Source organism: Gasterosteus aculeatus, chromosome 10 (assembly GCF_964276395.1).
Source record: "Gasterosteus aculeatus chromosome 10, fGasAcu3.hap1.1, whole genome shotgun sequence".
Lineage (NCBI taxonomy): Eukaryota > Metazoa > Chordata > Actinopteri > Perciformes > Gasterosteidae > Gasterosteus > Gasterosteus aculeatus.
The window spans coordinates 12,207,430-12,317,862 of record NC_135697.1 but is presented as its reverse complement, the minus strand read 5'-3'; the positions used below and the strand labels follow the sequence as shown (position 1 = coordinate 12,317,862).

The window sequence follows — 110,433 nt, the reverse complement described above, 5'->3', positions numbered from 1 at the left end:
ACAAGCTATGTCATCTTGTTAGCAGCCCTTTGTTAGTTTTGGTCTTTACGTGGAATTCAAGTAAAGCACCAGGCTTTGCACGTGGGAGCCCCTAAGAAGCCCAATTAAGGTTTACACCACTTCCTTTGCATGATACTTTCTGATCTTGAACTTTTCCAAGCCAGTTCAGGACTTCTTGTGACATTGAAACAAGAAACAAACATCTCACGACTCGCTCTTAGTAAACCAGCCATTCGCTTGTACTGAGCGTAGAAACTCTGTGATGGCCTCATCTTGCTCTTCATGGCCAATTGACCCGAAAGCTCACTCCTGTCTCTCTTGCTAATTGAACGGAGAAGGAGTACGAGAGAGGAAGGGAAAGGGAAAGAGGAAGAACGGGAGAGAGAAAACGAGGGAGTCTGAGGAGAATGGAACGACGTGATAGAGGAGAGAAGCGAGGGGTGGTGCAGCATGCAAGGCCTCATTGATTGGGCGGTGAGCGGTGCAATGTTTCTCTCCTGACACTTGCACGCATTAAAGCTACATAAACACCCATAATTGGTTCGTTTAGAGCGGAGTGGAGGGAAAACAGCACACACACAGTCGTTCCTAAAATGAAATGCTCATGAAAAGGCATCACAAGCCTGCAGGCGGGTTGGTGTGTGCAGAAAGATGCGTGTGTGAGAGTCACATGTCCCAGTGCTGTACTAAGCAGGAATGATAAAAACCATCCTAAGAGACTTGGTGTGACAATAAGACTCACTTAAGGGAGAGGAAGAAATGGGAGGGAGGTTGCTGACTGTGACAAATTAGTTCTCAAATATCGAGGTTGCCGATTGGCTGCGGGCGTCGGGAGGGAGGGATGCGGTTGGTTGGCTGAGCTGATGGATGGTTATTAATGCAGATCTAATGAAAGAGATATTGAAGTTATATTTGGTGTTTTATGCATTTGTGCAATCCTGGAGCACACAAGTAAAAAGAAGTTATTTGAGAAAATTAAAACAGCCGTAAGAGCCGTGCGTCGTACAGCACGAAGGCCAGTAATTCTATTTCTGTTCCTGGATGGACAATGTGTGCGAGGGGCATTATTCAGGGTGTTCCCTACGTCCCGTAAGGCCTTATCCATCAGGTCCCCCCTGACAGAGTGTAACTGGCCCCGCCTCCTCGCGCCCAAATCCGGAGGGCCGTGTCGCTGGCTAAGTGGAGCGCTCCCTGGACGTGGAATGATGGGATCCCTCGATCTCGGCTGTCATCTCTAATCCAACACTCTCACCCACACAGCTGAATCTTCATCTGTCTTTCTCATGCGGTGCACGGCATGCCGGCTCTCACACACACACACACACGCACAACTTTCTCCATTTATCTCCACACACACTCTTGGCCCCAAATACATTTGCATTCACTAGCAGTTCAGATGCTGTATCAACATTGCTGAATCTACATAATGTTGACGTGTCCAGGTGCTAAGTCACCATTATGTCTCTCTTTAACAGTCACACACACACACACACACACACACAGGGGAAGGGCCAGGCAGGTCACAGCGGCACCAGAGCACTGGACTGTGGTAAGCAGGTAAATATAGCGAGGACAGGCTTTATTAGAATAGAAAAAGCTCTGTTACTGTCACGGGTAAGCATGAGCGATTGGGATGGATCTCTACCTTCATGGCCGGATTCCAACAGTCGGCCTCAGCTATTCTGAAAAGCCTCGGCGCCTCTGGGTTGTGTCTTTTATGAACCCTGGGATGCGGGTTGTGTATAGTGTTTGAGTGTGCACCCTGTTTAATTCATTGCTAATCTCCTTGGACTATAAAAAGGGAGAAGGTGTGAGTATGTCAAAGATTCCTAATGTAACTGCCCAGCAGATTACCGCCGTCTCCTCCAAATCAATACCGTCGAGGGGGTGAAAAAAAAGCTGGTCTCATCTCAACTCACATCACCATTTGCTCTGCACACACACACACACACACACTCGCAGAGCCGATGTTAATCCACGTTCATAATAGTGTTCAAATGTAAGATGGCCATGGGCAAACGGAGAGAAACAAGCTACAAAAAAAAAGATGAGGCACGCGCAGGTCACGTAATCGCCACTAAACCTATAGACAAAGAACCACCCATCGCCAATCCTCCAAAGCTCATTGATCCCATCAACATCCAGACGGACTAAAGGTCCCCCTCTTCCCCTGATGTTGCCGAACAATCACTCTATAAGTGGGATCAATATTGATTATCATCTTTAAACTGTCTGCCTCTGGCCGTGCACCTCAGGAGCTGCTGTATATCCTCAAGGTCTGCAGTTTGGGGGATCAAAAACGGGCTCTGTTGCCCGTCGCATCGGGCCCATTTGGGGATTTTGTGTTAAGTGGAAACGGAGCACGAGAACAGTAAGAGAAGGAAGATCATCAGGGAGTTAGTAGCGTATGAATAACTGAGGAAAATTCAACTTCAGATTAGCTGCCCGCTGCAAACTTTTAAAACCAAAGGCAGGGATGTGTCAGTACCAGAGTCCGGCTCCCTTCTTTCCTCCTTCCCCCCACTGTTCCACCCCACACATTTGACTCCATCCCGTCAATCATGCCTCTCAGATAGCCCCATGATCGCAATCGACACTCAAATGATGGAAGTGAATAAAACTCATTACTGACAGTCAGCGTGAGTCATGGCCGAACAGTAAAAGTTACGTCTGGCCCACAAGCCGTTCATCCCTCAGCCGTGCTTTATGATGGGGAGACCTGGTCTGGTTCACATTGCCTTTCAGCAGCAATCTCCATCAATCAACCACACCTACAGATACCCCCACCTCCCCTGTGCTTAATGCATCTTGAGTCGTCAGACATCCGACCACTTTCATCCAAGTGGTTGGAGAGTTTTTAGTGGTGGGTTCTGGGCCGGGAGTGTCACAAACCCTTGTGCCTGGGGTTGACTATGTGGCCATTGCAATAAACCAAACGAGCTGCTGATTTTTTATTTTTTTTTAATGAAACACCCCATTGTCACTCGGTGGAACCAACTATTTCTCACGCTCGCGAGGCCCCCCGGGGGGGCCTTTTTACTGCCGCTGTCCATACTCCCCACCTATCTATACTAACCACTGCCTAAACAAGTCTTTACCTAATGTAAACTAAGCCAGGCCAGTGAGTCACCCACCATCTTAGACCTCCTCCTAACTGGTCCTGTCCCCATAAACCCCATGCAGAGAGAGAGAGGGCACTGTTTACAGAAACACAGGAGCGGCTCACCTCTGATCTGGCCTGCGATAGCGGAAAAAGAAAAGAGAGCGAGGGAATGAGTGAGAAGCACGGAGAGGAAAGGAGACGCCAGGGGTTACATGATTGCAGGACAAACTCATAAAAGTTCCATTAACCCACGAGGAGTTAAAGAGGCCCTGTTTTCATCCAGCAGACAGCCGTTCAGAAACAGAGCATCACCATAAACTGTGTCCTCCTTTCTTTCCTCCATCTTTCTCTTGATCTCCACAGCCCTCGCGTCTCTTTGTCTCTTTGACCCCTTCACCCCTCGGTTCAATTCCGTATTGAACATATTTTACTTATTTTTCGCTCCCATTCTCACAGGACCAGCTCAGACATTGTAAACATAAATCTATAAACAAGGACTCCGTCCTACTTAGACTCTCCCACTCTCGCCTCCTTCTGCTGACCAAAACTGTTGTCCCTCCCTTAATCTGGGTTCCTGGTCTGTGAGTCACAACCTGCAGACGCCAAAGATCTGTCAGCGTCAGTCTGTCTGTCTTATTAAACCGGCTCGGCTATTCATCCACGTCTGCTCGCTAACTCCTTTCAGGTTGATCTGATAAGAGACATTTCTACCAAAACCTGTCTATTGCATGAGGATATTTGTAGTTTTAAGTGGAAATCCAAGATGGCATTATTTTAATGTTCCCATGGTGTTGAGCTCTTTTCTGTCCCTTCTCATACAAATTTTTTTACTCGCACTTTCAGTCCTTTCTACTACTGTTTCAATACTACAACTCTCTGGTTCCCAGCAAAGCGTTGTGGTTGCTACATGAAAACAAAATGCACCGCTTCATGTTTGCAAGGGGAGACCCGAGTCACGCGGGATGAGAGCAGATTGTGTTTTAACGATCAGTAATTCATGCTTCTTTTTTTTTTATATGAACACATTTTAGTTTTACTTTTCGAAGCACTACAGATAAAGCAATCATAAAAAAATACATGAACAAGATAACCTCCCATCCTGCCACTAATTCATGCAACAACAGACTACTGTGTGTCAACAATAATTATTATGAAACCTCATTGAGCATAAATAGTTCTATCTGCTTCTATCTGACATTGATGAGATGCTTTATAACATAGTAGCATAAAACAGAGGCAGTAAGATATGACCATCAAGCTTAATAACCCTCTGGATTAACATTGAAATAACTATTTGTTCTTCTTTATATCTCTAACCTATACCTTTGCCACAGATTTCTTTTTGTGAAATAATTCTGGCGCGCATGTTTGTGACGCCATTATAAACACTAACCTTTGCTGACCCTCTAGCGTGTCTGTAACTTTAGTTTTATAGTTTCGGGGAGGTCGGCCTCCCGCCAAACAGTGCGAGTGTTCTTTGAAATCGTCCATTAGGGCACTAAGCACAGGCTCTTAGCTCATCTTCTGATGCTCTCGCTATCTGGTACCATTATCTCTTCTGCTCCTTTTCCCATGCCGTAACCTTACCTCCCAAAGTTATCTTCCCTCAGCACACACACATACACCTTTTTTTTCCAAATTCACATTTTTGGGGAATTTACCACCAAAGAGGTTTTGTCTTTTGATGTACATTGGTACAGAACATTGGTTAAATACGTGGCTCCTTTTGCTGAATAAAAAAAAAAACCTCTCTCTTGTCATTCTGGTATATTTAGTGTATTATATTATGCGTGTCATGGTGGTGTATTGACAAGCTGTCCCTGAAACGTCCAAGATTGAGACTGGAAGGTCACGTAGAGCGTCACAGTTTGAAGTTTAGGGCCGCTGACTATTGTGTCGTCGGAGTCAGAATGTGTTAGACACACACACACACACACCATTTAATCCATTCCTGTTGTTCTGGGTTTTGGAAACATAAGAGAAATAAAAAAGACACCATCCAAACAAAGCATTGAATCTGCAGCACGGTGCACAGCGTCCACCCTTCAGTTCAGTCAAGAAACACTAGTCAATTTCCGTGCATTACAAGCACACAATCCTTTTCACAGAAAACCACTAAGTGAGGTCTATGCCTCAAATGTAGTTATTAGAAAACATCTTGAAATGCTGCTGATGTTTTTTTTTTTTTGCATCTTCATACTTTGTGGTTCATGATGATGTGGATTAAATACAAATTGTTGCCGAGGACTCGTGGCATGAGGGGACTGTTATTGGTATATTGTGGTTCTGACGTGGGGTTTAGCTAAGAGTCTCTTCAACCTCTTGCTTCATTACAATCGATTCCCTAGGAGAAGAATCAGCCCGGTATTCCGTCCATGCGAATGATCTGTGAATACTTTCCAAATATGAGCTTTTCACGTTCACTTAAATACACCAAACGGCAGCAGTGTGCGGTCAGCAGGACGACGCAGCACTTCACCCTGACAGCAGGTTTGGAGTCAGAAGGCCAGAAGGGGGGGAGGTTTGGGGGGGGGGGGGGTTGTGGGACTGAGGAGCAGAGTGAAGGGTGACCCCCAGACACCCAAGTCCCCCAGGAGAGGACCAGTCGCTTTGACAGTCATGGGACGTGAGCATAATGAGGATACATCACTGCAGCAATGAAGTCCTCCATCGCAGGCGCACGCGCCAACAAAAACAGCATTCACAACCAGACACGCGCACACACACACACACACAACGACAACAGTGCGCCCCAACGGACACGTCAAACTCTAACTTCTGAGCTGATCATATCATGGCAGAAGACGTCGAATAAGCCTAAAAACTAATGCCAAATTGCCCCCCTGCAGAGCGACTGTGGGAACCCGCCGGCCCTTGTGCCCGATCGGCTGTCTGATGATCCCCTGGGAAAGCAGGAGTGCAGCTTTTCCTGTCGCCTTCAGCCGCCGTCGTTGCGGAGCAGTAAAGCAGCCAGCGTGCAATAAAATAAAACGAGGTGCGGAGAGAGTTGGACTGATCTGCAAAGCCATGCAGCGTTAAAAAAATAATAATAACACTCTGTTGTAAAAACAAAGTGCTTATTAAATCATTTTTAAAAATATTCCACAATGTGGTGAGAGCAATTCCCCAAAAAAAAAAGATAAAACCTCGTGGGGAAAACAGATTAACAATCAAATGCAATTTATTAACTTGATCCTCATACGCTAATAGTTTTGGGAGGCCTTGGTGGCTCAGAAATGTAACAGATTAAACCACTTTACACAGAAGTATCCACTAAATTAATGTAATATAGCTACAGTTTCTGAATGACTTACAGTGTACACCTTCCTCATGTCAGGACGTCAAGGAAAACTGCATTTCCTCCTAACTCTGGCCATTACACAACGATTTCCTTACACCTATCCAACCATTACATTTCAAAGGGTTTTGACAAAGTCCACTCATATAAAAGTAACCTGAATGCCAAGCTGTGTTTATGACTTTGTAACGCTGTAAACCGAATATTGAAGAAATTTATACAAGCCGTTAAAATTACTGCCAACAAAGGAATAAGACCTGCCGATCCTTAGATTGCTTCAACTCTCTTCCCCTGGGGGTGGCCATCATAGAATGGATCACAACTACACAAAATAAAGGGAAAACAAAGGCAAAGTGACATTGCATTGGGTTGTTAGGTTGAGGTCCAGATGCTGTTGTCATTACTCTTACTCATAATCTCTTTTAATTTGTTGTTACTGCCTGTCTTCAGCATCCTGTTTTCAACTCCACGACCGAACTAGGTTTCATCCCCAACAACTGCAATGGGTGAGGTTTCCTCACCTCTAGATGTCATTGTCATGTCATCGTGTCATCGGGGTAAGAGACAACATCAGTGCCAAATGTCCACGCCTTTCCCTGCTCCATCAATCAAGGTTGAGGAAATGCTTCCGCTTGGTGAAAGCAAAATTCATTTTTATAACTGACTGAGATTGGGGCCACTTGACAGTCCAAGAAAAAACTGAAATATGAAGATGAACAATTTGTGAAAAGCGTTAAAATGCTACATGACCGTCTTTTCTTAAGGGTGCTAATCCATGAAGCAAGACGCTAAACACCTGCATGGTATTTGGTACTTTACTTCAGGGTTGTTGTTTTTTAAATGGTATACTACATCAGAGTCCACACTACATAACCAGCTGAACTTCAGCTTCCCAGTATTTTGGAAATTATCATTTTATACATTTATAATAATGATAATAATTTCCTTTAAAAAAAAGTAAAAAGTAAGACACATGCAGAAATCACATTTGCCATTGTTGTGTTGGTCATTTGCTCATGGTCGGATTTTAGAAATCTATATCAGAGGATGCTCTGATATAGATTTCTAAAAACCGACCATGAGCCGAGAAACCAAGGGAAAGGTCATGCTCTCCGCTGCAACAGAAGAAGTCCAATCCTTCTATGTTTTCTTAAAAAACAATAATCGGAGCCCTGTATCCCCTGTCCCATGAGTCTCCCATGGCTCTAAATCCAAGAACTAATGATGGCAAAGAGGATAAAATTGAGGAGGGATCAGCACGGCGATCCAAATAAGGTTCCCCCAGGAGATTGTTTTGGTTCACCACCCATCATCCCAACAGCTGTTTTACAAGAGGTGACCCTCTAACAAACCCAGTGCCTTTGATTTCAATGTAATCAATGAAGGATCCAACTGGTTCCTCCATATTCCAAACTGGCGAGTGAGTTTTCTGTGGAAAGCTTTTTCACTGCATCTTCTTGATACGTCTCGGCATTAAGAAATGGACATTTTGCTGCAATCATTCAGCGCCATAGTTGTTACCACAGGTCAACAATTGTGACATGCCGCTCACTGCTCCATTTCTACTCAAGAGCTGAGGGAGAATAAAGGGAGATTGGACTGAATTGGACTTGATCTTCATTAAAAGTGTTTTTTTTTTAAAGCTGACCATTTTACACGTCTGGCTGGTATTTATTTGAAAACTCAACATGAATTGTCTTTATTATCTGAATAACACATTGTGAAGAAAGATGGAACATTCTCCTCTCCAGTGCTTCCTTCAGCTTTAGGGAAAATGCTGTTTGGCTTGTCCACTGTTTAAAAGCCCCGGACCACATTAACTGGCTTATTGTGCAGAGACAGCATCATTTTGTGATATACGATCGGATTCGAAACTCTTTATGCCATTTAATATCTATAATATTAGAATGCCTATCTTTCATGATATTTTTCTCTAAATATTAATTTCTCAAGTGATGGTAAGGGGATGCAAAAAAAGCTGATTCCGTCACATTTACAACACAACACAAAGACCGGCACAGGAATATTTCAGATGTGAAGCAGCGTCAGCAACTGGTCAATCCCACCGCATCTGTGAGTGCAAACATAGATTACTTATGTTCTCTTTCCTTTCCCAATGTGCACAAATAGTAGTTGTGGAAGAATTATGTCTCATCCGCCTATATGAGGTTTTAGTTTAGGCCTAACAAATAACGTCCTGTGTTTTTGGTAATCAATGACGGATGGATGGATGGATGAGTGGATGGATGGATGGATGGATGGATGATAACAAAGATGATTGTTAAGCAAAACTACATTCGTCCCTATAATACATTGCATGATAAAATATCAATGGGGATCCTTGTCATAATTATTTAATCCTGCTGTCCCCTGGGACTTTCTAATACAACTGATTAAGCACCGCATTATAACCCAGCATTTTGAATTTGTTTGGATAAAATGTGTTTTCAGTCCATTTGATCGTGAACGCACGCAGGACCAGCGAGAAACCTCATCGGCTCCACTTTGATCGAAAGAGCATGTTTTGCATGCTGAATCCATCCTACTATTGCGTTGCTCTGGTACATCACATGAGCACGTAACAGCCGGCCCGTTTTCCAGCCGCATCGCTGTCTCCGGTGCACCGTAAATAAGGTTGATAAAGACGCTGCCGAAAACGACTTTCGCGCGTCCCCCGATTGATTTACCGTGACCCCCGTTTCCAAATGATATTGGAAGCCTATTTAAACAGATGAAGGCTTAAATTGTCTCGCTAGTATGCGCGTTAATCTCCCATTCATCATCATTACTGTGTGATTGGTCCGTCCACGCCTCCGCCAGCCCCTTTCCGTTACGACAAGGGCCTGTAAATTAGGATGTAATCCAATTTAAACAGCGGTAGCAGCAGCCACGGATCCATTTGTTTTGTTTAGGGGGGGTTTCTTCTGTTTTTGAATCTGCTGTCGGCGGACAGCTGCACCGCAACGCCCCTTATCAAAGTGCTTTGTGCGGGTTGCAGGAGCCAGGGAGCCCTGAGCCAATTCTCACTAATAGGATCTTATACGGCTGCTGTAATTGGTGTTATGTGCACAATACAGGAACCCATCATATATCGAAGCTCAGTCATACGCAATCTTTCGGCGATTAAATGGCGTGTTGATGGCGGATGAGGCCGCCGAGGATTCAGCCGTGTGGTTTATGCAGCGAGGAGAGATGGAAACGCGCGGCCGGGTAAACGTGGTTGTATGCGGCTCGCTTTAATGTGTCATTCTAGCACAGTGCAGCGCGGGTTTAGAAGATGATATTATAGTTCTGCGGCTCAATTTGTAACCAAATGCAAATTCTGTTCCAAGCTTTTTCCAAATAACCTTCCGAAGCCGGAACTTCGGAGCGACTTTGAATGCTCAGCCACTCGGATCCGTTCATCTTTATTTTAATGGAAGGATTTTATTATGCACAAACCAAAGCTGTTTTGCTGCATGACCCGTGTCCCTATCAGGCTTAAAGACAACGGCTGATAGTTTACATAAATCTGCCTTGTGCTTTCGCCCCAACCCGAGCGCCTTAAACGGTGTATTATTCCAAACATATGCATTTTAATCAGCTTGGTCACACTTACAAGAACTCCAGTTAATAAGGCCATCAATCAGACGTGTGTTCTGGAGGGAGTACGGGTGGGACGAAGGGAGGGGGGGGGGGGCTTTTTGTGTCTGGTTTTCCATTTTGTGCGCAGACACATTTTCCTTGGACAAGATGCAGGAAGATGAACACGTTTTCCTTAAGGCCGCCGTGCATTTGAAGGCTCGTGTTCTTATTTTATTAAACACAACAACGCCACATTGCAAATGTTCTTTTCTCTGCACTGACTCGTGATGTGTCCCTTTTGCGAACCCCCTCCCTTTTTTTTTTTAAATTGTCATTTTGCCAGTCCTGTTAGTCTTTTAATTTGCTCAGCCCCGGTCAAACGTGGCCAATTAAGATCCCGTTGATTGCTCCGAATCATCGATCTCTTTGCATTTCCAATATCTTCCGACAACTAATTCTGTCGCGTCTATTAGGTGCTGGGAGAGAAAATATGAGTGGCTTTAACGGAGCCCGGGGACCACTTAACTGTCACGTTCAATCTAGCGGTCCCATCAGGAGATATGGGGGCAAACTGGTGTTTTGACACCGGCCACTTGAGAAGAAAATTAGTGTTATCATTGGAGTTGAATTGTGGGGGTTGGTAGAACTATTGTGAGTATAGAAAATCCTTAACGGCCACCAAACAAAAATAAAAAGGAGCCGATAGATAGAGAGACTTTTTGGAATTCGATTTTATTCTTTAGGTGGAAGTAACATTTAGGAATACTTTTTTTATTCTCAATTTCTTAACTCTCTATTAAGGCTATTTTCTATTTAAATAAATCGTTAAAAAAACGTTTAGAAACATTCATTTGCTCAATTGATTCCTTGACAGTGTTTATTACAAATGAAACGTTAGGACAACCAAGTAAAAAAAAAACGAAACAATCTAAATAAAGAAGAAAAATAAAACGAAAACATGAAGTCCAAACTGGTGTCACTTCAGCAGTGCAGAGCAAGAAACGTATTTTTTAAAAGAGGCAGATAAGCATATATTAATCATATTTCCATCCGTGTGTAAGACGGGTCTCTTAAGTCGTTAAGGGGAAGAACTGACAGGGGTTGATCGGCTTAACAATGTTGACATATTATTATTTTTTTCTTCTTTCTGATTGTCCGATCTCTGCCTCCTTCCATCTTCCGCTGCCTCCTTCTTCCCACCCTCCTCCTCCTCCTCCTCCCCCTCCTCCCCAACACGTCGAACCGCGCGGGCCGTAGTAATCCGTTCCCCCGGCGCCTTGTTACTTTTTGCCAGTAACGATCCCTTCCTGGTATTACCATTAATTCAACACTCAGAAATTCACCGGCTTCGTACATATACATCACTTACTAATTTCACCAGCATCTGCACATTTCCACCCAGGCAGCCGCGGAGGGGCCTGCTGCACGAGCGCCGCTTCGTAATGAGACGGCCGCAGTCTGTTAACAAATCTCCTTGTTAAAAAGAGAGACGGAAAGCATCATTCTCGCGTAACTAGCGGTACGTGTGTAGGTCGGCGTGGACGCGGAAAGAGACGACGCGTAATGATTAAAAAAAAAAAAAAAAAAAAAGCTTAACTCGATCCATCACGCATGTTTAAAACGTCTCCGGATGCACCTCTCACACACATCAAATGAATCATCTAAAAAAAATGATGTCAGGTTTTCTGTCCATCTCCGCGTTTGTCAGTGACGGTCCTGGTTCTGCAGTGGGGTTCGTGGTTTTTCACGTGGCCGTTGAGTCGGATGAAATTCTGCTTGGCTGATTTTTCTCGCCCCAAGTTCAGGATGTCTTTCACTGCTTACAGGCTAGCTCTTCATGCTGTGTCAGACCTGCTCATTACACTATGTTAAGTTAAAAAGGTTTATGCTAATGACTTATAGGGAACAATAACTGTTTGTTTTTTTGTTTTTATCTGGTCAGAGGCACTTCTTCCCTCTGGTCTAAAGTCACAGGTGAGGATTTGCTGAGCACTGAAGGCGTGAAAGTGACAAAAGCTTCAGTCCTGCTCGTTGGGGAGCAAGCGAAGTCCGAGGCGGGGGGCCTGGTTGAGATGCCGTTGGATGGACTTGAGTGACAGGCCAAGCAGGTACAGGGGCTTCCCCCGGGGCCGAGGCCGTGGGTCGGGCCCGGGTACAGGGAGGGGTGTCTGAAGGCGCACAGGAGCTCCGGCCTCTGGTAAGGGTGAGACAGCATCCGGAAACTGTCGAGGGAGCGCAGGGGGTTGGAGAAAGGGGTGCCCGCCGGAGACGAGCCGGCTCCGACCCCCAGGTGGGAGTAGTAAGGCAGCGGCAGGTGCGATGGGAAGGGGTAGGGCAGGTTCCCCGTGGCCGCCGCGTGGCTCATCATGTAGGTGTAAAAGGCCGGGTCAGCGGGGTGAGGCCAAGTCATGGCCAGACGCTGACGCTTGTCTTTCATCCTGCGGTTCTGAAACCACACCTGAGACAGAGACACGGCGGGTAAAATATTAACCACAACCCCCATTGATCAAAAGACAAACGACAGTAACGGACTCAGTTCCGCTTTTGCGCTCCAAGAAAAATCAGGGTGTTGTTGTTTTGTTTTGGTATTTCGGATTGGATGCAATTTCATCTTTAACAAGCCAATTACTATTTCGATGGTGTCAGTTAATAATATAATATTATATAATATATTACTTATTATTATACAATATTAACAATATTATTCGTATTATTCGTATATTTGGAGACGAAGTAGTGCTACCTTGATGGTGGTTTCAGGCAGATTCAAGGCGGCCGCCAGTTCGCATCTCCGCGGCCTGGACACATAGTTCTCCCGGTAAAACTCCTTCTCCAGCCGTGCGATCTGCTCTCGGGTGAACGCTGTCCGGTACCGGCGAATCTGATCAGCCGCGTAGGACAGAGAGCCCGGACCCTGGGCGATGTTACCCGGGTCGGCACCATTGTCACTCGGGTGACCCGGAGAATCCCCATTTCGACCTGAATTAGTATGCAGAATGGTTAATAAGATGTCATTAGCATACGGGATAAAACACAGTAGAATCCATTAAATTGATATGCACCGCATTGAAACGTTTTATTCATTTCGTGTCAAATGCATCAATTTATTTTCCTAATTCCATTGTTTTAACTGTGTCACTTGTATTATCGAGGGCCTTCCTTTCATAGTGCCGGTCTTCATTTAGTGAAGTCTTAAAAACTTACTAGTATTTATGTAGTTCAGTATTTTCCACAATATAGCCATGATTTTACTAAATTTAAAAATCTAAAATTGATCAAGTTACAATTGGTCAGTTATTCATCCCTTTCGGTTTGAGGCACAATAAGAAACGCATCAAATATGCCCATTTTTAGTATCTGCTAGGACAATTTCTATGACCCATTTTCAAAAAACAGTGTGAGGTCTTTGCATCATAACGGTGCCAGATACAACCCAGACATGCGTTGGTGGCTTTCCCTTCACGTTTGTTGCTTGTGGTTCACATTAAAAATCTGGCATTGTTCCTCCTCCTGCAGACTCATATAACCGATTTTCTTTCCGTGACTCATTGTCAAATTGAGAAAGGTAAATCCCTGGTTGGATTGTGGATTTCACCTCAGCGTGTTTGCAGCCACACTGGTCACTTGACAGAACTGCTCTACAGCAGCGACTGCAGTTCTATCTGTTGTTGTTATTATGGCTGCAGCGAATTTCCCTCAGGGATAATATACATTTTACAGTTCCAGATTGTTCGGGTGCATTCTGAAATATTTGATTGACATGATCTACGTTTGCGTTTCAATAAACTTAATTCGCACAAACATGCAGTCACGTCACAGAAAAACCCGCAGTGGCATGCAGCTCCCAGCCTACCTTTAGCTATCGGGTAGTCCATGCTTTCAGGCGTGCAGCTGACATCAATTTCCTCGTAGAAGTCCGACTCGGTGTCCGAGCTGCTGCCGTCTTTGTGGGGATGATCCCCCCTGTGTCTTTCTCCGGAGGAAGACCTGTCAACTGGCCTCATGTCTGCGCATATATTCCTCGGTGCGTTCTCCTCCATCACCACCTCCACTCTGCGGGAGTAGGGCGCAGCGCCGGGGCTCAGACAGCGCCTCTGCCCGGGCTTACCCTGCGCGGAGCTGCCGATGGCTCCTGACAAATCGGAGTTGCTCTTGCCAAGCTGACCTCCCTCTGCCAGCGTTCCCATCTCCTCTCTGCGTTCCATCGCAACCACGACGTGCAAAAACCTCGACTCCGCGGTGGAGTGCAAGCCGTCAAAACCAAGGCGATTATTTTCAGATTGGAGGGGGGTGTGTGTCTGTGTGTGTGTGTGTGTGCGTGCGTGTGTGTGTGGTGGCTACAAGGGTGAGGGGGCGGTGGGGGGAGGAGGGGGCTGAGTCCCAAGGAAAAGGAGAGGCTTCTGGAAAAGAGGGGATGCAATCCGGTCTGACCCTGACAGAAGAGCACTCCAGAGTGCGCAGAAGGAGCTCTGGGAGGGATCACCATTTACCCTCTCTCTCTTTCTCCAGAGCTGTCATTCTTAATAGGCCCGTCGTCATGACGCCCCCCCACACCCCCCTTCCCCCCCCCAACTCCCTTTCCTCCAGATGACGACACGCGTTGATTGGATATAAACAGACGAAGCAATGGGAGCGTCGAGACTGAGGTGGAAAAGATTTCGAGGGCATCCGTACACGCATCCATCCATCCAACCAAATAAAAATACACATTTTATATTAACTCTAGACATATTCACCACTGGATTTGACGAGTGCAGACTTGTATAATAATAAAACCCTTTTTATTAAACATCAATTAAAATAAGTTGCATTTTACTGCGCCCCCGAAAATTATATGATTCTTAGTCCGTCTTTACTACAACGAAAGTGGAGTCAAGTAAAGTACTCAAAGGTCAAGTCTCACGGTCAGAGTTTAGATAAAATACTATTTAACTTCAAGTCCTAAAAGTCACGAACAGTAACACCACACAGGCCGAAAACTCAATTAAATGTGCCCGTCTTGAAGAAGTTGTAATACTTGCCATGTACATTTTGAATTTATATTGAACTTGAACGAAATCCAAAATGATCACCAACCCTCATACATTTAAACCATAACACGATTATGCTCTGAATTATTCCAGGGTCTTGAGATATTAGCATTTCAGTAAGAAAGTGACTCAACGCCAGAGGTGACGAACCCGTCTGTAACGTATTTACTCCCTAAAAAACTAAAGTTGTACAACATCTAAATTATGCAAAATACTAAATGACGCAGCACGCAGGATGTCCACTGTTATTTTGAGGCTTATGCCTCATTTGGCTGTGATCAAGTCTTCCTTTGCTCCAACTTGCAACCTCAACCTAAAATCGGTCCACCACTATGACACATGTTTAAAACACGCCTATTGGACTGTAATGTAAGTCCTGCACCTGTAACGTATCTTAGCAAATATGCTCCTGAAGACCTCGAATATGTGATGGAAAAGGACTTTACATTTAAACCTATCTGTGCTTGATGCCTCTAAATACAGCCCCCCCCCCCCCTCTTTTAAATATCGGGCATGGTAGGAGATTGGGACGCCAGTTATCATGGGTGGTCATATGGTGCCAAAGAGGGGAGAGAGGGAGACCAGGCAGCCTTCGCTGTCCTTGTGCGCCCTCGCCTGTCCGAACGAGGGAAGAGGCCCCAGCGGCGGCCGCCCCCTCCCCCCAGCCCGCCAGCTGAGACGCTGAGGGAAATTCCTTTGGCTCCGCGACGCTTTCATCTGGCCAGCAAAGGAAAAAAGTACCCCCCCCCCCCCCGGGGGTAAAGAGAGGTATGGCTCTCACTCCCCGGCGATGTGATTCAGCTGCTTTTGTTAGTTTGAAAATAACAATAACTACTACTAATAATACAGGATAAGAGTTATGTATGTTGGTCTCTCTCTGTAATCCACTATTCATTTAATTGTAATGAACTGTGTTTTTCGTTTCGCGTAAACTCCCCTGTTATTGCATGATCATTCTTTTGGTTTTATTTTAGTTTGGGAGACTGGAAGTGCATCGTTAATGATCCCTCGGCACATCGTTAAGGAAAAAACACCAACTACTGCGAATCCGCTTAACTTTCTCAATGGAAGCAAACGTAATTTCTTGAATCTTTTTTCCCTTTGGTATTTACACAACATATGTTGTCATGTTGACCTGCTGATTTGTATTGCCTAGTAAAAATGAAAAGAATAATTCATCTGGTGGTCTTTTATTCATGTCAAGATGTTTTGTGTGGCCATATTTAGGGCTTGTTGTATGTTGAAATATGTGCCTGGGGCGATTTGATTGAGGCAGATACCATCAGAAGCTACATTTTCTGCTGGACTCGAAAATCCCCCCTTTTTAAACACTGCTTCCTTCTGCTTTCAAAATACTAAAGATAGGTCACCACGTCTTTAAGAGAATAATACGGGGATTGCAAAGGTCCCAGTGTTCTGCTACCCGGGCGTTATGCAATGGCTGGTGTCCGGGCAGACGCGATCTTGTGATCATCTGCAGATAGGGGATTTGCGCAACAGATGACAGACCTTGCTTTACAGTAGTGCCACTTATATTGTGTGTGTTTTAGATATAGTGAAGGACAGGGGGGGGGGGGTTGATTATAATGTGGAACCTTTTCCCCTCATGTGCATGCAGAAGTCCACATGCAAAGCATCGGTTGTCTTTCAAACACACCCCAGATCCTGCACAGGGAGAGTTTTGCACGGGGAGATCAAAGACGGGGGGGGGGGGGGGGGGCGCCCCACGCGGCAGACACTGCAGAATGCGCCCCCTCCGTTTTACTAGCCAGCCCAACTTGAACTTGACCATGCAGCCCGCAGTATGCAATCCGACCCATGGCCCTGGCAGTGCAGAGCAGCACGCGTTTTGCTTTAAACTCCAGAAATGTTTCAGCGAGCGAACGGGTTTGGTGGACGTCTAATCGATTGAGTCACTCCGAGTGGAATAACCTTAAAGAATATAACATCCAACCCGTACCTTCATCATCGTGGCCACTCCCTCCATGCGTTGCTTCAACATGGCCTTGAAACCGGATGACGCATCTTAGCAGAGTTAACTAGTTGACCTTGGAGCGAACACATCCTGGTGACTATGCAGCTGGAAATCTCTAAGACTCCGAGACTCGCTTTCGTCCGCTCCACCCCATCCTGCAAAACACACGCACACGCAGGGCTTAGCAAGCCAGTGAGATCAGGCCCGTATTACCCCATTAAAAGGGGAAAAAAATCATGGGGCATGGCTTACTATCAATTCAGCAGTAGCGGGGCAACACACCGGGTGCAAAGCCCCGGCGTTTCACGAGACTGCACGTAAGACTGCCTGGCATCTTCTAAGAAAGGGGATATTTACAAGTCTGTTGCAAAGGGGCTCTTATTTTTTAGAGAGGTTTGCTGTCATTTGTACGCATGTCCCTCTATTTCTTGAGGTGTCCTCGGTTTTTAGTCCACATGTGCATTGTTCTCTGATTTAAAGTCATGTGATGTGTGCAGTTCAGTTGTTGGTTGTTATGTTGTGTTGATGTGCATACCTGAAAGTGTGTTACACTTAGCCCCTAAAGACTTACTGGTTCTGGATAGTATCATGTCGATTTATATATTGACCTTGACGCTATTTCAGCCACTCAAGTAAATAGGTTTTTACGTGAATAAATACGTTTTATTTATAATATGTTTTAGATGTTAAATATTGTGATAATAATTTAAATGACTAACGAATAAATCAGCGTGCGTCCACGCTTTATCAAATGTATGTATTTTATTGTTCCTAAAAAAGATTTACAGCGAATTTGATGGTCTCCGCTGAGATCGTTTAGATCTGTCTTTTACATATTTATATATAATAATTGGTTGATTTGGTTTAAACGCATGATACTCATCGTTTCTTTGAACTGGTTCATAAAGTGTCTCAAATCGTATTTTCTTTCAATAAAGAAAGTAAGATTCTGGAATAAAATAGGAGTACGCGTTTAATGCATTATGTTATTTAAAAGTTATAGGTTTCCATTGGATGTTCCCTGTTTGTAGTTTATTTGGTGTACATGCTGCTAAAGCTTTAGACCTAGAAATGCATGTTTGGTTTTGGCCTTCGAAACGGCGAAACAAAGCGTAACTTGACTATGTCTATCACGTCGTACTCCAATGATGATGACGACGACGATGAAGGTGTAATTACCAATAACAAAAGCCACCGCAGGCTACAAAGGCATCACAAATGATGAGATGAAAAATAATCCAAAAAATAGGTAATAATAAAATGCATGTAGGCGATGGAATAAATAGTTAGAGTTCATATGATTCTTGTAGGTAGAATCAGAAGGGCACATGGCAGAGAGATGAAAACCAAAGGAATCTTGCATTTCCTCACTGCCATCACCTCCACCACAGTGAGAAATGAAACAGACGTGCAGACCTTTCTATCGGACGTTATTCCTGAATGCCATTAAACGATCTGACACGCAGCTCTTGGTGCAGTAGGCAGTTAACACAGCATTTAAGACTTCTCCTGGGGAAATTGAAACGTACAACGAACTTGTCCATCAAATGCACATCGAGGGCACTTTGAGAGCGAAACCTGACAGTTAATAGTAAACCATTAGGTGGGTTTCGTATCTGCGTGTTCGAGAATGGACTGGGACCGTTTCTCTTTTTTTTTAATGGAATCATTCATAATCCCACGACGTGTCCAGAAAATATGGAAAAGTCAAGTGTGGGACGCCCTGCGGTTCACTGCGTTGACCACAAAAACACATTGGTTGTTATGTTCTGACAACTTTTTGACAGCCTTATACTTTAAACACGTGTCCTCAGCAAGGCTGACATTTGACTGCTTGTAGTTCGTTTTAGCAGCCCCCTTTTTATATCATTAACGATGGAAATTTATGGCCGAACATTACTTTGAATGGACCGTTTCCCTACTTTGCACACGCTTCAGGCGCGTTAGCCGATGGCATAAACGCGCTCTCTCTTTGCGCTGCGTAATTTGGACGCCAGTTCAACCGGGGGAGTGGGGGGGGGCTCATTAATAATGATCTCAAACAAAAACGACACGAGGCTTTTGCCAAGTTCTGGAAACCTCTAAGGGTCATTCAGCTTGAGAAGGTTCCATGACGAGATTGTAATTTATTTATCTCACTTGGAATTGGATATGTGATTTTAAATAAGCATCCAGTCGGATCGTTGCTATATTCCACCTATTTCTGACAAAGGAACAATTCTCCAATGCTATTTCAACAAGCCTTCTCAGAGGGGGGGGGGGGGGGGGGGGGCATCTATTGCCTGGGACAATGTGTGCAGCGCTTCAGTAAAGTGCCATCGTCCATTATGCTTTGGGATGTCGCATGTTTGGACTGACCACATGTGCACGTTACCTCGGCGACGGACCGGGGTTGTTGTGACAGTGGGCCTGTTAAGGTCTCACCACGGCATACGTTGTTTGCAATATAAAAACAAAATGGCGTGATCGCTATCACGCGGATAAATGAACGGCTTCACGTCTCACTTGACATATAATATGACAAATGAAGGAAAGATGAATGATTAACGCCACTTGGTTTATTTTGAAGCTCCATGCGCTTCACGGAGCGCGCGACAGGCCCGGCCTTGCAACGTTGTTGACTCATTGTCGTTGCTGCTGAATGATTTAATTAGCCTTCCTTATATGATGACGTCCAGTCATTTGCTGCCTCGACCATAGTTTGGATCAGGTTTTATTTTACCTGCTGTTATTTTTATACGGGAAATTAACGACCTCGCAAAACCACACTAAATTGATTTAAAACAATTGCATACAAAATAATTTTAACTAAACTTGATTTGCTTAATTGTAAGCTACATTGCAAAATGTCTATTAACTAACATAGAGAGAACACTTTGAACGAGTAGTCTTTGCAATGCAAATGTAAAATGAACGTATTTTTGCATTTTGAGCTCAAACAATAGCTTGTTGTGTTTTGTAAAATTGCTGTTTTGAGCGATTAAAACTAATGTTACAATAAATCATTTATTTAAATGTGTGACATAACCCTGCATTTAATGCCTATTCCTCATACAGACTATTAGTTTTCACATGTGTTTAATCAAACACAGAGAACGAGAAAAATACAAACTAATAGTTTTGTTATTTGATTTATGTTGACAGATTATCTTTATCAATTTACTGTTATTAACAAAAAAACCACAATGCTGACCTACACTGTGTATAATATTTTCAATAATGTTATTATTACACATTATTTCGGTTACAACACTTCTATCCTTGGTTCTTGCTGAGTAAAATAAAAATGAGTCCATCATTGTTTCCTCTGTTCGGAACTTTTGTTTACATTTGCAAAGTGCCGGTATGGGCCTAGATCACAGAACCCCAAATGGGTGAGAACATTCCTGTACAACTGTGAACAAAATGCATCTATAATTGTAAGCAGTGGATCATTTCGCCCATGGAATTATGTAGTTTATGATTTATTGTACATTTATACTTCTTCAATATCGGTCTCACTAAAAAATTACTTGATGTTGTTTAAGTTTTCTGTTTAGGTTTACTGGGTCAACGTTTAACGTGGAACAATGGAAAGGAAGCCAATGATACAAAAAGCTTTTTAATCTATATTACACTATATCTATAGGCTGGAAACTAAACATCTGAATCCACGTTTTACCGACAGAAGGGAACACTTCTGTTTAGTTGTTGTTTATCCTTGAATAGCAGAAAAATACCAATAATTAAACTCAAAAGGGCCAAAATCAATGAGGAATACGGAAATTCTGGTGACAAATCCAATGAAGGCTCCACCATGTCCATTTCCTCCAGCACAGAATGGACAGAGAGCGACTGGTCATAAACAACCAACATGCACGCGCCCACTCGCACACGCAAACACACACACACCGTATTCCGTCCCCTCGTTTCAGAGATCAAGATCATTTTCACACGTATCTGTCAAAAAAAAAACCTCCAAAAGGCCTTAATAAAAAAAAAAACGGCACCATTATTTTACATTTCCAATGGCGTAATACGAAGAGTAGACGAGCCCAAGTGGAGCGGGTCGGGACTCGTTCATGAGAATAAAGCAGTGGAGAAAACCAAATGATAGTAAAAGTTAATGTCCTCCAATAGCTTTCATTGAGACAGGAATTCTCACCCCTCTTCCGCTCTTTTCAAGCCCTCAGACGGGTCCTTTAAAGGCTGAATAGCCCGACGGGCTGCATGGCTAGACAGCAACTTTCAACTTGACCTTGGCCTCCAGCCGCGTCTACCTCTTGTGTCAAAACCGGCAGCCACGGCCAACCCGAGTGCTGTTGTCTCTCTTTGCATGCTGTCAACATGTCAGACGTGCAGTGGCTTGAATATTTATCCCAAAACATCATGATCCAACCGTTTTTCTTTGTTTTTTTGTTTTTCAGATCTCGGATTTGTATGGAGTTTCTCCAAGGGGAGCTCCCTGATGCTGCATAGGAACACTTTAGTGGTTGAGTTAAATTCCCTAAAATACGGCGACTTGGGTTCCGCATTTCTTCATCCGATCCCGAAAGCATTCTTTCGTAGGCATTGTAGGCGGACACGTATAATACCACGTAGTGTGTTGATGCATCAGCGAGCGGCACAATATGTTTAATTCTCTGTAGATCGCTTGCAGCATTGGAGCACAATATAATGGAGTATTATTTGTAAACTGCGTTTCTTCCTCAGTAAATGTCTGTGGGGTGGTATCTTATTCCTTCAGCGTGGCAGACAAAGGCTGGCCACTGTGCGTGCAGAAGGCCACGGTTACATCAGTCAAATGTGCCGTAAACTGTGTTTTTTTGTGTTAATCACTTCTCAATATACATATATAATATCTTACTTGAGCTTCAGGCATAAAAACAAGCGTTTTAAGTCATTTATTATCCCTGCAAAAAAAAAGCATTTGCAATTCGGAAATATAAAACAATATGAATAAACTACTAGGCTCTCTTCTTACTTTCTAAGAATAAGAGACACGTCCAACTCCACAGAATCAAACAAAGCGAAGGCAAAATCGCTTTAAAGGTACGGTCACTCTACTTCGCCGCATTTTTCTCCATTTAATTATCTGTACGGGGTGATGTTTACCGTCCTCTTTGCATAAGCCTGTCACGTGATAACATCTGAGCCAATGGCGGCGCGACCTCGGCGCTCTTGTGCGCGTCAGAGCGGCATTACTCTCTGGGAACCAGTATCTCCTTTTCTCAGTCTGTGCTTTTTAAAAAAGAGCCAGAAGCTTCAATGTTGGATGCCGTGCTATGACAACGTCACTGCTCCTCCGTCCTCGCTGGGTCGACCCGTCGGTGATGTTCCTCTACGACAACGGCGGAGGTTCCGATGAAGTCAAGAACATGGAGGGTTTTGCTGGGGGCAACTTCGCTGCGAACCAGTGCAGGAATCTGATGGCGCACCCCGCGTCCCTGGCACCCAGCACGGCTTATTCGGCAAGTGACGTTCCCACCTCCGGCATAGGCGATCCGGTGAAACAGTGCAGTCCGTGCTCTGCAGCTCAGAATTCCTCCAGCGCGTCCCTGCCGTACGGGTACTTCGGCAGCGGCTATTATCCGTGCAGAATGTCGCATCACAGCAGCATTAAGTCGTGCGGGGCGCAGCCCCCCTCCGCGTACGGAGAGAAATACATGGACACGTCCGCCTCGAGCGACGACTTCACTTCCCGGGCGAAGGAATTTGCTTTTTACCCGACATACTCTGCCGGTCCCTACCAACCTGTCCCCAGCTATCTAGACGTTCCCGTCGTGCCGACTCTCGGTCAGTCAGAGGCCAGACACGAGTCCCTGCTACCTATGGAGACCTACCAACCGTGGACGCTCACCCCCAATGGCTGGAACGGCCAGGTTTACTGCGCCAAGGAGCAGCCACAGCCCGGCCACATGTGGAAGTCCTCCATACAAGGTAGGCTATGTCCCCCCCCCCCCCCCCCCCCCCACACCCCCAAGGTCCAGCGGTTTCAGCACAGAGCAGCTTGACACGTTAGTTTGTTACCCAACAGTAGACAGGATGCACATTGTGTAGGACGGGAGTGTTTGGAATTTCAGTTTCTGCGTCAACCTGCAGAACGAACAGCACGACCAATAGCGTGTTACCCAAAATTACTGAAATAATGGAATGGGAGAAATACATCTTAAAAGTGAAGAAATAATCATAGAGATTTGTATTATATGTCCCCACCATGAACATTTATTTGTATTTATTTTAATTAAGCAATCGTCAATATCACAGAATATTCGATCTTGTTTATTAGTGTTATGGCATTTTAAACCATAAACACTGAAATATTCCATTTGATTTCATGGCTGCCGGGGATGTGTGGCTCAGAAATGTACACATTTACATTTAACGACATGAAAATTCAATTTTGAGTTAAATGTGAAACACTGAGAAGTAGCTCACGGCGGCTTATTGTGTCTCTCTCTTCTTTGTGTGTTTAGACGCGGTGTCGCAAAGCGGTGGAGAATCTGGATCTTATCGACGCGGACGAAAGAAGCGCGTGCCATACACCAAGGTGCAACTGAAGGAACTCGAGCGCGAGTACAACGCCAATAAATTTATCACCAAGGACAAACGGAGGCGGATTTCTGCCCAGACCAACCTGTCCGAGCGACAGGTCACGATATGGTTTCAGAACAGACGAGTAAAGGAGAAGAAAGTTGTCCACAAATTGAAACCCATCAGCTAGTTATTTTCATTTTTGTTTCGGACTATAGGCTGCATAATGGGAGACGCACTCCACCCACACACACGCGCGCACGCACGCACACCCAACACGCGCGCACACATGTTTCTGTGCCCGCGTTTGAACTCATGGATTGGAAAACGGCAAAACGTCTTTGTGACTGAACGTGTTTTATTTGTACTGTGCATGATGATTCTTCTGGAACGCACCGTCGGAGGCCTGTGAATCCAGTGGACCCTCCGGACACTTGTTGTTTAAATTACATTTCCTTTTAGAAGTGAAGTGGAGAGAAAAAGAGAAAAAATATAACCGCAGTTTTTTTTTAAAATTCATATTTCTTCTTCTTTTTTCCCGCATCCTCACTCAACGCAGGAAAACTAACCCCAGTTCAGAGGTGCGCGCCACCGAGCTACGCCTTCATCAGTATCTTTATCGACGGTGATAAAAAAATCCAACAAAAAAAAAAAAGAAGATTCACAGGAAGTAATGGTGCTAGGCATTTGGACCTTGAAAATGTTAAATATTAATCTCCCCTGGCTTCATTTTTAAAACCTAACTCACATGCTTAGCTTGTATGAAGTTTAGTCTTATCATGTGAACCCGTGCTTTCATCCATCTGCAGTTCGCTTAGATAATCGTTCGGGTTATGTGATAATGTCAATCATAGCTTTATATAACGTGTGCGTGTTCATGTGGTTGTACATAAAGTAAATTCCGGCTTGTTATGCAGGTTATTTGAGTGTGAGTCCAGTATGTTGGTGTTAAAGTCCGTCCCAATAAAATATGGACTTTGTTAAACTGTATCCAGTTATGTTGAACTTGGGTCCCTTTCATGGTATGTCACGATGATGGATCATATTATAGTTATATTTAATCTTTTTGGCAAATTTACTCCTCCATTATCGCCGCACTTTTAAATAAAGTTTTAAGGCCCACACTTCTGCTGCTTCTGACAACTATGGTATGAATAGTATCTCGTGGCTTCTTTTCAGGGGTTGTAGCAGCTGTCTTTGTACAGGAGAAGGCTACATAAGGGAAATATCTGATTTTGACAGTGCAACATTTGCAATGTCTGGGTCTGTCTCTGGGAAAAGAGGAAATTGGTCAGTTGAGGCTAGTTTGTACTGAAACATAGGCTGACATTGCCATCTAGTGGCGACTTTTCTGTTCATACCCAAAGGGATTATGAGTAGTTAAATAGTGCTATATAGACTTTACAGAATAATGACAATAATCTTAACGATGATTATTGTATTGACAATAAATATTTCATTTAAATACATGACAATTAGCTAAATATTTTGTCTTTGCTTGATACTGAAAAGTAAATAAACCAACGCAGATGTGATATATGTTTATTATTTAAATAATAAACACATCGTTCTATTAAACATAAAACATAATTCACTCATTTGCAGTGACGGTAAAATTACAAATAATAATTAAAAAATTCAAATGTTTGCACGGACATATCATATTGAAGGGTAATGAGGGGGACTTGTTTATTTTCTTTCTCCAAATGTCTTTATGTGTTTTTGTTACAAGTTTAGATAAACATCGATAGAGTTTGAAGGTTCTTTTTGAATGCTAGTCACCCTTTAAATAAATTCCTTTGATGTTAAGGTGTACTTTTCTTTATTTTGGGGGTTTTACCGAGATTCGGCGATTTTGCATTAATGTCCGTTGCTACATTTGTAACTTTATTCTTGATCAACGAAAAATACTTGTTGAAATGTTGGATTAAAACCCTTCATTTTGACAATTTAACGATATTTATGAAACTAGTGTTGATTCGGCGCGAGCCACGGCTTTTCAATTTGTTCGACTTGTCTACGTTATGTGCATTCACCCGCGTTGTTTAGTTATTCTCATAAGCGTATATGCAATATGACTGTGTAAATATCTAAAGCCCTATTAAACATCAGAATCCCATTTAAATAATTTAATTGAAAACTTTACGTAGTTATTGAATTAATTCCGAACAAGAAATCACATGTAATCAGACATTATCGGTTACGGTGCTAAAAAGTTTTTAAAAAGTTTTTTTAGGTTTTAAAATGTAGGGATGTAATGTTCATATAGTGCATAATTCTGACAACGATAACTGAATGATTCGCCTCTTAATCTTTTGAAAGAATACGCACTGTAGGAAAATATCCCTCCTGTATGCATGAGTTGAACAGTTGTTTTAATTTCATAAAATGTAATATGGATCAATTTGAACTTTTCGCAGTTGTGTGATTTGGACACATTGCATCCCAGTCACGCGCGTTGTTAATCGTTCACCAACATTACGTATGTGGATATTTGTGTGCGTTTAAGACATAATTCCTTTGGAATGACGCGGCTCTCCCCGCTACCAAAAACCACAAAGCTTTATTTGGCTTTTTTAATGAATGTGATTCAGTCTTACTGGCACTCAATAATCAAACCAAATCCCTTTAGTCAGAGCTCTGTCACCTGTTTGGCCGCCCACCAATTTTGTTAAACAAATTCAAGCACCTAGTATACTACGGCTGTTATACTTTTTATTTTTGTTTTAATTTCACAATAGTCGATAGCACATAGGCCTGGGCGTCATACACCCTACGAAGGTTCTAACGTCAAGTTAGTTTCATTTTTAGTGGTTGGACCAACGAGAAGACTTGTGGATACTAAATCATTTGGCTTCTAGTAATATGATTTGGCCTAATATGTCACTATTATAGGTTGCTGTTGTAGTCTACATATTATTGTTTTTATTTACCTTTACTTTTTAACGGATATCTCATATTGGTGGGTGTTTTTAACATTAACAGTGAGAACATTCTCATTATCAGAGTTTCATTCCATTGTTTCAGCCTCCTTGTTCAGTTTTGTAAAAAATTTGAATATATTTGAATTTAATAATATACATATATATATCCATCCATCCATCCATTGTCAGACCGCTTATCCTGCACACAGGGTCGCGGGGGGGCTGGAGTCCATCCCAGCCAACTTCGGGCGATAGACAGGGTACACCCTGGATTGGTCGCCAGCCAATCGCAGGGCAACACAGAGACATACAACCATTCACACTCACATTCACACAACTACGGGCAATTTAAAGTCCCCAATTAACCTGATCCCCAGAGCATGTCTTTGGACTGTGGGAGGAAGCTGGAGAACCCGGAGAGAACCCGCGCAGACACGGGGAGAACATGCAGACTCCACACAGAAAGGCCACTGGGCGGAATCGAACCCAAGACCTTCTTGCTGTGAGGCGACAGTGCTAACCACCACGCCACCGTGCCGCCCTACATATATATATATATATATATTTTTTTTTTTAAACATGACTTAGGCAAAATCTTCTACTGGACTGGATTGTCATGTAAAATAGTTAGCAGTCTAATATCTGGAGTCCATGAGATGTACATGGCCAGCTGGCACGCCACAGAAATATGAGACGGAAGCTCGCGAGCACGGAGTGCAGCGTCGGCCAGGTCCCACGTCCCGTGACGTAAGCACGGCGTGGTGCGCACATGTTACCCAATAAACTCAGAGATGGGACAAATGTGTGATGTCTGACTGCGCGGCGTGTCCTGTGGTCCAAAAACACCAACGAGCGGAAGAGCCGAGTATTTAGAGCGGAAGTTTGTTGCAGTCACCTGATAAGCTCGGCGGCTCATTGGCTGCAAGTTATCACAGCAGCATCTTATTGGTTTGGGTGGACCAAAACAACGCTGCAGGTCCCGCCTCCACCCAAACGCAGCGTGACAGTCCAAAGCTCAGCGCACGGCGCTGCGCCTCGCGCTCCACCTTCCCGCATCTTTGATGGGACAACAGATCCGGAGCGAGCAAAAATTGAGTTCTGCCGCCACACTAAGGCAAACATAGTGAATTACAGTTCCTTCCAGTTTTCAAAAAGTAACCTAGCCCTACCTTTAAAAAAAGCAGGCAGAAATACACATTTGTCGTATAAAGTGATCCGCTTTGAGGTGTTCCGATCAGTGAAATGGTCAAATGGAGCACGGAAAGGTCCATCACTACTCCTTGCTTTTTATTTTTGACCTTTGCAGTCTCTGTGCGTAATGTTGGCTGGTCAAGCTTGAAAGAAGGTGTTTGGAAGATAATCTCGTAATATATCAGAGGTGCATTCGGTCGTGGCAGCACTTGACCGAGATAATGTGAAAGCCGAAATCGACACCTTTTTCTACCTCAGACGGGGTTTGCCTCGTGTGGTTTGAAATATGAAGGCCAAATAATTCCCTTTGTTAATTTATGAAGGATGTATGTCTTTGAAAGGAAAGTCCCATATTGTGTACGTGGACAGGAAGAAGGCCTGTTTGTGTTGTGCATGTTCCCTGGCAAATCCCCCAAGATGAAAGAAAACATATTTCCAATTAATAACACTGAACGATTATAAAAGTGCATGAGTCCAGTTTTTGCAGTAGAGGGCATGTTTTCATTGGATGTTTGATTCCATATCGATACATGTTTACAAAAAAACGTTACTCTTTTATTCTGAAGTTAATGGTTTCAGGGCTGTTTGGGGCTTTTCACGAGCAAAATAGGTAATTAGTTCAGCTGGAATCAATTATCTTTTGTAAAAGGGAGAATCAAAAAAGATTTCCCCTTTATGAGAATCGGATTCCGAATCCGTTCAGATATGGGCTTGAAATTGCAACAGTCTTCATGATAGTTATTTGAGCTCCGTTGCAAAAAGATCTGAGATAGAAGTGAAGAAAAAAGACCTTCGGCTGTTGTGTGTGTTGTATGTGCTTTAGTATCAACGTTTTCGTTAAAGTTCGAGGTCCAGCTGCACATTTGATTTAATAAAGGCTTTCGGTGATGGACAGTAAAAACCGCACGTATCCGTTTTTTACACAATGAATGGTTTCACCTAAAATGATGCTACTCCAGCCACTGCAGCTATTAAATATGAAATTGCATTTTTATTATTTTCAAAATATGCTGAAAAACAAAAAAAATTGTGAGAATACACGTTGTATTATATCTATATCAAATAGTGAGGGAGACCAAGACCGTTCGAATAATGTTGTTCAGCTTCAGAATCTTGTTTCATTAGCATTATTCAATGCTCTTATTCTTATTCAAATCATTAAAATGTACTTTTAGAACGTGTGCACGACATCCAAAAAGTTGAACTGGACCTTCACTTTATAAATTGTGCTCTGAATATTTGGTTTGTTCAGCAATCCATTATTGTGCAACCATAACGAGGAATTAACCTACTTTCTTGCGACTTCCTATTTTCAAAATAAGACAAAGCCCAATCAATACACTGACATTTTATTCTGCCCCCCCACCCCCTCTCTTTCCCCTCACCCCTGTGTAAATTACGTTTATCCCCCCACTGAAGTGCAGTTTTGTCCTTTTGTCCGCGCAGGCCTCTACTCCTGCTGGAGCCTGGTTTCCCGGGAGACCCTCTGCAGGCGAATCCAGCAGCGTCTCCGGCGCGCAGTCAGAGGCGCTCCCGTTGACCGTGGAGTTGGTCAGTTTCCCCCGCGTGCCTGTGTGGTCCGCCTGGTCCCCGTGCCGCCGCCGTCGCTGTCGGGCCCCATATTTTTGTCACCTGTGGATACATCAACAGTTGTTCGCCGAATCAGGTTCAAATTTACAAATATGTTTCCTCCTCGTTTATTTGTACGCAACCAAGTTCTGTGATTGTTTCATGTTTCAGTTTGATTGTTTTATAATCCCCCCCTCTACTCCTGAGTCATATCAATGTAGCACGTAACATAACAGCTGAACCAAGACCGTATAACATTCAAGGTCGCGAACAATCTCATGTTGTGGAAAAAGTCAAATATAAGCGCATCGACGTAGCTTGTATTAACATTTAATGCTAGTCTTGTTCCAGTACCACCATTGCTCAGAGTACATATTACAAACGGTGTGTTTAAATAGTCTAATCGCGATTGTTGAATGTTTTAGTCTGCTCATCAAAGCTTTAGTTTGTATTATCCAACTGCTGGTGCGTCCTGTCGGACTCCTGTTCGGCCCGCCACGGAACGGACAGTGTTCACATTTAGGATAAATAGTACAGTCAAAAGATGCTTTGATGCGCAGGTGTAGTGGCCCATTGTTCCCAACATACAATGAAAACAAAAACGGAGCCTATAGTAAAGGTCTGGTCTTTTAACTTCACGTCGAGGCAGGCGGTTTCTGTGCAGGGCACTCAATGCGCGCCTACTTAGCCTGCTTTACAGCCTGCGGGCCTACCTGACCCTAAACTGTACTTTAACATCCTCCCCACACTTGATTGTTTGCTTGTTGTCTAACCAGCTTTTATGGCACACGGCTTGCTCTGCATGTTTCATTCTCTGCCTAACCCAATAAATGCCCTTCTATTTCTTCAGGATAGAAGTTGCACCTCATTTAAAGTTGAATGTGTTGTGTTACAATCGGTGAAATTATACAACAAAAATGGTTCGATGCTAGTGTTTGATTTGAGTCTATTTAGAAGGGCTATGGTACGAAAACAGCAGGGAACGGAGAAGGCGTGAAGCTCTTCTCTTGAATTAAATGCCATAAAAACCGTGTCCGCGAGTAAATACTGATTATCTTTATCTCCATGTCCAATCAGTGTTTTCATATTCATTCATTTCCAAAGGCACTGCATTCACGTTTATTCTATAGGTGGTGTTTCGTTTTATATTAAACATATATAATATTGAAAGATCAACTTGCTACAAACATGAGGAGTTTTGGTGAAGGCAAGTCTCCCAAATAGTAAAAGTTAGAATGAGTGGTTTACTATTTGCAGAGGAATTCAAACAGATACGAAAACGCGCAGGATTCACCTCTCTGGTGAGGGTGAAGTTTGTTAGATGTTTCCTCGGTGCAGAATTAAGTTCACATTATCGAGTACTCTGCACTTAAACCTTGCGTAAACAGAAGCAATTAAAGGAACTCCGTCCAGGGCACAGTGGGCCCTTTGACCCGCTCCCTCCCCCGAACTTGAAGTCGACCGTGCAGACAAAGCTTTGGCTTTGAGAGCTTTTACGCAGCGCCGCAGTGCTGTTTTGATGACCAAAGAAAACGTCACGGGAGATAGCCAGAGGGTCCACGCAAATACAAAATACATTTGACATCCAATTAGCTTTCTTTTAATGCTTGTCATTATTCTTGAACTAATTATTTTCCAAAAAAATTATTAAAATGTTGTGAAATAAGAGTATTTATTGTCAGTGCAGTTCTTACCTTACACGTTCACAGACATGCTTTGTCGTTGAAAGTCTTCAGCTGCTGACTTTGAGCGCGCGTTGGTGGCAACTTCCTATCACACTTGGACTGTTTTGTGGTGTCTGTCTGGCCAGGGAGGAGGGGGGGAGCGGTAGAATACTATAGCAGCTATAAAAATCCAGGTCTGTCCAGAGCTGCCTTTGGTTTTTCGAGGCATCCTGTGCTCAATTACAGCTTAAAAGCTTCAGCACAAGTCATAGAATTTGTCTGGGTGGACGGGGAGGCGGAGCGTGTGGTCGCAAAGACACCCGAGTTGTTTGTGCCCCAGCAATTTATCAAATAGCATTGCTTGTAAATACGACGGTGCCTGCATCCTGGTTTCGGCCTCTTAGAATAGGCCAACGTTGAGCTAGTTTGTGCTCACACCGTCTTAGTTGGTGATATTTTAAGGTTGTGTTTCACATGCCAACATGGAACCCCTTGGATCCGCATGTGCACGTCGGGATGTGGGGCCAGGCCAGCCGTGGCGGCCTTAATCCGAGCTCACGTCTCTCATTCACAGCACATTAGAGTCAAGTTGCAGCCTCCCCAAGAAAAGCTGCAGGGTGGCCCTCGGAGCACACACACACACACACACAGGGAATGTGCACTGTGACCAAAAACTGTTTAACTAAATCAAATAGAATAGAGCTATATTTATTAAACAAAGATCATGGGAAATTGTTATCTTAATTTGCTTTAGCTTCAGAGGAAAGACGACATTTAACATAGAATGATTTCTAGCTGCGTTATGACAAGAATTCAATGACAAGAATGTATCTGGACTGTTGTCTATATGCGCAAATGGTAAATAAAAAACCTTGAACCTTGAACCTTGACAATAACAAACTTTATTCACTATTTCTTCAGGATTCAGGATTTTAATTAAATACATTTTGAGCAACAACTGTGAATTACCGCTGCAGGTATTTATAAAGTGTAACATGATCCATTAAGAAACGTGTAGTCATTCTATTTTGTGCGTGTTTTGGTATTTGCGCTAATGGGTTCGTCATGGAAAAAAATACAAAAAATAGGGATCTGGTCTAAATTAATATTGATCATATGTGATGTTTTGTTAAATCTGTCTGAATCCCGCTGTACAACACACGTTTGATTAAAATATTAGCACAAAAACGTAAATAAATACTTGTGCGTAAAAGTCGAGGGGGCCCGTGTGTTGCGGCTTTCGGATCCGTTAAATATGAGACAAAACAGAGAACAATTAAGAAACAGAATATCCTACATTTAACGGTTAAAGCAGACTGTTTTATTGTTAAATCAGGAACATCTTCCTCGGTGAACCGTGTCTTCACTGAGAGGTGTATACTTCACTGTTGATTTCCACGCGTAAAATTACTAACAATACAATTTATGTATTACTAAATGTTTAAATGAACAAATGCATTATTGGTAGGTTGTTTTTCAGAACCAATTAATTGTCAGTTTGTATTCTCAGGTTCTCTTTATCCCTCCAAATATTATGATTCTGTCCCGTATTTGCTTTATTTATTCAACAAGCCAGTTTTGGTCTTATAGGCTAATGTTACTAACGCAAGGCTGAAGCCTGTTGAAACATTAGCCGCTACTTTGAACATGACCCTGATAACCAAATGCCCAATGGGCCAAATGCTACGTTGTAAAACCACCAAATGATGATGACTAAGACGTTTCTAAAAGCAGATTTTACAGATAAGCTGGTTGTCTCCTTCCTCCAATTCAGGTCAATGTTTTCAATGAACAGTATTGCTGGTCTAGTCCTGTTATTGTAGAGTTATGACTTGTTGTCAGAATAATTGCATTGTTCCCGCATTGTGTAATTCAAAAAACAAGGAAAGGCAGAAAAGAAGAAAAAGAAGTAATTACCCAAAGCATTCTTTCAAAGGCACGTATGGAAAGAAAAGGACATCTGGGAAATTAATAATTACGGCTAATAACTTGGAGCTTTTAAAATCCGCATTCAAGCTGTGTATTCTTTGTTGCATGTTAAGGAATTTATCTTCAGTGTAACATTTTAATTTAAAAGAAATGCCAAGCATTAGGACACATGGTCAAATCTATTGCACACACTTTCCCTTCACACACGCAAACACACGCACACACACACACACACACACACACACACACACACACACACACACACACACACACACACACACACACACGCACACGCACGCACGTACACACAGCCTGAAAATCTGTCAATTTCTGCCGTCTGGTCACGTGACCTCCTCCTCCGTAGAGTGGATGGAGATGGCTCTCCACGTCAGCCTACGTCTCCAAATGTCTGCTTAGCGAACCTGCTTCAAAGAGGCGAGAGGCACGGCGCTTCAGAGCCATGTTCAGGGCGGTTATAGAGGAATCCAACCACAACACAGAGTCATAGAAGAGGGTGAACTACCATGATGGATTTTGACGAAAGGGTCCCCGTCGGATCGAACATGTATTTGCCCAGCTGCACGTATTACGTGTCGGCGGGGGCAGATTTCTCCGGTCTTCCCTCGTTTTTGTCCCAGAGCCCGTCCACCCGCCCCGTGACATACTCTTACTCCTCCAACCTGCCGCAGGTCCAACCCGTCCGGGAGGTGACGTTCAGGGACTATGCGGCTATCGAAGCGTCCGGTAAATGGCCGCACCGGGGGAACCTGCCCCACGGCTACCCCACCGCGGAGGACATGGTGCACCGGGACTGTCTTTCGGCTCAAACTTCCGTCGTGGGGGACGTGTTTGGTAAAAACAGCCCCACGGCTGCCGCCGCCGCGTACCACCACCACCACCATCACCACCACACGAGCGCCGGCTCTTCTGCGAACAATTTTTACGGTAACGTGGGCAGAAACGGCGTGCTGCCGCAAGTCTTCGACCAGTTCTACGAATCGGCGTACGGGAACGCCTCGGAGGGCTCCTCCGGGAACGGCTACCCGGGGGACAAGGCGACGGCCAAGCAGGCCAGCTCCACGCCGGAGGACGAGGCGTCGTGCGGGGACACCGAGGCGAAGGAGCAGCGGGATGAGGCCAGCAGCCCGCAGTTATCTTCCGGCAACAATGAGGAGAAATCCAGCAGCAGCAGCAGCAGCAGTACGTATTAAAGTCAGCGCCTCGGTTATGAGAGAAAGTTTGCAATCTTGCACGCTGCTGTTAACATTTTTATATGCTGTTTTATAAGCGTATAAGGTTTATAGAGGGCCTGTAGCCCCCCCACACCCCCCCGACAAAACTTTGTTATAAACTGCAGGATCACGTGTTTGGAATTGAAATTGGCCGTGAAAGAGACGAGGTCGGGGTTGTTGTTTTTTTGTAACACTGCATGGCATTTTTTTACGTCATCATTATGAATTGTAATACAACCCTGCGTTATTTTCGGGTATTATGAACGTTGTTGTTTCACGGTTTCTTAGTATTAACAAAGCACACGCGTGTAATACGGGTTTAGACAGTAGCTCTTGTGTTAAAAGCCATTTTGCATTCACAAATGTTAGACGTACTCCTTTGTGTTCTATAAAACTGCTATATGAGACAGATACTCAAATGAAAACTGTCTCCTTCACTGTAGCTCATAATGTTTAAAAGTGAGCCGATTGTTTTCTTTTAATTGTAAAGGTGTGTTGTCTAAAGCGAACCAGCGCAAATGCTTTGGTATTATTTCCAGTGCAATTTAAAATATCTTAGACACTTGAAATGTTCAAATAAAAAAATAAAGCAAACTTGATATTGGTAATGTGACATAGTAAAGTCTAATTTGAAATGTTAATATTTTCCTATGACCAATACACTTTCTTTTTTTTTGCATTCCAGATGGACAGAGAACCCGTAAGAAAAGGTGCCCTTATTCCAAATATCAAATAAGAGAACTTGAAAGAGAATTCTTTTTCAGCGTGTACATTAACAAGGAGAAACGCCTGCAACTGTCCCGGATGCTCAACCTCACCGACCGACAGGTGAAGATTTGGTTTCAGAACCGTCGCATGAAGGAGAAGAAACTGAACAGAGATCGATTACATTATTATACGTCCAATCCTCTGCTTTAGGGGTCAACGACGCCCCGCCACGGCTTCCACAGTCCTCCCCCCCCCCTTGTGGGACCGACTGCGTCTACAGGCACACTGGCTCTCCTGCTGGGACTCTCCCACTGTACATTGCGTACACGCGACGGAAGCGACACACCGCTCAGTTCATTTCAAGTTCGAGGACAAGCTCGTCCTGCGATCGGAATCACCCGCAGAGTCCGCACGAATAAAGGCTGTGGAGTGAGATTTTACCTCTCAGACTCTCTTTGGGGGGGGGGATCGCGAGGACGCCCTTGTTCATGTTAATTGTTGCCCACCGACGCCTTCTTTAATTTTATTTGTCACGCGGGCGAAGCCACTAATTGACTGACCCGGTGCATTTTGTAACCAAAAAGATTTGTTTGACTTTCTTTTCTATCAGAAAAGGGGGGTGGATTTAGTATGTCATTAAATAAGTGAAATGATATTGGTGTGACCAAAACAATGACTTCGGATGAGAATGTAACGTGTTTATGTTGTGTGTGCTTATTTATGTTGTAGCACTCGTTTACTCTCCTTTAATAATGAACCAAGTCCATTACTACGAGCAGACTATTGTGATTCCGTGTTGAGTCTGAACTGACCCTTTGTCGCCTTTCCTAAATAACCTGTGGCTACACGTATTTGTACGTCGCGTATCCACAACACCCGAATCCACGTTGTCCTTTGGGATTTTTGGAGACTATCAGTTGAGTATTGATAATGCAGGCCAAAACCAGAGAGATAAGCTTGTCCACTGGATCCGTGTGGAGTTGCACTGAGGTACACGCCCAACACATTCACACATGCAGCAGGCCTGTTGGGTCTTATAATGATACGCATTACAGATTATTTTTTTCATTACTTGTGATCCTTTGATATTTGCTGTCTAAAGAAGATACAAATTCACGTTTTCAAGTGTGCTAACCAGGCAATGCTGGTCAGGGGCACCGCATTGAATCTATGGCTTGGTATACGCGAAATTATGTATTATACTATATTTCCCAATAAAAAAACAAATGAAAAATCATTGACAAAAAAATAAATCTGGGATGTCATTGTTTTATTTTCTACAAACACATTTTGAAACATTTAACGCAATGAAAAATCAACACATTCAACTTATAATAGTTTTGTTTAATTGGGATTAAACAAAACTATTCCATGATAAATGCCTTGATTTTTGTACTAGTATATGTATATGCATGTACTAGTATATGTTGCAAACAAACATGCCAATTATGAACTCTCCAAACTGAACAGTACAAACTGGACGTTCATTCGTAATTGCTTTCAAATATCCTTAAATGTTAAAAGGGTTCGATAGATAGATAATTTATGCAAACTAAAGAAAAGTATATCTTCTGCTGTCAAATATTTCCCTAAGCAATTATTTGAAATTGGATTAGTTTGATATTTTGGGCGATACGTTTGGCAGCTCTTGCATTCCATCTGAAGGAAATATCTGTGATTGAACCTCTGCAGATCCACCTTTATTCGTGCCAACTGCATTTGCACTTGCAATACGCTCTGTATTTCATCATGTACACTTTATTTTCTATTATTTTGTTTAATTTATCCTTCTTGCTCTTTTTAATGGGTGCGTGCGAGCTATCTTTGCGCCAATTGGCTCTAAAAACACTGTTCCAACGGCAGTCTCCTTCGGCGGGGGTCACCATATTTGCTGTTGTTATCACTGTGTTTATGGGGGCTAGCTGCAGCGCATTGGCGTTCATATATGACAGTCAAAAGGGCCATAAACGCGGCGAGAGAGGCTGAAGTTTATGGTTGCCTCTCGCTGCCATAGTCCGGCCTTGCCGTGCGCATCCTTTACTGCGCGCTGGAATTCCTTCCCTAATTACGGGACATCCTCCCCGTTGCCGCAGCAACGGTGCCATAAAAGCTGTCTGAGTCTGGGGCATTTGTACAACTGGAGTGCAGTGCAATAAACCGTCTGAGACCCAAGGTTATTAACTGTTTCCAAGGAGGCCAGAGCAACGAAGGAGAGGGGACGGATAGGAACGAGATGGGCTTGCTTGCTTGTCGCATGGACTTCATTTGAGAGGCTTTTGCTTCTCGTTCGGTTTGTCCACATCGGCGTGGCACGCGGCCGCCCACGGGGACTAGTCTGCCCTTCCGCCACCGGGCGGCGCTATTGGGACCAATGTCACGGCCGTGGATGTTTTCGTCTCCCAGTTCACCTCCAACGCGAGCAGGTAAAAGGTCTCGATACTCGCCGAAGCCTGAATCGTTTGCTCTGTTGCGAAGAATCTTCGGAAACTCCCAAATCAGACTCCTCTTGCATGCAACTCGTGTTAGTTCGAGACAGGGTGCGTTTTGTGTTCTCGGCATCTCTCATGCAGAGAACTCCTGGGGGCCCTAATAAGGCAACACATCTGTGCCAAGCCTTCATGCTGCATGTGCTATTCATTTTGCTGAGCTTGAGCCTTTTAATGGTTAAAGTGTAGCATGGCCGGCGTGTACCTGGAGAGATCCCGTCTCTCAAACCTTCCAGTTCAACCACAAATGTTCGGGGTTTGGGGGAAAATTCTCCCTTGATTATTAAAAAAAATGGGCATAGTTAGCATGTTAACGAGACAGTTAGCAGCGGGCGCTGGATACAAAATGATGGTTTTATTATTATTATATATATTATATTAAAACACATGCTCGACTTAAAACACAGCAGCTGGCTCGTACATGCTCGTCCCTCTTCCTCTTCAAAGGAACAACATTTGACATCCTTCCAAAACACATTATTGTCTGTACGTGTCAAGTGGACACAAGCTGCTATTAGAAGAGTTGATCTGATTGTGATAGGGCAGCAACCGCGTCTCCTTTTCCTTCCTGTCACAGACACAGAGCTGCACTCCGAGGATATTTGGTGTCAGCGCGAGCGGGGAGTTACTATTCTGGACCTCAGAGCGTGTGGACCGAGTCCTTTTTCTCCCTTTGTCTCTCGTGAAAAATAAATGCTTCCGCTGGATGTAATAAAACGCCGCCTTATTGTTCATAACTGCACTCGAGACGAACATGATACGACTCGAACGGCCTCTTTCGGCTGCGATTATACGGGCCTGATCAAAGCCAGTGGTCAGGGGGAACTGTTTTGGGGATGTAATCGCCGAGCAGCTGTGAAAATGAAGATTTAATAGCAACGATTAATAACTGTAACACAATGATATTGATAGGCCCCAATGCCGGTTGTGTGTAAGCCAAAACAATTTAAGACGCACAGATAATTAATTCGTGTATTTGGTTTCTTTACTGGCTCATATGTCCCTTAAGGAACAGGCCGCTGTGGGGAAAAGTACACAAACCGTATTAAGTCGGTCAGCTCTGTAGTGAATTATTTAATGAATGGCGTATATATGTATTACAAATGTTTGGTGCAAGGCCTTTGTCTCTAAACCTCTTGCGCCGTAAAGGTATCTGCTATTTATTTAAACATAATGTCATTTGGAATTTGAAATACATGATGCATTGTTATTGTGTATACTTAAATGTTATCCAAAAAACTTTCAGTCATTCAAGCCATTTGAAATATTTGCATTTTCAGCGGCAGTGATCTAAAATCTAAGCTGTAAATACACGAGCTGTCAATGACGGAGCGTTTGAAATCGTTAATGGGCTCAATTTATGAATTTCTACCAAATTTCCTCAGTTCCGTACAACAGGCTGCAAACAAACCCGGGGGGGCTAACGGCCACCTGGGCCTGGTAATGGGAAAGCTGGCCGAGATTAGCTTCAACCTGGAGAGAGCATTAGAGTGCACATGGCCAAGGACACTGGAAGGAGAGTTTTATTGTGGCCCTTATTGCCCAAAATTGGACCAACAGGATGACAACCTCTATGTCTGCTTTGCTTTGCTACATTGAGCCTGCTCTTTGCACATGCGGCGCCACGATCAATACTCTGATAACGTAATTTCTTTTAATTCTGAGTAGTTTTGATTTTTTTTAAAATATGTTTTCTTCGTATAGTGCAGCATTTATCAGCATTTTCATGAAAACACATTTGTCCATACGTAAAAAAGAAAAGAAAAGGCAGGTTTACCTTTTTTTCAAATGCGTAAAGACAAGTTGGGTACATGTTAACATTTCTAAATCCGTAATTAATCAAACATATCTGGAACACGACAATTGTTAATATAAATCATAATTTTACATCTTTAAAAATAGTAATGTGTAGTGCACGATGTATAACATTTTTATCAGGTCATTCATGACAAAGAAGAAAACCAAGACCAAAAGGCTACAAGGAATTAGTAATACATGCAGTTATACATGGTATTTGGGGAATTGAATGTATAAAAGTTGTTGTAAATAGTTGAACAATATAAAACAAATATTTATATGCAGCCTGTTTTTGGTTAATTCATCTTCAATTGTTTTTAGTCACCGGCGTCGAGGATTTAGTTTGCCATTATTTACGCACGGGGATAGATGTTACACTAAATTTGCCTTAATCAAGATTGAAGTTATCCGATATTTTTCTTAAATTAGAACGGACTAAAGTAATAGTGTAATGAGACGTTCATTCTGCAGCAATACAACAGAATCAACTTCATAGTTCAGGTCGCTACACGTAAACATTTTTCTAGTCTCATTGTACTCGCTCAGGAAATAGACATACAGCAAAAATACTGTGACAACTAAGCTTAACAACAGTGAACATGAACACAGAAATGTTTTATGTGCGTGTATATATGTGTGCATACACAATAATGGTTTTATTTTTTAGATGGTTCACGTGCAAACACATATACAGACAGTACAGGTCATGCAATGTCTGCAGATTATAAATAAAGAACAAAGTTTAAAAAAAAACTATATCAATCTTCAGAAAACACTGATCTTAGCACAGCTCAGTATTTCTTTCAGCTAATGGACGCCCCAAAAGTATTATGTATTTATCGGGCGGATTCATAATTAAGAAAACGTTATTATAGTCCATCTGTTTTGTTATTGTATGTCTTTGTTGGTAGGATACATCATTCTTATTTGAGGTCTAAGGTTTGTTTTTTTTACCAACCTGATTAATCTGATTTGCACCTATTTAGATTCGTGGTAACGTTTGCTTGGGATGTGGGGAAAGAGACAATGAGGTCAGACGTGAGTGTTGAGAATGTATTCCGAAGCTAGTTCGACGATTAAACAAATGAAATGTTGCTTTTCAAATGCATCGTGCTGGACCTCGCCCCTTCTAAGGGGCTAATAGTGGTGCATTAAGGCAAGGTAAGGGAGCCCACTGAGTGCTCTGCTGCCTTTTTCTCCGTCTCAGCTCCATGATGGATATGGCTCCGGCTGCATGCTGCGTAGACACGGAATGGGAGGGACTGCCCATCTTCAAGCATTTCCATTGGTTTTACAGTCTGCGCGGCTGAGAAGGGGGTGCCGCTGATCATATCCAGCATGTTTTGCACAAGAAATGTCAGCCAGAAAGGGCTATCTTCTCCCTTCGCCAAAATACACCACAATAATGTCATGTTCGGACAGTCCGTCAGGAAACGCGTTTTTAGTGGATTCTCTGATCAGTGGGCGCAACGAGAGCGGCGGAGGGCACTACGCTGGGAGTGCGGTGTGCCTGCCTCATAGCGCCGCAACAGAAGTGCCTTACGGACTACACAACTATGGATACTTTCCAGGTATGGGGAAGCGCGCCGAGGTGGGTTCCCAAAACATGGTATCCGCCTCTGGTGCGTACATGTCTAGCATGGAGATGTGGATTGACGCGCAGAGGTCATGTCGAATGGACCAAGAGCACCCGGTGGGACCTCAGGTCGCACCCTGCTCGTTCCCGCAGAATATTAAGGAGGAGAGCACCTACTGCCTGTATGAGCAGCCGAAGTGCCCCAAAGCCTCAAACGCCGAAGATCTTACATATTCGAGGTTAACAGCAGCCGGACTTGGCACGAGTTCTTGTACAGTTACCGATGGCGGCGGCAGGGGCTCAGTGCCTGTGCCGGGCTACTTCCGCTTGTCTCAGACGCACGCACATTCTCATAAACTTTACAACACCAACATCCCCCAGCCGAACCCTTCCCATTCTCAATTTGGCCTACAACCCACCGCTCCTGCTCGCTTCCACGCGACGCCGACTACCCCGGCCACGACGCTGGACGGGAGGATCGCTGAGGAGCCCTTGTCTTCGGGAAACACAGACCCGCAGGCTCACGCTGCGCCGGGGACCGAGGAGGCACGCGAGTCCTCGGACGCAGAAGTCTCTTCAGCTGACGAGACGGAGGAGCGTGTCAAAGAGAGACGGACGAAGACAGCTAAAGGTAATCGCAGTTGTGGACTCGTGCTCTTCTATTGGTTGCATGTAGGTGGAGTGAGACTTTTTAATGGCACCTGTGAAGTTCTATTTGGTTAGACGTACAATGACAAGTCAAGACGCGGGCATGGAAACGTTGCAGTTGCAAAGTGTTGTCTCCCAGTCTTTGTTTGTTTCTAAATTGGTGGTTAGTAAGTTATAATGTGTATGTGCATGAACAAGCCCCGTGGGATTATGCGTAAAAATGAAAAACGTTAGCATAGCTAAATTTGAATAAATTAATCAACTTTGGGATTTAATTTGAGTTAAAATGAATGAACACATTATTAAATTATTATAATATAACACATTATAGCTACATGTACCCGTAGGCAGTGTTTTTCAGAGCGCTGCGTAAAATGCAAATATAGGCCTATACCTGCATAGGCCTTTAATATTTTTCTGTGCCATAATGCATCCGTGTTATTTCACGGCTTATGACACAAAAACGAGGTTTGTTTAAAACTTCCATGTAATATTTTCAAACTATTACTAAAATGTTGACTCAAAGAGTCAAATCTGAGCAGAACAAAGCAGCCGTTTACGCATAACACACACAGACCCAACACACCAACGCACATTCGTGTAAACACGAACCTAATACACGGCACATACACGCAGACACGCTTCCCATGTTCAAATATGTATATGAACCACGTGTCTTCCATTTTCTACAGGAGAAGCAAAAGGTGAAAACACGGCCAACTGGCTGACAGCAAAAAGCGGGCGGAAGAAACGCTGCCCATACAGCAAGCATCAGACACTGGAGTTGGAGAAGGAGTTCCTCTTCAACATGTACCTGACCCGAGAGCGCCGCCTAGAGATCAGTAAGAGCGTCCACCTGACCGACCGGCAAGTGAAAATCTGGTTCCAGAACCGCAGGATGAAACTGAAGAAAATGACGCGGGAAAACAGGATCCGGGAGCTCACTTCCAACTACGGATTTTCATGATGTATGAGGTGATCACATTGAGAGAGAAGATCACTGGTAAAAGCAATGCTCCTACTCGTCTTCACCACTCTGTCCACACATTGATTCATGCCATTGGCGGACTTATTTCCAGACTCGCTTAAAGATCGCAGATACTGACAAATGTATCGTCCTCTGTGAGCCGCTGAAAATAAGAAAAGGGAAACAGTTAATGTTATGAGTTCAATATGTTGGTTTTCTGATTGTGTTTGTTTTCATCTTGTCGAAATGTTTCAGTCACTTCCGTCGTATGGTTGGATGGTGTCGTCAATGGCGTTAAATTAACGCCATTAAATAAAAAAAAATACTTTGGAAGGTGTCTTAAAATGACCACTTCCCTCCCAAATGCTGAAAAATAAATTATGTTGTAATTTGAACAAATATGAATTTATTTTCTATGAATTGGAACTGCATGATATAAAGTTCTCATTAAGAAAATACGTTTCAACCACTGGGATATAATGAATCACCAAGGGAGGAATAATCACCTTTGATTAGATGTACTCTACCACAATATAGGCCTTTTCCATGTATGAACTAAATGTATGAGTTGAATCTGTATTCAAGTGGAGGGACGTTTACACGAAAACGCTGCGCAAGGGGGAAGTTTTTGTTGTATATTTCTGTGTACATGACATTGTGTTTGGTGTAGTGCTTAATAAATTATCAGCTCAGATTGAGGAGTAGCTGCTTGTATATTCGTACTATGGGTTTTATATTCATTAAGTCAATGTGTACAGAATCAAAAGAAATATGTGCATCTCTGAAGAATCAACCCTTTTTTTTGGTAAACTGGCTAACAAATGTCCTGTAGCCTAACGTAATGGAAATAGGAAATTATTAAGATATTAAGCTCCAAGCCGTCTAGCTGCATGCCAAGGCGGCTATTGTAGAGTTTTATGACTGGCTGCTATATGATGTTTCTCCCTCTCCTCTAAAAGCAGCTTCAGTCGTAAGAGAGCCTTCCAGACGGAGAGGAGGCCTGGCTCTCTGCTACAAATCCCAACCGTGTAGATACTGCGGATATAAAATCTTAACTCGTGCTTTAGTTTCGCAATACTTGGATTTATATTTCGAGGATCGGGTAAGTCCATGCATCATTGGGAATTTGTCCCCCTTTTTTTTGTTGCTGCGCCTCGTTGCACTGGCTCCGTGTACAAAAGAGTTGTACTTTCTCAATACAGACGATATTGGACACTTGATGACGGGACCGGTGAACACGGTGCGTTGCGAATTGGCTGATTGTGTTTCACTTGAGGCCCGGATCGACTGCCGGGTGGTTTAGGTAGTTTCATGTTGTTGGGGTCCATTTCTAACTCTGCAACACGAAACTGTCTTAACTGCCCCAGTTCCACACATCAAAACCAAAACGGAAGCAAACCAGTGACATATAGATGATGGAATTTTTTGAGAATTGTGAATATGCGTTTTGGAAGCAAGTTCTAACATATCATTTATAAATACAGGACGCTTTCCTGGCTATTGTTTTAGGCTATATTGTTGAACGGTCTCCTGACATGTTTTCCTTTGTCTTCTCTGCTAGTATTTTGTCGTTAAAATAAACCTATAGGCGGGAACATGCGCTGAATCTATACGTGATCACAGCAGAGCTGCAGTATGCGTCGTGGATTTGGGATTAAGGGTTAAGCCGTGCGTGTTTTCCGTGAGCATGTGACGCAGACACGCCAGACAAGGCCTCGGTTACGACCACTGCAGTGGAGGGGAAGGGGAAGGTGAATTGGGCAACAGCGACCTCCGTGGGCAATGAGACCGGATGCTTCCGCTGCGCAATAGTGGCTCAGACAAAAGGAGGGGAAGGGCTTTATGGCGAAATTTAGATCCGCCAGACAGGCTGTTATCTGCAGAGGCAAAAGAAGTGAATAGCCCCTGCGGTAAACCGGGTGAAAAAAACACCCTGATTTAGGTTTACAGCCTGAGAGCCATTGGCAAAGTGCCGTCTTTTCCTGCTCTGAAGGTGTTTGTCTATTCAAACTTTTAGTGCACAAATAGGCGGGCAGCCGCTCCTTTACCCCCTCGGCTTGTTTGATCTCTGCTGGCCAAATACAGTGCAACTACCATGGAGGTGATAGCTTGCAACTAGAAAGCGCATTAAGAACCTCTTGCGTCCATTTCCTTTCCCTACTCGATGGAGAGAACTGAGTGCCGAGACCTGTGCATTGAATTGCCTGTGGCCTTGTGGGGTGTTGGCCAAGCCCTTCGTTTATATGCTGGTGATAAATAAAAGCCGCAGCGTGATGTGTGAGAACTCAAGGTTTCTGTTTGGTAGACATGATCCGCGATGAGGATTTAGGGTCTTGGTTTATACACTAATACGCATAGTAAAACAATCTGTATTGATATTATCAATTAATTCATGAAATATACACGCATTGTCAGCGTTTGGTGGATCGTGACGCACCATTTTCAGGTAGCTGCCTGTGCAGTTTGATATATGGATTTTTAACAAATGCAAAGTTAATATCCATGCATGTATTTAATTATATTATGTCGATTTTAGTGTCTTTCTAATAATTAATTTCACTTAAAATGCGTGCCAACATTTTTTCATCTCCATCTGTACTGCTTTTTAAACGCGCTGTTGTCTTTCATGGGGTTGGCCACTGCTCGAGCCATTTCAGTTTAACAGGAGTAAACCACAAGTGCAGATTTTTACCTCTATTTGAGTGTAACGTTACACCGAGGCACCGGCTGCAAGCAGGCATTGCAGTTAATTCGTTGAGGGCGGTGATGATGGCATAGTATAGGCCTGCACAAGTGATAACAGCTGTGTGAATAATAAACGCTTTGAACTGTGGCTTAAACAAGAAGCGGTATTTGGAAAATATTCATTAAATATAGGATATCACAAGTTCATTTTATGGGTCAGTGTCACAGTTTTATTTAGTTATTTTGTATCGTAGTATTTTGTATTATTCTTTCCAATTGTGTGACAATTTAGACCACCAACCATTGTTTCAGATTTAATAATATGCCGTCATATCTTATATCAGTACATGTTATTTTATTTCTTACGTCATACAATGTATTTGCACCGTAATTATAGCCAATGCAATAATGTGCTGATTTACAACTTCAACGCACAAGACGAATAGCTTGATTTTCCGTCAATTTGATTGAGATTTTAAAAATAAAATATTCTACATTAGAAAAAAAAGAATTATGCTCATTGATTTTTTCTCCCAACTATGAAATATGCTCATAGCCCTGCTTTATCTTCGTTAAAACGGCATGCTAGTATGCTATAATGTGTATTATTACGTGTTAGAGCGGTTATCTCAACATATACGCGAACAAAGCAATCACCTAAAAGCCAAATCCGGAAATACCGTTATTGAAAAATCAGACCATAAGTGCATACGTGCAATTTCCCTATATGTTTTAAATAGATTAGCCTCGCAAACATATTAACTTTGCTAGATATATTAAACAGAACATTTTGGGCTCCTTTAACGTTAGATATCAGCCCGATGCTTTTCACTGTGTTAGTCAGCAGAATTGTGTGAAGCTAAAAAAAAAGAAAAACAGCACATGAAGAAAAATGTTATTTGTTTGGTGGCCATTTGATATCTAGGCCTTTTTCTCAAAGCCGAGCTGATGCATTTAGGTAACGTAGTGGTTACAGTGCGTTTTGGTGCTCAGCAATGGCATGGGCGCTTACGTGTCCTATAAAGGATCTCGTAACATCGAGGGCCTCCAAAAGACCACTGCATCGTTTGGGATATCCAAAGGTAACTCCACCATCAGCAGTTACCTATACTGAAAAACACATTTTTCATTCGGTTATTTACATTTCCAGTCTCGCAGATAACGTTCCGACGTAATACTCTTAAAATTCTTCGCTTTAAAACTAAAGGTTGTTACAAGAAAACGGGTGAGTATAATGACCAAAGGGATTGATTTATCCTTTATTGTTCAGCCTTGATGATCACGTGTGTCTCCTATCCAATGGTACGGCAGCCTGTCTCCCCATTACTAGCCCACTGTAGTTCTCTGTGGGGCCAAGTTGCTACTTGATTTCTCCACATTGTTATTTTGTGAGGCTGGGTTTACTGCGTGTGTATGTGTGTGTGGTGTGTGTGTGTGCGCGTTTTACTTTTGCATGAATCTGTTGTATGACTGTGTACATGTGAACGTCTAATTTTTTTTTCTGCCATGTCGACATCCGGAACGTTGACTAGTTACTACGTCGACTCGCTTATTTTGCCCGAGAGCGAGGACCTCTCCGTGCCGAGATACACCCCCGGTCCCGGGCTGCAGCACTCCAGGCAGCCCGCCTCCATTAGCGACCACGGCGAGCTCGGAACCTGCACCTTCCCGTCCAAACCTCCGGTTTTCGGGCCGTCGTGGAGTCACGTCCCTGCTCAGTTCCCCGGCAGCGTTTCTTCTGTGTATCACCATTATGGGCATCCCCAAGGTCCGGTCGGTGCAGACACAGATGGCCGCTATCAGTCGTGGCTGCTGGAGCCCATGTCCGGTTCTCTGCCCATGGCCGGTTTACCGACGACCCATCACTACGGAATCAAACCGGAAGGTCTGGGGACGCGAGCTGACGGCGCGTTGCCCGGCTCCCACACGGCGCTGCTGCTTTCTGATTACGCCAACGGGACGGCAGCGACGGCATCCCCGGTGGAACGGGACGCACTGTCCAGTCAAGGAGGGGATACGAGCGGAGAAAGTGAAGAGAAGCCGGCGCTTGATCCAAGTAAGTCGCTGCGGACCCCTCCATGTTTATAGTCCATTTACACCATATAAAGCAGAAAGGACCGAGGTGCCGATGGGGGTGCGCTTATGAACAGATGCCATTCTGAACGTGCCATTACCTTATGGGGACTGTTAATGGCCCAGCTCCTATTGCTATATTATATAACCCTTTGCTCTTTAACGTGAACGTGGTGCGGAGGATAAATAGCGGTAGGTGGTGGTAGGTTTTATTTGGATGTAGCAATTGACTTTTGATTAGAAGGACATTTTTTTGAAGGGGGGGGGGGGGGGGGGGGGGGGGGTGGAGGGTGGGAAGGGGGAAGGGGGGAGGGGGGTATTATGAGTATTTTTTTTGCATTTGGTCACCCGGCACAGGCCGCTCACACCGATGTCGCACCCCACTCTTTCCAGATAACCCGGTGGCCAACTGGCTCCACGCGAGCGCCACGAGAAAAAAGCGCTGTCCGTACACCAAGCACCAGATCCTGGAGCTGGAGAAAGAGTTCCTCTTTAACACCTACCTGACCAGGGACCGTAGGTACGAGGTGGCGAGGCTGTTAAACCTCACCGAGAGACAGGTTAAGATCTGGTTCCAGAACCGCAGGATGAAGATGAAGAAGTTTAATAAAGACGGCGCGCCGAAAGAGAGTGACTGAACCGTATAGATTTGCAGTATTTAGCGAGCTTTGAGTGTGGAAGCTCTTAACCCTGCTGGACCTTGTTTTTTAAACTCATTGTCTTATTGTTCTGTATAACAGAAGCTGTTAGGCTTGTTTGTCTTGTTCAAAAAAAAAGCATGGGCTTCAGTTTGCACAATTTTAACGGTGCACACTCATTTTGTGTTTGTTATTTTCTCATAACTATTTGATTAATACCTCGTTAAAATGTATTAGTTGGCCTGGTCCCTGTGCTTGTTTGTGTAAGGATGTTTCTAGCTGTGTGTGCTCTTGTTTGTAGTTATACTTGTTGTCTATTTCCGAGTCCCCTCAGCGTATAGTTTGTAAAATGTATTCATTTAGCTGTTGTTTCTCCCTTACTGCTTAGAACTATGACTGATGACCATGAGTTTGAATCTAACGTTGGACTGACATGTTGAAGTAGGTTCATAGACCTCGTAAACCTCTTGGAAATGCTACAACACTAAATTAAAATATGTAATAGAAGCTATATAACACGACACGATTGACTACCTATGTCTTTCAACTACCTACAATAATAATAACGGTTTTTTTTCGATTACGGATTTTAGTAGAATTGCTTGCATTATAGATGCTGAACTATGAATTTCAGGGAGTGACATTTTCAAAGTAATATTAGTTGGTGCGAGGGAATTAAATAAAACACTGTAGGCTACATATTAAATACCTCACGGTCTGCTGGCCGCCTGACTCTTGATTGACAAATGTAATTTGTACTTTATTTATTAAATAAAACAAATTATAGGCCTGTCTGTGAATACATGCACATTCTTATTACATTTTGGCTTCTCGTCGAGATGATATTTTTATGCTATACTATAATCTCAATTTGCAAATTTACGCTCCACAGAAAATATATATTTTAAGCTGCTTTGTGCACTGCAAAATCATATGAAGGTAACTGCTGTCAAATAGATGTCAACATAGCCCACCCCCTCTTCCCACACGCTCACACACACGGAAACGCATTCAGAAAACAGACAGTCAAACTATTACGAAGACAAAATTTTGCAGATTTCTGCAGATTTCTGTAAATTTCTGTAAATAACATCAAGCATTTTAACTGGAAGAAAACACCCAAATACACACCCATACAGCCGAATATCTGCATATGTGTGTGTGTGTGTGTGTGTGTGTGTGTGTGTGTGTGTTTCGGTTTGGGGGAACAGCTATGTCTTGGCAGAGGATGTTGTTAGCATGCAGCCATAAAAGACAATTACCGCTATAACCTTTTATGGGGTGCGAAGCGCTGCGAGGCGAGAGGACACACAACAACAAAAAAAAAAGACATCGAGGGCTTCAACAGCTGAAGCCCAAAATAATGCAGCCGAGGTATGACTGCTCAGCTCAGATATGCAGAGACGACTCACCCGAAAGCTTCACCATCAGCGCCAAGTTAATCACAAAGAATGGAGGATTTTGAAGATTTTTTATTTTATATGTGTTTGCAAAATGTGCAAAATGACCGGAGCTATTCTCCCACGAAGGTCATTTTTAAATAATAGGTCTGCATTTGTAAAGCCTCTCCAAGCCTGCATGTGTAGGTGAAAGTATTAGGCACAAGGGTCCAGAAAATAAAGGAATACGTTCAAGGTAAACCGCGCCTCTGTCAGATACACCCGGTTAAGATCTGATTAATACCTTCACATAAACTGATTGCCGTAGTTAGAGAGTAAGTCGGACTTTAGTCCAGTGGAGTGCTGTTGTGACGCGTTAAAGGACGCAGATGGACCCAAACTTCAAAGACTCGGCCAGAGACAGTGCAATAAAACGCCTGGTCTGCTATACTGTCTGGCATTCCAGTTTTAATGGCTTTATTGCCGTCCAGACACAATTAGGCCGTTTCCAGAATGGCACCCATTTGTTTTTTCTTCTCTTTCTGTGGGACTGCGCCCTGGACAAAAGGCGGAGCGGAAATGATCAGCTTTATTGGACTTTCCCCGACGGGGACGCGCAGGACTCACGGTCATTTTGGAGCGATCCTTTGTTTCTACCTGGGAACCTTCCGCCCTCTGCTCCTTTGCCGGGCCCGTCCTAAATGAGAAGGAGCAATAAAGCCAGCAGCTAGCTTCAAACGCAGTGGTTGGCCTAAAGGAGGTCTTTTTTTTATTTTTATAAATGCATCGGGAAATATTTGTTAAAGTTCTAGACGACGACGAATCCATTTTCAGCATGTTTTCCTTTAGTTTTGTCTTGCACTATATACTAGATTGCTGCAGAAGGAGAGAACGCCTGCGCACTGTCGTCCTCCCACCCTGCAGTGCTCATTAGTGACCAGAGGATGGCGACACTGTTCCACAATGTTGCCGTTGCTATTTCTATCGCTCCTCAATGAACCTGCACAAGGGAACACGCTGTCGTAACATTTCTTTTAATAGTCTAGCAAAAATAATTTCACACCTTTTTACAGTCTCAGTGCAGACATCGCTTTTCCAGCCCGCGGCTCTGCCGGGATGAATGAGAGGAGTTAGCACACTGTGCCTGCTGGATTAGCCGACTGAGTCCTCAGAAAGTCGCGTTTAACGTTTTTCATTTTCCTTTTTTTTATAGGGTACAGCTTTATCGACATATGTCATTAATAATTATATGTTATTATATTATATTATATGTTATACATGGTGGTAGAATTATTGACACTAGCATACTAGCAGTTTCGTCATTGCATTCAGAACTTTATATTTCCTAACTAAAAATTAAATTTCCACTGAATAGCTTTAGGTTACGCAAAACATAATGGGAGGCCAAATTATAATAGTAATAGTTTTCAATGTTCATAAAAATTGCACCAAATTTAGGGTGCGTTACTATTTCTTGTTTTTTTCAGTGTTATTCTGACTACGTGTTATTCTTTGAGTGTTTATTGTAGGCATGCTTTAAGTAGCTCGTTATTTAAGTAACAATCTAATAACAGCAAAACCTCTTCGTGGTGGATTGAGCATTATAACGTCATACTTAAAATAACAGTTATTATGATATGTTTGCACCTCAAACATCCAGTGTCAGTGGCCAAATTAAAAGCTATCGTGTTCGAACTTACTAGAAAATGGAAAGTTTGTGTACATCGTGGATTGTTTGCACTTGATATTGGTATATACATTTGAATCAACATGTTATATTTGACCCGCATATTTTTTGATATAACACGCCTAACGATTGTTACAATATCTGCATCGTGTCTGAATAGTTATTTTGCAGTCATACTATTTTAGCCAATGCTGTACTGTATATTAGTGTAGCCTATGAGAGTGTGTAGATCATTTTTGTTACAAATAAGCAGGTTCCTTGTATACGAAGGTATGAAATAAAAAAAATACAAATAAAGATTTTTCTTTAACTAGACGGTTCATTTAGATGATTAGTTATACTCTTAGCAAATATATTATAAAACAAATGCCCTGATACAACCTAATTTCTCCCTATAACACTATTTGCAGAATTGTGTTTACATGTGTGCATGTAATTGTGTGTGAAGCGTTAATCCTGCTCTGCAGTCCTGCACCATAATGACATCCAAGTCTACTTGCTGATTGGCTGAGAGCTGCCAGGCCCAAGTCACGTGTGTGAGTTCTTTGGTCCGGAGTGAAAATGGGGTTTGGTGTAAATCTAGGGTGTATTGCTGTCATATATCACGCAGCCTCGTAAAAACGACACTGAGGATTCTGGGCCAACAAATCAGAGAGAAAAAAAATATGAGTTCTTATTATGTGGATGGTCTTCTTAGCAAATATACGGCGGGTAGTTCCCTCTTCCCAAACGCGCAGCGGGCGTCTTGCAGTATTGGACCCGGTGGAGAGGACTATGCCTCGGCTCGGACTGCTGCGGCCATTGCGCTCTCGCCCTCTCTGTCCGGAGTGTACAGCGTCAATAATGCCGTGTACCAGAACCGCCCAGCCTTCACGGGATACGGCCAAGGGCAGGACGCACATCCACTTCATTGCGCCCTGTTTGACCAGAGCCGCTTGTTCAGCGACAGCTGCTGCCATCCGGAGCCGGGACCCCTCACCTTGCCGCCGGACAAACAATACCGGATGTACCCCTGGATGAGAGCATCAGGTACGATACCGTCTCGTACGTTCTATTTTAAAGCCTACAGGTCAATGCTTTTAAAAACTATTGGGATACTTACATTGGCCGTTAGTGGTTCAATTAATTTCGAGTAGCCATTGGTGTTGCAGGGAAAGAATCGTAAAACTTTTATTGCGCAACTAATGAGTTCTGCAGCCGTAAATTCATTTGGCCAGCGCTTCTGTGTGTTCAGTACGTGGAGACCTTGCCGCTGGGGGTTTTCTCTGCACTCATATTACTCCTACAGCCTCTTCTCTCCTTTGTGGTTGTAAAAAAGACCTGTCTGTTGCGTAAATCAGTTCTCTTGCACTCTGGAGCTCCTTTCTAATTGGGTCTGCACTGCAGAGGCTCTGGTACTTTCTCAAACTCGCTCTTATACAATGTTAGATCAATATTCACCAGCATTGCGCGCTGCATTAAGAAGTCAAGTGGATTTAGAATGCAAGCAATTTGAAACATTGTCATTTGTTGTAATTTTGAAGGGAGATGGTGTTGTTTTGGGGTGTAATGGCTCCTTTGGTGCGGTGAGTAACACATTTAATTGGAAAGGCATGCAGTATCAAAGGAGGCATGGGTCAAACATCCCAGCAGGACTGCTATAAATAGATGCAGAGAACTTTACAAAAGAACTATTTCCCCTGCACTGTGAGGCGGTATGTGTGTTGAAAGGAGTGATGCAAAAAACATGTGCCAGAATGAATTGCGCAATCACAAATAGATCAAACACCGTCAAAACGATTTCATCCTTTTTATTGTCAGAATACATTTCAACACCACATTATTAGCTTATTTATGCAGTATCACCTTCCATGAGTGCTGGGGGGAAAAAAGCAGCTCATATTATCTTTCACAGATCCAAACCGAAAGCGGGGGCGGCAGACCTACTCCCGGTACCAGACCCTGGAGCTGGAGAAGGAGTTCCACTTCAACCGGTACCTGACCCGACGGAGGAGGATCGAGATAGCCCATGCCCTCTGCCTCACGGAGAGGCAGATCAAAATCTGGTTTCAGAACCGCAGGATGAAGTGGAAGAAAGATCAAAAGGAGGAATCGACGTCCGGCCCCGGGGGGGAGCGCGAGGACACCGGGGCGGTATCGGAGCCCAGGGAGCACGAAGAGGAAGACACCCGCAGCTCCGGTTTGGAGTCAGAAACTGCTGCAAAGTAACAAAAGGCACGGACAGAGCAATACATTGGGATTATGAATATATCTTGTTTCTCTTATATCATTCGTGCACTAAACGCTTTTTGGGCTAATTAATACAATACAACTGACGGCAATTATGCAGTAGGCATTTAGCAGTGTTCTTTTGAGTTAGTATTTCGTATTGAAATCCGAAACAGATTCAAAGTCTCTGTAAAAAAAGAGCAATTAAAAAAACAATACTGAGAGAACATTCCTTAACGAAAAACTACCTGTTCTTTGTATGTACATGCTAATATTAAAGGCTGACGCCAATGATTTAACTATAAATTGACTGTGACTGCAACACAATTTTTCTAAAGGGAGCAAATACACCATTCTGCTCAAAGGTGCCTTAGGCCAAATGGAATATTTTGTTAGATGCCTCCAACTGTGATTAAGATGCTTCTTTGATTTCCATTAGTTAAAACAAAATACATCTAACTGCCTAGAATGTTTATATACCCATTTTTGCTTCGTATTTAATCCATTTTCCCAGAATCAACGGACATATTGTTTCGCGTGGTAAACTACCTCGTCAACATGCTTTAGGAATATCCTGACGTGAATGCTCGGATATATTAGCGTCTACTGTGAAATGATCTTGCCCAACCCACCACGCATTTGTTACTTTCAAAAAATAAACGCATGCATATTTATTTTAACAGCATTATGTTTTAGCATAAAGTCATTCTTTTTGGTTGTTGTAAAATTGCTAGTCTATTATAATCTAATTTGGGCAAATGCTGTGACATATTTAGGTCAAGTGGCCACTTTTCCAATGTTACGTATAAGTAACATGTGGCAAATGAATAACCTCTGGGAATGTCTCAAGTCTGTGAATGAAAATATAATTGAATAAAAATAGCTTGTGCTTGTCTATTCGTTTGTATGGAATATTTGTGATCTTGTGTAAAGACCACAATGGTAGAAATATTACGCTTAACATATTGCCACCAAGTACGAATATGGACAATATGATGTTGCACGTAAGGAAACATATTGCAGTTGTGTTACGCGTGTTTGGTAAACACTTAAGTTGGGGAATGTGAGCTATGAGGATGCGAGATGGGGCAAGAAGGAAACTACTGTTGAACTCTGCATTCCCTCTGTCCTCGGTAAGATGGCGCCTGACGGTGACCTGCCCCCTTCCTTCTCTGCCCCCCCCCCCCCCCCCCCCCTCCCCTTTCTCCCAACCTCTCTCTCCAGCGCTGGCTCATAAATCCTTTGTTGTTTATGAAAATTTACAACACAGCAATACAATTTAACGACGCGGCTCGTCTTCCCATTGGCCGCGTCCTGTCACGTGGCAGGGAACCTTGAACACGAACTTTTTTTTATATATATATATATAAAATTTCCAATAGCGGAATGGAGCAGCCTTTCATTTACGGGTCTTGAGCTTCCACGGGGCTGGTTTCTCCAGCGACCTTCTACGTCTTGACACACCTTTCTTGGAGCTTTCTCTCAGTCAGACAGGCGAGAATGGGCTCTGCCTGGGACGTGACGGGACCGTTTGGGTTGCCTGTGGTCGGGTTCGTGGCACGTTTGGGGCGAGATGAGTGGATGGAGCCCCGGTGCGTCACTGGATCCCGGGAGCCCTACGGTGTGTTTCCTGGCTGTCAACTATACTTCAATCCGTCAGTGCCAGTTGCCACCTGCGAACACCATCACAAGGTAAGACAACTGAAACGTGCCACTGTTCTTTGTTCAATTTGCAATGCAGAGCCACTTAAGAAAAATAATAATCTGTGCTTAATGTAAATACTTCATCTCGCTTGTTATCTATCGAAATATCACAAGGAACTGGTTTAAGGTTGCAATTTATTTAATTATGAATTCCAGATGCTAAGATGTAAGAGATATAAAACTAGTGTTGCTGTAGCGTTTCGGTTGGGTCTCAATTGATGTCACGGTAGTGTTTGTTTGTTGTTAGATTTGAATGCGAATGGGTTTTCTGCTGCACGATTCATTGGGTGGAAGCTGGCCAAAGGACGTGCTCTTTAACGCCCTCCTGTGGAGGTCCCGCGGTTGCAGTTTGGCCTGTTTCTGCTTTGAAGGTCATGTGGTGCAGGCTGCGGTGCAGGCTGGACTGAACGAAATCTCCCCGCGTCCTTATAAACTACGTTTCTCTTGTCATGAATACGTCTGCATACAATCCCTGACGCACAACAACAAACAACAGAACATTTTAAAGTTAACAGAACATATTTATTTGTAATTTTTTGAATGACCTTTAACTGACATACACAGAAATGTGCCTGGTAGCATTTAGAAAAGGAAAATATTTCTCAAATTTCAAATAGGTGATTTCTAGTCAGCACATCAACATGTTTAGTGTTCGTCAACGTGCATTTGACGAGCCCGGTATCAAGACGATATATAAAATATTCCATCAATCAAGCAACCACGTTCTGAATATTAAAATGCAAATCATGAAAGATGTGATTGCACGATATCAAATGTTACAATTTGAATATATACCTCACTGCATGAGATGTAATGTCCAATTCTCTTTACAAAAATACACACTTTATTTTAATACATCGTGTGTGTGTTTCTGTGTGACATGTTTCTATAGGAAAATATGTATTTTTTTGGTTTTATTTTTCTATTTGGTTCTATTCGCGTTCGTGGTATTCCTTAGAATATCGTATTCGTCCAATATTATTATTAGTTTTGCGGCAGTCCAAATGTGTATATAGCTTCGCCAGTGTGTGTGGGTGCCTGCAGAGTGCACTGCCCTCCTGTTTTCCTGCAGCAGTGGTCCCGTCGCTCCCAGCCCGACATTGTCTAACACCATGTGCGAACTCACTCCTTTCATCTCCTTTCTTTTGGACCTTATTTAGTTCATGGGTGTGTCCCTGGCTCGTCTTGGTGAAATCATTGTCGTGGGAACTTTGTTGCTATTGGTCAGTCATAAATCAGCTGTTGGAGCAGGACTGTCCAGCTTACACACACTCTTACGCGTATGTGTGGGTCCATTGGATGCGGGAGCTCGCTGTTCACACGGTGCCTCCTGTAAACGCAAAGCGAGCATACCTGCAACTTAATTCATAATCTATATTTCACCGTTTTGATGACATGATTGGGCTTGTGCTGGGTGAAGGGGCTGCTCTGGGGGGGTAGCTTTCACGGGGAGGCAAAGGAAGGTACCATAAAAATTCCACAAGGAGAAAACCAAACGGAGAGCGCGAGACGAGGCGCCATGCCTCTATAGGCTTTGTGTCCGAGACGGGCTCTGTGCGGGTCTGCTGTTTTGGATCCCTGCTCGGATTTAACAAAGACAGCAGTAGGCGGTTGAAGTGCAATGGTCATAAGAGATACAATAATAGCTGGAGATTATTTTTTAGGGATTAACCTAAAAGCGAAAAAGGTTGATAGAAATTTCAATCATTTCGATAATTTACGTCCAGGTTGCAATATAATCTGTAATCATCTTATTGCTCTAAAAGAATACTTCGATAATACACAGAAATACTCTATAGTTTATATTTTAGGTAAGTGAATTAACTGAAATTCATATCTGCTATTTCTAGTCTAATGTGCAATACCAACCGTTTACAATCTAAGTACGAATATCATTATATCACATCATTTTTTATTTTTACATTGTATACATTCAACACTGTCTTCTTTCCATGCAATAATCTTTTCGACTATTTCCGTTTTTAATTCACTTTAAATGTTTCTTTAAATGTCAGAGTGCCTATAATAATGTATGCTGAATTGCCGCTTGTAGAGAAAATAGTTTTGTGTTGATCACAAACGTGCACGATCTAAAAACGCAATTTGATTAGATGTTGAGTGTTTACAACTCGATATGAACTAAAGTTTTCCTTCAAACGACTACGCAATGAGGGGGTTATTCGTGCAGTGCTCATAATAACATATCAAGGCGTCTTGTTCACAATTGTCAACCAACCTAAAATAAACAGTAACGTGGTTTCACGTGTTCATATATAGCTGATATGCAAAGTAGTTTATTCTGCAACGTGGCATAAAACACATAAAGGACTGTCCCTGATTGACGGTATCTGTGTTAATATTCAACAATATAATGTTTGCTTTTTATCTTTTGCCAAAAGAATGTGTTCATTAGTTCCCCCTCCACATTAGTGGCTGTTCCTTTGTTTTACGGTGTGAAGTGTGAAAAAAAGCGGCCCTGTTTTGAATGTTCTTGTATTCTATTAACTGCACAAATTGTAGCACTTATCGCCTATCACAACATGCAAAAGACACTGTGATCGAATTATTTCCCTATCTTCGCAGAGATTGCACTCTCAGCATGTCACTTGTTGTATTGTCTAGGAGCCCGTTGGTTTTTGCCGCAATGGTCGTTAACCTCCGAATGACCCCATGTGGTGCCCACGCCTCAAAAACCGCCGCAGACAGGCAGTGGCACAGTTGAGCCAGAGGATGGCGCACCACGACAATCCAAAAAGCCCCGAACCGTGGTCGGGAGTTTTCCCCTGCCACGAGCGCATAAAGGCGCGCCCCCTTCCCAGCCCAACCAGTATTTCCTTCGTGCACGAGTCTACCTCTAGAGGTCACCAAGCAGGATTTACGACTGGTCAACAAAAGCACGTGATACTCCGCCGTACCCCATATTTGGGTGCCTACGTAAGAGAGAATCAAGTCCATGTCCCACTCATTTCCATAATTCATCATAAATTGTGCAAGGGTGCTATAGGACGCGCTAAACCATAAGAGCCACAAATCAAGCATACAGGTTTGCTATTTTATCTCTAAAACAATAAAAAACAACAACAAATACCTACAACGAGCAAACGGTGGAATTGTCAACAAATGAGCTCCTATTTTGTGAACTCATTCTGCGGTCGCTATCCCAATGGCGCGGACTTCCAGTTACATAATTATGGGGACCATAATACGGAAAACGAGCAATACAGAGACTCAACCGCCGTGCATTCCAGCAGGTACGGCTATGGCTACAACGGGATGGACCTAACGGTCGGGCGGACCGGTACCGGACACTTTGTGGGCAGCGAGCGGACACAGGGCTACTCTCCGAGTCACTCGGCGGCGGCGACAGCCTCGGTGGAGCCGGTCAGGTACACTCAGTCTGCGAACAGCACCGGGACGTCGTCTCTTTCACCAGCACCTGAGCCACTGCCGTGCGCCGCCGTGGCCACCGCGTCCCCGGTCACCGACACTCAATCTCACCACCGGGCTGCGAAAAACTCTCTCACGGCCCCTTGCTCGAACTCCAACGGAGGAAGTCTGCTGCTCGGCCGGGAGTGCGTGTCCAAAGCGTCGCCCCTCGAGGAAGAGAAGGCTGCGGGAAGCGCACCAACAACTCCTCAAAATGTCACCGACTCGACGCAGCCTCAGATATATCCCTGGATGAGAAAACTTCATATAAACCACGGTAAACTATTTGCATTTTTAATGATCTTACATTGACTTTTGATAGTCGGGGCTGTGTTGGTCTTTGATGAAGGTGTAGCCACGTTTAGATCTTATTTAGACGTTTTAGGAGGCGAAACAGTCCAAAATTGGAGCCTTTTAATACAAAATGTATGAGCACAAGCGCCTTATGTGCCTCTTACATGTTGGGTGTTGATGCTTTTCAGTAGGCTACTACCAGTATAGACCAGGTACGGATATTTTATAAAACTATATGTATGTTTAAAGTTAGTTAAAATATACATTAGATGATCATGTCTGTTATGGGCTATTTTATTTTTAAGGTGAAATAGCCCAAATATTACATTCTGTGTTTATTCCTTTCCGCAGAGGTTCTATGTATCTTCCATATCGGTTGTCTTCTAAAAATGTGGGGCTCTATTAAACATAAGCCTAGTGAACTTTTAAGATATTCCTGGTGAAACAAAAAAAATGTCATTTAAAAAATAAGCGAGAAATCTGGTCAAAATAAGCTCCTGCACTGTTTTGTTTTAACATTCAATGTGACTCTTATGTCTCCCCCCCCCCCTGCCATAGATTTGTCAGGACCAGAGGGTAAGAGAGCCAGGACTGCTTACACCCGCTACCAGACCCTGGAGCTGGAGAAGGAGTTCCACTTCAACCGGTACCTGACCCGCAGGAGGAGGATCGAGATCGCCCATGCCCTCTGCCTCTCGGAGAGACAGATCAAAATCTGGTTTCAGAACCGCAGGATGAAGTGGAAGAAAGACAACAAGCTGAAGAGCATGAACATGGCGGCTGCAGGCGGGGGAGGCTACAGGCCTTGATTTCCCCTTCTCTACCCCCTGATAGCGAGCACTATGAAAATAAAACAAAGATTGTCACATCAACATACTCCTACTGTTTCAAAAAGTGCAGAGACTTGTGAGCGGGCTTTGTGCGGGACAGGGGACGCCCCACTTTAGTCCATTCTTTGTTCCACAACCGTCCCATTATATTCCTTAATATTATTTACTTTTTATTTACACCATTGTAATGCTTATGTGATGAAAAAAATTGAATGAATTATGTACAGTTCTGTCTAGATTTAGTAGAAAAAGCAACGAAATAAATGTTTGTTTAAATTATTTCTTGTTCAGACGGAAAAAAAAAATTAAAAAAAACGTCAAAGCTTGAAATGCTACCTATACCGCAAATAAATAAAAGTTGTGTAATGCACTCAGAACAATACCAGCCTAATAAATAGAGGGTTGAGGTGGAGCTGTCTTTGTGTTTAGCCTTCGTTTTCTATGTATGTACTGTATGTATTTATTTGTTTGATGTATTGTAACAACTTATCAGATAACTTGCTTCCAAAAGTAGAGCCGGCAGAGTACGTGAGCATTGTGTGGTTAATCTGTGCGTTGTGAACACGTGGGTGGACAGAGGTGGCGACAGTCTTGTATGTACAGTAGCCTTGCGTCTTATTTTCTATTGTTATGTTGCGGCTGTTTGCGTTGTTCACCTGGACATCTTAGTAAAATCGTGTTGTCTTTGTTTTATAGTTGTTTTTATGTGGAACGGTCCCACAGTAAACCCCATCACATATTTGCATAACTCCATCGTGACTAGCTTTTTGTAAATGTTTTTCCAAGACTGGAAGTCAAGAATATACTATAATATGAATAATGATGCTGATGACGACAATGATAATGGTCATTATAATAAAATTTCTACTGGAACGGCAACAATACATGCGTGGATCTGTTTTGTTTTTTTAAATTGTGAACATTTGTTGAGAATTCAATTTGGCAGAATTTGTTTTGTCTAAAACCTTTAAGTGCGTACGACCTATCCGGGGTGGTTTTTAAAAATCCTTGAATTCAACAGGTCCCATTAAATGAACGCTGCATGTTTTACTCACCTTCCTGGGGAGCGGCGAGCTTTGTGGTCCTTGGCCACTAACCGGTGGCCGGACTTCCCTTTGCGCACAGACTTCTGGGCTATTCCCTAAGACACAGCTCGACTTTTCAAGCTGTAAACTTTATTAGGGCCGATTCGGTCCCTGACATTTGGGTGCTAAATGAATGGGGGGTTTTGTCTATGAATTAGATCGTAAAAATCATCCGGAGCGCGGCCAGATAGGCTCACTGGCCATAAACGGTCACGTGGTAGCCATTAAAGTAAGTTTTATGGTTTTGGGGAGTTGACAGTATATTGCACATAACATATAATCGCACTGACGGCGAGGCTTCGTCTGACTTTCTCTTTGCAGGCTGTAAGTGTTACTTGACCGGTGCAGACCGCCACTATTGCTCTGTCTGCCTCAGTATGGACCGGACGTTTTCCAGGACAAGGACCGCGTCTCATGGTAAGTTTCTGCAGACTATCCGGTAGCCCGAGAAAAGCCAGCATGTGTTGAACAGCCTTATTATTATATTTGCTTCCCTCAATCCGTCCCTATTAGTCCATTACACTAATTTGTCAGTTGTGCAGTGCTGAATACTGGTCTCGGCAGATGTTGCGCAGGGTTGGGTCCGGCTCATGGCTATTTAATTGCTTCCTTCCCCGTGTAACTTGTTTCCCTCCATCTGTGGTGCAACTCATAATCCATTTTTACATGTTGGATAATTATCTCTTTGTCCATTTCCGCCCCCACACACTTCTAGTTGTTGTCGTTTTATTGCATTGGAGAGTTCACAGACCGTCAGCCAGAAAGTTTCCAAAGGATGTGTGGAGATTTCCTTGATAGAGTTAACTGCAAATGCAGGCCTACAGATTTACAACCAGCGCCGTTTGATCGGATTCTGTACGGGCTGATGACTCTTGGAAGTGCTCTGTCCATCCCTGGAAAAAGAAAGTTGCATCGGTTGTTTGGCTCGGCGCTGCATGCGCACCCACATGTTGGCACCTATGTGGCTTTAGGACGGGCTGTAAAACCGTGTCGAGTAAACACGACGTGGAAACAAACAGCGGCGGGCAGACATTTGAAAGGGAATTCCGTTTTGTGTCAGCCACGTCGTTTAGTGTTCGGGGTTGAAAAGTTCAGATGGCCTCTTAAAAGTTACTCTCGCTTTGTGTTGACCTCTTGTCCGACCAGCGCCCAGCCGAAAAACGCCCACCAGCGGGGCCCATTTCAATAAATATGGATTGATTTTGAAATGAACTATTTAAGATTACGAATTTGTTTTCAAAGGTTTTTTTTGCGCTTTGGCCTTTTCTTTATTACACCTCCGCCTATTTTTACTGGCAGGTCTGTACCTCGATGCGCCTCTTTATGATTTGAAACACCCAGGATAAATATGAAAACATGTATTGAATATATTGAATTCTTCTGAGTTTTCGTTTTTACCTGCGTGGATTTGTGAAGGGCAACATGGTCCCGCTGCCATCAACAACCCAAATACCAGTTTTTTGCGCAGAGAGGCCTTCAACTCTTTACTGGTTTCTGAGCCTTCAAACTAAAAAAAAAAAATAGATTTAATCACATTGGATGATTTACTCGATCCTTTCTCACCAAAGCTGGAGTGGATTTGAAAATCTGATAAGACATTTTTGACCGATGAAGGGCAATTCTCCCCAAATTAATATAAACGTTCTCTTTGTTAAACAAAAATCAAGAGTTGCACCAATCTTCAAATTAGCAGAATATTCGAGGCTGCTAATATTCCTTGGCTTATTTCTTAACAAATTATATTTGTTGTTCTGTAAATAATACCGCTTTTGTCAAATTTACACTATTTGTACTTTGGTAGACACAGAAAAAAACAACAGGACATGGGAGTGTGGCTATTTGGAAGTGAAAAGCCTTGCCAATATTTCAAAAGGAGAAATTTCGACAGGGCCCCATGTGCTGCACACAGCCCGGCAAAGAGAAAGAGACGTGCTGTGGGTTCATCTGGAGGTCAGCCACAGCAAAAAGATAAATCTGCATCCTCTCAGAACCACCAGCAGAGCTCGCTTTAGGCCAAGTTCACTGTCACCCTGCTGTATGTAGAGAGGGGGGGACTACTCACACATCCACGGTACCACGCGCATATTCACATTCACGTTAATGGCACGTTGGCTTGGCGTTGCCTTTAAGCCTAATCAGTAATAAGTAATTTACCGAGGGACACAGAGCTTGTGGAAACTTCCCGCACCGGAGGAGAAGTCTCTCTGAAGTGAGAGGGGGACTCTAACTTTAAGTGTTGCCTCCAACAAAGACTTTTGGCTGCTTTGGTTGCTGAATAACGCTAATGAATGATTTGCATATTTTACGGCCCTATTAGTCTTTGAGCGGAAGCCTATTGGATTTATCATTCAGCTCCCTTGTTGGTGACATCACGCCGCTGCAATTGCATATTGGGTCTTCTGATGGCGTCGTCGCTAATTTAATACATTTGTGAAAATGATCACCGTGATGGCAGGAGATGTACACATTGTTCAAATCAACGTTTTTTGTTTGGAGAGGGGCAGATATCTCGCTCGGCTGGGACAGATGACAGTGAGATAGCTGGAGAAGAAGAGGAAAAATAGGGGTCAAAAGTTTAGGCGTTGAACAAGTCTGCGCGTCATCTGTTCACTCCGAGCGCGATGCCAGCCTTATAATAGCGATCTTGACTCTCCACACAAAAGACAGAATAGCTTTGAATTACATATGTTGCACGGCGCACTCCAGGTGAACCCTGAAAGCTCAGTGACCTCGCGTTTGGGACCGGGGGAGGGGACCCCCCACCCGTCCCCAGCAACAAGATTGAGTGGCTGGCGTTTTATTAGGGCGGTTGATTGGTGAATTTCCTTTGAATAAATTGCATTTGATATGTTTAGGGACGAGGGCAACATTTGCATTTTGAGGATTGATACTCTCGACCCGGTCACAGGGTAATGGAAAGGCCCACAGCCCCCAAATTGAGCCCTCGGTCCCCTTAAAAAACATTTAGCCCCTCTCTCCCTGAAGCCCTTTAAAGCCTTTAAAAAACAGAAATGCTACAGAGGTTTTGTTATTTATATACAGGTTTTGCTTAATTGAAAATATATCTATATACACATTTTATTTTTACTAGGCCTATTTAACCACGTTTGAAAAGGAATTCTCTTTTGTATTTGCTACCTAATAGATACCAAAAAAACATTATTAGCTATGTTGACTTTTTTTCCCGGATAAGGCTACAGGCTGAATAAATGCTTTTTCATGTGCAAGCGGCGCGCAAACCACAGGTATTACACGATTCTGTTAAGAAATACATTTGAACCAGAGTAGAAACATTTTCATAAAAAACACAATCGGAATATATTGACATTACCGTTTCGAAAGAAAAAAAACGTTTCTTTAATAGAACTCTACAAAAACTAGTGAATATGTAGTGTTTTAACACATTTCTAAGACATTTCTAAATTGCGCGCCACAAACATTGCATTTTGTTGAAATGCATAGAACGTTTAATCAATTAAGAAACAAGTTCACGGACATTAAGATAAGATAAGGTTATTTTCTTATTGATAAAAGTGTTTACTTAATTGAAAAGAAAAGCCTTGTTAATGAAGAACGGAATTATCCCGACACGCTGCAAGCGATTTCACCTGAAAGTCAATGCGCAACTTCGCCCAGGTTATTTCGTCATTTTTAATAAAAAAACATAATTTCATATATGCTAATGAAGAGTCTGATCTCTAACTAGTGCACAAGTGCACAATTCAATATGTCTATAACTTGTTTCATTCGGACGCTTTGGTTTCTTGAAACATAGTTGCGCCATTTCTGGGAAATATTCTGTTTCAATATTGGTTATAAGAGCTATTAGCTGAGCTGCTTTTCTTCTTTTCTTCCACTACCAGTGAAGGTCGTTAAGTTTCTGCTTAATCAAAGTATGCAGCTGTGGACTATTACATCTGTAACCAACGCCATAAAGCGGAGGGTGGTTATGTTGTCAATCCTTGATGTTATGAAAATTATTTCCCACAGTCTATAAAAGAAAAATATGGTGTTACTAGTTTTTACCTATATCAAAATATTTCGGTAAAGGCTTGGAAGGGGGTTTTCTGGCCCGAAACCTGCGCTCATCTTGAATTCAGAGAGGATTTTGAACCCGCCGTCAGGGCTCAGTAAAGACAAGAGACCTTGTGAAAGCCATCTGCAATCTGTCACTACCGTTAGACCACTTCTCTGATAATCTAAATTTACAGTAAACTGTCAGCTTGATGTATATTGGCTAAATAGTCCTTCACCTTATAGTATATTTTCAGAAAGGGAACACCGTGATGTTATAATTTATTCTTAAAATAAAAGTCTGTTAAAACAAAGCTGTAACGGGTTTTATTCGCTTTAAGAGCAGAATTAGGTCTTCAAATTGAGTGGGAAATGACAGATAGTGTGAGCTTTTTTTTAACATAGCTTCCAATTGCTCCACTTTACTCCAATACTTAATTTGATGATTACTGCTGTTATATTTTGTGCACGCTCCATTGTTCAAGAGATTTTCAGATGCTTTATTGCATTCAAATATCCAGCAGCCCCTTGGAGGCCTGGAGAGAACGGAGGCATTAGCGCCGCCGTCATCTAAAAGCCTTTTTTTGTAACAAGGAACCTGATTCTTGAATCATGAAATGGTTTAATAATGTAATTTATTATAGCAACAAGTGGACTGCCGTATAAAATCAGACTAAATAGATAATAGCCAGTCGGAATCGGACCATATTTATATAGTGACCTATTAGAATGGCCGCAGAATGTACATTTAGTTGACATTATGTCGACATATTTCATCTCAGGTGGTAGCTTGGCCATATGGATGGATGTATCGCAAGAAGTGCATCAGTTGCTATTCAAAATTAGTTAGGTGCAGTAATCCTTTGAAAGAGATAGTGTGCGACAAAATATATGAGGCTGAAGAATTGAGGCCTGTCCCTGGTTGTTCGGAGGGGGGAATTGTTTACCTGTTAAGTCGTCTCCATAAAAAAAAACTAGAGTTCTTTTTATTTTAATGAGATCAACAGTTATTTTTTGTTTATATAATACTTTCCCATCCGCAGCAGTCTCCTTGCAAGAACCACGATACCACACTTTATACAGCATATAGTCTTAGTTGTGTTTTAGTTCATAGTTTAAGGTCTTTCGCACATTTAAAAATAAGGTATTTGGGAACATCCCGAACCACGCTAAGTGATCCTCCAGCTCCCCAAGGCTGAACAGATCCTGCAAAACTGAAGTCCAAGTCCGGGGTGAACCCCAGGTCACTGCGTCTAACAGATATGAAAATGTCGCCTCTTTGGAAAAAGGGCACGCCTTGTTGTTTAACAAAGAGTGTCAATGGGAAAGATTAATCAGAAACAAAATGGAAACGGTGTCACTTAGGGGCCAGGCAGAAGTTATCTCTGTTTAGAGAAGCGAAAAGAATTGGGGGAGTGGGTGAGGAGGGGTGCAGAAAAAAAAAGGAGAGAAAAGAAAGCTTTCAATATTTCCGAAGTTTGGCCCCTTGTTTCTCCATACAGGGGCCTTGTTGACGCGGACAGTGTGGATCTGCTTTGTGAAGAGCTGCTGCATCTTCAAGAGACACTTATACAGTGTTGCACTTCAGATATGGGGAGAAAACGGGACCTGGACTTGATAGCTGATGGCGAGGAGCACGGTCAGATCATTTTATATTTATTTGCTGTTAAAAATGGTTATGAATATTTTTTTATTAATTAATTAATTTCCATGCATTCTTCACATTTACTGACGTTATAATTGTTGCTTTCATTGTTTAGACCTGACATTTTCGCCCCATTTAAACTTTAATACCTTCTCCTTTCAAAACCTATTGTAGTTAGCACATGGCAATGTGTTAACTATTGATCAGGCCTGGTTGTTTTCAGTAAAGTAGTGCTGCAGGGGACACCGGAAAATCATTTTAAGATATTGCATATTTGTTTTGAAATGTTGGGAAATTGTTCATAGGGAGGGTTTTGATATTTTTCCAAGTTCAATCAGATTTGGAGAATGTGATTGGATAACATGCTATCTATGGTGGAGATATATGTCTGTAATGTACATGTAACGTTATGATGCGTAAAATGCCCCACTTTGTTTGATATGTGCGCTATAAAGAACGGTGCTTGTTTGGTGTTTGGCTTTCCTTTCAATGGCAGTTAACACAGCAGAACTGATGGTACGTGATATCCGTGTGGTCAGAGCCAGATAACTTTCATGTGGCACGATAGCAAAGATAGCTGGAAATTATTGCTATGTCCTGGCAAAGACTGCGTGAAACAGCCGTGTAAACACGGAATGGAGAAAAGGGGATTTGTGTGCATTTACGGTGGCGTGTAACACGAGAGATTGTTTTCTCTTGTTTTTAAAGCGTGCCATAGCAGGCTATCACTGGAAATCACTGATGCACAAGTCAGATGCTTTAAATGCAGGTCTGTATGTCCGCAAAGCAGCGGCTCGTCATTGTTTGTGCACTGCGTTATATGCATTTCCCTTTCTTGCTGATGCATTGCTGTTTTGGCGTGATTTTGTTTCCCCTTTCGTTACTTTATTATAACTCAACACGTTTCAAATTCCAACAACCCATACTCACGACACTAGCTATTGGAAACAGCCCTTTGTTTGTGTTAAGCTTAATTTTGTCTCGGCTTGGATTTCACATCCACTTTCTGTTCGACCGGAGGGGGATTTTTTCACATGCAGCAAAACCTCACCCGCATTAGTTTGTCTCCACGCAGCAAACACGTAAGTTGATTGGTTTTGCTTTATATACTGAGATTTAATAAGGAAAACATCAACGTAAGCCAGACCAAGTGGTGCTGGTGGTACCAATGCCATGCTTTCCATTGGTTCCTGTTTACATGATGCCCACAGGATGCGCGGTGATTGGTGGCGCTTCACACGTGACCAGGCAACTTTGTACATTTGACAGGGAGTAGGAGGGTTTTGTGGAGATCAGAAAAACGACAGCGCGATAAAAATTAGTATTGTTGCACTTCACAAATTAATGACCATGAGTTCCTACTTGATAAACTCCAACTATATCGAGCCTTCCTTTCCTCCATGCGACGAATATCAGCAGAGCGGATACATCCCCAACCCCGGTGATTACTACGAGCGGTCAAAAGATACGGGCTTCCCCCATCACGACGAGCAATCCTATCCGAGGTCAAACTACACAGAAACGGGATATGATTACGGTAACGTTCCCGCCGCGGGACTCGACGATTTCGGCGAGGGACACCACGCACAGCCGCAACCCGTCGTTCCACAGAGCCACGGCGGTCCTCGCCTCGCCGCGGCCCCGGACGCTGGCGCGGGGGCAAATGCCGGCAAAGACTGCAGCCTCGCCGGCGAGGTTTATCCCGGCGCGGCGAAGGGCAAGGAGCCGGTGGTCTATCCGTGGATGAAAAAGGTCCACGTTAGCAACGGTGAGTTATCGTCATGGTTAAATGGCAGAACCACTGCCGAGACAAGCGCCGGAGCACACGCGAGCCCATTGAGGCAGCGCCAGTAGCAGCCCTTACAACAGCAATTTACGACTATCGAGCAGCAGGGTCGGTAATTAAGGACCCTCGTAAATTTTATTGCCTGTGTTCGTCTGTCGGGGCCATGTGCTTTTGTTGCTTTTTTTTAAACCCAAACTACCTCCATCGCTGGAGCTGAGCCAAACTGTAATATCCAACCCCGCTGTTTGTTAATCATTTGAACGCCTGATATGTCCCTGGATGCGAGTGCTTGTGCGCTCGGCATCGCCACATTGATGTCATGCCCGTAAACGGAAACCGGGCAGAGTGTAAAACAAACGGCGTGGCTGTGATTTAAAACCAAACCCAGAAATGTTACAGGATTTCAACCGCTTGAAGTGTGTCCATTTGGAGGAACCTTACTGGTGTGGAATTTACGCTATGAGCCTGCATGTAACACCTGCTTGCATGCCTGTGTATGGCTTTTTCCCCCCTTTCAGTCAATCCCAATTACACTGGAGGAGTGCCCAAGAGGTCCCGCACTGCCTACACCCGCCAGCAGGCTCTGGAGCTGGAGAAAGAGTTCCATTTCAACCGGTACTTGACCCGGCGCAGGCGGGTGGAGATTGCCCACACCATGTGTCTGTCAGAGCGCCAGGTCAAGATCTGGTTTCAGAACCGCAGAATGAAGTGGAAGAAAGAGCACAAGCTCCCCAACACCAAGATCCGCTCCTCCAGCTCGGCTTCGTCCTCCGCCTCGGGGTCCCAGCAGCATCAGATCAAAACAGGCCAACAGCTCGTCCCCACGCCGTGCACCGCGGGTCTATAGTGGCCGAATGAACCTCATCCAACAAAAAACCCAATCCAGACTGAGATGGCAAATATCACAAGTGGAATTTGATGGACCGATTCTCAGCATTTTACACATGGTGTTGTCTCTTTCACCTTGCCTCTGCCATTGGGCCCCTGTCACGTCCTCTCTACCCCTTTCTCCTCTCCGGTCGTCTTCGCCCTCTTCATATAAGCTTGAAATTCACCTTTAATTGCCACGATGGCAACTGAAGTGTTATAGATTTGTTTATTATCATGAAAGAAGGATAACGCACATTACGTATGACTAGGATAAAAATGTATCATTACAGTTAAAATCGAGAGAGTTAAAAGAAAGTTTGAACGCATTTCTTATGTTATCTTTGAGTATTTTTTTCCTGTTTTTTTTAATTATTTCTCATGGAAAGCTCTAATATACTTGAAAGATATTTAGCGAGACTGTAGATGGCTGTTTAGAGGTATGGCATCAGTCCGAGTAACAGTGTAGTTTGTGTGTTTGAGTCGGTTGGTTTACTGTTGAATGTAGTCCATGGTGACTTTCACATTTAATGTACATAGGCAAATCATAACGAAGGCACAACAAGAGAAGCATTTCGTCACGTAGAAATCTGTGTGTTGGTATTGTACGTTCTATAGGTTTATTTGTGCTACGGTCTATTCTGTGTTGTGTTGTGTTCTAAACTGTGAATATGTGTATGTGATGTCTCGGTAATGACCTTTGTGATGTAGGCTATAGTGTAGGGTCAGTCTGTCCTTGTGAAATAAATATGAACTTCACTTGTAAGGTTGACTTTGTTTCGGATGTAATGCCATTTCTGACAGTGATTCGATTTTTGCAAAATATGTATTTTTGCAGCTGCGCATAGCACCAAAATGCATGCATTTACCTCGTCTTTTAAAAATACATTCGAAACTTGGAGATTTCACTTTCAAACTTGAGCATTTGACACGCCGTTGGCTTTCATTACAGCTTTGACTTGAGCATTTATTTTATTAGTCTTTTATTCGCTATATTCGTGTAGCATTTGAATCAGTTATTCAGTGTTTGTAAATGTACGCGTGTAATTAAAATAGTGTGCGATACAATTGAATGCTTACAATTGTAACTGAGAATTGGACGATTTAATGCGCAACGATTTAATAATACGTTAAACGTGAACTTTATTAGCTTCAACAGAATCAAATTGTATTTTCTTAATTATATGTTATTTTTTTATTTACGATTCACGTTAGTCGGTACGCAAAGCGGTGCAGTTTTCAACATTTAAGGTGTTTACGTCTGTAACCCATGTGAATTGTTTCCTACTAAATGCATTCTCAAAACATTGCGTATGCGAGATAGTTTTGTCAAATTCAATTACGTCATCCAATCCTCAGCTTTCTTCAGGGATAAATATGAGATGTGGTTGAAGTTTAGGACGCCGGTTTACGGCTGCTCACGAGTTACGGGCTTTGCCACCGGCACGGGAATCTAACTAAACCCAGATTGTTAAATTATCCGGATTCACATATTGTCCTCATCGCTCCAACGTCAGTGCACCAGTGTGAGTGTTGGTCACTACCTGGCACGTCCAAACAAAAGGGAGTTCAACCCGGGGACACGGGCGGGTCTGGCCAATCACCAGCTCAGAGCACTTATTCTGACCCCTGACCTTTCAACACACACAATGTTCAGACCATACATCAGTGCTAAGACCTCCACGGGCTTCTTCTCCTCGTATACGATTTGCCCAGAGAAAGCGCTGAAACAAAAACGGTGTTAGGTGTGAAACCGAGCCATGAATTTCCCCCCAAATTATTCCTAGAAGACAGCTCTTCTGCAATATATCACAGCAACACCCCTGCCAGCTCAATGAGGGCACCGTGTCAACTGAAACATGCTGGCATTGTGCAACATTTTCAATATGTTTTGGTGCATTTTCCGTTCAATATATACGTATACCAATAGTATCACAATGGGTGGCTTGGCAGTGAATTTAATAGTAAATCAAATAACACTATCACACTATCACTGACTAAAAATCCCACCGAAAATTCCTAGAATCATAGTTCAACCCCCCCCCCAAAAAAAATATTGTTACGATTTTTATTGCATCATTCGGCCAACCGTTTAAGAAAATTCTCTCCGCATATAATGCGCTTTCCTCTGCGTGGCACTTGCTGCAGACATGAGAGCTGTGCAGAAGATGGCGTTGACGCTGAGTGGCACCGGTTTGGCCCAGACTAAAAAGTCCGATGGTTAAATTATAAGAATTCAAGTCATTTGATTCGCGAATAGAGGTCACTTGCAATGTACTGAAATTTTAATGCACCCTTTCACGTGACTTGTTGAATAATGAATGCCCCGGGGTCAGAAATAGATCAGAACATTTGCCTTATTTTCATTTGATGTGATCCTCTGGAGGGTGAAAGTCAGATCTCTTCTCATCTGACTGTCACAGAACCCTTTCCGCTGGAAACTGACCGTCATGACTTGTGAGTAAAACCATTTTTGTGGGTGTTAGAATGTGGTATGAATATCACAGAGGTGGAGTTTGCTTCTTCTTGCGAAAGTGTATTTACATATATTGTGATATTATCTGATTATTTCAAGCTTTAACTTAGTTTAGTTTCTGAATTTGTTCATTTTACAATTACGCATTGCACTCAACAAATTGTGTTTCCCCACTTCAATGCAAACGCTTTTAATTGACACAAACACATTCTTAATAATATCTATATGTGTTCGTGCTTGAACCTCCTAGGAAATATAATACTGCAATGTTAATCTTTAAACAACCAAAAATGAAGTTTATGGAATTCAATGATCACCTTGTAAACCCATATTTTATGTAAATATGTTTTGCATATTTGTTTGAAATAAATTGATTTTACACAGGATTGCAGAGGTAAAATATCGTGGATGAAGTTGGAACTTTATTGTGCAGAAGTAATACAAACACTTAAAATTGACATGGAAAGGGGTCAAATAAATTTATGCAAAGTTCCCCATAAAGACATATCCCATCCCTTTGATAACAATCATAAAAAATAATAACAATTTATTTATTTCACTATCAAATTTAAAAATTTGTACAGCAACAATGCGAAGGTCTTCTGTTGCGCGAAGAGCCTTTCAATGAGAGTGAACAAAATGGGTCATTTAGACTAAGATTAAAACCAACTCCCTGTAGTGTATGTGACGATGTGCATAAAGCAATGCTAATACGGAGACTGTATTGCTGTATAATCAAGGCCCATTCTCCGTCACCAAGTTAAGTTCAACGCTAAAATAATTTTATCACAACCCAGATTCACGTAAACGTTCTCCCGTTTCGTCTGCATCGCATGGGAGATGTCCCCAAGTCTGCCGAAAGAGTTGAATTTTTATATTGGCCTTAATGCTGGCCGATGTAGTCCTCGCAGAAAGAGTTATCTTCGGCTGAGTGTAGGTAACCCAAGCCCGGCTGTTAAGAGCTCCGAGTGTCAACATTGTGGGGAGATATGGACCTCCGCCTGGCCAGCGTCCAGAGCCGTGCGCCTCTGACTCCTCTGTGCTGACAGTGATAAGGAGCCATGGTTTGTATAATAACTTGTTTAATGCGAAAAACAGGAGAGATGCAATACACGATTAATCATTCACTAATTTTGAGGAAAGGGCAAGTCTGGAAAAAAAGTGGGTTGGGAAAAAGTATAGGCTTCTTAATTGGTTCCTTTCTTCTCCTGGTTTTTCAACCCCGAAAGTAACTTCGCACTGGACTCTCTGCGCCTCTGGCCGGGTCAGGGAAAGGTTCAGGTGCCAGATTAGTTTCCACATCACGGTCACGTCCAGCCATAAAACCGTAACAGCTCCACATCTGTATTTGAAAGAATAGAGAGAACACATTTACAGATAAACCATGTAAAAAAACAACAACAACAACAAAAAACACTCGTGCGTCTGAAAACTTTTTTTCTAGCGCTGATTGTTTATTCTCTTCTTTTCTTCGGGGTTTTGAAGTGTTGAAGGTTAATAATAAGAGCTGGTCTTCTTCCGTTCTTGTCTTTAAAAGTTTACCGCTCAACTTGTAGTTTGAGGAGACAAAGGCTGGTGGGAGTGGGACGCTGTCTATGTCCGCCCCCAATGATTAATCGTCGTGGTGGGATTTTCCACGCCCGCTGCTCGGTGATGACGGAAAACCAGCACCAAACGGGGCCGTAATGAGAGAATCTCTTCCGGGATAGTATTTTTTGGCAATTTAAATACTCACCCCATGTCATGCTATGTCGATTGGAATCGGTTTAGGCTTCTTGGTAATAAACAGGATCGTTTCTTAATTTTAGCACCCCCCCCCCCCCCCCCCTCCCCCGCACACACACACACACACACACACACACACACACACACACACACACACACACACACACACACACACACACACACACACACACACACACACACACACACACACACACACAAAGGACATGAACTCATCCTTCGCAAAACCTGTAGTTTCTAACACCACTCAGTTGCTCGGAGGAAACGGGAGAGAGCATTTAGGTCAAATGGGGGTCCATGTACTGATCAGCGGGGTCGCGCACCCTCTCTTTGGCTACCTCACCTCCAGTTTCCGCTCACTGCTGACAGACACGCACTCCTCGAGACCACCGGGACACCCTCCCCGCTCCAGGACAGGTAAATGCATGACACGTTCCCGTTTGGCCAACGGTGTCCATCGTTGCGCTGATGGAGTAATGCCGAATAAGTGGTACTACAACTAAACCGCGCGATACTGGACCAGGGGGCGACATTGAGCAACGCGCTCTATAGCACCGGCCGTGTTGTTAAAGAGAAATGAGCGGACGTGGGCTGGAGTGGTCACTGTGCCACTCTTACATGGTATTTTGTATGGTTAAACCCCCCCAGCATCTCACACGGTGCAGATTGTCACGCGTGCAATGCAAAAGGATGCCCGGCTGCAGCGCGCAGCTGACTGCAGTTTAAAACTCAGCATCGCACGCAGGCAGCAGAAGCTCTTCCAGCCGCTAACAGGCACCGAATATATGGCTCTTTCAAAACTGACACAATGGTCTTTCCCTCTGAATGGGCGACACGCGGAAAAGCTGTTTCTCTGCGAGCGACTTGCTCCCTCTGCCAAATGCGTTGCAGTGTCACATACCCCGCTCTCTTTTCTTTTTTTTCTCTCCCTACGAACTGCTCCGTTTCTCCTCAGGGGCAATGACTGCCTCCATTAATGATTCACGGGCTCAAATAAAAGGGATTTAAGTTGACGTTGCGTCACGTGAGTGGGGCGCATAATACTGCGCGATGTTATGGCACGGGGAAGAAAACCGGAGCCCGGGTCTGTCCGCATGATGCTGATTGTATGCAGGTTCCCCCCGCTTTCCGTAAGGGGTGTCCGCGCTTTATAGTTTGCTTTTTCGAGCTGAGAAAAAGAAACGAGATTCAAACTGAAAGAGAGGGGATCCCGGCTCTGTGGATGTATTATACTGCTGTCGCGGACGGATATGTTTTTCCCACGCGGAGAGAGTCAGAGACCGAGCTAGAGGATGGATTTTATTTTGAGGTATTTCCGCCGATTGTTCATTACTGTCGTGAGTTATTGCTGCGCGAGGCAGAGGTCAGTAAAATAGGGGTCCGGGGTTTCTGCAGGGCGAGAAAATATAGACAGGTACAAGAAAGGTGAACGAATTTATCGGCTAATATCACCGATTCATCACAGCTAATCAAATACAACATAAACAACCCTTCACGGTATATATTGGTGACGATTTAAGGATTTGTGTGGGTAATATAAATATAAACAATGCTCCATGTTATGCTGCCGAAACATTACATTTAAGCCACTATTACAGTTTGACAGACGTAATTATTTGATAGCAAAATCAGGCTTTTTGGATGAAGGGGCCTGAACAAGCGTTAGTAAATAAACCGGCCATTTAAATATCGAAGAATATGGTTCCAAGTGGCAACCATTCCTATAAAACCAAAGCATATTGTCGGCGTGAGGTTGTGTGCCTAAATGGTACATCAAGACGATTTACATAAAAAGTAGGGGGATGGCGGTGAGGCTGTGTCGCTGCGCCGGGGAAACGAGGAAATAATGGTGGACGGAGTGCCATCCAGGATGGCGCGGCCGCGCCGAGGTCACGGCGCTCCCTCTTGATTTATGGGCGCGGGGACTTGGGGAAGATGGTGCTCCACAGATAATGACTATTCGATCCGCTTGTGGAGAAAATGCTTACCGGTCAGCAGGGAAACTACGAACACGTTATTTGCATTGACCGATATTATGTTATTAGTGATATTACGCTGATAGGGAGCAATACTTTGTTGTAATGTGGTTTTTGTCTGATGCGCATTTCAGACTTTTATCTATGGATGTTGTCCATTGTATTTTATGTTATTTGATTTCTTACAAACGTTGGTTTATTGGTTTACATTTTGTTTAAAATAAATGAAGATTTAAATGACCCCCGCCCCATAACGATTTAACTTAACACAAAGACTGCTGCTAAATCCAAAAATAAGTTAAAGTAATTCTTGAAAACGGTTGCATCGAATTGTAGCCTATTTCAAAACGTTTGATTCTGCGCCTCCTTAAAATAAATAAGGCCTAAGCAATTCATCATTAGCAAACAAACTTGTTTGTAATCAAATAACCAAATTGCCTTTGCATGAACAAAATGACACAAATACATTCTCCAGAACACGTTTAAATATAAACATTAACTTCTAACCATTTTTTTTTAATGTGCTCTTTGCAGAATTCCATCCAAGTGAATTGAGGCCATCGCACGGTCTACGAGAGACCTTGAACTGCTTACGGTAAGTCCATATATCTTTATTGATTTGTGTTATGAATGCTTGATTGTAATATCCTTATTCAATTTCTAATAAGTACCACGGGCGCCCACCAAAGCACTCGCCAGAATAGAGAAGCAGCCTATGGCTTGTAGCAGCAATATGACCAGCCCGAGAGCAATAATTCCTTCTCTTCCACTTGTCTTTGTGGTGTAATTTGTCACTATAAAAGTGACGAGGGGAATCGCAGCTCTTGGAGCGGTGCCTTACTCCTTTCCAAAACTACTTTCACTGAAAGCCATCTGCTTGTAGCCGCTATAGTTTACTGCACTCACGTTTTAAAAATGGATTTTTATCAACATTTCAGTTGTTTCATGCCGTATCGTGCACGGCCCCATGCGACCACCACCTCGTGACATTTAACCCTCGGCCCACGGCTAAACTAAGGAGACAGACGAATCAGCATTTTATCAAATTACAAAGAAGTAAATTATTACACCATGTGACTACTCTGCTTTTGAAAAGAAAAAGCAGAGTTGGCTAAAAAAAAAAAACCCTCACGCGTGAATTTTTGTCCCACTCAGTCTCCCACGCCGTCCCGCGTGTTCTCCCTCATTTGAATTGTCATTGGATTTGGTCTGAGAGGCTGAAGCCGGCAAAGGGGTTGCAGCTCTGGACGCGAGCACAGACATTTATTACCTACCGTTCTTCTTTCTTTGGCTGCGAAAGAGACGCGTTACCATGCAGAGGGATTCCCCCCGCTGCCGACCGTCCTCTTCCCTCTTCCTCGCAGCGTGTCCTCCGCTCTGCCTTTTGGTGATGAACCTTCTTCTCATTTTTCACACCCTGCTCCCGGTGGGGTTTTCCACATGATATACTTAGAATGCGGCTTTGATCTGAAGTTGTTGTGCTTTTTCTTTTCTTTTGCCCCCCCTCCCCACCACACCTCCCAATAATACTGTACTGACTTCTTCATACAAGAAGCCATGGAGTTGGAATGCAAAGACATAGCGCGTCCCCTGCTCCTAAAGACTGAAGACTATATGCAAAAATGCGGGTTAATGATCAAGCCGCGGATAGAAGCCCTTTATGTCGCGTGGAAATGGAAATGCCGCGTGGTCAGCGGCTGATTATTCCTTTGTATACTCGCCTCTCTCCAACATCTCCGTCAAAGGGACAATAATTCCGCCTCATGGCGTCGGGTAAATAATAACACAAATATTGAAAACACTTTAGGGATTTACTTATATTAGAACACATTAGAGTATTTTTTTTATTCTTCTTCTAAATGCACCACCTCATTTTGTTGGGGGAGGAGGAGAAACAGCCACTTCATTTGAACTGGCTTTCCAAGGCACTACTTATTTGCATAATTTTTTTTGTCTATGGTGACGCTCTGGTTCGGGGCAGTTCACTGGTGATGGTACTGGTGAAGGATCACGTCGTCCACCACAGCCTCGGCTGAGTTTAATATTACTATGAAGCCCCGGCCGTTGCTCTATAGCATGACGATACATTCAATCTAGAGGCCAGATAACTCTTATCTCGCTGACCCGACTGCTCACGCCTGCTTTCGTAATCTCGGTTTACCCATCCACGTCGAGTAGGGGGGTGTGTGTGAGGGGGGGAAGAAAAGGGGGTAAGGAAAAGGGGGTTCTCTCGGCTCTTCCCTTTTTTTGTTGTTGTGGCTGCTAATGCCTGGTGCATGGCAGGGCGCACTCTGCTGCCGTTTCCACCCAGCACACCTTAGCCTTCTAACTTTTCTCTGGATTACGGCTGTGATCGATTTCGTCGCTGAATGAGAAAATATCGTTTGGTGCTGTGCATTCGTCGTCAGAGGATAAGGTAAGCAGGCCAGAAATATAGGCTCCCCCGGTTGTTAATGGCGGAGTTTGTGTGTCGCGCAGTGATTTATCACCGTATGACTTAGATCTCGGTTCAGGAAGAGTTCACACACAGCCAGGCAGCCGGATTTCTCCAGCGTGGAGCGCAGGGCTGCGCACAAAGTCTGTCATTTGTCTCTCTTTCTCTCTTTTAATGACTATCGCAATCGCTCGCCCGAAGATAGAAGACAACGCTTTCGGATATCTTTTGCACACACGGCGAGGACACCTTCTTTCCCTCTGCGGTGTAGCTGTGCCGAGTACACGCTCATAGTTGATTTTTATACTAATTCGCTTTGCATTCAGAGTTTGCAGATGTTTTCCTTCCACTTCTTCCGCTTTCATTTGTAGGAAAAGGCACTCTAGTTATATGTTTGCTCCGGATCTGTGCTACGGGCTTTACCGTGGGATTTTAAAAACCAGGAAGTTCATATACAAGTCTGCAGTATTATTGCCGTCCGTGTGGCATCACATTTACAACCATAACCATATTACACATTCAAATGTAAGAGTTGCAATCAATTTGTTGTTATTATATTGCTTTCTTATTAGTTAAAATGATTGTCGAAGTGATCTGCTTTCTGGATCGGATCCTATTGCATCGGAGTGCAATAAGTGAATCTAGAGCACAGACAAAGGAAGCGCATCATTTCAGAACTAAATAGAGCGGGTTTCGTTTGATATTTGTGGACCTATTTAAAAACTATTCCATTTAATCTAAAAGTGATGCAGCACATTATTAATATCGTTAATCATCATCATTGCACCCCCATGCATCATTATTATTACATTATTAGTATAATTTGAATCAATCTGAATATTATTATCATCATCGCACTTCTATTCTTTTCTATTCTATTTAAAATTAAAAAAATAAAACATCGTCAATCCACAATCAATATTTCGCTTTTTCATGAGCAGTGTGATATTATAAAAGATTTCCCCCTGATGACCGGATCTGACCTACAATGGTCTATCGTTTCCCTAATACTATTTTAGAAGCCGAATCTCCAAGATTACGTGCGTGAATGGTGGTGGTCGAGCAGCAGGTTCGGTACCGTGCCGGGTTTCTTCCCGCCTGAGTACCGGGCTTGGCTGCTCACCGTGCCACTCACTCTAAGCAGGCCGTCCCGGCCCACTGACCCCCATATATCACCGCGACGGGCCACCGTGCAGACAGCACCGACAGTGGCCATTATTATGGGCCTGCAAGGAAAAGTTTACACCTCGGTCAGAGACACGCGGATGTTCACCTCGTTTTTCAGGTTTCCTCGTGTCCCTTCCTTGTTTCCAGCAGCACGCAAAAAAAAAAAAAAAAAGAAAAAGAATGCGGTTGTTTATGCTCTTCGTCAGGGGGGCAAGGCAAGCGCAGCGCAACGAGACCTGTCCTGTTTTCTGAAGGAAGAATGAATTGGTTCAATTATAGTGAAGAACGTGCATGAGTTAAGAGTTTGTGCTTCATATAGAATTTATTTATGCATTTATTTTATACACGAGGAATTATATACAGTGTCGACACCCTGTTGACAAAATAAAAATACAACACAATACACATAAGATATTATTTTCCTTCAGTACACTTTTAACATATTTAATCCCCTCTCTAACTGGTGTTGAGTAACTCGGTATTTAGTTTCACTGTTGATAAACTAACAATTTCAAAAGGCGTACAATTTCTTGTTAGCTTCCAGAATTGATTTGGCAACCTGAAATGACTTTTGATGAGGTTTGTTTTGAAGTGGTTTGACACAGATGGTAATGCAAGGTTAGCGTGTCCCTTTGTGGCCCGTGTAAGCCATAAGGTAAACGGTAATAGTCTACAGAACTGTTGGCCCTATCCTGCTTCCATAGTCTCCAGTGTCAGGCCTGTATTGAAAAGTAAGATGGATCGCCACCATTTCTTCTCCTCACAGTGCGTCTTGTAACCCTAGGTTCACCCGAGGAGGCCATTGGCGGAGAGGCGTCACGTGACCACGGGGTGCCAATGTTATTCTACAAGGGTGTCAAGACCCTGTCAGTTTCTGAAATAAATATTGGGAAACGGCGAGATGCAAAAGGCAACCTACTACGACAGCTCCGCAATTTACAGTGGCTACCCATATCAAAGCGCAAATGGCTTCAGTTATGATGCCAATCAGGTCCAATATCCCCGGGGCTCTCATGTGGAAAGTGAGTACCATCGACCTGCCTGCTCTCTGCAGTCTCCTGACGGCTCCGCGGCTCTGCAGAAACCGGGGGAGATGGCGGAGAGCTGCGACAGGACCACAGCTATTCAGGCGGCGCAGTCCAAGGTTCATCACGAAAGCAATCAACCACAGGTGCCCGTGTCGGGCCCACCCCTTCCCCCACAATCCCCCGGTGCTATCATCCAAAACACAAGCAACGGGTCCAACCAGCCCAGCGCCAAGAACGGCTCCCCGACCTCTGCTACTCGCAAACAGATCTTCCCCTGGATGAAGGAATCCCGCCAGAACACGAAGCAGAAACCCACCAGTAGCTCCAGTTCAGGTACTTTCAACCTAAAAACACTGCTGCTGACACTCACATAACTCCATAACCTTTAACCGGAAAGTTACATGTTCGTTTTGTGGAGTGTGGAAATAATATTTACAGGTGAGGAGAAGAGGGGAGGCGACGAGCAACTGGCCGGTGTCCGTGTGAGGGCTAAAGTGTTCGGTGATTTATGTGCTACGGTCAGCCGTAAATTTTACCCCATCGTTTTTAAGTCGGTCGTTTATATTGAATTATGTACGTATATATTTGGTTCCCTCCGAGACCCACAATTGATTCAGTAACTAAACTGCAAAATATGCCCACACGTTTAAATCAAAACATTTTTAACGCAGTCAGAGTACATATTGTATCCTGTAACTATAAGTTAGTTCTCAAATAACCCCTCCAAACACGATACTCTATAAATACACTATGGTTATAGACTATAAATACATTTAGACTGCTGAAGAGATTTTCCTCAGTATTGGAATAAGAGTCCACCATTTGTTGTCCCTGTGCCCTGCAGCTGACCTGTCCTTACTGTAAACATCGTTCACTGATCACATAACCTTCCTGCGGAGACAACAAACAAACACGCAAAACAGTTGTTTCGGTTTGTCCTGCTGCTTTGATGAGGGGGGGAACTTGGTAGGTCATAGTGGGGGGTTTTGTTTGGGGTCTTTAGTGCATTTCGAATAAGTTGAAACAGGGGAAAATAGTTCATTTATGTGGCTTAATTTTGTGTAAAGCATTTACGCAATTATTACGCGCGCATGTAGCAAGATCCTGCTGCGTTGATGACAGAAAACACGGTGATGTTGAAGGGTCTGGGGGATCTTCATTTCTTGATTTTTATTAATTAAACAGTACATTTTGAAGATGTAAAACAAGATAATGCCTTGATTTATTAAAATAAAATGTTTGTGTTTTTTTTTGAGAGTGCTCTATTAGTTTTAACAGCATGTTGACGTATTTACATGAATGGAAACCAATTTACGCACGTAGACGGTCAGGCCCTGCGGTTCAATTGGAGGAAACCTTGGTGGGTCACAGTGGGGAATTTGTGTTTAAAATGATATAAGTTTAAAAAACAGAATCTCATAGTTCTTATGGCCGTTCTCTTGTGTAGAAAGAAAGAAAGACATTTTATAATTCTGTTGTTGGTAGAGGTAAAAGTTCTAATAGTCATTAAAAGTATTTTAAGCACGTTCACTCATGGGCGCAGGCTTTGCTTTTGAATTAGTTTAAAACGTGGTAAGTCAGGGGAAGTATTGGCGTATACTTAAATGCCAATCAACAATCTTCACAAATTTTCGCCTTCCCATTTGGGTCATTTTCCAACTAATTTATGTGTATTTTCATTACCTTAACAACACATTGAGGTGCTGACATTTCTGAAAAGACTTCCACACGCGCCAGAGGGGATCACATTAATCCTGCGTTTAACACAACGAGTTAACTGTTCTTTAAATATGAAGTAAAGTATCTCAACAGTCATCACATTTAATAAGGACCCCCTACACACAAGAGTATCCCCGCAGTTAACTTTGCCTTCATGTAACCGGTTATGTCATGCTACATTCCTCTTGCTCCACGTTTAGACGACAGATAGTGAAATTTATTAAGTGTTGGCCGCACGCCACAGCAGCAAGTAGACCAACACGCCGCGGTCCTGTAGCCAAGCTGCAGCTTTTAAAGGAGAGTTCTGTGTTTCGTGCACCCTCGGGAGTACATAATGCTGTGTTTGCATTACGCATGTGCCGTTCCGTCACCACGGGGGGCGGGTCAAACATATTTTAAAGCTCCCGAGGTTACCTGATTTGATATCAAATATTTACCCACTGTTACGTTGTTTTCTCCGTGGTTATCGCAGAGGGTGCAGCGTACACAGACCCAGTGCGCGTACAGCGATTGTTAATTGTCTTATCGAGGCCTCCTGATAACCCTTGTGGGTTTATCAAAACGTGCCATACGCTCACAATCAAGGAAGGAGGAAGAAGAGGGGGGGGGGGGTCCATCATCGCACCAGTATTCAGGTTGGATCATGGCTTTTTTCATCTCGTGAACCGACCCTACTTGATGGTTGAAAGCTGTGTTATCAACTGTGCGTGTGTTGTCAGACCCCCCCCCCCCCCCCCCCCTCTCTCTGTCTAGTTCTCTCTGTCTTTAATGGATTACTGACTGACACCGTCCTCTCCTTTTTCCCTGACAGTGGAGAGTTGCCCTGGAGACAAGAGTCCGCCGGGGTCAGCGGCTTCGAAGAGGGCCCGGACGGCTTACACAAGCGCCCAGCTGGTGGAGCTGGAGAAGGAGTTCCACTTCAACCGGTACCTCTGCAGACCCCGGAGGGTGGAGATGGCCAACCTGCTCAACCTCACTGAGAGACAGATCAAAATCTGGTTCCAGAACCGCAGAATGAAATACAAGAAGGATCAGAAAGGTGTCGGGATGATGCCTTCTCCTGGCGGACAGTCCCCCCGGAGTCCCGTTGGCCCCGTCTCCGGTGGGGGCGGTGGTGGCGGAGGATACCTCAACTCTATGCATTCTCTAGTCAACAGTGTACCTTATGAATCCCAGTCGCCGACGTCTTACAATAAACCTCATCAAAACGCATACGTTATGTCCACGTCATACCCCCCTCCATTGAACAGCTCCCTCAACAACTGCCCGCCCTCCCAGAAGAGGTATCCCGGGAACGACTCGGCCACGCCCGAGTATGACGCACATCCTCTCCAAGGCAATGGCAACTACGGGGCTCACATGCAGGGCAGCCCCGTTTATGTCGGCGGAGGCTACATCGACTCTATGCCCAATTCGGGGACCTCCGTTTTCGGTCTAACCCACCTCCAGCACCCGCCGCCCGCCAGTATGGACTACAATGGAGCAATCACAATGGGCAACAGTCAGCATCACGGAGTGTGTGATCCGACACCGACGTACACAGACCTAACGTCGCACTACTCTCAGGGAAGAATCCAGGAAGCGCCCAAACTGACGCATCTGTAGCGGTGGCGCAGCCGGATCACTCCGCCCATTGTCTCATTCGCCTCCAGACACATTACTGCTTTGTTTCTGCGCTTCCTCGCGGCATCCACCTTCTCTCAACGTTTGTTTATGTTCTCTATAGTTTGATGTGTGAAGTAGGGTAGGATAAATAATCACAATTGGCTTGAATTTTTCTCCATTTGCTCGTGTCATTGTGTTACAACGACCTTTATCTTGGCTGTAGGACGTCTACAGTGGGAGGGAGGAGGGTACAATATAAGCAGAGCCCTATTTAATCTTTCTTTCTTTCTTTCTTTCTTTTTTGTTTTAAAATCGAAACGTAAACAGGGTATTATGAACATATGTTATTCATTTGAATGTGAACGTGTCCGTCTTTTATTTATCCGCAGTTGAAGAATTGTGTTTTGCATTGTGTTGCACTTGTGAAAGGATCCTTCAAGAGCCGCGAGTTGGGATTATGAGGAAAATGCATTTTTCAAAAACAAGGGACATGAGCTCACACGCTTTCTCCCTTGCTTGTGTTGATCTATTTGACTTTTTTAAATGTTATTTATTTTGTTTAGTATTAAGAAAAAGGAGTCCTTTAGTATTATTTCACACCTCTGCCATATTTGTGATAAGGTTGGTGGGAATTTAGCGCCTTGGCCCGTTACCAGCCCAAACATGTATCCAGAAGCACCCATGCAGCAGCATATGTTGCTATTAGGCTTTCAGTTTTTCCTTCTTCAAGGAGTTTTTTTTTTCTCAGCGAATGTAAAATCAATCAGTAATGCAATAAGGATGAAAAGAAGGACAAACATTTCCATTTTCTTTTCTTGAAGAAAAAAAAGAAAAAGACATCATCAATTTTCTTTTCGATGTCATACATTCCTCGCTGCTCCAGTTCGAAAAAATCAATAAAATAATTGAAATATAATTGTAGCAATCCTTGTAGTTTTAATTTAGACACATCGGAAGCATTTCACATGATCACCAAATCAAATACACGACAGTTTCAAAATATGTAAAATATGTTTGGTTTAGTTCTGCTGTAGACAATATTTAATTGTGAAAGTGATAGCAAAAAAAATACAGACATTTCCTGAAAATTGGCAACCTAACAAACAATTCAATGAAAATAATTGCAGTTGGTACTATTTTTACTTTCTATATATTTCCATAATATCTATGCATCGAAAATAACGTGAAACCAGTGGTTCATATTAAATAACAGAAATGGAAATGTTTCGAGATAAGGTAAAACATTGAATTGAAGCTACTTCTTTCTCTCTGCTCTCTTCTTGATTCGACGTGAAGAAAAGTCTCGGATGGCCTTTCCACCTCCTCTCATCTGCGTGGGCACATCCATAATAGTACAAATGTCACACGGGCCCTTCTGGAGCTTCTGCAAGAAGACAACAAGCTAAATGAGGATTTGTTTGAATAATACTTGATAATTCAAACAGTCAAACGCAGTCAGAGAGGACAGATGAGTTGTAACGAGGCTTATTTTGTGTCATATCACACATTATATGCCATCATGAAACCAGTTCAAAAGAAAACGCCTCAGTCTCATGGATGGTCACAGCAAAGCTATGAATCGGCTTCGAATTCCTTTTGGTATATTTTCTTTAGATAAAGGGGCCTACATAAAATGAATAAACTTTATTTTGTATATTTTTTTAATTTCAGTTTATTTTCATTGTATGCAGTAATTCATAGCATTGCCAAAAATACACCCATCCACACATGGAGCTAAGATATCTGTATTTTTTCTCCCGAAATATGTCAATAATAATAATAATAATAACTCCCATGCTTTTCTATTTCTCTTGTAAATGTAACCACAATCGTTCGTACCATGTTTATTGTCTGTTCATATGCAAAGAATAATGCGGAATAATTTGGTCTTACTGAAACAATTTTGATCTGATTGATGTAAGAGGGCATGAACATTAGTAACCCTGACATATGGTTAGCAGGGAAACCTAGAACAATTGAACCATGGTGTGTCACAGTTAAAAAAAAACTGATGCACTATTCCTGCGTCCAACAGACCCGCGCGCACATGCACGTGCACAGCAAGGCGCTGATTTGACCCATATGCGCATGCAGGTAGCACATAAATAACGTTTTAAACGAGATACGACTTGTATTTCTTTCATTGCATTTCCATCCGTGGGAAAGTGGTCTTAAATCAATCCTGATGTAAAGACAAGTGTGCAGGACAGAGCGGGGTCTACTAAATGCCGCCACCCACTCCTTTCCTTGCACACAAAGCCTGTGCGTAATTCCAAAAAAGCCATCCATCTCTTCCCCTAGCAACTCTGTCCTACATCACACGGCGTCCGCTCACAAACCTGCACGTCTACCGAAACGACAGAAATACTTGTCTTTGTGTAAATGCGTTTACAATCCCAAGATAAAAGCCAGGTGGAGAATCTGCTTCGCCCTACTCACCGTTGGCGCATTACGCCTCCACAAAAAAAAAAGAAAAGAAAAAAGAAACGGTTGAAGCTTGTGTAGATGGATTCATATTTATCTTAGAAAAGATCCCTCCAGCGACATCTCGGCTACAACTGCAAGCAGAAACTGGTTCTAATGTGAGTGGCCAGTGTTTCTCGCCACTTCCTGGCTGCATTTGATCCGGGGGAGAGTTAGAAGCCTTAAATGTGTTGTGAGGGCACCGAGCTGTCAGACCTTTTGGCGAGTAAGATTGATCGCGCACAGGCTTCCAGGACTCTTTGTTTGGTATATAAGCAACAAACTGAGAGAGGCCTACCACTTCGCTTCTTCCCCTCTCTCACTCACCAAGCCATATATATTTTAAATGGAATTACAGATACTGCTTGACGAAAAACATCCCATTTGAGGCTTCCACAGATTATTCTGGAAGGGCTTTGAAACACAGCATTGGAGGTTACAGTCCCATCCAATAACCCGAACTATTTACATAGCAATGCTGCAAATTGATTCATTGTAAATGGTCGATTCTAAAGGTGATGTTATTTTTATTACAATTTCATGTGTAATAGATAATGGAAATATGGGAGATGTTTTTTCTCAGCATTGCAGCTACTGTCCTCCATGTGAACCCTGTTCTAGCTTTGTCGTTTTCCACCAGATGAATACAAAAGCAGTAATAGCAGTGCCAGAAGCAGTATTCAAAAGCTCACAATTACTGAACCTGTGTTTATCGAAAAAATGTGATTATTAGCAATCAAAAAAGAACGATATCTTGTTTGTTTAGCATAGTGTGTTTCTTGTGCACAACCATGTGCGCTTATGCCCCAGTAATTAAATCTACCTTTTGTGGGACAAACGAAAAACGTTTGTGCGTTAAAGAGGACAGATTAATAGCACATAAAACAATTTCTCTGACTGCGCATGCATTGAGTGCATGTGTGTGGTGGGTCTTTTCTTCGTTCTTTTTTTTTTTTTTTTTTACAAGTTTCTGTGCCTGAGCTGTAAATGTTAAACAGCTGTTATGGGATGAAAAGGTCTGAACGTGTCATATTCGTCAGTATTAACTTAATGGATGGGCTTTTTATTGCTGCACATGTCGATGGGTGCACTGCATATTTCATTATCATGCATCTTTGAAGAATCACTTTTATTCTTGAGTCCACCTTCAGTGAACACATACTGGATTATTTGGGCGGTTGCATCTGTCGACTTCAGGCTCAATATCAGTTTTTGGCTTATGCTATTTCTTCACCTCTGTAGCCTGGCTCTTGCCTATATGAATAGCCCCTGACGTGAAATGTGTGTGTGTGTGTCAGTGTGTGTCGGTGTGTATGTGGTGGGGGCGTTCTCGACTGACATCCTCAAACAATACGAGAAAGAGGAGTGCACGAATCCGCGCACCCTGTGCTGGTCTCCTTCCCCGTAATAGTGAGCGTCAGCCATTCTTAAAAAACACATTTTGTAGCTTAGTGGACTGGACTAGACGGGCTAGGGGAGGATGAACTGAGCGGATAAAGATGTAAATAAAAACAGTCGTCCCCCAGCTGATCGAGGCGTTTTTGGATCAATCAGGCAGACAGTGGCTCCTTTTGATTAAACCCCAAATTGTCATTGGGCAGAGGTAATCATGTGACAGGCAATTCGGTCCAATTTCAACCTTGTCTCCATGAATTCAATAGTTTAATAGCAGCTCGGTCCCCATACGGCCGTAATCAGTGACATAGCATAGAAACACCACCAGGATATTTTTTTAATGACTTTTTCTTTTTCGTCGCCACTGAGCCGCAACAATTCTAAAAATACGCGCGCAAACTTTCCAAGGCTCTCAGGGAGCGGAGATGAATTACGAATTCGAGCGAGAGAGCGGTTTTATCAATAGTCAGCCATCGCTCGCTGAGTGCCTGACATCTTTCCCCCCTGTCGCTGATTCATTTCAAAGTTCATCAATCAAGAGCTCGACGCTTTCACGCCCGACACTGATTCCTCCTCCCTTTGAGCAGACCATCCCTAGCTTGAATCCGGGCAGCCATCCGCGCCACGGCCGGCCGAGACACAGCCCCGACGGATGCAGCCCGCTGCCCACCGCCTCCTTACCCCCGGAGTACCCGTGGATGCGGGAGAAGAAAGCCTCCAAGAGGAACCACCTGCCGACCTCCAGCGCTACCGCCATTTCCAATGGGCCCGAGTGCTCGTTTTCTCCCAAAGGTTGGTGATTTCAAAACACTTTGCAGCAGAAGTGTTTTACTATCTGTTGCTTAAACGGAGCTCCGGAACAGGCCGAAAAGACACAGCATGCACATAGGTTTTTATCGTGATATGCGTGTGTGCTCATTGCTTTTTCTGTGGTTGTGGAAGAAGCAAGAAAAAAAAGAAGAAAAAAAAGCAGTTTTGGTAAAGTTTGGTGAGATGATTTATTCCCCTAGCCGGAGTTTTGATGTGTGACAGTAATGAAGAGTGATGGAGTGCCGTCGCCGAGGAGAGGGCAGCTGGAGCATTCATTATTATCCCACACCAGCATGGACCTCGCTGCATTTAGTGCACCGTGTTTGCTCCAGCTCGGACTGCACATTATTTTTGCATGCAAAACAATTTGCCGTGATGATTTGTGCACAAATGGCGTGCCTGCTATAGCCTTGGCTCAGGAGCTCCAGCGGCCATTTTGCTGCAGCGTTGCGTGAGCCCCTCTCTGGTGGTTTGTGAAAGCCATAATTCTAGATTCGGGAGCAGCGGGGGTTGTGTAACTGTTGTGTCCTGCGTTTTTTTTAATCCTATGCCACCGTTATTTTCCAGGCTCGCCTGAGATTGTGGAGAGCGGTGGGGGAGGTGGGGGCTCCCGCCGGCTGAGGACAGCGTACACCAACACACAGCTGCTGGAGCTGGAGAAGGAGTTCCACTTCAACAAGTATCTGTGCCGGCCGAGGAGGGTGGAGATAGCGGCCCTGCTGGACCTGACCGAGAGGCAGGTCAAAGTGTGGTTCCAAAACCGGCGCATGAAGCACAAGCGCCAGACCCAGACCAAGGAGAACCACAACGGGGAGGAGAAAGGCCAGGGCGCCGAGGACGGAATCCACAGCGACGAGGAGGACGAGGGGCCCCTGTACGAGCGGAGCGGGGCCCTGCTGGAGAGAGATACCTGCTCCTTTCAGAACAACTCCCTGGGCTCTATGCAGCAGCTCCACAATGGCGAGTCCATGATCTTTGCTGCTGCGCCGCTGAACAGCAATGACAAAAATCTGAAACATTTTCCCAACCCGTCACCCACTGTTCCGGGCTGCATGTCAACAATGGGCCCAGGCTCGGCATCTGGCCCGGACAATGGGGACAGTCCCCCGGCCCTGGAGGTTTCTATACACGATTTTCAACCTTTCTCCTCGGATTCCTGCCTACAGCTCTCCGACGCAGCCTCGCCGAGTTTATCGGAGTCTCTGGACAGCCCCGTTGACATTTCGGCGGACAACTTCTATTTTTTCTCGGAGTCCCTAACTACAATCGACCTGCAGCATCTAAACTATTAACTGAAATCAATCAAGTTCTTATCTTTCCTTTGGACACTAAATATCAGGTTGCGATGGTGTTAACTGTGTTGTTATTTGTACATCCCGAACATGTATTCTGTTGGTATTTGATTTGACGATTAATACAAGGTAAGGATGACATGAAATCACTGAAAAAGCTTCTACTCACATATTGTAATTTACAGCAAATTGTTCTCTTGGAATGAAAATTATGAGTGTTTGTGAATAGTTTCACAGTAGACCTATGGAGCCTGGTCTTTTTATTTTTGTATAGCTTCCAATGTCTTGGATATTTTTGTTAGAATACAATTAACTTGCTACAATACTTTTTTTCTTGTGTTTTGAGTCATTTCTTATTGTATTTACCGACATAATATTTAGCTTGAATTATTTATGTGGAAATTATGCAAAATAAAAAAACGAGGGCATGAATCGACAAAAACCTTATGCAAATTCAACAACAAGTTGGTAATGAATTAAAATAGTCCAGATCGCGATGAGTTGTAAAAACACACATCATTTACTTTTAATTAAGAATTTAATTTCAACATAGTCGAATAGTTTTAAATAGTTTGGTAAGACCTAAGTAGGCTGTCTTTTTATGAAAGAATGCAGGGGCACATCTTTTCCAAATGTAAAACTTTGGTGACAACTTTTTAAAATATAGTGAAATACTTTAAAATCTCTTCTAATTAGCATTAAATCAACTGATGAAAAGTAGCCTTTGTTTTGTTGGAATTACTTTATCTTTTATTTTTCTCAAATTTAAACAATCACGTTGCCACTATATTTCAAACGCGATACAGAAACCCTAACGCAGATTATTTTTATTTTCACCCTCAAACTTCATTCGTTGGAGAGTAAAAGCAAACAAGCGGATCTTAACATGACAGGGCTCTTAACATTGTGTGCATGTTGGAGGCGAATACCCGAGCCATGTTTGCCTTCAGGAGCTCATAAATCACTCCGTGGCATGAATGAGACGGACATTAAGGAGACCAATTGTGGCTTAATGTGCTCAAATAATACCTCGCTTACATTTTCATACGGAACTCCCCAATTCCTGTGAAAGGGACTGAGTCCCCGCATGCGTTTGGCAATAATTCATGTTTATAGCTTCTTTAAATAGGGCTGTGGCTCGGGGACAGCGGCAGCATGCAGTAGGAGGCTACCGAGGTTACGATTTGCAACCGTGCAGCTCAGACTCAAAACATACTGTTCTCCGCGATTTTAGTCATCGGAAACACATTTACTAGAATGTAGCTGCAGAGGAAGCATCGTTAAGGAATATGTGGCGTCTTCTATCAGTAAAGTTTGTGAGTTTCTAAAGGACATTCGATTTAAAGTATTTCAAAGTGTTCTGCTTGAAGTCTGGAGTTCAATACGGGGCTTATGAATGGTCCTTCTATATTATGTTGCACTTTAGTTGACTTATGGGAATCAGTTATTAGCTCATGCACGGCTTAGTGCATCAGTAGTTTTTTTTTTTTTTACCGCTTTATGTGTATCATAAATAGCAACAACAACAAAAACAGCCACCGGTTGCAACGCCGGCCTGTACGGATCGATTCAGAAACTCATACACAGACGGTTTATCGAATAATCTGGAAGCCATAAATAGCCAATCGAATGGTTTGGCAAACGTCTAATCGGTAACTTGAGTGCGTGTGGTTATGTGTTTAAGGGGGGAGGGAGGAGAGATGGGATGGGGGGGGGTGTCCACACTCCTGCGCTCAAGCAACCAGTGACTGACCACCACGGGGCCCGCGTAACCAAATCATTCCGAGACAGCGCGCCTTTTCTGCTCACGTGTGTTCACACAAAGAGGCAGGAAAGCTCCGAGGCCCGGCGAAGTTTTCACAGGCAGGATATCTTGCTCGCCCACTCACTACTGTTGCAGAAGCAGCTGGGAAGACAGGGAGGAGGGAGGAGGGGGTAGTGTTGACCCCGCTGCGCCTTTTTCTCACTGGTGGGAAGTTTGCAAACCCTCTTCCCTTTAAAAAAATACGTTGTGCTTGTTTTAAACCAGATTTACTGGAACTAAATTTAAAATCAGAATAATTCCCCCTGCTTTTAGAAACAACACTAACACTCCAAAGACATACATCGTACCTAAGTACATATGATCACGTTATCATTTTGCAGTAATGCCCCGTGCAAGTGTTGCCGTATCACATGTATTATGCATAGTAACAGTTTCTCGTTGGTGATATTTTGTTGATGCTGCAGCTGGTTGAGGTGATTCTCGATGTTATGTATTTGCTGTGATGTTCTGCACTCGCTCAGCCTCAAACGTTCTGCTATATCTGTCGATCCCTCTGTGGGACTTGTCTGTTTATCCATCCATCCAACGCCTGGAGACCGTTTTGGGTGTCTAACCACACACGACCACTAAGGGCGCTCACGCGATCATCTCCACCCCCTTTCCCTCCCTCCCTCCTTCCTCCCTCCCCTTTATTTTCCTTCCTCAGTGAGAGGTTGTCTCTGCGCTCTGCTACCGCTACGTCGCAGCTCTCCCACGGACGCGCCCCCAACTCCTCAGTCTTCTTTCCAATGCAGCTTTTCGCCATTAATTCCAAGCAATAAAGCAACAGCTTTATGTGATGAACTTAACGGGATAATCAGCCCGCAGTCGGTCCTCGGGTTGTGTGCGCGCATTAGGCTCTGCGACTGGCTTCGCATTATCAGATCATTTGATCACTATACATGCATAATGAATATATGTGGGAGTGAAGTGGGAGAAGATGGCAGACCCCTACCCCGGGAGATGAACAATTAATACTAAATCATCTTAAAGTTTAATAGGTTTTCTTGTCAGTACATCACCTGTGACCTCCCAGCAAGTACCGAAAAGCCCCCCAGCACTTCTAATGCGTAATGGAAAGAAAGTTTTTAGGAAGCTCTCTTCGACTTTTTCAGGAGAGAGGCGTTCCTGCCTCTCGCTCACTGTCACGGTGCGAACATATTTGCTGAGCAAATCCCTCACGGGGTTAAAGCGTGAAACACTTCGCATCGGAATGGGACACTGGTGACAAATATAGCCTGTGGCAGTGGCAGACACACACTGAGCAATCCATCCGTCCAGACGAGAATGACACCATTGTACATGTTACATCACGGCTATTACGCACGGGCGGATACAGACACGCAATAAGGGCGCAAGCACAAACGCGTGCGCTTACACGCATCAACACATATATAACTTACATACAGGCACCTATTCTCCTCTCTGCTCCAAAAATACCGTACCTGGGGTTAGAGTGCTAGGTCGTCCTCGTCGAGGGGTGTCAGAGGGCAAAACGTTAATCTTTCCCCGGCCGGGAGAGCAGGGGTTAGAGGACCCGGTGTTGTGCCGTACACACCGCTCTCCATGCGACCCCGGAGCTGTCCCACCGCCGTCTGCCTCCCAGCGCATTTGTTTGCTCGGCCAATACATTAGTGGCGACGCGCGTCACCTTGATCGACGAGCGCATGGAATTTAAATAGACACTCAAACACCAATCTGTCACGGACTAAGGGGATAAGGACGAGTACCTCACTGGCTGACCCAGACACACGTGACAGCAGCCATTCATTGATATCGGCCCGTGCGCCGATATCCCTCCTCTCCTCCTCTGATGAAGCGCACGGCATAGGTAAAGGTTGCCACGGTCACTTGGGGTAAGAAGGAAGAGAGGAAGAGATGAGAGGGTGTCTGTAGAGCGGACGGTCCCTCGGTCCCCGTAGAACAATGCGACAATGAGCAGCTTTCTAGACTACTCGGTGATGAGCGGTGAAGGTGGCTCGTGTTCTGTCAGGGCTTTTCACTCGGACCACGGGATTACAACTTTCCAGTCCTGTGCAGTCACTGTCAACAATTGCGGGACTGATGATCGTTTCATGGGGAGCCGGGCTTCTCCTGAAGGCATCCTCAATCAGCCGGGGTCATTCCAGTCTAATGCAAGCTCTCTGGGTCTCGCCTACGGGGCCCATCCGGCCTGCAGCTCTAGCTATGGACCCCAAAGTTTCTGTGCTACGTATAACCATTACGCACTCAACCAGGAAGTGGACACCCCGGCGGGATTCCCCCAGTGCGGTCCACTGATGTACTCGGGTAACATTTCCTCCTCCATGGCCTCTCAGCATCGCCAAGGTTACAGCGCCGCCCCCTTGGGTCAACTACAATATGCCCACGGTGCCTACGGCGGGGGGCACGAGCAAGCAGCCCCCTTTCCTGCGTGCTCAAACCCGCTGTCACCACTGCACGCCGCTCAACTTGACACCTGCTGTTCACCTCTGTCTGAGGGCGCATCGTCCGCACAGACCTTCGACTGGATGAAGGTCAAGAGGAACCCTCCAAAAACAGGTGCGTTGCGTATTGACCAAATTCTTTAAATGAATGTGGTGTCAGACAATGTTGGTAGAGGTTTGCGTGTGGGATCACATGAAAAAATGAGCACAATTAACCACGTTGTCGAGTGAAATTTGTGTACTTTGATGATACGTGCTGCCGGCTTTTGCCTGTTTATAATTTTTCTCACAGCAAAAGACAGAAATAGCACATTTGTTTTAATAGCTGCCACGAGTCTGTCCGACACACGAAGTAAATTCGCAAAAGTTTGCAGAGAGACTGTGAGGTAACTTGTATTCCTCCACATTCACGGTGACATGTTTCTCTTTCTGTAGGCAGGTGTGGAGAATACGGTTACGGGGGTCAGGCGAACACGGTCCGAACCAACTTCACCACCAAGCAGCTGACGGAGCTGGAAAAGGAGTTCCACTTCAACAAGTACCTGACCCGTGCGCGGCGCGTTGAGATCGCAGCCGCGCTGCAGCTGAACGAGACTCAGGTGAAAATCTGGTTCCAGAACCGCAGGATGAAGCAGAAGAAGAGGGAGAAAGAAGGGTTGTTGCCGACCAAGCCTCCACCCTCAGACCCGGGAGAGAGCGGTCAAGAGAAACTGGATGATGGATCATCAGAGAAGTCTATGTCCGCCCCCTCCACCCCGTCTCCCGCGTCCTCCTCGGTGTCCGATTCTTATTCCTCCAACTAAGACCAACTTCTCCCATTGGGCCACATAGCGGCCTATACCGAAGATTTACAATGGATTCATACAATATGTGAAACTTTGGACAACAATTGGGACAATTTCTGAGTTATATATTTGTTTTATATTGTGTATCATGTTCGGAGGACTGATGACACTGCTTTCCAAAGCAACTAGGGAAATAGTTTAGAACGTGTCACCGTTGAAAATCGACGTACGGGCGCGCACCACGACCATGCCAAAGGTACCCAGCTCCCCCCCCCCCCCTCACGGCTGAATGTGCTAATGTTGAGTCACAAAGCTGCAAACACAAACAAATACCTCAAACGTGCCAAAGTTATGGGTGATTGCACTGTGTGTTTATGCGTCACACGATCACAGAGATGACTTGTGTTCATTGTTATAGGGTGCAATGTCATAATATCTGCTTCATCGCCTCCATGTTTAAGGCCTGTGTGCTTCTGTCCCTCGACTCTTTGAATGTTTACGTTGTGAAATGTGCATGATGCGTGATGCTTTCATGTTGTATTAGCGGGGAGCTGAGTTTTATCAGCTGGGCCGTGTATGTCCCAGGCTTTCATCTGTTGTATATTTAATTCAGTGGAGCACATACAATATGTTCCGTCTTGAGTGACGTTTACGGGTCAATAATGTGTATTAAAGTGCGTTTAACTCCGAACGACTTTTCATCTGTGTCGTTGCTGACGGGAGTCACAATCAGATTTTTCTTTAGAAGCTGTGTCTCTTTTTGTTGTTGTCGCGTGAGGCAGATTCTCTCAATGTATGCGGCTGTGCGCGCCCCCGTCCCTGGGGTGAAAGGTCATTAGCAACACAAAGGCATGTTTATCCGCGGACGAGTTGAGAGCGCGGGTGTCAGCGTCATTTGTGATGACAAACTCGGCGAGCTCTTGGCTTATTGAAGGGACAAAAATAAACTTTATCGATTAAAACATCCAGGTTACACTATCGACAAGGGTGGGGCCCCGTTGCCCCTGTCAGTGTCAACCCCCCCCCCCCCCCCCCCCCCCCCCCAGTTCCCCAGGTCACAAGGAGGCGTCATCACCGACACCCGATGGCGACGTGAACAGTGAAAACTTGCAGCAGTTCACAAAGTCAGCAGACCTCCTTTTTTTAAATGATGCCAGGTTCTACGCCTGGCTTGTTAAAGTCCTCTTCAAATATGCATTTGGAATAAATATCGATGATATTGTCGTTAAAAGTTGAATACGTTTGGTTAGTATTAATTGATACAAATCAAACACGTACGTCTCATCTGTATTTTACAGAGAACATTTTGATCAGTTTGATTTTTACTGATTCTTCCGCTGTAACTCGTTTAGGCTGTGAGTCAATCATACCTTAAAAGGCAAGAAACCCGCCCGGAGAGCAGTGATTAATGAGGGACGTTTACCTTTACCCGGGATCTACCTGCAGCAGCTTCTCTTTTGGAGCTGTGGAGACCTGCAGCGAAGGCTGCTCAGTCTAATTCTGCTACAGCAAATATCGTAAGTCATAAACTCTGTTTTAATATTCTTATGTTATTTTATTTTATATAAATTGTGCATAGGATCAGCTGTTGTTACCGGATTCAGGGCTCGCTCTGTGTGAAACACGTGACAAGGTTAGTCTGGTAACTTTCGATCCCTTTACGGTGTCAGAGCAGGACCAAAACACAAGTGTTGCTAAATGAGCTAAATGAGAATGGGGTGAAACATTATCTGGTATATGTTTAAGCGATGTGGCAATCTATATTTTGAGGTCTGAATTTTAAACTTATGTTAATGCAATATGTATTTTAAAATGTTTACTTTCTTAACAGGAAATTATGAGTGGATTTAAAGACCAATGGGAAGTAGTATGATGCTCAGCATTATGATATTTTTACATTTTTGGTGGTTATATGATTAAACATATTTTGAATGATAGGATGAGGAAACGTAGATTAGAGGCTTCATCAAAAAAAAAAAAACCTTTTGAAATGTCCCACTTTGTTATTTTTTAACAAAGGAATACACATTCGAATACTGATGGCCACATCTTCTGAATTAGTTCATCAAACCTCATCTAAAACTTTGGAAACATTTATTTATACCCAATGTAAGTATTTATATATGACATGGATAATTTCATATTTCCATTCTAAACAGCCGACAAACACAAATTCCCAGTGATTGTATGTTTGTCCAAACCTGATCATTTAAACTTAAACAGAACAGAAGTCAAACTAGATTAACGTGCTAATTGAAGTAAATCCATCCTAGCACAATATACAAGGCACGTCTGAAAACAATTTTTCCAAAATCTCCTCGAAGACCTTTGGGTGTTCCCAGACCGGACTTTTGGCAAGTTTAAGCCCCCAAGGGTTTTCCTGCAGGCTCATGCGCGCTGTGCGTCACGGAGTGGATTTAAAACGCAGTTGCCTCTCAAAAGCAACCCCGGGGTCAATCCTCGGTCACCGTCTGAGTTCGTAAACAACAGTTAACAGACCGTACTGGGCAAACAAGCACCCCGACCACGCAGTCCCAGTCCAGCTCCGACAGCCCGTTTTACCAAAACACCAGCAGACTCGGCGCTAAAGGCAAGAAATGACCCCGGATCCATCCGGACGGGACAGATGTTTGATGAAAACCACAGAGGTTTGGGGAAGGAGGAATCGACATTCAACACCTTTAAGGAAAAAGACGCAGAAACTATTTGTGGATTTAATATTCTCGTCTTCAATGTCGTCCAAAATATAGGTGCTCTTTTTGCCAGATTCTTGGGCCATAGGCATGATTTGGATATACTATACATAAAAGAAATATATATTTTTCGGACTTTGCTGAAGAAAAATCTTACAATAATTATAACAATGGAAACAAACGACTGTCCATTCGACAAACGAATCATTGTTTAAAATTAATTTGCATATTTCCCCGAAATGCTAATATTCTGACACGTTTTAATACAATCTACTAAATACTTAAAGCAAGTGAAGATTTGATCTCAAACATAAGTGTAGCCTACATTTGTACAACCAAAAAACGGAGTCTATAATATTTATTCAAATACAGATTTTTATTCAAGATCTTTCTGTTGTAGACTCAAAACGAATTTTAGTTTTGTTTGTTAAGCAGATTACGGTAATTAGAAATTCCATTCCACAGCATTTAAAGATAAATTAATGTTGCATTTGTACATTCCCTGTGGTTAAGCTTTTCTTTCTTTAGGACCATCATTTTGATGGGCTTCTAATTTAACACCAAACGATGTAACCCGAAAATAATCTCTTAAAGGTGACACGTCATCATTTTCAAGCCGTTGTACTCAGAACTTGCTGTGAAGACTTTTCCAAAGGTGCTGCAAATGGTTAAAGCTCAAGCTCCTGTCTGCGGCTGTGACTTATACGAAATCCTAAAGACTCAATAGAAGAAGTTAAAAATCCATCTGATTGCAATCGTTCGTTTCTTTTTCAGCAGCAGTATCACACACACACACACACACACACACACACACACACACACACACACACACACACACACACACTCACACACACACACACACACACACACACACACACACACACACACACACACACACACACTCACACACACACACACACACACACACACACACACACACACACACACACACACACACACACACACTCACACACACACACACACACACACACACACACACACACACACACACACACAGAAAGAGAAGGAATACAGCCATTGCACCAGGATTGACAAACTATTTTTGCTTAAGCTTGTCAACTACATTTAAAAAAATGTTTTAATCATAGATGCTTAATTGTGTTTGCGAGTCTGTGAGTGTAAAAGGCAGAAAGTATTCACCATAAACTATATAAGAGAGTATTTTCAAGATAGAAGATGATAGAAGGATTCGGATGCAGACTAAAACAAAAACACATTTACAGGCAAGGAGAAATTCAGAGGACATTGTCATTGTACATCCTTTGGTAAATATCAATTTGCCATCAAGCCTTTTGAGCGTCAGCCCTATTTTACTATTGTGATGGAGAAATCTTAGGTGTCCTTGAACATTATGAAAAGTGATGTAAACAAATATATTTAGTGTTGTGGTTTGTTAACAGTCACTGCCCATCAACACACACACACACACACACACACACACACACAGACACACACACACACACACACACACACACACACACACAGCTGGGAATGGTAAAAACTAAAACAGGAAAGTGGGACACTTCCCCCGTCTGTGATCACACAACAGCGAACAGAAAGCGCTGGAAGTCCAGAGAGGCAGTCGGACGGACGGAAGTCAATCAACGGGGGAGTCGGGGTATTGGCACATGTGCACTGATTGACCACTCCCCTGTTGTGATTGGCAGCCAAAATAAATTCCTCCATCGACAGGTGTGCGTCTCCAGGTGCCAATAAGGGGACGGAGCCCATAGAGGTTGACAGTATGATGGAGGAAGAGAAGACGGGGAATGAGAGGAGAAATTACATCATGGGGTCGTTTTTTGTTTGTTTGTGATGAAACAGTAGCGCGTTGTTGTGGTGATTAGAGCGAGCGTGGGAAGAGAATCGAGGAGGTTAGAGGTTAACTGTACGGCTACACGTTCATAGCAGAACTCACCTCAAAGACATGTCCACAGTTTTCCATGCGATTGTTTCGTCTCTCGCGACGGTCGCACGCCAAACGGAGTTACTCAAAGCGAACGGGGGAGAGAGCAGCCAGGGCGATTTAGCAAGTCTGAGGCCCCGATAAGGAGAGAGGACTGGAAGAAGGGCAGTGGTCTAGAGACAGAGGTCCATCCATCACACATGTCCTAACCTCAGCTTGACCTCGCCATGGCAGCCAATGAGGCGCCCTCACCCTCTAAAGAAAGCCCCCCACCTCGCACACACACACACACACACACACACACAAAACACACAGACATCCATACACACTTACCTACACACACACACACAAACACACACAGAGAAGAGATCAGATGACGCTGAGTGGAGTCTGGATGCCCTTTGTGCTCGCGAACGTCTCTTCCCAGAATCCTTTGTTTCCTACTTGACTAATGTGCGTACCAACACCTGACAGACAGGCTGTTCATCCCGTCTTTCTCTCTCTCCAGCATGCACACGCACACACGCACGCACACACACGCACGCACACACACACACACACACACGCACACACACACACACACACACGCACACACACACATCAGAAAAGAACATCCCTGCTGAAAAGATTCGTATAGTCTGAAAAGCCATACGAGACTGACCTGGATTGGGTAGACTGACTCGGTCAAAATACAGTCAAAATAGAACCAAACAATATTTTAAAATGAGGTATTTTTTCAAGCTGGACCTGCGTTTTATCTACATGTGGGCTCTTTTGAGGCTATATATATATATATGTGTGTGTTTTATTAAATAAGTAATTAGTTGCATTGCTTGATAGTATTACTTTTGTAGAAAAGAGCTTAGAATAAGTTGGTTTAGCTGACATTATGGTAGATGCTGAGCCAAGCTAACCCAACAAGCAGGTTCTCTGAACTAATAAGAGCAAATTCCTAGTAAGAAGTCCACCCCTAAATTATCACAGCACAGCAATTCTATGATTTTCACTGTTATGTACCGTAAAGGGCACTAGTCAGTCCACGCGAACCTGCTACACAAATAAGTAGGTCAGAAAGGGAAAAACTGAGTGTGACGACTTGGCCCTCTTTAGCAAATATAAGCTCTACATATACCTTCCATTCAGCACCATCTTGACTATTTAGAAAGTAACCTGCATGAATCTTTTTCTTGTCAGGCCAAAACACCAGAATCGTTTGTTATTGAGCCAAGAATGAGAGATCAACACGTAAAGCTAAAACATAACCCCAAACCCAAGAACTGCACAGGCAGCAACACACCCGGCAGCCTTTTCCTGTGCGCTTGTCAATAAGCGAGTGCAGCCTGAGCCAAGAATGTAATATCAAGGACCTGCGCCTTTGCCTTTGGTCTAACGATTAACTGGAGAGGCGAGTTACAGCCTCGAGGAGATAATCGGTGAAATATCACAGAACGAGACCCAGAACCAGTACTTTCAAACAAACACCCAGCGCTTCGGGGCAGAAGTGAGCTTTCGACACCTCGGTTTAAACATCTCCATGTCAGGGAGGATGTGGAGACAGTGTGAGCTTCGGCCTCTGCTCGGGGGCGACGTGAAGCAATGCAGGGATGTTTGAGCTCACCTGACACCTTTTTGCTGGTGAGCTACCTGTCAGTCCGCCTCGCGGGAAGAGCAATGGCGCTCACGTGCGTTGTGACAGGGGAGCATAGGAAACGCAATCCGGGAGGGAGCAGGGAGCAATTTGTGCGTTAATTGACACTAAACGGAACGCTCAGCCTCTTTGATCGTCGCTGCCATGCAAATCAGGTCAGGAGAAAAAACCCCTTCGTCGTCTCCAGAAAGATTTGACAAGTTGTCGCACTTGACAATATTTGTCCTTCGACCAGTTGTCTGACTGAACGTTAGAGCGTTTTTTATTTGGATTGCACTAATTTAAATTAACATAGTTTATAAACACGTTGAGCCATTACGTTAATTGCTTCCTCTGAAGCAAAGTGCCGCTTAAAGATGTCGATTACATGGCTGCTTCAGTGCATTTTATGGGAATCCGAGGCGATAGACACACACACACACACACATCTGTAAAGGATGGTTAAATAGACAGGGTTAATACAGCAGTCTGTTGTTGAACAGAGTGACAGAGATGTTTCAGTGACAGATCTTAAGCTTGGCATAACTCTAAGCCTCTCGTTTGTACACGCCCTGCAGCGCATCACACTGCTGGGGTCTGAGAGGCAGTGTGAAACCATGCACTGATAGGTTACCGGTACCCTTCAGGCGAGGATCAGTCTAGATTTGAATCTCACAACACTCAACAGTAACAGTTGAGTTACAGTAAGCTGAGAAAGACCAATTAAATCTGTAATAGATACACTGTATGTTGATGGTTGTGTGAACATGACTCTTCTTATCAAGCTGCAGGTGTTGAGACATTGATGGAGCAGCAGTGGGGATCAGAAAACATAATCCTACATAAACAATGTTGTGACTAAATGGAACGTCTTCCTTGTTTCTTTTTATGTTGATTATTTTCCAGTCAGGTTCCTGCTCCCCTCTTCTTAGAGGTCACCACAACCGGGTCTCCCAACATTAGTCATAAAACAGGCCTTTTAATACGTGGCTGACAGTGAAGTTTAAATCCTTACCTGCAAAACGAATACATCTAGGGATTTTATTGTGAAAGGATGCAGTCGATCTGCTATGTGCTGCCAATCATCTTTTTTCCGCCTCCATTAAATGTGATTTGTGTCTCTACCTTCAGGACCATGTTGCGTTTACACACCCTCCACCTCCTCATCAACGCCCATTCGTCACAGATTCATCAGCTTCGTCAGCTTCATGAACAACATCCTACACTGGAAGTGTCTGGAAAGAGGTGGAGGAGATGAGGACGCTGAAGACATCATTATCCATATCGGATAAGCCTGACCACCATCTCCACCTGCTACCGCAGAGACAGCAGAGCACCTTTTCCAGCAGACTCTCAACCCAGCTCCCACAAGGACAGATGGAGGACAACCGTCCCTTCCCCTGGAAAGACCTTACAATTAATGACCTCCAGGCCAAATCACCCTCATGACTATAATACCGTTACACTATTGTTTGCTTGTGGTCTGGCCACATCTTTTCACTTTTAGTTAGTCAATTTAACTCAATACTATTGTATTTTTATGACTTGTTCATGACTTTTTTTTAACATAATTTATAGTGAGTGGTGACGTTGACGATCCTCTACAGCTCATTACTTTTCTTATATATCTCACTTTGGCTTTTTAAAAAAACTTTCATGTCCCTTTTTTCGAAACAATGCACTTTAATTTTCCACTGTGAAATCCCTCTGAATGATTGAGGATGTCGCACTTTAACAATTACGTTCTTTGACGTACTGTCACATCACTTTTTCTTAATAGTATTCTATAACTTTTTACAATTTTAAACACATGACTGATGATTTTCTTTGAAAATATTAATCCGTGAGTTTTTCAAACAATAACATTTCTAATATGATTTTCCACATACTACAGTAAGCTGCTCGCCGCTCGCTCGCCAACTTGATCGCAACAGCCCGGCTCGCTAGCTCGTTAGCGTCTTAGCTCGTTAGCGTGTTGGCTTGTTGTGGGTGCTAGTGTTGTACAATTATAAGTGTTACAAATTGTTTATATGTCACCAGCTGTTGTGTTGTGGTGTTTTACCCAGTTAAAGAGTCTTTGTTGTGGGTTATTTATTGTTGTTATAAAGTAAAAATGACTAAAAATAAATTCTGCCGCCTGCCGAAAAGTAACGTCAGTTGTTAAGGCGTAACGTACGTGAGAAATTCATACCGTACGGAAATATTACACCGGCATACCGTTTGAATACCGCCCAGCCCTCGTGTAGACGTAAGTTATAAAATGAAGTTTCATTCCTCTGCCACCAACACCGAATGCTCACCTGCAGACAGCTGGACAGTCGCCTTCGTCAACGCACTCCTCCTCCTCCTCCTCCCCCCCCTTGCTCGTTATCATTTGAGCTCCACAGAGACTCTTCTAATGACAGCGCTTGTCTATAACGTCGTCGTCACGGCTCATGTGTACGTGCTTGTGTGTGTTACTCCGTGTGTGTGTGTGTGTGTGTGTGTGTGCACTCGTGCGGGTGTTGGCTCCGTAATGACAGCGGCTGTCTATAACGGCTCGTCCTGGCTGGGATCATTTGGTCCTCCCTCTCTCCCGCGTGCGCTGTCCGATGTCACCCGTGTCCGGGTGGACGATGATGTGATCTTTAGTCCCCTCTGCGATCTATAGACTGGCATTTGGCTCAGGGAGCGTCCCCCGGCCCTGACGTGCATGCTTAAGCTTGCCTCGCTGTTCTGCCGATATTCCCCCTGCCGCCCTTACCGCCCCCAACAGGAAGTTAATGCCAGCCAGCGCAATATTCCGACAGGCAGCATTAGATACCAGGGTGGCAGTTAGCCATTGAAGTTTGAGGCCCCCCCCACCAGAAAAAGCAAAGACGATTTGTGTGTTTCATTGGTAGAATGCTACTTGTATTTAGGAAAATGTTTACTCCCATTAAATGTAATTTACGCCAGCACAAACTCCCTTCACCTCTTCCTATAATATTCAGCCTCGTAGTTTGATCTAAATACTTATTGCAGGCAGTCAGTATAAGCGCATGACACATCCCCAAATTAGCAATAGCTGCAAATGGACGCTCAAAAGGGAATGTGCACGTTTATTGTCAGTATTCAGCCAGAATGGTGCGAGGCTTTAACAGGCTCCAAAGACATCTATGGAACAGGTCGTGATTCATGATAATGTTTCTGATGTATCTTGTTAATAGCAACATAGCAGGCCTGTGATCAGGCTGTGTAATGCCTTAAAGTTAATGGTCCACAGAAGTGTTTCTTACGTTCTTTTATTAACTTCAACATTTTCTCCTGCAATTGTTTGTGTATCTTACACAAAGTACATTTTTATTTTCTATGCGTTCCCCTTCAGATGTTCACCAACGCGCGGCAATATTCTGATCCACTAATTCAGTCCATGAGCTCTTTATATAACTTCTCACATTATCTATCTGGAGTTTATAACATATAACATGTGAATCTTTTAACTAGGTGAGTTCCTTTAAATCTACTAAACTCTATTTTAAGCTCATGTGTTTTACCAGAAAGTCTCCATCTGTATGATCTGATTTATTTTATCTATGAGTCTTTGGTTTGTCCTATGTGTGTGTGGACCTGAGGGACGGGCTATGTCCACTCCTGCATTGACGCCATCACATTCTCATCTGCATACATGACAGCTCAGACCTTTTTCTTCCTCCGTCCCCTTTCCACCAGTGCAACCTTTTACTGTCATATCTTCTTAATTTCCAATGACTTGTGTTTTTTATTTATTCACCTTTTCTGGATGTCCCCAATATCCCCCCGCCACCCCCCCCCCCCTGTCTGTCGCTCTCTGCGGGTCAATACTGTGTGTGTTGGGGATTCAGCGGTCACGGTTTCCAGATAAACACCCTGTTAGCAGGATTATCCCTGTTGTCCTAGCAATGTAAACCTGGGATTAGGCGTAACTGTCTAGGGATATATGTGTGTGCATGGTTGTGTGTGTTTGTCCAACCTGTATGCCTGCGTGTATTATTAAAGGCTGCCGTTACGAGCATATAATGATTCCAGTTGTTTTAGGCAGTGCAATTCATTGATTTGTGTGTTTAAGCCGTCAAAATTCCATTATTTATTTTATAATATAAAACTGATGGGGATTTTTAAACAATTAAACGTTATATTAACACTAAGTGGACTAAATGGAGTCCACTCTTAAGCTTTAGAAAATTAGTTCAGTGCATTTTTGTTAGCAAAAAAAGCCAATCGCAAATGTGACATTTTGAATATCAAATCATGTCAGATAGCAATCTTTGTCTTCATGGCCTTTGGGGGGGGGGGCGGTCATTGGCACGTTGCTGCCACTAACTGTCAATCAGTGGAATAGTTAGAAACCAGCAGCAGGAATATTTATAGCATCGCTTCGCATGCTGATGCCTGTACTGGTTATGAAAATGGGACCCGTCCTAAAAAGACTCCACAGCGCTACAGGTGGTGAAAAAGGCCCCTGGGTTCTGTTCAAATCTCGTTTCTCTGGGTAAGCAAACTGCTCAGGCTGCAGAGGAGAGAGAGAGAGAGAGAGAGAGAGAGAGAGAGCTGAAAATAAACGAAGGCGGGGAGGTGAGTGAAGGGGTGGTTGAAAAGGCGGGGCGAGGGCTGTGGTGGCGATGATGAGGTGAGAGGTCAAAGGTCAGCCCCCCTACTGATATCTCCTGCGCAGCGAGCTAGTCACGACCCGGTCAGTGGAGGTTCAGGTGTCAGAGAGGGAGACGACTGACTGACGAGACCTCTCCCGCTATCCCTCCCAGTTGGACCTTTCATCCTTCCTTCCCTCCCTCTCCCCGTCACTCCTCCGTGACCCGTCCGGCCCTCCCTCCCTTCAAACGCCACCCTTTTCGTTCTCTCCACCCGGTGTCTACCCGCAGAACCCCCAGCCATGTTATCCTCTCATCCTTCCCTCCTTCCTTTCCCCCCAATTCACCTTCTTTTTCACCCCTTAAGCTAAACATTAGCAGAGGGTTTCACTCAGCAGGCCAGGCTCACAGGGGCAGGTCTCTGTGGAGCAGCATGTCTTCAGTCCAGCATCGTGTGCATACTCGGCTTACATTCACACTCGCGTAGAAACATGTGCGCATGCTGCAACTTTAGGCATGCGCAAGTGTTGGCAGGAGTATACAGCCTACACCGTGCTACCGAATGCTACAGGAGAATATGGAGTGTTTAGGGATTGAGTGGTGTTTTTTTATTTTTCTAATTGTTGCTAACGTGCCTGTCGATTGTAAAAAAAAAAAAAAAAACTTTGATCATGATGATGCTGAAAATATTTTAATTTTGTTTTGTTTTTAAAGAAAATGAAAGAAGATTTTTAATATGGTGGTTAGTTGAATTGCTTAGCTTTTGATTCCTCCTGCTTTAGGGGGTTGGGTAAAACTGGATTGGTTTAAACTTGTGTAAGGCTCACTCACTTTTTGCATTCATTATTATTAGGGAACTTGTTGCTTTAATTAACTTAAATCAGTAAAACAGGACTTGCAACATCAACTTACTTACTCTTATATTGGACTCAGTTTTGAAATATTTAAAGAACAATTGCTGATTCAAGATTCAGCCACTGTGTTGAATCTTGTTGAGTTACTGCCATTGATGCCATTAACCTTCACTGACTTATTATGGTCATTTTTGTGATGTTCCGTTATTTATTGCAGCTTTAACACATATAGGGTAGTCATTTCCATTTTCTTGTGGACCCATTAAATCAATATAATAGGCCTTGTATTGAGGGTGGGTGGTACTACAGACGTGATACGTACCATTAAGTTGGGAGTGATTGAGCTGTTCATTTAATCATCAATTGCTATTTCCTAATTACAGCATACTGCATTATTAACAACTAAAACAGCGTTACAGAGATATGTCAATATGTCCACATTTTTGAGGAATATGATATACAATTTCGTAACTCCTGATCTCATCAGCCAATATATCAATCACAAACGATTGCAGGTCACAGCGATTGTGTCATTTCATCAACTACTGGCAATGGAAAAACAACATGTAGCCATTCGCTATTGAAATATGCCTCGTGTGTTCCACATATAACTATTCACTTGTTCCACACTAAATGTCTCACTTTCTACGTTATCTTTAACATCGCATGGGAAAGACTTGGAAAGATTTGTGACATTAACTGCAGTCTTCTGCATGAATATCAGATATCTTATCATAATCCATCTGGTGTCTACAACTTTACTCTCTGCCAAGATACATGAAGGCACACTAATGTCATCAGACACAAACAAACAGCTCTTACAAACGCTATTGCTTTCTTATATGTCGATAGGTATTTAGTTGAATAAGGCTGCCATGGCGAACCTGCAATTCTAACAAAATCTCAGATAATTTGACATTTTGACACATTGTGCATAGTCAATCATGTAAATACATGTAATATATATTTTTAAAGAGCACATGATAATGGGGTCTCAACCTGAGGCAAAATGTCTCCACAATATATATATTTTTTACCTCGGCTTTCCTATTGCACAGCTGGAACAGCATTTCATAACCATTTCACGTCTGCAGAACGGACCTCACCCTGAAGGTATGGACGAGCTGCTCATCACTCTCGTACTGTGTCATCACACAGTGTTGAATGTCTGGCTCGCCCGAGGAGACGAGCCAGACAGACATGAGGCAATGGCAGGTATGCAGACATATACACTGTGGCAGGTGCAGGCTGCATGAAGGGCTGCCAGTTGTTTCTTCAGTGTTGCTTTTCATTAACTTGTCTAATGCAATCAAAGACTGTCAGCAAGAGTGACAGAAGGAGAAAGAAAGGGAAGACGTGCAGAGGAGAGAGATTGCCTATTTCTTTTCACAAATATGAATCTTTTTATGCATCTAAATCTGAAATGGAACACCTTTCTGATAACATTGTGTCTGGCCTTTTGTTGCTCCTCAAATGTCCTCGGGGCGTTTCAAACATACACACACACACACACACACACACACACACACGTCCAGGTAAGAAAATGTAGAGATAGAAGCTTGAGTGCTCCGGGCATGCATACATTCTACACTGACAGCTCATCAAATAGTAGGTCATCATTTCCAGAAGTGCACACCTGCATTTTCCGAAATAACATCAAAAAAAGAGTATCACCGTTGAAAGCAACACTTGCAGCGATGCAATCATGACGTTTAGTGAAATGCCACAGCTTAATGAAACAACGACAGAACGCGTTCACCTCTCTGCATAAACCGATGGCTTATTTCTTTGCTTTCGGGAGGCGCGTCACTCTGCTAAAGGTTAAAGGGAAGATATTCTAATCAGGGACTCTTTACAGAGCAGCAACTCAATAAGGTCAACTGGTGTCACAACACCCAGGACGAAGGGAGGAATGTGTGTAGAAGTGTGTGCATGCATGCTCGTGTGATGCTTGATCTGCAGTCGAGTGTTTAACTTTCTTTGGCTTGTGCATTATTTCTTGTTTTCTGTCTTTGGTCTTTTGTTACTTTTCCATGATAAAACTGTCACGACATCCTTCCAAGAAACACACGCACATGAATTGAGTCAAATGTAAAGCGCTAGTGTCTGACGGGGTGATCCGCCGGCCAATCGGCTGTATTGATTATTGGGCCACGGGAGGTTGGTGGAGCGGCAGCAGTAATTAGGGCTTTTTGGTGTGGATTAGCCAAGAGAAAAGGTCACCCGCTCAACATCAGTGGCAGGACCACAGGCCGGGGCAGGGAGGGGTGGACGGGCGGAGGGGACTGTCCCCAAACGTGATGACAATGATTGGCAGGGCCATCTATGTATGTAGCATGCATGTAATGTATGTAAGCACATGCGGGAATTAAGCGACAAAAGACTATTCCCTTTTACAACAATTTGGTTGTTAATTTCGCGGTTTCGCCCACGATTATATGACAATGACATAACAATACTCGCCAAAGTCATTGCTGAGATTTGAGAACAGGGTTAAAATTGAAACATGACCACTAAGACCAGCTATTGGTTTGCAGATGTATCAAAAACACGGTAGTATCCATAAGACCAGTAACAATCTCCCTTTGCAGAAAGGTGAGGTAAGTCAAAGCATGAAGTCGGTCCATTTTGATGTTAAAGCTTTGAGTAAAGAGTTTTGTCTTTTTAAATTTTTTTAAATGTCACCGTAACCCAATATTATCGATTGTCTTATTGATTCAGTGTTATCATAACCTAGAATCGATGGCAAAACAAAAAAGAATAAGATCCAGTTCATTAAAAAAACACTGTTGTGTTATAACACATGCACGGATAGATTGTATGCAAATATCTCCGGCATTTAGTGGAAGATGTTATTTTCCTTTAACTTTTCTTCTTCTTCGCCCTGCATCATTATCTCCCTTCGGCTCACTCTCTCCAGACCTGCAAGTAGACTTGTCAGTGGTGTGGCAGGTCTGAGTGTATCTTAAAGGGTCACGACCCTCGCAGGCTGGGAACTGGACAAACAGGACAGAGGAGCTGCAACAGGACAAGGAATGTCCCTTTTCTTTTGTTTTTATTTATTTTTTGTTTAAAAAAGGTGCGAAAGAGAACATTTTCTTTGCAACGAATGAAGCAGAGTTTACAAAAGAAACGTCATGCAACTTTCAACCAAAATTGCAGAAGCTCAATGAGTGTGTTGTGACTGAGGATACAGCATACATTACTTCTCCTTTGTTGTTGTCATCTTCTCAGCAAAATAAAAATGTGATTCATTTTAAAAGCAGCCCTTTTTCTTGGTGAACATATTTTTGGTATCAGCCAGCAACTTGTCTGCGTTATCTGCATGTCCCACATTATATATGTTCTATGTCGGGGTTAACATGTGGAAAGAATTGTTTCTTAATAAAAAGAAAAAAAAAAGCCAGTGTGAATGATTAAGAAGGTGTCTGCTGGCCTCCTTTACCGGGTGTCAGCTCACCTTCTTCTGTTCCAGTGTGAAGCTGCAGCAGCTGTGGCAGATTTGAGGAGCCGTGTATTTTTCTGCAAAGCTGCAGCACCCCTTGTGGCGGAAGCATAGAAGAAGAGTTACATTTCTGCAAAACCAACCAGACAGGATAAGACAAGTGCTGATTGAGAGAGCTTGTGTGGGTATTGCTTTGCATTGCATCGTCTGTTTTTTTGTGTGCTCTGTTTTTGCAGTAGCAGGAAGTTATTATGTGTGTGTCTGTGTTTGTTTGTGGTGGGGAACAGACACACACATACGTGACTTGCCTGTTACAGTCTGTCTCATCACACAACAAGCAAGTGCACGTATTTGTTGTGTGTGTGTTTAAATGCATCGCTGGAGAAGGCTATCTTTATCACGGTGTGTTCACTTGCACATCCGAGCTTTCTGTGTATGTGGTGTGCAGGATTTGTAAATGTCAGTGGAAATGGCACGCAAACCGAGTTCCTGAAGAAGTGTTGTGTGACAATAAAGGACATACTGAGCAATGGCCAAACTAACCTTTAATCCTCCAAAACAGACTTCCATTGCCTTACGATTTAAACATTTTTACACAAGAAGAACCCTTGGAAATGTTTACATCCGTTCATCAAAATGTTTTGGACTATTCAATAATTAGCAATTTGATACGTTATGTAAGTAAAGGTGGCCGATTACATTTGAATCTACAAAGCAATAAGTATAACTCATCAAACTGATGAAGATTTTGTTGAGATTTAATTTACTCTCCGTGACAAAGCTATGCAGCATTGATCATGCCTAATTGGATCTTTGCTGCAGAATCATTTTTCACGGTTCCCTGGCCATATAAAGCATATAAACAGTACACATACTGTGCGGTGTACGCCATAGTGACAGGATAGGAAGGGTGGTTAGGGGGTCTATCCAGACTCTGCACCGCTCCTGCATTATAGAGTTCATTAGAGGGTCAAAAGTGTCACCACATACATCACAGCTGTAGCAGAACGGCACACATGGTTGCCATGGTGATCGGCCATTTCTTTCCCCCCACTGTGTTAAGCCAAACAGCGGTGGTAGGGTGCCAAGATACCAGAAAAGACAAAAAGGATTGTGTGCACGGTCGTGTGTGTGTGTGTGTTTGTATGTCAACTGAGTGTATTCATTTTGTAAGGCGTATTTCGGCCACTCCTCAAGAAACAAACATGTCCCCCCACTTTGTCGGGCGTGACTATCTGTGGTCTCAGCTGTACTCATCCTCGGGCAAGCTGTGCAACAATAGCTAAGGTGCCCGCGGAGGGAGCTGCACAGCGTGATAAACCCGGCAAAATGAGGGTGTCAGAAGCTCCATTGAACATAATCAGGCTGTGGTAGATGGGCTCGGCTGTTGGGTTTGGGACCATAAGTCTGGCGATTAAACATGCATGGGGGAGAATCCTTCATCACGGGGCGAAACAAAGCCGCTCTGCCCTTCCCACGTGTTCCAGCAACGCCATGGAAAAAGCCTGTTTCCCTGGCAACCAAACTGGCTCTCTTTGTCACAGGAATGGGGAAGGATGAGGGGGGGGGGGGAGTGGAGTGGAGGCATGGTACTCCACCCTGACCTCCACCTGACCTCAAGGTGAACGCGCCACACTGGTTTCCTGCTTTCCTGAATAAGAACATGGCCATTGGTCTTTTTTT

At 43.6% G+C, this 110,433-nt stretch overlaps 11 protein-coding genes and 3 long non-coding RNA genes across 25 annotated transcripts; 10 read left to right on the top strand and 4 right to left on the bottom strand.

Annotated features, from left to right (window-relative positions):
* Positions 1-10,681: 10,681 nt before the first annotated feature.
* Positions 10,682-14,463, bottom strand: evx1 (even-skipped homeobox 1). Its single transcript, XM_040187830.2, has 3 exons — positions 13,819-14,463; positions 12,709-12,944; positions 10,682-12,423 (listed from the first exon to the last, which is right to left on the bottom strand). The coding sequence occupies exons 1-3, from the start codon at positions 14,168-14,170 to the stop codon at positions 11,896-11,898; spliced, it is 1,116 nt and encodes a 371-aa protein (XP_040043764.2). The 5' UTR covers positions 14,171-14,463; the 3' UTR covers positions 10,682-11,895.
* A 7,648-nt stretch (positions 14,464-22,111) lies between these two features.
* LOC120826906 (homeobox protein Hox-A13a) lies at positions 22,112-25,292 on the top strand. Its single transcript, XM_040189495.2, has 2 exons — positions 22,112-22,889; positions 23,426-25,292. Exons 1-2 carry the CDS (start codon positions 22,235-22,237, stop codon positions 23,671-23,673), a joined length of 903 nt encoding a protein of 300 aa, XP_040045429.1. The 5' UTR covers positions 22,112-22,234; the 3' UTR covers positions 23,674-25,292.
* Positions 25,293-28,569: 3,277 nt separating this feature from the next.
* On the bottom strand, positions 28,570-31,171 carry LOC144383599 (uncharacterized). The gene is made up of 2 exons (XR_013451034.1): positions 30,862-31,171; positions 28,570-29,230 (listed from the first exon to the last, which is right to left on the bottom strand). It is a non-coding gene; the product is annotated as an uncharacterized LOC144383599 (long non-coding RNA).
* Positions 31,172-33,060: 1,889 nt separating this feature from the next.
* hoxa11a (homeobox A11a) lies at positions 33,061-35,953 on the top strand. Of its 2 annotated transcripts, XM_078081819.1 has the most exons (3): positions 33,061-33,960; positions 34,678-34,820; positions 34,911-35,953. In XM_078081819.1, exons 1-3 carry the CDS (start codon positions 33,285-33,287, stop codon positions 35,193-35,195), a joined length of 1,104 nt encoding a protein of 367 aa, XP_077937945.1. In that variant the 5' UTR covers positions 33,061-33,284; the 3' UTR covers positions 35,196-35,953. The 2 variants fall into 2 exon arrangements, with proteins under 2 accessions (XP_077937945.1, XP_040045428.1); XM_040189494.2 differs by having other exon boundaries at positions 34,678-35,953.
* An 869-nt stretch (positions 35,954-36,822) lies between these two features.
* On the top strand, positions 36,823-42,868 carry LOC120826622 (homeobox protein Hox-A10a). Its single transcript, XM_040189068.2, has 3 exons — positions 36,823-37,123; positions 40,191-41,190; positions 41,900-42,868. Exons 2-3 carry the CDS (start codon positions 40,338-40,340, stop codon positions 42,172-42,174), a joined length of 1,128 nt encoding a protein of 375 aa, XP_040045002.1. The 5' UTR covers positions 36,823-37,123; positions 40,191-40,337; the 3' UTR covers positions 42,175-42,868.
* A 669-nt stretch (positions 42,869-43,537) lies between these two features.
* hoxa9a (homeobox A9a) lies at positions 43,538-48,370 on the top strand. The gene is made up of 2 exons (XM_040189069.2): positions 43,538-46,915; positions 47,326-48,370. Exons 1-2 carry the CDS (start codon positions 46,366-46,368, stop codon positions 47,568-47,570), a joined length of 795 nt encoding a protein of 264 aa, XP_040045003.2. The 5' UTR covers positions 43,538-46,365; the 3' UTR covers positions 47,571-48,370.
* A 2,809-nt stretch (positions 48,371-51,179) lies between these two features.
* On the top strand, positions 51,180-53,741 carry LOC120826624 (homeobox protein Hox-A7). The gene is made up of 2 exons (XM_040189070.2): positions 51,180-51,665; positions 52,531-53,741. Exons 1-2 carry the CDS (start codon positions 51,302-51,304, stop codon positions 52,842-52,844), a joined length of 678 nt encoding a protein of 225 aa, XP_040045004.2. The 5' UTR covers positions 51,180-51,301; the 3' UTR covers positions 52,845-53,741.
* Positions 53,742-54,417: 676 nt separating this feature from the next.
* On the top strand, positions 54,418-59,977 carry hoxa5a (homeobox A5a). Of its 2 annotated transcripts, XM_078081822.1 has the most exons (3): positions 54,418-54,536; positions 57,797-58,251; positions 58,827-59,977. In XM_078081822.1, exons 1-3 carry the CDS (start codon positions 54,418-54,420, stop codon positions 59,075-59,077), a joined length of 825 nt encoding a protein of 274 aa, XP_077937948.1. In that variant the 3' UTR covers positions 59,078-59,977. The 2 variants fall into 2 exon arrangements, with proteins under 2 accessions (XP_077937948.1, XP_040044548.1); XM_040188614.2 differs by lacking the exon at positions 54,418-54,536 and having other exon boundaries at positions 57,462-58,251.
* Positions 59,978-60,394: 417 nt separating this feature from the next.
* hoxa4a (homeobox A4a) lies at positions 60,395-69,261 on the top strand. 6 transcript variants are annotated; one of them, XM_078081823.1, is made up of 5 exons: positions 60,395-60,412; positions 60,505-60,600; positions 65,700-65,836; positions 67,259-67,610; positions 68,147-69,261. In XM_078081823.1, the coding sequence occupies exons 3-5, from the start codon at positions 65,822-65,824 to the stop codon at positions 68,473-68,475; spliced, it is 696 nt and encodes a 231-aa protein (XP_077937949.1). In that variant the 5' UTR covers positions 60,395-60,412; positions 60,505-60,600; positions 65,700-65,821; the 3' UTR covers positions 68,476-69,261. The 6 variants fall into 6 exon arrangements, with proteins under 6 accessions (XP_077937949.1, XP_077937952.1, XP_077937950.1 ...); XM_078081826.1 differs by lacking the exon at positions 65,700-65,836 and having other exon boundaries at positions 60,398-60,412; XM_078081824.1 differs by lacking the exon at positions 60,395-60,412 and having other exon boundaries at positions 60,453-60,600; positions 67,262-67,610.
* Positions 69,262-71,369: 2,108 nt separating this feature from the next.
* On the bottom strand, positions 71,370-76,582 carry LOC120826391 (uncharacterized). Its single transcript, XR_005713238.2, has 2 exons — positions 75,965-76,582; positions 71,370-72,313 (listed from the first exon to the last, which is right to left on the bottom strand). It is a non-coding gene; the product is annotated as an uncharacterized LOC120826391 (long non-coding RNA).
* hoxa3a (homeobox A3a) lies at positions 73,078-83,559 on the top strand. 4 transcript variants are annotated; one of them, XM_040188611.2, is made up of 4 exons: positions 73,078-73,131; positions 75,225-75,285; positions 79,076-79,652; positions 81,850-83,559. In XM_040188611.2, the coding sequence occupies exons 3-4, from the start codon at positions 79,193-79,195 to the stop codon at positions 82,641-82,643; spliced, it is 1,254 nt and encodes a 417-aa protein (XP_040044545.1). In that variant the 5' UTR covers positions 73,078-73,131; positions 75,225-75,285; positions 79,076-79,192; the 3' UTR covers positions 82,644-83,559. The 4 variants fall into 4 exon arrangements, with proteins under 4 accessions (XP_040044545.1, XP_040044542.1, XP_040044544.1 ...); XM_040188608.2 differs by lacking the exon at positions 73,078-73,131 and adding an exon at positions 73,366-74,023; XM_040188610.2 differs by lacking the exons at positions 73,078-73,131; positions 75,225-75,285 and adding an exon at positions 75,904-77,106.
* On the bottom strand, positions 83,560-85,433 carry LOC120826390 (uncharacterized). Its single transcript, XR_005713237.2, has 2 exons — positions 85,083-85,433; positions 83,560-84,027 (listed from the first exon to the last, which is right to left on the bottom strand). It is a non-coding gene; the product is annotated as an uncharacterized LOC120826390 (long non-coding RNA).
* Positions 85,412-88,928, top strand: LOC120826386 (homeobox protein Hox-A2a). Of its 2 annotated transcripts, XM_078081820.1 has the most exons (3): positions 86,530-86,709; positions 87,089-87,293; positions 87,879-88,928. In XM_078081820.1, the coding sequence occupies exons 2-3, from the start codon at positions 87,200-87,202 to the stop codon at positions 88,601-88,603; spliced, it is 819 nt and encodes a 272-aa protein (XP_077937946.1). In that variant the 5' UTR covers positions 86,530-86,709; positions 87,089-87,199; the 3' UTR covers positions 88,604-88,928. The 2 variants fall into 2 exon arrangements, with proteins under 2 accessions (XP_040044546.1, XP_077937946.1); XM_040188612.2 differs by having other exon boundaries at positions 85,412-87,293.
* A 3,304-nt stretch (positions 88,929-92,232) lies between these two features.
* hoxa1a (homeobox A1a) lies at positions 92,233-94,309 on the top strand. Its single transcript, XM_040188613.2, has 2 exons — positions 92,233-92,948; positions 93,269-94,309. Exons 1-2 carry the CDS (start codon positions 92,342-92,344, stop codon positions 93,634-93,636), a joined length of 975 nt encoding a protein of 324 aa, XP_040044547.1. The 5' UTR covers positions 92,233-92,341; the 3' UTR covers positions 93,637-94,309.
* Positions 94,310-110,433: the final 16,124 nt, after the last annotated feature.

Bases quoted from the DNA above. Each gene is read 5' to 3' on its own strand.
- hoxa11a (XM_078081819.1), top strand. From the start codon at position 33,285: ATGATGGATTTTGACGAAAGGGTCCCCGTCGGATCGAACATGTATTTG. The intron at 33,961-34,677 runs GTACGTATTAAA...TTTGCATTCCAG, and splicing joins CAGCAGCAGCAGCAGCAGCA to ATGGACAGAGAACCCGTAAG. The intron at 34,821-34,910 runs GTGAAGATTTGG...CCTCTGCTTTAG, and splicing joins TCAACCTCACCGACCGACAG to GGGTCAACGACGCCCCGCCA.
- LOC120826622 (XM_040189068.2), top strand. From the start codon at position 40,338: ATGTCAGCCAGAAAGGGCTATCTTCTCCCTTCGCCAAAATACACCACA. The intron at 41,191-41,899 runs GTAATCGCAGTT...CATTTTCTACAG, and splicing joins ACGGACGAAGACAGCTAAAG to GAGAAGCAAAAGGTGAAAAC.
- hoxa3a (XM_040188611.2), top strand. From the start codon at position 79,193: ATGCAAAAGGCAACCTACTACGACAGCTCCGCAATTTACAGTGGCTAC. The intron at 79,653-81,849 runs GTACTTTCAACC...TTTCCCTGACAG, and splicing joins CACCAGTAGCTCCAGTTCAG to TGGAGAGTTGCCCTGGAGAC.
- hoxa1a (XM_040188613.2), top strand. From the start codon at position 92,342: ATGAGCAGCTTTCTAGACTACTCGGTGATGAGCGGTGAAGGTGGCTCG. The intron at 92,949-93,268 runs GTGCGTTGCGTA...CTCTTTCTGTAG, and splicing joins GAGGAACCCTCCAAAAACAG to GCAGGTGTGGAGAATACGGT.
- LOC120826386 (XM_040188612.2), top strand. From the start codon at position 86,927: ATGAATTACGAATTCGAGCGAGAGAGCGGTTTTATCAATAGTCAGCCA. The intron at 87,294-87,878 runs GTTGGTGATTTC...GTTATTTTCCAG, and splicing joins GTGCTCGTTTTCTCCCAAAG to GCTCGCCTGAGATTGTGGAG.
- hoxa5a (XM_040188614.2), top strand. From the start codon at position 57,669: ATGAGCTCCTATTTTGTGAACTCATTCTGCGGTCGCTATCCCAATGGC. The intron at 58,252-58,826 runs GTAAACTATTTG...CCCCTGCCATAG, and splicing joins AAAACTTCATATAAACCACG to ATTTGTCAGGACCAGAGGGT.
- hoxa9a (XM_040189069.2), top strand. From the start codon at position 46,366: ATGTCGACATCCGGAACGTTGACTAGTTACTACGTCGACTCGCTTATT. The intron at 46,916-47,325 runs GTAAGTCGCTGC...CACTCTTTCCAG, and splicing joins GAAGCCGGCGCTTGATCCAA to ATAACCCGGTGGCCAACTGG.
- hoxa4a (XM_040188616.2), top strand. From the start codon at position 67,187: ATGACCATGAGTTCCTACTTGATAAACTCCAACTATATCGAGCCTTCC. The intron at 67,611-68,146 runs GTGAGTTATCGT...CCCCCCTTTCAG, and splicing joins AAAGGTCCACGTTAGCAACG to TCAATCCCAATTACACTGGA.
- LOC120826906 (XM_040189495.2), top strand. From the start codon at position 22,235: ATGACAACGTCACTGCTCCTCCGTCCTCGCTGGGTCGACCCGTCGGTG. The intron at 22,890-23,425 runs GTAGGCTATGTC...TTGTGTGTTTAG, and splicing joins GTGGAAGTCCTCCATACAAG to ACGCGGTGTCGCAAAGCGGT.
- LOC120826624 (XM_040189070.2), top strand. From the start codon at position 51,302: ATGAGTTCTTATTATGTGGATGGTCTTCTTAGCAAATATACGGCGGGT. The intron at 51,666-52,530 runs GTACGATACCGT...TATCTTTCACAG, and splicing joins CCCCTGGATGAGAGCATCAG to ATCCAAACCGAAAGCGGGGG.
- evx1 (XM_040187830.2), bottom strand. From the start codon at position 14,170: ATGGAACGCAGAGAGGAGATGGGAACGCTGGCAGAGGGAGGTCAGCTT. The intron at 12,945-13,818 runs GTAGGCTGGGAG...ATACTAATTCAG, and splicing joins GGACTACCCGATAGCTAAAG to GTCGAAATGGGGATTCTCCG. The intron at 12,424-12,708 runs GTAGCACTACTT...TCTCTGTCTCAG, and splicing joins TGCCTGAAACCACCATCAAG to GTGTGGTTTCAGAACCGCAG.